The sequence below is a fragment of the Triturus cristatus genome, chromosome 7, assembly GCF_964204655.1.
Source record: "Triturus cristatus chromosome 7, aTriCri1.1, whole genome shotgun sequence".
NCBI classification, from domain to species: Eukaryota; Metazoa; Chordata; class Amphibia; order Caudata; family Salamandridae; genus Triturus; species Triturus cristatus.
In genome coordinates, this window is record NC_140590.1 from 101,967,051 (window position 1) to 102,111,229 (window position 144,179).

Sequence of the window (144,179 nt, forward strand, 5' to 3'; positions counted from 1 at the left end):
AGGTCCTGAACTTGGTAAGCACAGCATCTATGAACAGTGCTAACAAAGAACTCAAGCTGTCAGAGGGTGGAATTGAATGACCAGGACCCACGTCTTGACCAGCAGTGGACGGCTAATGAATCCTGCTTGCTTCATGGCACAACGTGGCCTGCGTTGGCGGAAGCCAGCCATACGTGCGCCATCACCAGGAGACAGAAGCAATACTTCTTATCATAGTAGATATGGCACATTTCTGCTCTCTTCCTTTCACAAAACGCAGCACAGAAAGTGTGTTCTGCGTTGCGTAAAATATCTGAAATACATCGACCCTCTCGTATTTAAACAAACTGCGAGCAATGTAGACAAAAGAGCACTTCAAATGCCCATTGTTGCTTATTTTTGTGCTCAAAGAAAGATTATCTCGGGTGATGCTGCTGCACCTCCTGCACCCTGAGTTCTAGCGCCTCTGCTTTTACCCGGGATTGTGGGGACAATGACCCATTCTCTCTTCTAACGCCCCGTCCCTGCCCCCTTTTCCCTTTTCGCTCCATATGTACAGCCTGGAGTATATATTCCCACCATTCTTTTTTAAAACAGATTTTTTTCATCTTTAAAAATGCCAGTAATCTCTTGATAAACACAGCTCTGCTGAAGTTTGATTCACGTGAATCTTTAGTGAACAAAAATTATAAAATGCCATTTCTTTTTTGAGAGAATTGATGTCACAAATCCTTCTTCCCCATCACTCTTTAGGCAGCAGGCAGCACCATCCATGCAGAAGAACTACGTATACTTATCATAAATGAAGACCCTAGAAACAAAAGCGAGCCCTGTGTTAATATCTAAGATCATTAACAGACACGGGCTGTTTTCAGGAACGCTTTTTGGTATTACAAGCAGCAGGTAAATTAAAACGAGCAACATGGAAACCTAACCATAACACAAGGGGGGGTGTTTAGGTCTGGTGTTAGCCAAATTATTCTTCAATATTCATTATTAATCATAACAAATATAAATACAAACATAACATACCTGTAGGCATACATAGGGGGCGGGGACCCTTGATCTTCAACTACTGGTCTGTTCTATTTTCATCCACATTTTGTTTCTGCCCCTCACCATATACAACATGGGACACTAGGCCACCCCACTTCTGTCAGTCTCTCTCCTCCCTGCGAGCGACAGCATGTGGTTTGTGCACCTGTGTGCATCCACCCCTAAACGAGTCCCCTTCAAGCTGGTCGTCCAATCTGTGTTACTTGTTTTTATTTGTCTCTTCAGTGCCACTGACCTCCCAGCCTTTGATTGAAATATTGATTTCAAGTGAACATGTAAAAAAAGACTTAAACCTAGGGATACCTGCCACGACAAAGCAATAACCATCCCACTCATGGTGAATCTGGCTGTGGCTGGCACTCGAGTTCCTTTGAAAGTTCATACAAAGCAAAGGAAATTACTTACACCTAACTAAATAACAAGACAACCCAGTCAGTGTATTCTGTGGCACGAGCTGTTCGCAGTGTAAAATGGTAATAATAGGGTTTTCGGTTTGATGCGAGCCTCAGCCTTTTATTCAAGCACGACCTTTGCAGACACCACTGATAAAATACAATTGCACCTGAACAAGTTGAGTTCTAATGTGACTGTATGGGTGCATTTTCACACTGAAAATGCCCCATCTACTCTTTTTGAGGTCTGGCATTAGTCAAGAACTTTTGATTCTACTAAAATGATAGGCATAATATACTAAAATAAAAGGGCGTTCAGCCACCTCTCCTACTTCATTGGCTTGCTGTTGTGTCATTCACATTTTGCTTCCTCCCACTACAGCATACGGCATGGGGCAGTGGGTCAGCCTACTTCAGCCACTGGCTAACTTCCCTTTGAGTGACTGCATTTATCTCCTTCACAAGAAGCACATTGTTAGAAATAGGATTTATGGTTGGCTAAGGCTTGCGCCAAAGCCAGGCAGAAACCACCACTCTAGTCAGGGCAAGAGAGTTACACGCTGAAGATAACCCCTGTTCACCCCCTTGGTTGCTTGGCAGAGCAGTCAGGCTTATCCCAGAGGTAATGTGTAAAGCGTTTGCGCAACACACACACATAGCAGTGACACACTAGGCACACCACATAAGAAACTCCACACAAGGTTATGTAAACAAATAGCGTTTGTATTACTCATAAAACACATTAGAACGTAATCACATATGTACACTGTGCCACCTGGCACTAGGTATTACTTTACAGGGAATATGTACCCTACTGGGCCAATCGGCCACTGTCATAACCATCAGAACCCACAGTTAGAGGAAACAACCAGTAACTCCTGGTAATATTACACTTAGCATGAACATATTAGGCAAAAAGTATCAGCAGTAGTTCAGTGCATCATTACCACACCTCATGCCCCTCTCAGGCATAAATATACTTCACAATATACCACCATGTCCCCGAGAGTTTGTTGGCCCCCAAATGGCAGTCCCAGCGCCTCTGCGCTCTTTAACTGGACTGCGTAGTAGTTCAGTGGAGGCTCCTTCCTCCACCCAGGCTCGGGGGCCTCCGTCGAAGTTCCATTCAACTCAGTGAGCCTAGTCAATGCACCTTTCCCCCAAGTAAGGGCTTTTTCCACTATGTGTTCATCAAGCAGCAACCCGCGATCTGGCAGCGTAGCTGTGAACGCCGAATCTTGCCCCCAAACTCAGGGCAACACCAAAGCAACTAAGGACAGTCTCGGTCATCGAGGGGAGAGGGTAGCCGATATCTGGCTCCTCCTCCTATGCTCAGGCTCCAAACGAATAATGCCCCCGCCCTCACGACGACTGGAGCTCAATGCAGGAAATCACAGTTACAGTCTGTCTGTAAACATGAAAAATGTGCCAACATACATGTCAACACAATGTCAAAATGCATCTCCCCTTCACATTTCAGAGGGACAGACCAGCAGAGCAGACCAGACAACCCATCAGTGATGCTGAAGAGGATCTCCACACCTTCGACACCAACGCCCTACAACAGCTCATGGACATCTGAGGCAACCCACCTCCAGGAGCAGGGCAGCCCAGCTGCATCGAGGAGACCCCCACCCCCTGCACAGACCACACAGCAGGAAGCACCCACCACCAGGACTGGCCCCCAGCATCTCACCGAAGCACACATCGCATTCCAAGGCCAGGTGTTAGACTGCCAGAAGGAGGTGGCCAAACAGGTGCATGTGGGGTTCGACCTAATGGAAGCTGAACTAGATCACATACATGGGTGTCTAAGTCCTATCAGGGACCATTTACACTCCCCAACGGAGACCCACACTGCGACAGCGACACATGCACATTTCCAGGACTGAACCACGCCCAGAGTGGTTGTTGGTTGGAGGTGGTCCTGGCGGTGGTGGCGTGTGCATCCTGCGGTGGTGCGACGTCCAGGCAGGTCAGAACTCGATTTGATGTGTGAGCCATGGTGGACCGCAGTTGAGGCCGGAGGCAGAGTACAGCGCAGGGCCACAGACACATGGCGTTGATGACCCCAAGGCCATCGACCCAGAGGCCATCCAATATTCTATCAGACAGGGTCCATGACTTGAGCTGCACAGAGTTAGTGGCCCTAGATGCACTACGGCCGGCACAGGCACACCGCCACGGGTGCACTGAGGTAGGGCCACGCAAGCTGAGCGGTCCTCGTCGATGTCGAAGGTGAATGTCACGGAGGGTTGCGGGGGACAGAGGAATGTGTCCTTCCAGGGCATGATGCAGAGGGCAGAAGCCGGCAGAAACCGGCAAATGGAGGAGTGGACTGCTACAGCCTCACTTTTTACCACCAAGTCAGTATCACCTACATGATGATGAAGACAATGCCCAGGCATAGGCAGAGATAGGTAACTCCTGTATTTTACATTAATATTTCTCTTTATAAATTATGGATATCCCACCTCCTGTCCTATCATTGTGATCTCGTCTAACAGTGCAATAGTTCCAGGGTAGAGCGGCGATAAAGTCAGGCAGTGGGGCCTCATGGAGCCATGTTTCAGAAAAAACATGGCGTTGGGGGCATTGACCATTAAAAAATTGTATAGGTGCTGTTGATGTCTTGGTAGGGAGCAGCAATTAATGCTGTATGAGGAGAATTTGCGACCTAACGCATTGCAAGAGCATGTGGCCTCATTCCTAGAGGGCCCAGGAGAATTTGTATCTTCTGTGTTTGTATGTGGTTGTTTGTGTTTTGTGACTTTTCTTTCCCATTAAGTGTTATGCTAGTTTGTTTATGTGCACTTGTGTGCTTGTGTACATTTATATGTGTACGGGTATTTGTGTGTGTGCCTGCTGTGTTTTAGGTGGTTTTATGTTTGTGCATCGGTATTTGCACATTAAGCACTAAAGGCCTGATTTAGAGATTGGAGGATGGGATATCACTTCACAAACATGAAGGATATCTCCTCCACTGTATTACAAGTGCTATAGGATAAAATGCACTTGTAACACAGTGGATGGGATATCCGTCATGTGTGTGACAGAGTAACCCATCCGCCAAACTCGAAATCAGGCCCCTACTGCTCATTTATGTTATGTGCGTTATGTTCTCTCTTTGTGAAGCTCAAAGTAGCTCTCCTTCAAGATTTCAAATTGCTGCACATGCGTTGATTTCAAAATATCATGAATTCTTTATTGGCAAACGGGTGTAGTAATGAGAGTAATGAGAGCCTGTGCGTGCAGTTTAACCGTACATTTAGACTTGGCAAAATAATTATTTTGCCGGGCCAAAGCCTTTCTTTTTTAATACATATAAGATATCCCTTGGGTAGGCCCAAGACAGCCCCAAGGGCAGGGTGAAGTGTGTTTAAAAAGTTAGACATGTAGTTTTATGTTTTACATGTCCTGGTAGTAAAAAAAACCTCATAATTTTTTTTCACTACTGCAATGCCCATCTCTGCCATAGGATAACATTAGAGTTGCTTTAGTACATTTTATATGTGTAATTTCCAAATGGGAAGAGATGACTGGTTCACGTTTAGTCTCCCTGGAATTCTAATTTAAAATTCTAACTTATGGGGAAGTCGGATTTTCAATTGCAATTCTTAAAACTCAACTTTTAGAAAGTTGGTATTTTCTTGCCTTAGCTATTTGATGCCTACAGCCTGCCTCTGGTCACATTACTGGGTGTAGTTGGCAGTCGGGCTTTGTGTATTCCTCCTAGACAGCCACACACAATGGGAGCTTAGGTGGGACTGAATGGGCCATCACTCGGAGGAAGGAAGGGAGGAGCTGGGCACAACCTCACGTACACCTTTTATAGGCTGTGCCCTGTCTCCACACAAAGGGCTGCATACTCCCCATAGTCAGTCTGGAGCCAGGGCAGGGAAGACAGGGGATCTGTGCACTTTAAAAGCATGTCTCTAAAAGCTTCTCCCTACTTCAAAGGGCACAGCTGTGTACATAAGGAGGACCTCAGACACCACCACTTCAGTACACTTTTGGACCTGTGGATACTCTGCCAGGAAGAAGGACTGCTGTGTTGCTTAAAGGAACTGCCACTCTTCTGGACTGCTACTCTGAAGGAACTGCTGCTTTGCACTGATTTTCCGTGCAAGAAACGTGGTTCTGATGTGAACAGGCCCATTTGGGGTCACAAAGAGTCCAAAAGCTTGACTTTAAGAGCTTTAGAGAAACGCCAAGGGCCCAGGACCTGAGAGGCACCTCTTGGAGGGTCAGGAACTCACTGAAGATGGGTTGTGGGGAGCCTGTTATGTCCCTGAGGCTCGGATCAGGAGGCCTGCAGACTAGCCCCTTGAGTCACTCTTGGTTCCTGGCTTCAATATGGGTTCCAGGTCAAGTTCTTCTTCCCTAGGCAGGAGAGAAGCAGACAAATCAGCACAGCAGAAAAGAAGCAGTCCAGAGCAGCAGTCTAGCAGAGTGGTAGCCTTTGAGCAGAACAGCAGTGTTTCCACGGGTCCAGAAGTGTACTGAGTTGGTAGGGTCAGAAGTCAAGTTTTTATACCCAGTGGTGCCTTTGAAGTAGGGGAGACTTCATAGAGGACCTTGAAGTGCACAACGATCCTCCATTCCTGCCCTGGCTCCAGACTCACCACAGGGGGTTAAGCAGTCCTTTGTATGGGGACAGAACACACACTATTCAGGTATGAGGCAGTGCTCAGCTCCGCCCGCCCCTTCCCATCAAGCCAGTTATTGGCCCATCAAGTAACACCTAACCTCCCATTGTGATGCAGAAGCATATCAGTGCCACCACAAAAGGAGCAAATTTCCACCTGAACACCCTGCGAAAACTGAAACCCTTCCTGCCAGCAAACAACTTCAAACATGCAGTTCAAGCCCTAGTTATCCCAAGAGTGGACTATGGGGCTGCAGCCGTAGGCAGCCGCCCCAGGTCGACAACAGCCCCGCTAAGAGCCGCTATCAATTCAGCTGCGAGACTCATCACAGGTTCAAAAAGAACCTCTCACATCTCTCCTGACCTTAGAGCCCTCAATTGGCTCCCGTTTAAAGCTAGAATTCATCTGAAAATCGCATGTATGACGCACAAGGCCTGACACTACAATTCTCCGAGCTATCTAGCTCAGAAACTGGTACTTTCTGCTGGGAATAGAGCCTGCAGAAGCTCCAAGAATCTTCTACTGAAACTACGTTTTGCCAAGAAAAAAACTTATAACTGATCCTTCTCTGGAATGGCTCCCAGGATCTGGAATGCTATGACTAGACTGAACCCCTCCACTGCCGCCTTCAAAAAAGAAGTGAAAGCGATTCTCATGGCTAAATTCACGTGAATTACTTACTTATTACTGTATTCTAATTATTAGTCTGTATTATTGAGCACCGTATTGTAATTACTAGTTGTACTTTTGAGCAACTTATATCTAAATCACCTCTAATTGTATGTTCTTATGCTTATACTTGTCTCTAATATATGACATTTAAAGCCCTCTGATACCCGCAAGGGTCTTGTTCGCGCTATATAAAACCTTCAAAATAAATAAATTGGGTGTGACTGTCTAGAGGGAATACACAAGGCCCAGCTTTCACCCAGCCCAGACGTATTTTAGGGACAGGCAGAAAGCACACAAGGCTAACAACAGAAGAATGCCAACTTTCTCAATGTGGCATTTTTAAAATTGAATTGATAATTTCATAGGTACTACACATGATAGCTCTACCTCTTTCTAATTGGGAATTACACTTATTAGATGTAACAAGGAATCCCCAATGTTAACCTATGGGAGGGGTAGGCCTCACAGTGAAAAACAAATTTGGAAGTTTTTCACTACCAGGACATGCAAAACTACAAAGTATATGTCCTGCCTATTACTTCCAGCCCTGTGGGCTACCTAGTGCCTAACTTAGGGGTGACTTATGTGTAAGAAAAAGGGAGTTTAAGGCTTAGCAAGTGGTTTTAAATAATGGCAAGTTGACACTGCAGTAAAACTGCACTCACAAACTCAGCAGTGGCAGGCCTGAGACATGCTTAAAGGGCTACTTAAGTGGGTGGTACAATCAGTGCTACGGATCCACTAGTCGCAATTAATTTACAGGCCCTTGGCACATGTAGTTCACTTTACTAGCGACTTATAAGTACATTAAATATACCAATAATGGATAAGCCAATGTCACCATGTTTTACCAGAGACCACATGCACTTTAGCACTGGTTAGCAACGGTAAAGTGCCCAGAGTACTAAAGCCAACAAAACATTGGCGATGACCCTGCATTAAGGGCCATCTCCAACTCTGCTTGACCAGGGCTTACCCCAGTCAAGCAGTGACTCATGTTCTAACAGAACACATTCATTTTTAAAGAGATTTTACAACCAATGTGTTAAAATATGATAACATTGGTTTAGAATTTAAAAAAGTCTATTTCAGTAGCATGCACTTTTGAAAGGGATAGTTTTCAACAGAAATGGATGAGGTGTTAACAAATACTGCTCCTGAGTTAACCAGAGAGAAGCTGTTTACTCTGGACTATTTGATAACTCATCACGTTTGGCGACGAAGATGGGATCCTTTAAAGCTTGTCTTTTACACTTTAACACCATGTATGCAGAAAAAGTAGTTCGAGGTGCTTACCGTGTATTCGTGGTGCTGTTGGTGGTAAGGAATCGATCGGAAATGGAATTGTGGAGCAGCTATCTTTGGAAGGTGCACATTTAAAATTAAGGCCAAGGGAATCTCTGAAGATGTGTGGAACGCATCCTGCATTTCACCGCCTTAGAGAGAGGCATTGCGCCCAAATTCCTGTAAAAAGGAGAAGTCCATGTTTAAAAACAAGCCCAATGAGGGCTGGAAAACAGATGTAAATTGTAGTGTGACAATATGAAGTGGCAATTGTAGATGATTGGGTTCACCATTTCTGTTTCAAAAGAAGGCCAAATCCACTACTGAAAGTGGGCATTTACCAATGTGTGACTGCAAGAATGTTCCTCTTTTGATATGGTTAGCCCCCCACTTTTTTCCTGGAACATGATGTGGTTTCTATTGAAAGTGCACAAGGTCCCTGCCAACCAGGTCCTCTGTGCCAGAGCGCCATCCCTTAAACTCTACCATGATTGGCAAATATTCAGATCTCCTCGTAAGTCCCTAGTAAATGTTACCCCTGGTACCTAGGGCATTGGATCTGAAGAGGGTTCCCTAGGGACCACTCACCAAAGCCATGCTAACTTCCACTACAGGCTGCATGCATTGGTGCAGACAAACAATGGCAAAGTCGACATGGCACACTGCCTGTGTGCCACGTAAAAGCAGCACTACCGAAGTATAGGTAAGTCACCCCTCCAGCAGGCCTTACAAGCCCTAAGGCAGGGTGCATATCTGCATGAGCAGATATACTCCTACAAAATGCCAGGGAAGCCATAGAGAATACATCGGCTGGAAACTCGACAGCACAAGTTACCCAGAACCATGATGGCTTAACTGAACCCAGGAGTGTTTGATACCAAACAGTTCCCCTTAATAAACTCACACTGCTGCCAGTGTTGAATTTTTTAAAAACATATGTAGGGGGCACCTCAGAAGTGCCCATTGAAAACCAGCCAACCCTGGTGTGGTCTCCGACTGGCTTTAGGCAGCCTGCCACCACTAGACATGTTTCTGGACCCGTGAGTAGAGAGCCCCTGTTCTCTGAGGCCAGAAACAAAGCCCATCCTGGGAAGAGATGTCACACCTCCAACCCCAGGATTAGCACAGTTCTCAAGATAATGGGACCCCAGCCTCTGCTGCTAGTAGCAGGTAGCAGCCCCCACTTTTGGCACGAGAACCGATGGAAAAACTAAGTGAGGATAGGAGGTGTATCCCTTTCGTCAACTCCACCCTACAGGCGCTCAAGGCAAAGTGTAACACATTTTTCAGTGCCCACCATGTTGACGATTGTGGGACTTATCCAATCAGGGCTATTGCTATGCCCGCTCCAGTAAGAGAGTGGCATAATAGAGGGTGTAGATTCCCCAGGTAAGGAACGCATTGGTCCCTATCTGTCCTTCCCCTGTAACTCCCCTAAAACTAGTATTTCTGTAGCACTCCCAGACCCTGAAATCAGATTCCTGATGACCTACGAAGTCCGGACGCCGAAGAGGTGCCCCAGCGAGAAAGAAGAAGGACCAGTGACTGACTTGGTGCCAGCCCTGCTGACCTGTCTACTGCCTTTCGCCCTTGCTACAAAAATCGACTCATCCTGCAGGCCGAGCAACCTACAAAACCATGGTAGGACTGCCTCCCTTCTATAAAGCTCAAGAAACACTTGTGGACAGAGAATGTGTCCAAGAGGAAACTGACTTTAAAACCAAAGATCTCTGCCCTCAGGTACCACATAACTGCCTCCGGACCTACCTCTGCATCTGACGCACAATGCCCCATTCCAAGAAGGCTCACCAGCCTCTGATCTCCCTGATTGATTTGCATTGGGGGCCCTGTGTTTCTGTGATAAAATTAGGGAATAACTATGGTTAAAGGAAGAGCCACCCTGTGGAGGAAGTGATTGCCATAGAAAAACATGGGTGAATATGGTAACAATAATAATAAGTTTAGTTCGTTGCCCGACAAAGTTGTAGAAGTGATATGACAAGTTAAGTCTAATTCAGATGTGCAAGAAAACAAAGGGAAAATTAGTGGAGCGAACGCATGCACTGAATTTCGAGGAACAAGCTTTAGATGTGGGAGATTAGGTCGCAAGGCTAATGCAAGTATATGTCCAGATAACAGACATCACTTTAGTTTAAAATAAGGTGCAAGACCTGTCATTGCTACAGTAAGGAGAGTACCTTTAAGTATGTAATATGGTGGGCAGAATGAAATAAAACATCTGATTGGTTTAGGTGTGATTGAACCTGTGAAAGCCACTGAGTGTTTAGCCTCTATAATTGCAGCAAATAAATTATATGGTGAGATATGATTATGTGTTGATCTCAGAGCACTCAATAAAAAGGTTGTAGTGAATAGGTTTCCCCTAACTAATAGTGATGAGATGGTAACAACTTTGGCTGGTGCTAATTATTTTACAACTCCATATCTAGCATCAGCCTATCATCAGGTTGAGCTAGAGTAATCCTCACTAGATTTGACTGCATTCATCCTGCCCATGGGAGCAAATAAATGTTGTAGAATGCCTTTCAGCTTGATTTCAGCAGCCTCTGTTTTTCAAAGAATAATCTGTGTTAAAAGGGTTACTAGGAGTACATTGTTATCAGGATGATGTACTTATATTTGGTCAAACAAAGGAAGAACATGATGGAAGAATGCACGTGGTTTTAGAAAAATGGTTGAAAGTTGATCTCACCTTGAGAAAGGAAAAATGTAAATATCATTTAAGAGAGGTAAGTTACCTGGAGCATCATATTTCTGGAAAACAAATAGCACCAAAGAAAGAATTAGTTTAGGCAGTTGTTCGAATAAATAAGCCGTGCTGCAAGGGGATAAACTTGTGTCTTTTCTAGGGATGGTAGAATATTACAATAAGTTCATCAAGGGCTATGCAGACAAAACAGTTCACTTAGGAAGTTTTTTAGGGAACACTATAGAATTGGTTTGAAATAGTGATTGTCAGGAAGAATTTGATGCATTTAAGGATGATTTCAAGTGTGCCCCCAGTCTACAGGTGTTTGTTCCTGGAGATGAGAAGTATATAATAAATGATACAAGTGAAAAAGGAATTGGGGTGGTTATTGTTAAAAAAAAAAAAGGAATGAAATTGAACGGTTGCTTACATGCGCCTCTAGTTGCTTAAAAGGTGCTGAGTTGAATTACTCAGTTATTTATAAGGAAGCACTTGCAATCTATTGTGCACTAGAAAAATGTAGAAATCTGGTGTGGGGTACCAATTTTAGAGTGAGGTCTGACCACAAACCTATGAGAGAGGTTTTTCAAAAGAAAGGAATGAGAAGATGGGCTGTTGCTCTTCCAGTGTAAGATTTTACAGTTGAATAAATCACAGGGGTAAAAACATTCTCAGCTGATTGCTTATTTCACTTAGTCAACACTGAGGATTCACAGGATCATGATCAAAATGAATTTGTAGAAGACAAAGTGAGCGTTTGTGAAATTACTATATTGGCAGTAGAAGAAGATATTTGGAAAGCTGATATTGTTAAAGATTTCAGTTATTTCTAAGGTGATCGATTGAGTTTCATCAAGTGATCTTACTAACTAGGATAAAAATGTGTCCATGGTCAAAGAACAGTTGGTTGCAGTTAATAGAATTTTAACAAGAGGCATAAGATTGGTACCGCCTGAAGGATTGCAGAGTAAGTTACTAATGTAGTCACATGAAGGACATATGGAGATAGCTAAAATGAAGTAGAGATTGCATTTACACTTCTGGTGGCCAGGTATAGATATTTAAGTGGAACGTGTAGTAGAAAACTGTATACAGTGTAATGTTAATAGCAAAGTTTTGAAAGCTAGACAAATTCCTGTGGTTTGTAGGGAACTTCTGAAATGTCCTTTGAATGATGGTGCCATAGATATTATGGGTCAATTGGATAGAGTACATTGCACACCATATCTTAGAAGTTTTGATGAATTTGTATTTCAGATGAATAGAAGTAGTTTGTGTGTAAGGCCTATCCCCAGCAATTATCACTTTTTCAGAACAAATATTTTAAAGAGGAGTTGTACGAATTCCATCTTATCAAATAATGGCCTCAATGTTATTCAAAAGACATGGAAAACAACTTTAACGTTTGTGGAATCTAACACAAAAGGAGCTCTCTTTATCATCCTGAGACCAATGGTGCAGTTGACGGGATGAATCAAACCGTGAAGGAAATTATTCAGTTAGTCAGAGTGAACAATTAGAATGAGAGAATTGTATTACATGGCAGAATCACAGCCTACTGCATGTCACCCCATGATCCCACTGGGATAACGCAGTATGAGCTTTTTAAAGGGAGATCTGCAAACACAAAACAGTGTGTAGGATGGATGATGTGGGGAAAAGGATTGAAGTTCAATAGTGCTCGTGAATGAAGAGAAAAAGAGGTGAAACATCAGCATGAGAGGAAGAATTATTATGATGTCAGAAAGTGTGTGAAAAATAATACGTTTTGTGTTGGTGATTGGGTAATGGTAAGGAAACCAGCTGGGTGTCAACAATGGTAGAAATATTCTGAATAGAATAAAGTAGCTACATTGTTTAAGAATGCCATCAAAACAGATGAAGGTACAATTTGAAACATGCACCCTGAAGTCTTCATTCATCTTAGATGAACAGGTTTTCAGGGGATCACAGAAGTGTAAAACAAAATTGTTCTAGCAGAAGAAGTGCAAGGATATGCAAAATGCCTGTGGACTTGAAAGAATATGTAAGTGGCTAATATTTCTTGTAAATATGTATTGTTCAGGTTTGATGTCATGATGCTTTTGTGAAGGGAGAAGAACTGTGAGGGAGGACTAAGTTTTATGATTAACTACTTGCTAAGGGTCGAGAAGTATGGGGCCAGTTTTCCACAAAATAACTCTCTGAATGAGTGCAGAGAGACCTTTTATATTTAAGTAAGTTGGCAGTTACAGTGAGCTGAAGATGGATGAGGTGTAAATAGATAATGCTCCTGAATTAACCTGTTCTGGATTAGTTGATACAGCATCACAGTTAAATAAACCGCAAAGCATTTATTTACACACTAACATAAGTAAAAGAAAGAAACAAATAGGGTGTCCTGCACCACTTAACTTTAGCAACACATTCAGTATTGAAGACATTTTACAATAAATATGCTAAAATATAATACAGTTGCCTCAGAATAAAAAAAGTGAGTTATGTGACAATCGTGATGCAGTACAGGAGGTATGAGAGGCAATGCTCTAGGATGTTGATTTTCTTTGCAACACACAACAAAATGTAAATAGCTGTAAAGAAATGCACGCGTTCAACAGTTAGGAAAGCAAAAATGAAGCAAATTTTTTGTAATTCCGAAGTGTCCGCAAAACAGAGATTTTAATAGTATCAAAACAAATCAAGACACTTTACTTGGCGGTGCACAAATGATAGATATGCATAGAACCACAATTTCCACACAATGTTGTGTGTGGTACATAGTTTAATCAGTAAATCTGTATGTTTGTTTAAATTTAGTTGCCATTTAAATGCAAACTGTGCTGTCTGTAAAGGATAATGTGCTACCATATGATCCTTTATTTACATTAAAAAATCACCCCCCTATATCCATTAAAGGTACGTGAGTCGCAAAAGTGTGTTGTTCTAAAAATTGGGTCATGGTTCTAAAAAACTTGGAAAGCATTGAATTAAAATGGTGTCCATGCATAATATTTAACCCAGGACACCCAGAGGGGTCCACTTGGCGGAACGGGTACTCCGTCGCCATTACATACATGTTCCATCAACATATAAATCAGGCCCAGAGTCCCATCAGCTGCAAACCAAAAGCAACCCCTGGAAAAACGATCAAATCAGCCCTGCTCTCTTCCTCCTCGCTTTTTCATGCCTTTCTATTCTCTTTTTCATCTCTCTCTCCCGAAGCACCTCCTCCCCCTTCTGTAAATATCAGTAGAAAGCTGGAGTAAGTGACAAAGAGGCCAGCAGCTCTCCCTGATCCCAATGTAGTAGATAATCACAAATCATATAAATTGTGAGCAGAGATTATATTTCCCATAAAAGTTACCTGATTCATTATATCTATCTACCATTCCAGTCCAGGACTGGATCAATAACGAGATTCCAATCTCTACCCACCATAATCTGATTATAACCACATTCTGTTAATAGTATATATTACACTAAGAATCTGGTTTTGTTGGAATTTGCTGCAGACGCTTATCCGAGCATTAGTGTTTGTCCTGCTTTTTTAATTTTACAAACACCTATCTGCCTTCTAGACCCGCAAAGGAGGTGAGAATTGTGTGTGGGAGAGTTTTTTGTATCACACCACTTTCCCTGATGTATTTGTGCCCTTTCCATGGTTAGGATTTTTAGAATGAATTCGGTCACTGCCAGTTACATTAACTACACAGTTTAAGTTTGCCTGTCTCCCTTGCTGATAAATGTGTTTCCTACAGTAAAGCATGTATGTCTTTTTATTTCATTGGATTATACATAGGCTTATAGCCTGCTGTTGCGGCCTATACCGGACATTAATGACCCACTCCAGCTTCGGCGAGGGCCTTTAACAAGGGAGTGGGACTTTAATGATGATGGTATAGCTCCATTGAAAACAATGGATTGTACGGGCTTCTAATGGCAGGTAGAAGCCCGGAGCATGGACATTATAATTTTGTTGGTCACAGCTGTTGCTGTGAAAAAAAGCCTCTGGAAGCTCGAGGGGATTTATATTCCCTCTGGCTTCGTAAGGGCTTTGCTTTATTTGTTAGAACATTCTGCCCTCTAGTTGCATAATGTTCTAATAACCTTATAGCCCTCCGTATCTGGGCTATACCGGCATTAAAGTCCCGCTTTCCTTTGTTAATGGCTGGTATAGCCCGCTAGAGTGGGCTGTAATGCTACATACAGTGTCTCCCTACCAGAGCCATACATAACAATGTTATTGAGAGTACTGGTGTGGTGTTACTGCACAGTGACTTTGATACCCCTTGTGGAGTTTTCACCCTACAAACACTGTGCAACTCATAATCAGGGCCTCAGTTTTGTGATGAGGACAATTATTAGTTTAAATCTCATGGTAGTTTAGTGTTCTCATGAACCATAAACCTGCTCTGCAGAGTCCACAGTTGTCCCTGGCAGAAGGAGAAAACCAATATAACAGACAAAACATTATAAAACAACATAACACAGGTACACCAGGCCAAAGGAAAACACCATATAACCAATAAAACGTAAAACAGCAGGACATGTACCGTAATATATCCCATTAACACACTGGAAAAGCCTTACATGAATGTACAATATACTTTTCATGTATCTATTAAAGAGACAATTCCCAGTGAAAAGGTGAACATAAAAAATGAAGCAATATAAATTGAGTGGTTTTACCCTGGCAGGCATCACACGAAGTGCACCTGTGAATATTGCTTCGATTTGTTAACTCTAAGAATGTTTCTTAACGCCACACTTCAGTTTTAAGAGGTGGCACTTTCAGTTCGGATTTAAAATATTTGTAGACATCAGAAAGGACGTTTATAAAAAAAGAAATAATAACCTGTTGGTTTTTAATGAAACTTTGACCTGACTTGATAATTTCGCCATCTGTTATAGCCCAGCCAGAATGTCATTGAGTTCAAGTTACAAAATGGAAATGTTTTCACACAAAACATACCTCAAGCAAATTCTGCACAGCCAAAATAAATAGCTTTAGTTAGTATACAAATGTGTTCCATGTTTAATTAAAATAGGTAAGCCTTTGAACAGACTTGCACAACAAACAGATCAAAGGCAGTATAATGTACAATACTTAAAAAAAACAATGGTTCGCTGTGGACGTCTTTGAATAAGTACTGCTGATTTATGGGCGCATAAATCATCCAGATGGGACTAAATGCTACATGTAATGCAGCCTGGTCAACAGCTATGTATTTATTTATTCATCTTTATTTATTAATGCATGGCCATTTAGTTTAGATGTTATGTTAAGGGTATTTGTAGAGCGCACGACTCACCCAGGAGGGTATCCTGGCACTGATGTATGTGAGTCAGCAGAAGTTTCTCTCTTTTAGTCTAAAGTTGTGAAACAGTTCAGGCGAACAACTGGCAAGAAATAAAACAGGTCGCTGGCCTCAACTGTGTCACAACGTGCCTGGTTTCCAACAGCAGAGCTAGCTGAAACCGATAGCCATCAGCCATCAGCCACAGAGCCACCATCTAACAAACTATGGAATATCCACCCTGTTCAGGGTAGGCCTTTAGCTATTTAGATGTTCATGTTTTCTGCTGGGTACCAGGAAGGGACACATGGCAGGCATGGTGATAAAGATCCAGGTTTAGATGACAAAGCAGCAGAGATCTCGCTGGCGCACAGGAAGAGCGCTCCTGCCTTGTAGAACGTTTGACAAAAATAGCTCAACAGAAAAGCTGGGTATAGAAATGCCTACATATTCCCCTGGATGCATCTCAGAAGTTTTCTTTTGATGGGATATATGCCAAGGCTATCTGACATTGAGGAGTACAAGGCCAAGTTCTTCCGGCTTAGTTCTAGTCACCTGTCCCACTGATCTTCTCAGTTATAGGAATAGCACATTTTCCAGAATGGTCAGACCCGGAATAACATGTCAACAATATACTTGCTTAATCCTGGATCCTTTACATTGGTGCTGGTGAAATTCATGTTTTCAAAGAAGGCCTTCCTCCATGTTTGCATTGGTGTACAGAAGCTCTCTTAAGATCACATATACAATCAATAATTGATGGATTGAATTTGAAAGTAGAGTCAAAAAAAGGTTTTCACTCACTACCTATTAACATGTGTTTTTCCTACAAGCTACATTGATTTTAAGGCATGCCCAGAGAAGCTCCATGAACTATAGATGGAAGAGTATGGCGCAAGAAGCACATTTGACCTTGTAATGTGTACATTACAGATGGCAAGGCAAGATACCACCAGGAGAACCTTGACACATCTTCAGTCCTTAGCTTCGAATAGCTGCAGCACACCAAAGTCCCCAGACCACTGTCTCGTCGGCATTAGAATTCTTGGATCCATCCAATTCTTTCGGCTCTTCAGTGCCCGGACCTGGATGCTAAGACCAGCACCACTGCATGTTGAGGATCTCAAACCACAATACGACTGGATTGTGTGGTGGAGCACAAAATAGTGTGGTAAAGAAGCAAGAGCCCCTGGACAATTGTGTCAGAAGCCATAGATTGTGGGGTAGGACAAAAGTCATTAGGCTGCTTGCCCCATAGCACCTTTGGCTTGCAAAGATGAGTGCTGGATTGGTGGGGAGTGAACAAGCAACATTTTTGCTTAGCTCATTAATAATGGAATTTGTGCATAGTTGTTTACAACGTATTCTCCCTGAAGCGGGTGTGTTGCCAGACAGGGTGTGGTCTGCTGGTACAATTGCTTATTGCGATAGGTATGGATTTCCCAAAATGTGATCTAATAGTTTGCTGGCAGGCTCATGCCAAAACTGTTTACCTGGAATGGCATGCAAAGTCTCCTTAAGGGACTTAAATAGTCAAACACTTAAAAGGCTTGACTCTCTTCATGTAGTAGATTCTCCACTGGTTGTCCACATCTATATTGTATCCAATTGGCCCCCCCTCACTCATTGTGGTCTTTAACTTTTGGGCACCTAGTTCCTTCAGAAGTGACTCATTGCCTACCAGTGAATGCAAAGCATGCATTTGATAGGTATGATAATCCCTCATTAAGGTTAACCCCCTTCAGAGTGAGGTGTTCCCATTCTCCCTTTAAACTTCTGAATCGTGGAACTCTTCTCTGCAATGTTCACCTTGTGTCAAACCCCCTTGCCTTTAGAAATACGATACAAGTATTACTTTGTTGCTAATTATCTTTTTGCCTCTGACTTTTTTTTACCATAAGCTTTACAAACATTCACCTTTGTCAAGACAGTTCTACGAGGCCTGTGGGCCTTAAAAGCGATACCGTTTTTCTTGTTTGTATTATTGAAATGTAGTAAAACCGATTTGAACCTAAAGAGTTGTTAGGACTCTTAGCCACTAGTGTTGCCATTGTCCTTGACCCCACATGAGTTAAATACTGTTCCAAACTCACAAGATTCCCAGGTACCCCTCGTCCAGCTCTGGCTTTCATCGGGTAGTGAGTTCAAACATCCGAGGCTTAATACTGGACAGTGCTGAGGGGTATGAGGCTTAGTTCAGTCAGCATTTAGGGCCAGATGTAGGTGGCTAAATACCGGTCGGTAACTTAGTGGTTCGTTTTAATTGCTTATATTGGAACATCACAGTGGTCGGTGAAGGCAAACGGTTGCCATGATCGACCTGTGCGCTGCCTTCGACCTAGCACCTAGAAGCAAGTTATGGAGGGAACTCTAAAAAAATGGTTTTACCAGAGAGTCTTTTAAATATTCTTATCCGGCTTGACTCAGACAATTGTGCCAGAGTAAGATGGGGGAGCAGGGTCCGCTGCCTGCTCAGTTTACGATAGATCACGGTGTCAGGCAAGGCTGTGTCCTTGCCCCAACCCTGTTCTCCCTGTTTATAAATGGGGTAGTTGATCGTCTGGCTAGGGATGGGTGCGACTTGCCAAAGGTGGGGAGTCATTGGCTGCCCACCGTACTCTTTGCAGACGATACACTTCTGTTATCAAAATCTCCCTAAGGACTGCAGCAGTTGCTAAATGATTTCACTGCAATGTGTGGGGAGCAGGAGCTTGAGCAGAACAGTTCTAACTCAAAATTGATGGTTTTTAGTCCGGCACACCAAAAGAAATCCGGAACACTGCAGATGCATGTTGGTAATACACAGACTGAGCAAGTAGCCAGTTGTGATTATTTGGGCATAAGACTATCAGCAAATCTTAGCTGGGACCTACAAATCCAAAAAGCTTAGATATCTTTATCATATCAAGTTGCTAATATAGTGAAACTTCGAAGGAAGACTTTCACAGACAGGGTTGCCCCGGCCCTAAAGGTATACAATTTGAAGGTACTAGGAGTGGTCTTATATGGCTCGGAAACCTGGGGCTGTATGAATATTATATTACTGGAAACAGCCGAACACAAGTCTTAAAATCCTTATTGGGTTTCCCAATTAGTACCCCACATGTCCCAGTTTATCTAGACCTGGCACAAAGTAAATTAACAGAAAAGGTTAAGTGTAGAATTTTCTCCTATTGACACAGGCTTTGGTCTTCCCCAGCTCTGGAATCATACAGGAAGGGTCTGAGAGAGTTATTGGTGTCCGGGAAGGCTATGAAAATCCCGTGGCTCAAATTTGTTAAAACCCTATTGGGAAGACTGGGTTTGGAGAGATTGTTGCTAAATCTAGATAATCTGATTTTAACCCACAAAGCCAATCCAAAAAGCATCTATTGGGAAACAATGGCAGTACAAAGGGTTACTGGAAATACTGGCAGGCTTCCTGAGGAATATTTGGATTTCAAACCCCTCCCATGCTATGTACCTACTGTAGATGAAAAAGTGCAGATGACGGTAAGTAAACTATATATACAGTTTAGATATAAGTCATTACCGACAAAGGCTTTTTGTAGAAAGTAGTCCGAGGCATCAGTTAACGATGATTTATGTCCTGTATGTCTGGGATGCTCAGAGACATCTATTCATTTATTTGTCTTCGGTCCAGATTATTTTACCCAAAGAAACAAATGGATATTACCCTTATGTAGGTCTCTCTGAACTAGAAGGCATCTGGAGGCCTTAAGAATACTTATCACAGACACAACGTGAGTTATAGGGTTTGCTATTCCCAGATTTAGAATTTCTGTCTATATTAGAAGCACTGAGGGCTTGTGTTTACGAGGAAGTGGTGGAGTTAGCCCCTTGGCTTAACGGCACGCTCCGTCACTTCTGAAACGCAGGGTTGCACCGTATTTACAAGGATACAGTGCAGCCCTGTGTTTCCCCCTGTGCTGGTGCTAAATGGCCACCTATCGCCAATGCAGACACCCTTGCACTATGGGGTGCCTGCGTTGGAGGGGAAGATTGTTTATGTGCAGGAAGGTGTCCCTTACTGCACATAAACAATCTGAAATGGCGTTTTGTAACTTCTATGTGTGCTGATTAATGCAGCACACATAGAAGTCATTTTTTTGATGATTGTTTATGTGCAGGAAGGGACATTTCTCCTGGTTGCACCAGGGTAAGACCAGGTTTTCCCTGGTCTTTATTTGGGCGCTGCCCCATCCTTGTAAATATGGGCAGGGTCAAAATCAATGGGTGTTGCGGTAGAACGCCCACCACAACACCCATTGCCCACCCCTTTCACGCTAAGCATAGCGTAAAAGGGTCTCTTATTTCCAAGGCAGGGTTAAGCCACATTAAGTGGCTTAATGCTTACGTGTAAATAAGACAAATCCCCTATTGTCAGGAAAAGTCACGTTGTGGTGGCGATAGTGACTTGTAAATATGCCCCAAGTGTCTCTATGTAAACGGTTAAGTGTGTCCATTATATGTGAAAGGTGTGATGTGTCCCTTACTCCAAATGTGTTTTGTTGTATTAGCTGGAAACCCCGTTGATGTTTGCCATGCACTCCGGAAACTTTTTAACATATTTTAATGACAAATTCTTAAACAAATTTAAAAATAGCTAAATTATGTTGAGTGTTTGCTACAACTATTGAGAAGTATGTGTTTGTATGTAATGTGCAAAATGACAAAGATAGGTCTAGTATTTTAATCTTTTTTAAGATGGTTTGTAGAGATGTAACTTTTTAACAAGTAATATGTCTTTATATATTTAGGTACGGAGCGGGATGAACAATTATCGGCGAGCGCGTTCTCGTTATTTTGATTAGGACGCGCACATTTTTGAACTCAGTAGGACCATTAGTTAGTCCCAATTGGTATTTTTTCGTTACAGAGCCTAACGATACATGGTGATTAGGAAGGTAAGAAATTCGAGCTATTTCACCGTTGGTGTATGGATTCTAAAGTAGAGTTCTAAATAAAAACCGAGCAAACAGTAACAGCCTTTAAACTAGATGGTTTCTTTTTGCAGATTTCACAACAGTTAGAAATAACGGGCCTCATTTATGAAAAGTGACGCATCACTGCGTGAAAACAGTGATGCGTCACTTTTCACTGCACCCTCCCTGCGACTCCAGTGATGCGTCATATTTACAGTATGACGCATCATGTCGCAAGGAGTCACAGATACGTCAGTATTTCTGACGTATCTGTAGGCGCAAAAGTGACGCATTGCTGGAGTGTGTCACAAAAGTGACGCAACTCCTGCAATGTGTCCTTTCACATGGGGCAAGCCCCATGTGATAGGGCCTGCGTCAGTCTTACGCCTGTTGTGAGGCAGGCGTAAGATATTGACGCATTTGCACCCTAGAAGTGGTGCAGTGAAATCTCATAGATTTCACTGCGTCACTTCTACGATGCTTACTTACGTGGGAATGCCCACCCTGCATACATTATACCTGACGCAGGTATAATGTAGCACAGGGGTTTGCAAAGTGACGCATCTAGGTAGATGCGTCACTTTGTAAATATGGTGCATCATGGCGCATGTTTTACGCCACTGGTGCGTCACAAAAAGTGACGCACCGGTGGCGCAAAAGTGACGCAGGGGCTCATAAATGAGCCCCAAAGAGTTAAGGTTTCATGAGCAGTCTTTACAGAGTTCACATCAGACCATTTGATGTACAAAGCACATGCATCCTAGTGTAAGGTATGACATTACAATATATAATTACAAAAACACATTGGGTGTTAAATACACACAGGGCACAAATAGGACCTATAAGCACAGGTCAACATGTGACCTCAAATTACTACATTGAATAAAAAGTGATTTTGAGCACTCCTAGGACATCAACTAAATGAGATTATTTTATGTTTTCATCCACAGATTTCCCCTGAGGAAGGAACAGTGTATGTTCCGAAATGCATTGGGCATAAGCATTGAATGTAGCATGATTTTGTATAAGTGATGTTGTATTTTAAGCATCTGTTTACAATGTATACAATGTGTGTCTATGCAACAAATTGATATTGCAATATATGTAATGTACATTGATGATGATCTTTTGATTCTGAAAAATATTATTTTGAAAGGAGGAATAAACTCCAATGAGTTTGAATATTAATTGTTTAATTTGTGGTGTTGTCACCAAGTGAACAATGCACAGCACAGCCAAGTCCCAGTACTTGTCCCTAACTAACATTAGTATTTTGCAAGAGTTGGCAGCTCTTGCTTGCTGCAGCACCCTATACCAAAAGCTTTTGAAAAAGGATAATTATTGGAGTGCACCCCTAATCACCATAACATATTTATGTATTTGTAGCAGATTGCGCTCACACTGGCACTTTATAATTATTGTTTACATCTTGAAATTGATTCAAGGTGAGAAGATATGTTTGGCTTTAGTAAGGGGTTGTATTGGAAGAAAAATCAGCTGTGTTATCTGGGTGTATGAAAGTGTGTGTATTTTTATATTTGTGTTTGTGAAATGTATTTTCCTTTTATGATCCTAGAGATCGAAATAAAGCATCTTCATTCATTCATTAATTCATTCATTCATTCATTCATTCAATATTGGAGAGTGCTGAGGGGTGAAAGGATTAGTTCAGTCAGCACTTGTAACTCTCACAATACATATGTTGTTCCAAGAGTGCTAATCTTTTGTACCAGGAATAAAGCATTATTCATCATGAGGCACATGTGCTTGGTGTCTTTGTGAAGTCTTATGGCACAGTCATTATTCTGCTACTAACCACAGTCACAGTCTGCGTCTCCGCGCCATATTGAATTGTGTTGTCATTTATACAGGACTTACCACCCCATATGATGCATTGTAGTGATGAGAATCCCGCTATTCCCAAACCCAAGGTTAGTGATTCATCTATGCATTAACTCCAGTTTGTGTTTTGTGGTAAATAACACTAATACAGTGAGGTGTGATCAATAATGCGGTGGTGTGTGAGGTCAGGCAGATGGTTAGGGCGGTAAATATATAGGCCAGATGAGACTGAGGGGCACATTTGTGATGTGGCAGGCCTTTTCTCCATCAGGGCGAGGAAGTAAATGACTCTATTGCCCTGAGGGCGGTACCATCCGCAAGATTTACAGGTGACCGCCAAGCAGGCAGCCACTTCTTAAAGCACTGCCCGCGGCCACCGTCCCTGCGGTCCCTCTCAGTGCTGTTTACATTTTGGTGCAGAGCTCCAGCAGCATGATGGAGCCTAACACCAAACAGCTTTCTTTATTGTCAAATAGAAAATCCTGAGGCGAGGTTTTCTTCTTGAAAACAAGAAAAATGCTCCTCTCACAAATGGAGTCCACTCCCATGGTGATGGAAGCATTTAGCAGTTTTCACTGCTCATCACCACTAGGGTGTTCCTGGTGGTGATGGGCAGGAAAAACTGACCTCTAATTCTACCCATCTCAATTATGTGGGCGGAATTAGTTGTCGGCCTCTGACAACTTTTACTCCACAGGCCCTTTGGAGGGGTTTAATCATGGCGGAGACAGAGTAACATAAGCATTAATTAACCATCTCATACTCACTCATTCACACCACATGCACTCATGAGGAATCTGGGGCCCAGTCATAAAACCAATTAGAGTTACTCTGGGAGTATCCCGACCAAGGAGTGAGCAAAAGTGTGCGTTCCCCGCGACTCTCAACCAGTTGCTGCAATCCATTGCTCCTGTCAAGGCTGGCCATGCTGATGGAGGCACTTATGGTAAGCAGAACACTATCTGGCCTACCCAGAGGAGCATCTTGCACTCTGCTGGTGAGCAGCAGACATAATTGAGTAGCGCACTGGTCAGGAGCCTTCGACCATTAGCCTCCTACACAAGGAAACACACAGGTCGTCACATGGACTCTGAGTCACGGACTTTTGATCTTACAGTCAACATCAACATCATCATTCCAAAATGTCTACCTGGGGTCAGGGCTTGAGCTTGCCAAAAAAACTGCGGGGGCAGGAGAGGTGTCTCTGAGATGGGACACTCCATCCTCCAGAAGGTTGATGGCTACCTGAAAAAATGCTACAATGTCATTTGATGAAATAGAAGTCTTTCTCCTACTTTCCCCAGAGTTGCTTTTCTTTGGAAATCAGTCAAAGAATAAGCATTTTGTGCTCACGTTTAGTACTGTTGACAACTGCAATTGCCATCTTGGTATGACTACCAAGGAGCCAGGGCACTCACCAATCGTGTAGTTCATTGTTCCCCACTTACTCTGAGTGGCACCAGAGGACATCCTGGAGGGGTTCCAGAACAGGTGTCCTTAGGTTTAGCGGCTTGGCACAGACATTGCGATGAAGCCATCAGAACAGAAAAACAATATTACACAATTAAGACATCACTCTCTGAAATTTCACCCTCTCCGTTGCCACATCCCTTTTGCGGATAAACTACAGTTCTTTATTTTACAATTGTGCAGCTTGAAGCTAGTTGCTTGACTTGTGCTCCTGAAAAAAACTAAGGGGCATATCAGCAAGGAACGGCGATGAATAACGCAAAGCGCGCTTTGTTATTCATCGCCGTCTATCTCTGGAATTTATCGCCCTGGTAGCGCATTATCAACAACGCGTTGCTCCAGGGCGATAACAATTCTAGAGATAGCGGGGGAAATCGCCGTTTTGCAGGGAACATTGCTGGTTTTCCAGCGATGTTCCATCCAAAAGGGCGATAACCTTGCGGATACGATCCTGTGATCGTAGCAGCAAAATCCACCCCCTATGTTAGGGATGAATAAATCATGATTTTAGCAGACGTTAGTTTTTGGAGAAAACAGCGGTTTTCTCCAAAAACTAACGTCTGCCAAAATGCTGGGGCAGCCTTGTAAATATCGCGATGTGCACATCAGTGATATTTGCAAAGGCTGTACTGCCCAGTGACACCCACAAGGGAGGCGTCGGGATGTAAATAGGGCGATAGTTTTATCTCCGCTTTTTTGGCTTTTAAATCCAAAAAAGCGGAGATAAAGCCCTTGTTGATATGCCCCGAAGATATCTAGAATGTCATCTGTTTCAACCAAGGACACCCCCCTCCCATCATCCTCTGCCTCCCCATCCTCACTGGTATACGTGTCACTCAGTGGGTGGTATCCCTTTTATTGTGGCCACAAATCAAAGTCTGTATCCCATCCCCCCATCTTCAACCCAGCAGGTGTGCTAGAGGGACCTGCCCACCAGGCATCCCTTGACTGCTCCCTTTGGGCCTCAGTGAGGTCAGAATGTCTCTCAAATTGATTGATAAATGGGATATTATCATTTGTCACGAGTAAGAAAAATAAGAAAATGAAACCTAAGCAGGATGCATTCAAAGCTGGGGAACTAATGCAAGATTTTATAATATCAACTTTTTCATTCTGAAGTGCTTTTATCTGTAGTAGTTTATTTAAAAGATTGGTGTTTGAAATGATTGCTAAAATCCAACCCAGTGTTCATTTTATTGCACTTAAAGGATGAAAGGCGGAGTTAACTATGCCATTTAAATATATACATGGTGGACCTGGTAACCCTCAGAATGAGGTAGATTGACGTACACACAAGAACACCATGCTAGATCAGGGGACTGAACAGATAAGGGGTAGGAGAACACACTGGCATGGATGCTAAGTTGGTACCAGTATTATTATCTCATATAAATTATGCGATTTAAATGTGTATGTATTACTCTTGTGTTTTGGCAATGCCACATGCTATTGCCTAAAGATTAATATTTGCTCCCTTTTTGTCAATAAAAAAAAAGTTACTGTTCACTTGGTACTTTGCATTAAAAATGTACCTGGCAGCTTCCATTAGCAGCAGGGATAAGGGCCATTAGAACATCTTCTATTGAAGCTCCAATCATTTTTAGATGGACCTACAATAATTCCGGGCATTTTCCCTTCATTCACAGTGTATCTTCAAGGTCCCAGAAACCAGAACAGTGAATGGTAAGTACCAACCACTGTGTCCCCCACTCACTTCTTATAAATGATTGAACAACACTGATATGATAATGTAAGGCTTTTCCTATTGGTTCCTGTTCTGCATACCTACCAAGACTTAGGACCTATGCTAGTACCAGTAGACGGCATTAACGGTTTTTGAGGTAAGCAGTACACTGGATTAGGTATTGTAGATTGACAAACTGTAACACAGATTCGTTTACCATCCTACTCCATTTGTTTTTATTGTGTAGGTTGAATCTCTTCCTTGATGTCCTAAGGAAGGCCTAGTTCCAAAGCATATATCGGTTGAAACGTCGCCAATGAAATTCATTTTGAGCTTGATGCATATTGATTGTTAATGGAGAAAAATAAAGAGTTAATAAATTGCCCCCTCTTTACTAACTTTGAACATAATAACTCACAGGCTCTGATTGATGTAATACATGTTGTATATTGTTCTTTATGAGATGGTTTCCCTAGTGAAGGTAAATTTGGCTGGGTTAAGCCAGGTTTCTGTGAGGAACAGCAGGTCTGGGCACGTGTGTGCAGGAAGTCCTATATCTCCATAGAGTGTTTGATAAGCGATGAGTGTTGCGCATCCATGTTGTGGCCACCATCAGGTAGGTCCTGGGAGGGGGGAGGAGCTCAGGAGGGGGGGCACGGGAAGTAGGAGAGCGAGAAACAGGTGAGAACAGGAGGAGCAATTGATAGGATAAGGAGCAGAGGGGCTGCTAAAAAAATGGAAAACAGCAAAAAAGGTGGAAGAAAATACTGTAGTAGAAAAGAGGTGAGACAAATAAGGCATAGAGAAAGGCACAAGAAGAGAAGGCGATGAGAATGAAATTAGAAGGACAGAGAGAAGGGCACAAAAACAGACCGAAATGAAATGGCGACACAGATAATGGCAGAATGAACAGTAGCAAGAGCAGAGAGTTGCAAAGACAGACAATTAAGTAGCAACACAGACAATTGCAGTATAAGCAGTGGCATAATCAGATAATGGCAAAGACAGAAAATTAGGTGGCAATAAAGATAATGGCAGAACAAACCTAAAATAAACAGTGGCACAGACAAACAGTGAAATGACAAAAACAGACAGGCCTGGGTGGGAGAGTGTCAGGAAGGGAGGAGTGAGGGGGGGTCCTGAGGCATAGGAGCCAGGTCTAAAAGGGCCTTGCATGGATGGAGGTCTAAGCCTACGTAAGTCCAAGCAGGTTAGGACAGTCACCTGCTTATGAAGCCAATGCAGTCATTGCAGCCTTTGCCCTGGTGTTATGTTATGCAGATTTGGAGAGTGCATTATCACCAGGGAGTGTATCCTGGCACTGAGCAGGTTTAAGTCTAATCTAGGGCCTAGTGTGACTTCTCAAGAAGCCAGGTCTTCAGCTGTTTGCAGAATTCATAAAGTGAGGACAAGGCTCTTATGTGTAGCGGCAGGTCATTCCAATCTTTAGGAGCACTTTAGGAGAATACTTAACTGCCAGGTCTGGTTTTCCGTATGCGTGGGATGTGAGCAAGTAGGAGCCCAAATGAGCGGGGATGTCTGGAAGGGTTGTGAAAGCAGATGCGATTGTTGAGTTATGCTGGGTCAGTGTTATATAGTGCCTTGAACATTTGAATTGCTCTTGTTTGTAAATGGGGAGCCAGCTCCTTAAAGGTGTGGTGTGATGTGAATGTGGCACAGGTGGTTGAGAGGGATTCTGGCTGCAGAGTTCTGAATGGTCTGCAGTCTTCTGGTTAATCTATCCTGGCTGAAGAGGGGTGAAACCCCGAAACCGGTCCTAGGATGCTTGCTTCCAGTCCAGGGAGGACCTGGCTTGGCAGTTCGGGCTGGACTGTTCCCATGAGGCACAGGGTCAAGACTGATTTGCATATGGCTGGGTTCAAACTGGAACGGCATGGTGAGCAAAAAAACGATGGATTTAGGCCCAGATCTCTGTACTGGGGTGAATGTATGACATTGTTCTGCATTCTGTCCATTATTTGTTGTTTTTGCATTTGTCACCCTGAGTGGGAAGGGTATGCCCAGACGTGGGTCCCTTGCTCTCCATGCCACTGGAATCAAGCTATCCTGGCTGAAGAAGGGTGAAACCCCGAAACCGGTCCTAGGATGCTTGCTTCCAGTCCAGGGAGGAACTGGCTTGGCAGTTCGGGCTGGACTGTTCCCATGAGGCACAGGGTCAAGACTGATTTGCATATGGCTGGGTTCAAACTGGAACGGCATGGTGAGCAAAAAAACGATGGATTTAGGCCCAGATCTCTGTACTGGGGTGAATGTATGACATTGTTCTGCATTCTATCCATCATTTGTTGTTTTTGCATTTGTCACCCTGAGTGGGAAGGGTATGCCCAGACGTGGGTCCCTTGCTCTCCATGCCACTGGAATCAAGCTATCCTGGCTGAAGAGGGGTGAAACCCCGAAACCGGTCCTAGGATGCTTGCTTCCAGTCCAGGGAGGACCTGGCTTGGCAGTTCGGGCTGGACTGTTCCCATGAGGCACAGGGTCAAGACTGATTTGCATATGGCTGGGTTCAAACTGGAACGGCATGGTGAGCAAAAAAACGATGGATTTAGGCCCAGATCTCTGTACTGGGGTGAATGTATGACATTGTTCTGCATTCTGTCCATCATTTGTTGTTTTTGCATTTGTCACCCTGTTCTGCTTGGGTTTTCGGATCAGATAGAACCCGCTCATCAGAGCCTCACTAACCCAGCCAGAACGTTACCCCCTCCCTAGAACCTATTTACAATCCTACAACCACATATATCTATCACCTAAGGACAGGGGATTCCTACTATGCATACCAAAATCTCACAATCGGCGGCCTCGCGATCCCATACGGATCCAGACCTTTCTGCCCATACGACAGTATCACAAGTGGCGGCCTCGCGGTCCCATACGAACCCAGACCTCTCTGCCCATACGACAGTATCAGCACAATCGGCGGCCTCGCGATCTCCTACGAATCCAGACCTCTCTGCCCATACGACAGTATCACAAGTGGCGGCCTCGCGGTCCCATACGAACCCAGACCTCTCTGCCCATACGACAGTATCAGCACAATCGGCGGCCTCGCGATCCCCTACGAATCCAGACCTCTCTGCCCATACGACAGTATCACAAGTGGTGGCCTCGCGGTCCCATACGAACCCAGACCTCTCTGCCCATACGACAGTATCACAAGTGGCGGCCTCGCGGTCCCATACGAACCCAGACCTCTCTGCCCATACAACAGTATCAGCACAATCGGCGGCCTCGCGATCCCCTACGAATCCAGACCTCTCTGCCCATACGACAGTATCACAAGTGGCGGCCTCGCGGTCCCATACGAACCCAGACCTCTCTGCCCATACGACAGTATCACAAGTGGCGGCCTCGCGGTCCCATACGAACCCAGACCTCTCTGCCCATACGACAGTATCACAAGTGGCGGCCTCGCGGTCCCATACGAACCCAGACCTCTCTGCCCATACGACAGTATCAGCACAATCGGCGGCCTCGCGATCCCCTACGAATCCAGACCTCTCTACCTAGACGGCAGTCTCATACGACAGTTCATCCTATGATCACCATAACATACAAAAAGGGAATCAGTCTCACTATTCATCAGATCACACAAGGATTGCCAGTTCGGGCATAGCCTGTTCTCAGGTTTGAGGGGCTCCTCTTTCCCTTATTCAGTTACCACTTACCTGATCAGGGTTAACATCTGTTCATGTAGCCGCAGCTGACTAGAAGAATAGGCTACCCTCTTATACAAGAACACGCAGCACATGTTGGTTCACTACAAACTGGATACTTTATTACTCATTGCATACACAATCACATAACATTACGATATGACACATAACCTGCAAAGAAAAGTGAAAGATTAAGTTGTACACTCTAATAAGAAAGGGTCGACATCACCTTAGTAGTATGTAGCCTGCACTCAGTGGTCATCTAGGTTCCCTTCTCGTCTGTGCCTCGGCTCGCCTGGAATCACCCTTCTCCGAGTCACTGGGACCTCTTCCTTATCGGCTACTCTCTCCTCTCTGGCTATTCTGCTAGGAAAGCATCTGTCTCTCGGTTCTCCTCCGCCTTCAAGATGGCGTCTGTCTTCCCTGGAATCAGTAGTAGCTTTACTGCTAACGGCTAGATGCCGCCTACGGACTGAACATGTAACTGCCTCAGACTTTCACTAATATAGAGGTGCATTTCCTCATGGAAAATTCCGGCCCGTAACCTGCCGCCCACCAAATTCTTGTACCTCCCCGTACCAAGGACACGTTCCCAGCCGGCCGGCCTGATGTAGTGTCTTCGGCATGAAGAAAAATACAATCCTTCGATAAGGGCCGGCCTGAACCGGTTCTCTCCAAGCGAATAACACCTCATAACTAAAACATTACTCTTGACCTAGAAGAATCCCAAGCTGCCGGAGCAGAAAGAAAGATGGAGTCTCTCCCGTTTGAGGCCTACCAGGCCTGAATTCAGCACAGCTCCATGAAATACCCTCACTACAGGACAGGTTATCCCTAATACTAACAAATCTATCCCCTAGGCTATGTGTGCAAGCCCTGATCTATGGGGAAGAGCACAGAATCATGTCAAAGTGCCTAGTAAATAGGCTCCATTCACTACTCTAACCCTTAGGCTTGAATGGTAAGAGACTGAAGTCACATTCAATCACTTGTTAACACAAGAAGGCCGGGAAAATCGAGCAGAACATTTCACCCTTGACTTCAGTCTATTATACATTCATTAAACAGAACTAACATCTGTGGAAGAATAATATGAAACAAGACTAACTGATCTATGTCTAGTACCAGGTGTGCAGAATTGAAGTAGTGAAGGAATACACTGAATAAAGCAACAGATAGAAATCAAAATGCCGATAGCAATCAGAATACCTCCTAATATTTGACGTAACAAATGCAAATCAGGTAACCAATTAAAGAGCCAGTCAAACCAGCCCTGGTCAATGTGTTTTCTAACTTCTTCTGTCAAGTCATGTAATTTGTCAATGTGAACCTGAATGGATTTTGTATGATCCGACAAGTTAAAACAACAAAGACCCTCAAAATCAGAACAATCATGTCCATGTTTAAGCAAAAGATAATCAATGGCCGCTCGATTTTGTAAGATAGCCCTTCGTTCACCCTGGGCGTCTAATAGCATGTCAGACAGGATTGTAGAAGTATGATTGATGGATTTTACCATCCAGCAGGCCATTTTCCCAATAGATTTGGCATTATAAACTGCCAAAGCAGGAACACCAACAATTGAAACAGCCAGGCTAAGGTATTCAGACTTGGAATATAAATGCAAAGATGAGTCACAATCCTCCGGTAACCTCACTGTATCTCGGATCACACGAGAGTTGGCATTTGGATGTGACGAGAACATGAGTAAGCTCAGTCTAGTAATGGCACAAGGGCCTCCAGAAATATTTGCGGGGATATAAGGCCAGGAAGTATTACCACATGAGAAAAGCCATCCGGCAGGTAATAACATTGTGCGATAGTGACTGGGGGTAACTACCATACTCTTGCAAGTCATGTTATTCTGAACAGAAGTACATGTTTTCGGTGTCCTTTGAAAGCACAAAGTTCGTTCATGAGCGGTGAATAGAGTGGCACCTTTCAATTTTAAACGCATACATTCAGAAATCGCACTAGGATCACAAGTAAGGAAAAAACATAAATCACCTTGTGTGATATTATAGGTAACTATTTGGGACTGGACAGGCGGTATCGGGTCTGACAGTACAGTACACAAGGGGCAATACTCATGGGCAGCGAAATCGCCCAGAAGAACATTGGGGCGAGCTTTTGTTATTTTAAAAATATGAGTCAGAGTCTCCAATGAAGCAGGGACAGCAACCAAACAAGTTGCCAATATATCAGTTACCGATCTCATCGGTGTCAAGCAGAAATGAGGGGTCTTCGTCACTTGCTTGGCCAATGTAACCCAAAAGTTTGGCGACGAATCCCACGCAGCGAAGGAACGCGACACTCGGGTTCTCAACTCAGCCCGGGTTGATGGGATCCCTCCTCTCTCGTCGTACCATCCCAAAAGGAGTCCAACACCGACACATCCTGCAGCAACAGTCCAAAGAATGATCTGAAAAAGAATCAAATACAGGCATTATTCATTCTCGTAAGTAACATTTGTCAGCCGGGACTGCTTCCCAGCTATCTTTCCCTGGTCTCATAACTAAAATGGTGTTGTCTTGACCGGTTGCAATCACTTCTGCTTGTTCAGGGGGATTCTTAGGCGACTGCACCCAAACTCTGGCCCCAGGATTATCTGTGGAGCCAAAACCTTTCTGGCCTCGTACCATTAGCAACGTTGGGGCGGTGCCTTTTGTGATCTCACCGCTGAACACAGGCATTATTAGCAATTGAGCCACTCGGTCAGTTTTATGTATCAGTAAGTCAACCTCACTGCTATTCAGCAGGAGCACCTTAATCTCTCCCTGATAATCACTATCAATGATTCCTCCAAGCACCTGAATGCCTTTTACGGCCAGCCCCGATCTAGGGGCAATTAATCCGAAATTTCCAGGTGGTATCTGAACACCAACACCTGTCTCAATGATGACTCGATCTTTACTTTTTATAATGGTGTCATCCATGGCATGCAAGTCTAAACCTGCCGACCCTGGGGTCGCTCTGCATGGAGCCAAAGCTCCGGGAGTAATCTCCCAGTACATCACAGTCTCTCTGATCTCATTGGGCTTAGCATCAACATTCGGAGGAAACAAACGCATAAGTGGGGATTCAGCATTTAGAAAAGGACGGTTATTCAAAATCAATAGCGCTTGAGGCAAAAAATCTCGCCAATTCTTATACTTGTCATCTGTTAATTTGCGCAGTTGGTCTTTTAGCAGGCCATTCAACCTCTCCACAAGACCCGAGGCCTGTGGATAATATGGTATATGAAACACCCATTCAATATTGTTTTCCATACAGAATTCCTGTACCAATCTTCCACGAAAATGGGATGCATTATCAGATTGAATTTGGAATGGCACACCATAATACATCATAATCAATTCCAATGTTTTAATAGTATTCAATTGGGTAGCTTGCTTACAGGGAAGGGCCACCAACAGGCCACTGTATGTATCAACAATGGTGCAAACATATTGACAATTCCTACTCATAGGAAGTGGACCAATGTAATCAATCTGCCAAATTTGAGCGGGCAATTTCCCGCGATGTAAATGACCTTTAACAATTTGGGGCACTTTGCGCTGCCTGATATGCTGACAAATGGGACAATGTAGAATAACATTTTTAATTAAATCTAGGGGAATATAAATTCCTCGATCAGCAGCCCACCTGCTAGTGGCTTTCTCTCCAAAGTGTCCTGCTTTCTGGTGGGCCCATTTCGCCAATCCCGCAATATCAGAATCTTGCGTGTCCACCACTGCCTCAGCAATTTTAGATTTCTCATCTGCAATGTTATGAAAGAATTTGTCAAGAGAGTCTATCGGGGTATGAGCATCCACATGGAAGATTGTAACAGTACTCTGTGGGAGCATTTCCCAAATCTCCTGCCATAATTCTTTTCCCCACAATTCCTTGGAATGGATTTTCCAACTATGGGAATGCCAAGTCGGTAACCAAACTGCCAGTCCATTGGCAGTAGACCAAGAATCGGTAAAAATATGACATGTGCCAGGTAACTCTTGTTTCAAAACTTGATAAACAGCATAGAGTTCAGCAAATTGACTGCTCTTACCCTCACCAGTTGTACTCAGCAATTTTTGTGTGATCGGATTATAGGACACTGCCTTCCAATGCCGTTTCGTCCCTATGAACCTTGCTGAACCATCCGTAAACCAGACATGGTTTCTGTCCTCTGCGGACAAATCATCAAAAGGTTTACCCCACTTAACAGGAGATTCCTGTACTAAAGGTACGGAACATTCACTCTCAATTTCAGTTGATGGCGCCCGTGCCACCTGCTCATGCAAAGATGCAACTCCTTTTTGTCCCACACGTGCCCTGTCTTGTATATACCATTTCCATTTAATCACACTCGCCTCTTGAGCGTGTCCAATTCGGTGAGTTTTCGGCGAACTCATAACCCACTGCATGATAGGAATTTCAGGTCGCAAAACTATATCATGTCCCAAAGTCAATTGCTCGGTATCCACCAGAGCCCAATAACATGCAAGTAGCTGTTTCTCAAAAGGTGTATAACGCTCACCAGCATCAGGTAACTTTTTGGTCCAGAAACCTAACGGTACTCTACTCTTGCCTTGTTTCTGCCACAAACTCCAATTCGCATAAAGGCCTTGTACAGACACATTCAAATCCACATCACCTTCACATACAGGCCATAAATCCAGAGCATGCTGAATTGCTTCTTTTGCCAGACTGAACGCATCTTGCTGTGGTTTACCCCATTCAAATGCATTCTTTTTACGAGTGACCTGGTACAAAGGGGCCAATATTTGACTCAAATGAGGAATATGCTGGCGCCAAAATCCAAACAAACCAATAAAGCTTTGGGCTTCTTTCCTATTTCTCGGAACTGCAAAATCAAGAATTTTCTGTTTAACCTGAGGGATCACTTCTCGGTGCCCTTCATGCCAATTAATACCCAAAAATTTCACAGCCTGGGACGGACCTTGTAATTTATCCGGGTTGATTTCCCAACCTTTCTCACGCAAGCACTCAATGACTCTATCCAATTGGGTCTGAACTTCCTCTTGTGATTCACCTTGGATCAAAATATCATCAATATAGTGACATATCTGAATTTGTGGATGAACTGGTACCTCAGCCAGATGCTCTGCCACCAGCCGGTGACATATCGTAGGACTATGCACATAGCCCTGAGGAAGACTTCTAAACGTCATCTGACGCCCGTTCCACGTAAAACTGAATTGTTCCTGACACTCAGGGGCAATCGGAATCGAAAAGAAAGCATTAGCAATATCAATGGACGCATACCATGTACCTGGATGTTTTTGGATTCTTTCAATTAGGGTAATAACATCCGGTACTGCAACAGTCAAAGAGGGTGTGTGTCTATTCAATTCTCGATAATCAACAGTCATGCGCCAAGAATTATCACTCTTACGTACAGGCCAAACAGGATTATTCCAAGCAGAAGTAACTGGGGTTATAACTCCTGCATCCACCAACTCCTGAATAGTGGTACTAATTTCTTCATGACCACCTGGAATACGATACTGCTTCTGACGAACCACTTTTGTCGCCTGGGGAACTTTTATGGGGGGGCATTCTTAAACGACCAACCCGTACAGGCCTGGACGATATATAATGTTTAGTTCCAAATTGGTAACATCCATCATCTAAGTGCAAAGTCATTCCTTTCAAAATATCAATTCCAATTATGAATTCTAAGAGTGGCACCACTAATACAGAGTATTCTTTTCTAGGAATTCTACCTATTCTCATTTCAACTAAGGTTTGAACTGCGGGAGTTTCCTTTCCACCTAATCCGGTAATTGTAAAAGGCTGACCTTTAAACTTCTTTGATTTTCCATGAATAAGAGTGGCCTCCGCTCCTGTATCTACCAATGCTCGGGCCCTTTGGATATTACGATGTCTCCAATAAATATCAATATCTACATAGGGTCTATTATCTCTGTGAGCCCATCTGTGTACTGGAGCTTGACCTATTTCCTAGTCCTTTTTATTGTGTTCTGTGTACCAGGATAAATCAGGATAAAGACTCTCACGGTTCCTAGGTATCGATACCTCCTGTTCATATCCATCTCCATTACGAAATGGATTACTGTTCCCTGCATTGTACTGCGGGTTTCGATCGGCCAATATGTGTCGATCCTCTCTCCTTCTCAACTCAGGGGATTGATCCCTATCATCTCTACGTCTGCTGTTAACATAATCATTTCTCCCCCTCTCTCTTTCCCCCTCTCTCTCCCTGTCTCTCTCACGACGGGGGACAAATCACGCGCATAACGTCGATCATCACGACGATCAGAGCGCCCACGGCGGTCGTCATCACCGCTACCGTCAGAAAAACCACGATCACATTCAGTTGTCCGAACACGCCGGGCACCCTCCTTTCGATCCAAGCCACGTTTGCGAAACATTTCCCACAAACGAGAAGTAGTCTCACCATCAATGTCCTCCTTCCGCACACCATCAGCCATAACAGCAAAAAACATATCACGTCTAGTAATTTTATTGTCACCAGGAGTACGAGTGTCAGGCCGGGACTGCCGTTCAGGTTTAAACCACTCACCCAACTCACCGAGTTGGCGTACTGATTCCAGCACCACAGATAACATGTTACCAGTCTGATTAATCAATAAAGTCATCATGACCTGTTTATAAGCAACAGGGGAAGAACGAATAATACGATTCCGCACAGAAGATGTCAAGAAACCATCAAGCAACCGGTCAGCAGTATTCAGAAAAATTGCCGTTTTCATCACCTCCTCTTTGAGACGTTGCGCAGCATCGCGCAAAGTATACCACGGTTTGTCATTCAGAGGCCAGTCAGACTCAGTAGGATATTTTTGATTACAACCCTCAGTCGCCAATTGAAGCAAAGAAATTTGACCACCACCATTAAAGTTACGAAAATGATCCTGTACAGTAGAATCCGAACTCAAGGAACAAAACTTCAAACAATCGCCAGCATCCAGCATAATGCCAGCAGCGCCCAGTTCATAAAGGCGCACCATCCATGTGAGCAAGGGCTCACCAACTCGCTGTCGAAATCGCTGCAAAATATCACTAATTTCTTGTTGAGTAAAATCCTCCAAAGAGTCTAAAGCAATACCATTCGGAGCACCGGGAGCCTGCTGCACCTTCCGTCGAAAAACTGGATGCGCCGAGACCGCGGGATGAGCATCACAAGGAGCTCGACCAGTACACGTAGAGGAACAATCAGTGGAAGAAGCATCGACCCCGCTCGAAGGACGAGCGCAATCACGGGGTGCACCATCAGAGGCGCAAGAAGCAGATTTACAAGCACGGCCGGAGCGAGAGGACTCGCGCTTGGCAGACTCCTCACCCGAGGAAGGAGAATCACTCGAGTTCCAGATATTACCATCCCATTCATCAGGATTCCAATCCAGTCCGGCTTTCGCCATGACCAGACGCACCTTCCGCGTCGAAACCCGACCACGCCGATTCTTGTATTTATAACGAGCAATTCGCACAGCCGCCCTCTCGGCAATAGTTTGGTACGTCTCAAGTTTGTCAGCAAGCAACTTATTTTGACACCGCAACAAAGTATGAGCATTCTGAATCTCAACAAAGTTCGCTTCCACATCCTTATGCACATTCTGTAACTTCAACAACCTCTCATGCAGGATCCTGTACGCAGACAGAACAATCCAACCTCTGCGCCCCAAAACGGGAAGCTCATCACCCTTAGATACCGGCGCCTTCTGTAAACAAGTAATCACATTAGCCGGCTCCGCCAGCTCCAAAAAAGAATTCCAATTCTCACTCAAACCGGTAGAATCAGCCCACTCACGGGCTAAGGCTTCATAAGGCGTTGAATCCCAGCCGGGAATATCAACGGGCAACTTAAAAGTAGATTTCGACTTTCTAGAAAACATCTTTGAAAAGAAAGAAAAAGAGAAAAAGAAAAAGAAGAAAGAGAAAAGAAAACTACACGCAGGTATATATAAATAATATAGAAACAAAACCACACACGCGCCGAAGGCAAACACGATACAACCACAACGCACACAGGTTTCGTAAACGGTTCGTGACGCCAAATGTTCTGCTTGGGTTTTCGGATCAGATAGAACCCGCTCATCAGAGCCTCACTAACCCAGCCAGAACGTTACCCCCTCCCTAGAACCTATTTACAATCCTACAACCACATATATCTATCACCTAAGGACAGGGGATTCCTACTATGCATACCAAGATCTCACAATCGGCGGCCTCGCGATCCCATACGGATCCAGACCTTTCTGCCCATACGACAGTATCACAAGTGGCGGCCTCGCGGTCCCATACGAACCCAGACCTCTCTGCCCATACGACAGTATCAGCACAATCGGCGGCCTCGCGATCTCCTACGAATCCAGACCTCTCTGCCCATACGACAGTATCACAAGTGGCGGCCTCGTGGTCCCATACGAACCCAGACCTCTCTGCCCATACGACAGTATCAGCACAATTGGCGGCCTCGCGATCCCCTACGAATCCAGACCTCTCTGCCCATACGACAGTATCACAAGTGGCGGCCTCGCGGTCCCATACGAACCCAGACCTCTCTGCCCATACGACAGTATCACAAGTGGCGGCCTCGCGGTCCCATACGAACCCAGACCTCTCTGCCCATACGACAGTATCAGCACAATCGGCGGCCTCGCGATCCCCTACGAATCCAGACCTCTCTGCCCATACGACAGTATCACAAGTGGCGGCCTCGCGGTCCCATACGAACCCAGACCTCTCTGCCCATACGACAGTATCACAAGTGGCGGCCTCGCGGTCCCATACGAACCCAGACCTCTCTGCCCATACGACAGTATCACAAGTGGCGGCCTCGCGGTCCCATACGAACCCAGACCTCTCTGCCCATACGACAGTATCAGCACAATCGGCGGCCTCGCGATCCCCTACGAATCCAGACCTCTCTACCTAGACGGCAGTCTCATACGACAGTTCATCCTATGATCACCATAACATACAAAAAGGGAATCAGTCTCACTATTCATCAGATCACACAAGGATTGCCAGTTCGGGCATAGCCTGTTCTCAGGTTTGAGGGGCTCCTCTTTGCCTTATTCAGTTACCACTTACCTGATCAGGGTTAACATCTGTTCATGTAGCCGCAGCTGACTAGAAGAATAGGCTACCCTCTTATACAAGAACACGCAGCACATGTTGGTTCACTACAAACTGGATACTTTATTACTCATTGCATACACAATCACATAACATTACGATATGACACATAACCTGCAAAGAAAAGTGAAAGATTAAGTTGTACACTCTAATAAGAAAGGGTCGACATCACCTTAGTAGTATGTAGCCTGCACTCAGTGGTCATCTAGGTTCCCTTCTCGTCTGTGCCTCGGCTCGCCTGGAATCACCCTTCTCCGAGTCACTGGGACCTCTTCCTTATCGGCTACTCTCTCCTCTCTGGCTATTCTGCTAGGAAAGCATCTGTCTCTCGGTTCTCCTCCGCCTTCAAGATGGCGTCTGTCTTCCCTGGAATCAGTAGTAGCTTTACTGCTAACGGCTAGATGCCGCCTACGGACTGAACATGTAACTGCCTCAGACTTTCACTAATATAGAGGTGCATTTCCTCATGGAAAATTCCGGCCCGTAACCTGCCGCCCACCAAATTCTTGTACCTCCCCGTACCAAGGACACGTTCCCAGCCGGCCGGCCTGATGTAGTGTCTTCGGCATGAAGAAAAATACAATCCTTCGATAAGGGCCGGCCTGAACCGGTTCTCTCCAAGCGAATAACACCTCATAACTAAAACATTACTCTTGACCTAGAAGAATCCCAAGCTGCCGGAGCAGAAAGAAAGATGGAGTCTCTCCCGTTTGAGGCCTACCAGGCCTGAATTCAGCACAGCTCCATGAAATACCCTCACTACAGGACAGGTTATCCCTAATACTAACAAATCTATCCCCTAGGCTATGTGTGCAAGCCCTGATCTATGGGGAAGAGCACAGAATCATGTCGAAGTGCCTAGTAAATAGGCTCCATTCACTACTCTAACCCTTAGGCTTGAATGGTAAGAGACTGAAGTCACATTCAATCACTTGTTAACACAAGAAGGCCGGGAAAATCGAGCAGAACACACCCTGAGTGGGAAGGGAATGCCCAGACGTGGGTCCCTTGCTCTCCATGCCACTGGAATCAAGCTATCCTGGCTGAAGAGGGGTGAAACCCCGAAACCGGTCCTAGGATGCTTGCTTCCAGTCCAGGGAGGACCTGGCTTGGCAGTTCGGGCTGGACTGTTCCCATGAGGCACAGGGTCAAGACTGATTTGCATATGGCTGGGTTCAAACTGGAACGGCATGGTGAGCAAAAAAACGATGGATTTAGGCCCAGATCTCTGTACTGGGGTGAATGTATGACATTGTTCTTCATTCTGTCCATCATTTGTTGTTTTTGCATTTGTCGTCCCAACCACAGCATACAGCGGAGCCAAGCCCGGCTGGAAAAAGTCACAAGGAAATAATCCCCCGCAGCAGCATAAGTCAGTAGGTAGCGGAGCCAAGCCCGGCCAGGGATGTTTACTCAGGATAGGTAACATAAAATCATCATCAAGAATAAATTATTAAAACATATATACACAAGTCAGATTACAAGCTTCAGATGCTGATAATAAGTGCAAATGGGGGTGAAACTGCTCCTCAGAAACAGAATTACAAACATTTAGTAACTTTCTGCAGTTATTCACAGCCAGTAAAAATGTTGACATGATACTGCAAATGTAAAGAGACTGTAGAAACAAATATGCAGGCCAACATTGTACTAGTGTACTAGTTTGAGATAGGGTTGCATGTCATACGTCACCAGCATCATTTGATTTTTAAGTATACTTGGCTTCAACAGTTCTGTATACAATCCTAAATCCTCAAGCAGTGACAAACATTTCGTCTTTAGTTCCTTTCGGCTGATGCATACCAGGGATTCGGGATGATCGAAATATTCAGGATGCCCCAGATCCCAGAGGTTTTTAAAATATATTTCAGGGGCGTGGCCAAGATGGCGAGGTGAGCGGACGCTTCCTCCCGTAGCTCCTCCGGCCCGGCCAAGCTAGAGCCCTTTTCTTATGCTTTTCTCCCCCCGCTGAGGCTCAGCGCGGGAGAGGAGCGTGGCGGAGCATCAGGGGTGCACATTGGTGCTGTTTTGGTTCGGATCGCCTCGGGGGAACCCCCCCAAAAGTTCGATCGAGACCAAGGAACGACGACGGCGAGCCCGAGGGGCGGAGCGCATTGGAGAGCTGTCCGGGCGCCTCGGCTGGGCCTGGTGCTGAAAGTTGCGATCTGGAGGGGATCTGGCCCGCCGTTCGACGGTGACTGAAGGAGCCTTGCGGGAAAGGACCCGACGGGGTGGAAGGCTTGGGACGGGTGCCCCGGCACTCAGACTGGTGACGGAGACACCCCGCACTGCGGAGGCCCTAACCCCTAGCCGAGGTACAGCGGACTCCCTGATGGGGTCGGACCATCTGGGCCCCTGTGCGTGACAGACGGGGGCCGGTGGTGGAACTTATTTTACTGTGGGGTGCCTCGGGGGGCCCGGTGGTGTCGTCGGGCCTGGTCGTTTTGGCCTGCTCCGCCCGGCCGCCATTTTGGCCCCGAAGGAGCAGTGGTGGCAGCCTTCGCCGGAGTCCTGGCTGCTGGATGCGAGCGACCCCCGCTGCTGCTGGGCTGATTACCGGAGGGATGTGCTGATGAGACCCCTCTGCTGCGGCCCCCTTGGTTGTCTCACACAAGCTCTTGCGGCTGACGGTGACCGGACTGGGCCGCCATTTTGTCACCTGTGACGCAGCGACCTCACTCGTGGGGGATACCCAGGTCGAGTGCTAGCCGGCGGCTGAGCATCCCTGGAGTGCCTGGATCGGGGCCCGACTGCGGAGCTAGCGATGTCTGGAAGAGGAGGCCCGAAGAAGGGGGACCGTACCCTGCCGGACATGCTTGGCAGGGCCCAGCACTTGCGGGACAGGACGCAGCCCTCACCGGGGCCCTCCCGGGCTCCGGCGGATGTGACTGGAGGGGAGCCACCCGTCACGAGGGCCTTTATGGAGGAACTGTTCAGCTCCCTCAGGGAGGACTTCCAGACACTGAAGCAGGAGGTGGCCAGCGAGGTCCGAGAAGTGCGCAGGGAGGTGGAGGGCCTTGGCGAGCGTGTGGAAGCGGCGGAGACGGAGGGCCAACAGCGAGCGGAGGAGATAGTCCACCTCCAGCAGGACGTTCTTCGCCTCCGGGAACAGTGTGTGGAGCTCCAGGCCCACTCCGAGGACCTTGAGAACAGATCTCGGAGGAACAACATCCAAGTGCGTGGCGTGCCGACTGCGGACGAGGGGTCCGATCTGGGGAGCTACCTGCGGGCCCTGTTCCGAGAGATCCTGGGGGAAGCTGCGGACTTTCCCATCAGCATTGACAGGGCGCACAGGGTTGGCCGGCAGCGCCAGTCATCGGCACCTCCACCGGACATTCTGGCCTTCCTGCCCGACTTTCCACTAAAGGAACGTATCATGGCTGAAGCCCGCAGGAAACATCCCCTGACTTTCCGGGATCGGCCGGTGGCGCTTTACCAGGACCTCTCCGCCATCACTCTGCAGAAACGCAGGTCCTTTAGGATTGCCACTGACTTTTTGCGCGAGCATGAGATGCCGTACTCTTGGGGTCACCCCTTCCGCCTGATTTTTCGGTGGAACGGAGTGCTACACCAGCTACGCTCCTTGCAAGACATTTGTGGTGTCCTGGGGCTCACGGCGGCGGAGGAGGAGGGAGCTACGCCGTCGTGGAGGTCCTCGGAGAGACGGAACCGGCGGAGGTCAACGAGGCGGCGCTCAGCGACCAGTGTGGGGCGCCCGGACTCCCCTACCATCAGAGCGGACATGGCCGACTCCCTGAGGGTGGCGGCCGGGGACTCGACCGGCTCCTCTAGCGTGGCCTTGACGGCCTAACACACACTCCGGGGGGAGATGTCTTTAGCTTCTTTACATGCTTGGTACGGGGCGGGGGGGTTGGGGGGGAACGGTTGGAGGTGAGTGGCTGGACGTCCACTTTGCTCTTTTCTACGGACTTGCCCGTTTTGGGGCTTGACTGAGACTATGGGGTGTTTGAGTTTGTGGGTGGCTAGTTGCCAGGGTTGGGTTTTGGGTGGGGGAGGGGGTTGTTTTGGGGTTGGGAAGGTCCCGTCCGATGTTGTCTATGCCCGCTTTGTTTTGGCTTGTCCTGCGCTGTGGCCCCGCGCGCCCCACCCGCTGATTCCCTGCCCATTGCATGGCGCTCCCGACCCCCGCGAGGAATGCCGGGCCTAAAGGTAGTGACCCTTAATGTTCAGGGTCTGAACAACCCGGTGAAGCGCAGAGCGATCCTGTCGTTGCTGGAGGGGACGCAGGCGGACATTTGCCTTTTGCAGGAGACACACTTATTGCCCCGAGATTGCCATAGGATGCGCTCTGCTAAGTTCCCTACCCAGTTCTTTTCCTCGGCAGCGAACAAGACGGCGGGGGTAGCCATTCTCCTAGCGAGCTCCTTTCGGGGGGAGGTGTTGCATAAGTGTGCTGAACAGAAGGGGAGGCTCCTTGCGTATCGCATGCGCCTGGGAGGCATAGCATTTACGGTCGGTTCCGTTTATAGCCCAAACGATCACCAAGAGCGCTTCCTAGATTCCGCGCTGGTGGATGTCACTGCTTCCCCCGACCGCCACATTATCTTGGGGGGAGACCTCAACATTGTCTTTGACTCTGCGATGGACAGATCGGCGCAGCGCTTCCCGCAGACGGGGGAACTGTCCCAGGCTGGGAGGGCCCGGATTGCGGAAATGGATCTGCACGACCTCTGGCGCTCCATGCACCCCACGGATAGGGACTACTCTTACTTCTCGCACGCACACCGAACCTACTCACGGCTGGACTATCTCCTGGTGAGTGGACCGATGCGTGCCGCTGCCACGGCGGCGGACATCGGGGTCCTGACCCTGTCTGACCACTCCCCAGTCACCGGCGTTTTCCAGTGGCCGGCGGCCTCCCCCTCTCGGGGGGTGTGGCGCCTCCGGGATACACTTCTACACAAAAAGTCGGTGGTGCAACGCATCGGGGAGGTCATACAGGACTATCTCACCCACAATAGCAACACTGACACCTCGCAGGCGACACAGTGGGCGGCATTGAAGGCCGTCCTCCGGGGGGAATTCATCTCTATCTCTGCAGCTGAGAATAGGGAGCGGCAACTGAAGAGGGATGAGCTGACAGCTCAAGTCCGGGAGCTTGAGCAGGTCCACCGCCGTACGGGGGCGCCGAGGGTGTGGAGGCAGTTGAAGGCAGCGAGGAAGCTCCTGTCGGCTCTGGATCTTGACAGGGCGGAGTATGCCGCCCTACGCTTGAAACATGCCTACTACACTGGGGGGGACAGATGTGGCAAGCTCCTAGCACACCGGCTCCGGGTCGCGCAACAGCGCAGCGTTGTGAAAGAATTGGTGGGCGCGGACGGGGGGGTTGTCTCCGGGGACGCGGAGGTAGCGGAGTCTTTCCGCGGCTTCTACGAGGCGCTGTATGCTGAGGAGCCCTCCTCGCCACGGGATGCCGACGGCTATTTGGAGTCGGTGACCCTCCCGGTAATGGATCCGGCTCAGGCTGACCACCTGGAGCGGGACATCCATGTTGAGGAAGTGATTTCAGCTATCGCGCGGCTGAAACATGGCAAGGCCCCGGGCCCGGACGGGTACACGTCGCTATTTTACAAGACTTTCTGCACGGCCGTGGCCCCTGTCCTTATTCGGCTATTTAACTCTTTCTCCGAACCCGGAGCCATCCCTCCGGATCTCCTGAGGGCGACGGTCGCGGTAATCCCGAAACCTGGGAAGGACCGGGCCCTCTGCGGCTCGTACCGACCCATCTCGCTTTTAAATGTCGACCTCAAGCTGTACACGGGGATTCTCGCGTCCAGGCTGAGTCCACACCTCCCCGACCTGGTGGAGGCGGACCAGGCTGGTTTTGTGCCCGGCAGACAGACGGTTGACAACACCAAGAGGGTGACGCATGTTCTGGAGAAGGCCTCAAGGATCTCGGGGGAGCGGATGTTGCTGTCCGTTGATGCGGAGAAGGCCTTCGACAGAGTTCACTGGCCGTATCTTGAGCTGGTCCTCAAGAAACTGGGAATCGGCGATAAGTTCCGCACCATGGTCTTTAACTGCTATAAGCATCCTTCAGCGTCGGTGCGGGTCAACGGGTGTAGCTCCGGTGGCTTTGCCATCGAGCGCGGCACGCGGCAGGGCTGCCCTCTTTCGCCGCTCTTGTTTGCCCTCTACATGGAGCCGTTTGCTCAGAGGATTCGTAATAATCCGGATGCTGTCGGGGTCCGGATGGGCCAGTACGTCCACACCGTCAGTCTCTACGCGGATGATGTCCTGCTGACTTTGGACGACCCTAGGAGGTCGCTGCCTGCTTGCCTCCGAGAGCTGGACGCCTTTGCGGGGGTGGCCGGCTTCAAAATGAATATGAGCAAGTCGATGGCATTAGACGTGTCATTGGCTGCGGAAACCAGGAGGGATCTTCAGCGGCTCTTCCCCATGCAGTGGTCCTCGTCCACGGTGCCGTATCTGGGGATTCTGCTGGCGCCTACATTATCGGGGATGGTTACGGCCAATTATGCCTCCCTCAGCAGGAAGATCAAGGACGAGCTTGGCCGCTGGAACAAAGGCCTGCTGTCCTGGCTGGGGCGAATCGCGGCGGTCAAGATGACGGTGTTGCCCCAGATACTATATCTTTTCCGGGCCCTTCCGCTCCAACCCCCGGCGGGCTGGATACGACAAATGCAGGCTGACATCTCCCGCTTTGTCTGGCAGGGCCGCAGGCCACGCATGAAGAGGGTCCTCTCCACGCTTGCTCCGGAAGCGGGGGGTCTCGGCATTCCGGACCTCCGTAAGTACTTTCAGGCGGCACAGCTCCGCTATCTGGTGGAGTGGAGCAGGTGGGAGTCCGACAAACATTGGCTCTTCCAAGACCAGGCAGTGGCGGGCCGCACCTTACAAGAGGTTCCATTCCTGCGCCGCGCGCATCGCCCCCCTAATCTTTACGCTTCCTTTGTTACGCGGGTCCCCCTGCGGGTGTGGGATGCGGTCTGTGAGGCCCGGGGCCTTACCACCTTCCCTTCGCCGCTCACGCCCATCGCGGGCAACCCGGACTTCTCCCCAGGGATGGAGCCGGGGGTTTTCTCCCACTGGGTGCGGGCGGGCTGCAGGGCACTCTTCCAGATCTATGGCCCGGAAGGAGTGGTTCCTTTTCAGCAACTCCGCCAGGAGTTCGGCCTGACGGAGCTGGACAGATTGCGCTACATGCAAGTTCGGCATTGGGCCCTCCAGCCCCAGGTGCGTGCCACCGCCGCCCGTCCAATTACACCGTATGAGAGGTGGTTGGCTACTCGGACCTCCGACGCTAAACTGATCACCGATCTGTACAAATACCTACAACCCCCGCCGTTTCACTATTTCAACCCGGGGAGGGAGCGTTGGCACAGGGAATTGGGTAGGACACTCAGCCACAAGGAATGGGACAAAATTGCGTATCGGGCGCGGCACTCTGCATATCACACGGGCCTTACGGAGACCTTTACTAAGGTATCCACATACTGGTACTACACCCCGGAGAGACTGTATGAAATGCATAAACACACTGACAGGGGGTGCTGGCGGAGCTGCGGGCAGGAAGGTACCCTTACACACATTCTTTGGGATTGCCCAGTGCTGACCGCCTACTGGAAGGAAGTCTTGGACGAGGTGGATAAGCACTTTGGGATAGAGCTACCGCGACTCCCGGCGTATGTCCTGTTGGGCCTCCCAAATGACCTAATGTACCCACTGAAGTCCCGTAGGGGTAGGCAGATCGCAATCGCGCTGGGGTCTGCGGTTCAGAACATTCTAATCCACTGGCGCACAACCACCGTCCCCTCCATCACCGGTTGGTTGCATAGGCTCTGGCATGTGCTGGGGATGGAGAAGCTGTCGCTTACGGTTGCGGGGGAGATAGACCAATTTGAAGAGCTGTGGCAACCCTTTCTAGCGCTGCTGTCCACTGAATTCCGGGAGCTCACCTGCCCGAGGTATCTTAGGCTGCTCAGGCTGACGCCGCCGGTGACCCCGGCGGACTAGCTTACATGTGAAACGGGGACCCCCCGGGGAGGGGGGGGGGGTGCGGGGCTTCCTGGTTAGGATTACTCTGATGCGGGACCATAGGACGGGGGGGGGGGGAGTGTTGTTGTTTCGTTACTGGGAGGATGGGGGATGGGAGGGGGGGGATTGTGTTCTATTGAGGTGTTGATGGGGGGGTTTTTATTGTTTAGATTTGGGGTGTCGGATACGCGTGCGGGGATTCCACAGCTTGTATTTCTAGCCTTCATTTACTGTGTTTTTCCCCCTGACCCACCGCGCTACCTATTGCCAACCCTCTGGAGTTGCACCCTTTTTCTTTGACTGTATTCCATGTATCCTGCCCTCCTATCCCCCTCCCCCATGGTTTGTTTTGTCTCAATAAAACGTTTTAAACATAAAATATATTTCAACCATGGGATATGAAGGGCAAAGGGGGATTTAAGACAGTCCGTGATAATTTCACGATTAAGTCTAGTATGCTCGGAGAGGAGCCTAGCGCGCAACCAAGATGGCCGCGTAGGTGCGAGGCTCCCGAGGACCTCCGCGACCTCCTGAATTAATCCTGGCGATATCCTGTCCTTGTTGAGGGGACTGTGTTGGGGAACCGGAGCTGAGGCGCCACCCGTTTTTTGGGCTCGAATCGGGCCCCGGACGCCGGTGGGAGCATCGATCGAGGGTTGCGGCCTTCTCCTCGCCGGCCCCCCGGATTGGAGTGGTGGGGCGATCCGGGGACAAAGTGAATAATAGCGGCGAGCGGGGCTGGGCGACTGGCGTACCCCGCACTTTCACTTTCGCTTTTGCGCCCTCCTAGCTCTCAGGCGGGGTCGGACTGCGGAGCGGGGTGCGGTGGTGTGGCCTTGTCCAGGAGCCCGGCTGACCCGCCGGCGGTGGGTTGACCCGCGGTTCGGTGGTCGCCCCTGCCCCCCCCCTGGCACCCGTGACTTGGTATAGCGGCCCGTTTGGGGAGCTTGGCACGACGGTGGAAGAGCCAGCATGTCCACCAAACAAGATGGCGACCGGGCGAAGGTGAAGACGACCCGCCGTGGCACGGCGCACCAGGCCAACAGTATGGACCGCTACACGCTCCAGAAGGGTTCTCCGGAGACATCGCGTGCATCCCCGGTGGGCCCGACGGAAGCGTCCGCTCATCCGGTGGATCTGACCCTCCGGGACGTCATGGGCGCCATCGCAGAGATGAAGGCCTCGGTGGACCAGCGTTTCGACACCTTAGCGCAAAAAATAGACTCGGTCCTGGTGGATGTGAGCCTTGTGAGGGCAGACTTGTCCAAAACAAACGACCGAGTCGACTCCCTGGCCCACACCACAACGAGCCTCACGACAGACGTGGTGGCCCTCCAGAAGGAGGTGCGCCGGCTTGGCCAGGCGAGCGCCCTGATGGACCGGCGACTGGAGGACTCCGAGGGTCGGGCCCGGAGGAATAATGTCCGTATTGTGGGGGTGCCGGAGGGACGAGAGGCGGAGGCGGCGGATCTTTTCGTGGAAGAGTTGATCCTGACCCATCTCCAGCCCCGGGGGCTGAGTAAGCTTTTTGCGGTGGAGCGTGCTCACCGGGTCCCCGGGGGCAGGCCTAAGACTGGTGCCCCGCCGCGGCCTCTCATTGCCCGGATTTTTAATTTTCGGGACAGAGATGCTATCCTCCAGACCTCCAGACAACAGGGACCGGTCAAGCTTGACAACATGGAGGTACATTTCTACCCAGACTTTACCCCGGCGGTCCAGAAGCAGCGACAGAGCTTTCTTGGTGTTAAACGTCGCCTAAGGGACCTGAACCTCAAGTACTCAATGCTCTTTCCAGCTAAGCTGAGGGTAGAGGTGGATGGTCGCACGCACTTCTTCGACCGGCCCGAGGCGGCTGGGGACTGGCTGGACACTCTGCCTGGAGATCGGGGCCGGGGGGGCGGGGGGGGCGCGGCTGGCGAGGAGGGCCCGCCGGATCAGAATTGAGGGGTGACTGAATAGGCCTTGCTCTGGACGTTGTTCCTTCACCATTTATTGATTGCGTATGTTCCCCTCCTATGGAGGTCGTGCGGGGTCTGTTGGGGGCTTCCCTCCTCCTCTGGGGGACTAGTTAGTATTTTAGCTATGGGGCGACAGGCACACTGCACTTTGGGGGGGCTGTCTGGGCTCATGCAGGGGTGCAGGGAGGGGGGAGTTTTGTTGGGACCGGGGGGTGGGGGGGATGTGTTGTTTGTTAGCACCGCAGGGCAAACCCGCTGCTATGTTGTTGTTTTTAGGATGCTCGATGGGGGACGACCGATTGTTTCGACGTATGATGGGGGGTAGGGATTTGACTGTGTTGTCATGGAATGTTAACGGCCTGGGGGATAGGATTAAGCGTGGTGTGGTCCTGCAGTACTTAAAACGTATTTCACCAGATGTTGTCTTCCTGCAGGAGACGCACCTTATAGGTAACTCCTTTTATGCAATGAACCGGCGGGGATATCGTTTAGCGGCCCATTCCGGCTTCACCTCGGGCTCGCGGGGGGTGGGTATTATGATCAAGAACTCGCTCCCGTTGGAGATTGATGAGGTGCGCCATGATGAGAGGGGACGCTACACGGTTCTGGTGGGAAGAATGGAGGGTAGAGTGTTTATCTTTATATCAGTGTACGTCCCGCCTGGGTTACAAGCCACCACATTCGCGGACCTGGGGCGCCTCCTTCTGGACCTTCCGAGTGGCCTGCTGGTGGTTGGAGGGGATTTTAATGCGGTAGCCTCTGGGTCTATGGATCGCCATCCCCCTAGGGACCTCCCCCGGGCACAGGCGTGGCTGCCCGGCCTTCTGGACACGCTGGGCCTGGTGGATTGCTGGCGATTAAAGCATCCTGCATTGCGACAGTACACCTTCCACTCGGGTGCCCATGGTAGCCTCTCGCGGCTTGATTACCTCCTTGTCCCGGCGGCCCATGCAGGGAGGGTGGGGGAGGTGCGCCATCTGGCGCGGGGTATCTCAGACCACTCCCCATTGTTGTTGCATTTCGATGTCTTCCCGAGGGGGGATGGCAGGGTGGCCCCAATCAATGCATGGTATTTGCGTGACCCCACCATTCGTGCCGATTTGATTAAATCCTTACAGCGATATTTCGATGAGAATGTGGGGTCGGTCTCTTCGGCCATCTCCCTGTGGGAGGCTTTCAAGGTAGTCCTTAGAGGGGAGGCCCTCTCCTTTATCTCCCATGCCCGGCGGCGCGAGCGGGAGGAGGTGACCCGGGTAGAGGCCGAGATTGCAGAACTGGAGGGTGACCTGGGGAGCGGGGTAACAGACGACAAGTTGCATGTTCTACACCTAAAGCAGGCGGCCTATCGGGCCCTCGTCACGGAGGCGGCCAGGGGCCTCAGTAGAGAGCAGCAGGGGCGATTGTATGATGTGGGTGATAAGGCTGGCAAATTGATTGCGTGGTTGGATAAGAGGGAGAGAGCGAGCCGCGTGGTGCCTTTGATTGAGAGTGCTGATGGTGCGTGTGTCACTGAGCCGGAAGCCATTGTCTCCTGCTTCGCGGATTATTTCCGCGAAGTCTACTCCCCGGTTTCCCCCTGCTCGGAGGCAGATTCCCATGCCCTGCTTCGGGACATCGCACTGCCCTCCCTAACGGTGGAGGACAGGGATTCGCTGGACGCCCCTCCCACCTCGGACGAAATTGCCTTGGCTATTCGCTCGGTTGCATCCGGCAAGGCCATGGGCCCCAATGGTATTCCCATCGAGCTCTACAAGCTAAGCCCGGATGTGTTGGCGCCCCACCTGCGCGCGATGTTCCTGGCGGCCCACTCGCGGGGTTCCCTCCCGCCGGACCAGCGTCTGGCCACAATTGTGGTGATCCACAAGGAGGGGAAGCCCCGTGAACGGGTCACATCCTATAGGCCGATTTCGCTTTTGAACGCGGAGCCCAAAATCCTCGCCAAGGTGTTGGCCAACAGGTTGGTTGGCGTGGTGGGCGATTTGGTCCACCAGGACCAATCTGGCTTTATACCGCACCGCAACACGGCGCTCAATCTGCGGCGCTTGCACGGGGTGCTCGCGCGTGTCCCATTTGTGCGGGAGCCGGCCATCTTGGCGTCCTTGGACGCCACCATGGCGTTCGATACGCTTGAATGGCCATACATCTGGGCGATGCTGGCGAAATTCGGGTTTGGCCCGGGTTTCATTAGCTGGGTCAAATTGCTATATTCGGGCCCATTGGCGCAGGTGGTAGTGAATGGGCGAGTCTCGGCCCCATTCGCGCTGGGGAGGGGTACGCGACAGGGTTGCCCCCTGTCGCCTCTCCTGTTTGCCCTGGCCCTGGAGCCCCTGGCGGAGTGGCTGCGGTGGCACCCTTCTATCCGTGGTCTCCGCTGGACCCCCGAGCATGAGGACCGTGTGTCCCTCTATGCTGACGATATCCTTCTGTATCTCGCCTCCCCGCGTAAATCACTGATCGTCCTGGTTGATGTTTTGCGCTCATTCGGTCGCAACTCAGGCCTGGTCATCAACTGGGCGAAATCCTGTGTCTATGTGCTTTCCGGGGAGGCTCCGGCCCTACCACGGGACTGTCCGATCCAGATTGCCTCCCAAGGTTTTCGGTACCTGGGTATCTATATCACTCTTGACCCGGAGGCCCGCTATGAGCGGAATTTGCTACCCCCCCTCCGGCGCTTGAGGGAGGACGTGGTGCGCTGGCGGCGTCTGCCGCTCTCGCCTCTCGGCCGAGCGGCCTTGTTTGAAATGATGTCCCTGCCACGCTTCCTCTACGCCCTCCAGAATACTATGGACTTGGTCCCGGCACGCTATTTCCGTGAGGTGGAGGGCCTCCAGCGGCGCCTGTTCTGGGACGGGAGGCCGCGCATTGCTCTGGCTAAATTGACGCTCCCGTGGTACGATGGGGGGGTCGCCCTCCCTGACATTAAACGGTATTACTGGGCCTCCCAACTAGCTGCAATTAATCATGGCCTTTACGGGCCCGCCTTGAACCCGGCATTTGAGATGGATAAGATGCTCCTGCCCGGTGGCGATTACAATCGAGCGCTCTACGCTGGCGCGCCCGACTCCCGTTTGACGGGACCGACGCGTGTCATGGTGCGGGTCTGGCACGCGGCTAATGCAGCTATGGGGTGGAAGGACCGTTTGACCCGGGCGTCACCGCTGTATGCGTCTGAGAGGTTGGGCTCCCTGTGGACATCGAAGGGCTTCGAGAAGTGGGACACGATCGGAATCAGCACGGTGGGAGATCTCTGGACGAGGGGGGGATTCAAAACTTTTGAGACGCTGCAGGCGGAGTTCCAGCTGCAGGGCAGTGAGTACTTTCGGTACCTACAGGTCCGCCATGCGCTGGGCTCCGTCTTCCCGGATGTCGCATCCATTCCGGAGTCTTCCCCCCTGGAGGACAGAGTCCTAGATGGCCATGTCCCGGACAGCACGATCTCCCTCATATACAAAAAACTGATCAACGATAGATCGTGCCTGCTGACTAGTCTCCGCGTGGCTTGGGTTGCCGACGGGCTGGAGCTGGACGACGAGGATTGGATTTCCGCGGTGGCCTCTCCGAAAGAGGTGGCCATCCCGGCTCGCCTTCGTTTCGTCCAGCTCAAGATCCTTCACCGGGTTTACGTGACGGGGCCAAGGCTTCTGCGTATGGGTTTTGCTGGTGACGGAATGTGTAAGCGTGGCTGTGGTGCGTTGGCGACTTTCATGCATATACTGTGGGAGTGCCCGAAGGTGGAGCGATTCTGGCGTGGTGTGCATGAGGTCCTGCGTGTGGTTACGCGTGTCGCGCTGCTGCCTGAAGCGAGGAGATGCTTGCTGAATGTATGGGAACCGAATGACTATTCGGTCCCGCAGACGCGGTGGGTGACTCTGGGATACATGATAGCCAAGCGCGACATTGCTCAATTGTGGGGATCCCAGAGGCCCCCTGCGGTGTCGGCCTGGAAAGAGCATATGGATTGGTGTATGTTTCGTGAAAAGGTGGTGTATGTGGCGAGAGGTAAGCCTGGGGCGTGGGTGAAACTCTGGGGCCCCTGGAACGCCTACCGCGGGGGTATTTGTGAGCCACCACTGCTACCGGCTGCCTCGCCTGCTCCGTCTCCCTAGACGGCCCCCCTCCCTCGGCCGCGGGCGCGCGGTCCCCCAGTCCCTGATCTATTCCCATTCCCCTCTCCAGAGTTCTACTGCTGGTTTGGATCCCCCACTTATGGAGCACGTGCTGTCACTTTGGATCGCGGGTTGCCTTGCGGGTGTGGTTTTTTGGTGTTGTTTTGTTTCAAGAAAAGGGAACCGTACTGTGGGCTTGGAGCTGTGTGGCCTGCACCATTGATTACTCCTGTTTCACTGCTCTGCACTGCCGAGAGACTTTTACTGTATGTATGCAATATGCTTTTGTCATTCTAGCGGCCGGCCGGATGGTTGTAGGCCCATACCTGTAACTTTTACAAACTGCAATAAACGGTTTCCAAAAAAAAAAAAAAAAGTCTAGTATGCTCAGATGTCCAGATCTTATGTCAGAGCAGGATTGGTGGGGTCTTAACTAAGTCTTCTAAGAAGGGTATCCCTAATTCAGCATGACCTGTTGAGCTACTGCTAGGAACGGAAATGAGATACCTTAAGAAAGCGTTTTCCACCTTTTGCATTGTTAGATAACTGGTTTGCGCCTGCACTCCTGCCCATAAAATTCGACAGGGCTGTTGTAGTTTTCAGGAACTGAAGCTTTCTAGCATTGATGGCTTGCACCCATGAACCCTCCTTATGGAATACCATCTGACCAGGGTATACTTCCAATGAAACATTAGGATTTAGTCCCTGTTCAATCGTCCCCAGACCAGTACGAAACCCATATTGTAGATCCAAAAGGATTTCATTGGATTCTGTCCATTCCTGTAGTCTGCTCAAATTAATACCTCCCACTACATTTACCCGTGGGAAGTAGTTAAATAGGCAACAGGTAGCACCAGTCTCTCTTTGGTGTCTCCTCCACTTGCTCTGGCCACTCATCGACGTTTACATTTGCAGGTTGCGCGCTGGGTCCCATGAATAGAGTCTGTTTCTTCCAGTGTCCCCATCAATACTGACTTCAGATGCTGGTTCTCTGCTCTGGGTGCTGCAGATCACTGAAAAGCCACCCACAGAGGGCGAGGAATCTTAGACAGCTTGTCTGTTCATTAACGTTGGTACAGGTATAATTGTTTATAAATCCTCAAAGGTTATAAGAAGGTCATTTCTTTAGCCCAGCCTATTCAGATTCTGGAATGGGATCTCTCAGGGTCAGTTCAAACTCGCTCTACCATGCTCTGGTGGTCTCCTGGGCTGAACGGGCGGAGGTTCTCGATTGTGGACATTAGGCTGGTCTGCCACTTGGGCTACTTCTTCTCCGTGGATACCCTTTACCGCTCAAATATGGCCCAAGCTTCTGGTTCTGCTTTGGTAAAGAGATCCATCCTGTCCAAGGCAGGTGCATTGTGATTATTATTCTTTTTTTGACTTCTGGGCAAATGTCTGTGTTTGTTGTCGTCTAGTGTGTGGTAATAAGGGTTTGTTGATTTTCCACACCTTGGTCGTTTGATGTCTTCTTCTGGCAGTTTTAGGCATATCAGGCTGTGAAGAAGGTATTCTGCTTGGGTATATCCTCAGGATAGTAAGCAAAGGGACGTGGAAGGTGTGAGGAGGTAACGCCTATATTACATCCCGGTAATCCTTCCTTCCTTGCCCTGGTAATTATGAGTTCTTGTGGCCCTTCATCAGCAATCTGATAAGAGGGTTGGTAAATTCAGGAAGAAATGTTGGAAACAGTAGATTTTACAAGGGTGGCATGAATGTCTTGCTTCATTAATAGGAAATACAGCTTAGGAAAGTGATGACCTCTATCGGGGAATGAGGAAGAACCTCAGAATAGAAAGTACTGGGACGTGAAAAGACGAATGTGGGTAATGTAGATTACTGGTAAGTAACAACAACTTTTACAAGAGTTGAATTACAGCAGTAACTCAGGCCATGTGATGTCTTAAGAGGCTCTCATTTGCAGCCCACACAGAATCCGCTTGTTTCCTGTCTTTGTAGGAAGTGATATTTGCACCCGGAAAATATTTCTAATATTGCTTCATTAAATCCAGTTCATGAAATAAATTCAGCTGATGCGCAGGCTTTGCCATAAGCCTGGCATTACCCCAGCTGTGCGCCAACTCTTTCTTCCACATAAAATGCTGCAGACAGGTGCCGATCAACTTGTTTTGAAAGTGGAGGAATAAGAATAAGAATGTTGTACACCATGCCACCTGGAGATCTCAAGTTGTGTCCTTTCAAGTGTAAGATAGTGACCCAGCCCTGGCTCTCTACCTCACAGAGCTGAACATTCTGATTCTAGTAGCATTTGCAAAGGCACAATTAGTACTACAAGTAACACAATGCAAAGCGAAGAGATGTCACAAGCCAGGACAGGCTGCACTTCTCACACATAACATGAGATAACATCTCAGCCTTGCAATCGGTGTGTATTTCAAGTCATTCTCATATCTAGTTCTCTGATGGAGCCAATCCTACCACCCAGTGATAAAGTCAAGCTCACACTGATAAACAGGCTATTCTGAGTAGCAATGCAGACAGGGTGTGATGCTGTAGCAGGTGAGGCTGCAGGATCACCAGATGACAGACTATGAGTCTTGTGCTTTGGTTTTACAATTCATTCTTTCTGGGCACTCAGGTCCAGTTGGATCCATGGAAGTGAATGAACCAAGCCTACCTGCTTCAGAATGCACTCATTTAAAGAAAGCCCAATGCTATAAACTTACTGTTTAGGGCCAGTCATCTAGTGCTTGGCATCTCTGCTCCAGTGGTGCTACGCTGTCTCTAATTAAATGGAAAACTTATAGTCACACCTCACCATACACCCAAATGCCTTTTTACTCATTGTTAGACTTGGCATCTTTTGGCGTGTTTCCCCTGAGTTTTTGCTTTCTGACCTCCCGGTTTTGACTGTTTATGCTGGCTTAGTGTTTCTGCACACTTTTCTCACTGCTGATCAGTGGTAAAGTGCAAATAATCCTGTGGTAAAATGTGTTGTGGATTGGTGTTTCCATGATTGGCCTGTTTCATTTATGTGTCAGTCCCAAGTAAAGTGCACTGCATGTGCCAGGGACTCTAAATCAAATGCTGTTGGTGGGCTACAGCAATGGATTGTGCCACCCACCCACACAGCCTGTAAATGTAACTCCGGCCTGCCGTTGCAGAGCCTGTGGGCAGTCTGGTACTGCCATGTCGACTTGGCAAGTGCACCCACTTGCCAGGCCCTAACCTTCCCTTTTCTTACATGTCAGTCACCCCTAAGGTAGGCCCAACGTACCCCTGTGGGCAGGGTGCAGTGTATGTGAAAGGTAGGACATGCCCTGGTGTGTGTGACATGTCCTGATAGTGAATTACTGCCAGTTTCGTTTTTCACTATTGCAAGGCTACCTGTTCCCCATAGGACAGAATGGGGAGTTTGTTTATAACATCTTATAAACATAACTGGCCCTGGGAACGAGGTAGGAAAATTAAGTTTAGTATGCCTGAACTCAGAATCTAAAGATGCATCTTTTAGTGAAGGTGATTGTTACAGTCTGTATTTGAAAATACCACTTTTAGAAAGTAGGTATTTTCTTGCCTAACCATCCAGTGTGCCTCTGCTGGGTTGGTGGATTGACTGTCTGGGTTTTGGATGACAGGGGCTGGGAAGCAGGAGTGGCTCCGGATAGTCTAGGTGGGTCAGGAAAGAGCTGAATAGACCTGGGCTGCATTTAGAGTAGGAGGAGGAGATTTCCTTGCAACTGAATGGGCCTGGTCTGCCTCTGACAATGCCGTCTCCACCTCCTGCCAGGAAGCCACACCAGAGAAGGCAGAACTGGTTTTGCCTGGGCACAGACACTCTCCGCCTAAGAGATCAAATAATTTTGGGATATAAATATTGAGGCCAAGACCCCTGAACTTAAGAACTCTTTTGGACCAAGAAGACTGCCAAGAAGAAGAGCTGGAGGAGCTGTAAGGAGGAACTACCACTTTGCTGAGTGCTTTGATGTGTTGGCCTACAGCGGCTGCTTCTCTCTAGGGCAGTGAAAGGACTGGACTGAACTTTCTGCAATCTACTTTTGTGAGTTTCTCCAAGGGCTTGAGGTAGAGCTTGCCCCCTGTTCAAGAAGTCTCAGGAACAGCAAAGACTTCAAGCTCTTCTGCCCTCAGGACTGGGAACTGTGTGTTCTGTTTCAGACCTATGTGGTAGTAAGCCTAACTTGAAGGAAGCTAGAAATAATACATGCAAAAGGGCAGATCCCTGTAAGGACAAGATCCCTCACTCACCAGAGGTGACATGCTTCATCATAGGGACTCTCCTCCCAAGGGAAAAACCTAGTTCCCTTGAGGGCTACAACCCCCTCACTGAGAGGGAGGAGCTCAGGGATGTTTTTATTGTTGGTATTGGAGGACTAGCTACGTCCATGTATGATGAGCTGATAAGTGCGAGTAAGGGTGCAGTGCAATGATGTAAAAAATTAAGTGAAAAACTGGTGAAAGACTAAAACTGGCTAGGATGCACCGAGAACAACTTTAATCGAGGGGCGCCTACTGTCGGGATTAAAAAAGCAGTACACCAACAGTATGGATTTGGAACTGATATGGTGTGAGTTTCAAGTGGTCAACATGTTTCAGCCCACGAAGACCAAAGGTGGATCGGGCTTTCGTCAGGACCTTGAAGATGAACGCTACTGCAAAATTTAGAGAAAATGGTGAATTATGTCAAAAAAAGGATATCAAGCCGATGCGTTGTCATCAGCCTGTAGTGGAACCTGCATGTATGTATGTATGTATGTATGTATAACATATTTGTAAAGCGCTCCAATCACCCAACGGGCATCCTGGCGCTATAATCCAAATAAACCTGTGTAAACAGCAGCAGGCTACTCTATCCTAGGAAACAGATGAGTTTTTAATTGTTTTTTGAAAGGTAGAAAGTCTCCAGCACATCTAAGCGACAGTGGGAGATTGTTCCACAGCTTGGATGCCATGTAGACAAACGAGCGTCCCCCCATCCGCTTCCTCCGGATTTTGGGGACCGTTACCAAGCTAGCTGACGCAGAGCGGAGAAGTCTGGCAGGGCTCAAGTGAACAATTCCTGTAAGGGGAGTGGTCCCAAACCATGTAAGGCCCGGAAGACCAAACACAGAGCTTTGTATTCGACCCGCTGAGCAATAGGCAGCCAATGCAAATCTTTAAGGGCTGCAGATGATGAGTCAAACCGTCGGCGAGAGAGTGCTAGCTTGGCGGCAAAATTCTGGACCCGTTGCAGTTTGCCCAGTGCCGTGATGGGAGCCCCCAGAAGTAGTGCATTGCAGTAATCAAGTCTACTAAGAATGATACTACGCACTACTTCTGGTCTGGCATGGGCAGGGAGCAAAGGAAGAATCTTCCGTAGGGTACGTAGAAGCCCCATACAGGAAGACACTGTTTTGTCAATGAAACCCTCAAGTTGAAGATTGGGTTCCATGATCACACCCAGATTGCAAACCGAGCTTGCTGCTGCTACTGTGCCTTGAACAGAAGGGGGCCAGAAGTCTTGCGGTAGAGGACGTGAAACACGATCCACTGAACAATGCAACACCTCCGTCTTGGAGCTGTTAAATTGCAGCGAGTTGTTACTTAGCCATGTTGCCGTGGAGACCATACAGTGATGGAAGGCCTCCAATGACACCGCTTTCTCCCCCTCAATGGAGAAGACGAGTTGGGTGTCGTCAGCATAATTGGTAACCGTTATGCCAAAAGATTTAATTAATTGGACCAGGGGGCGGAGGTAAAGATTAAAAAGAATAGGGCTGATGGCAGAACCCTGGGGTACGCCCTGCCCTACCCTTCTGATGGTAGACTTGAAGGGGGGAAGGGCAACCACCTGATGTCTATTGGTCAAGTATGAAACAAGCCAATCTCGGGCCAGGCCCATCACCCCAGCCTCCTCTAACCTCCTGGTCAAAATGGCATGATTGACCGTATCGAACGCTGCCGACATGTCAAGCAGCACTAAAAAGGCTGCCTGACCATGATCGGCACGCGAACGAAGGTCGCTCAAGACGGATACCAAAGCTGATTCGGTTCCATGGGCTGGTCTGAACCCAAACTGCGCTGCATCTAGATAATCATTAGCTTCCAGGAAATTGGAAAGGTGTCTTGTGACCAATTTCTCCAGGATCTTAATCGGGAACGGGAGCAATGAGATCGGTCTATAGTTAGCAGGAGATAAGGGGTCCAGTGATTCCTTCTTCAGCAGCGGAGAAACTACCGCAAGCTTCCAGCTGTCCGGAACCTGGGCAGAGCCTAAAGATTGACAGCAGATTGCATGGAGAGGAGGAAACAGCTCCCGCCCAAACACCTTCCAGAACTTGTGCGGAAGAACGTCTAAAGGCGAGCCTGAAGACACACTATTAGCTAAAACCACAACCATGTACCTAGAACAGACAAGAAATGCCACATGTCAGGAAAAAAGTGGTGTGTATCATAGTGATAACAAAAAACATTTTCTTACAAGCAGGATCTGCGGATGCATGAACAGAAAAGAGTTGTCTTACCCGCAAAGGCTGGGTACAGAGTCTCACCTCTCACCTGGCAACCGCTCAGGGATGCAGCACCGCTCTATAAAGAAAACGGGGTATTAGTGAGATAGTGTGGTGCTAAACGAGTTTGCATCTAATCTCAAAGAATGATCATGTCAAGGTCAACTAATTGACATATTGATCGTAAAAATATGACCATGAGTATGGGGAGCCAGAGAATCAAGAGCGGAAAAGAACCATTCCAGCATACTTTGCTGAGAAACACTACTGGTATTATTATTGCTTATATTAAGAATTACTCCAAGGCATGTGTGCCTAACAATCTCTCTGAAAAACATTAGAGCCAAAAGACGCCCATTTGAACTGGTGGTGAAACGAGGCGTGCAGTACAGCAATAGACGGCCGCCAGTGTAGTACGAGTACCCACACTGACGAACATTGGGAAAAGAAGGGAAAAGAGAAAAGAGAGCACACCAACCGCTCACCTGTCCGTCGGTACCGCTAGACCGGGAGAGCCTGCTGCCGGAGGGAAATGTAAATTGCGGGTCATGCTCTTAAGTAGCCCCTAGCGTAATCACCTAAACGCGCTCAGGTGGGGGTCAAAGTGTCACAAGGCGCATGCCCAGTGCAGGGAATACACCCTAACAGTAAAGCGCATGCGCGTGAACAGCACAGCGATCTCCGGCGCATGCCCACACCTTGTGTTTATCGTGGTACTGTATAAGACAGTAAACAAAGGCAGCGTTCGCGCTATAAAGGGGTAGGGGATGAAACTAGAGAAACTTGCGGATATGGCCCCTAACATAATCACCTAACCACGCTTAGGTGGAGGTCAAAGTATAACGAGGCGCATGTCCAGTGCAGGGAATATACACTAAAAGTAAAACACATGCGCGAGAACAGCGCAGCGGTCCCCAGCGCATGCCCACATCTTGTATTTGTCATGGTACTGTATAAGGCAGTAAAAAATAAGGGCAGCGCTCTGTATTATATGTATGAGGGCGCCTGCGCTAAAAAAGAGGATAGAACTTGAAAAACTTGCGGATATAGAGATGTGTTGGCACTGCATAAAAAGTCAAGGAGTTTGAGAGCAAAAAGGTTCAGGAACAAAAACGACCTGTCAAGAGATGGAACATTTTCAGAGGGCTGACGTTAGCTAAACAGCATACCTAACTCATATATTTATGACTATAGAACACAGTAAGTCAACCAAATGGGTAAGAGTGGTAACTGGATCTACATGAACCAGGATAGTCACCCCCAGAGTGCAAAGTTGTGCACCATGGTCTGCAACTACAGTATAATAAGTGTTTAGAGTCATAAGTATGAAAAAGGTCATACCCCAAGGTCCTGCGCTGATAGTGTGGTGCAGGTGCCTGGGGCGACACATAAAACAGGGGGGCTAAAGTGACACCCAGGGGATGTCATCATTCAAACCGGACTGGTCAGTGTCCAATTTGTAAACCCAACGTTGTTCTTTCTTGAACAAAAAAGAGGATACATCTGTCACATGGGTAGGAATGAAGGGGCGTTCTAGCACAGTCCATTGTAAATCTTGAGGACTATGTCTAGCTGTCACAAAATGTTGGGTTAGTTTGGTGGAAGTTTTTTTGCAGCGAATGGTACTTTTGTGCTCCAGTATTCGTACCTTCACTCTTCGTGTTGTCATGCCCACATAACGGAGTGAGCAAGGGCACGTGATGAGATAGATTAAGTTGGTACTGTTACAATTTGTGTGACTAACTAAAATCCAAGGTTTAGCAGTCCCGACGTCAATCTCGGTGGTGTGTGAAGTATGTGCACACGCAGCGCAATTACCACAAGGGAAGTGCCCACGTACTCTTGGTAGGTCCCACAGTGTATCTTGATGGAGTGCCTTGTTCTCAAGTGGACGGGTATGTACAAGTCTATCCCTGATGTTAGTGCTCCGTGGTGACTATCCTGGTTCATGTAGATCCAGTTACCACTCTTACCCATTTGGTTGACTTACTGTGTTCTATAGTCATAAATATATGAGTTAGGTATGCTGTTTTGCTAACGTCAGCCCTCTGAAAATGTTCCATCTTTTGACAGGTCGTTTTTGTTCCTGAACCTTTTTGCTCTCAAACTCCTTGACTTTTTATGCAGTGCCAACACATCTCTATATCCGCAAGTTTTTCAAGTTCTATCCTCTTTTTTAGCGCAGGCGCCCTCATACACATAATACAGAGCGCTGCCCTTATTTTTTACTGCCTTATACAGTACCATGACAAATACAAGATGTGGGCATGCGCTGGGGACCGCTGCGCTGTTCTCGCGCATGTGTTTTACTGTTAGTGTATATTCCCTGCACTGGACATGCGCCTCGTTATACTTTGACCTCCACCTAAGCGTGGTTAGGTGATTACGTTAGGGGCCATATCCGCAAGTTTCTCTAGTTTCATCCTGTGAGAAGTTGGCCTGGTATACGATGCTCACTAGTTAAAGTGATCACCTTGTACCATGCCAAGCAACCCTTATGGTGTGGTTGTAAGTCAACCTTTTCGGACTAGCTGCCCTAGTGGTAGCGTAGGCTAAGCAGTCTTTGAGGCTAAACTCGTGAAGCGTGTTAAGCCAGCTGTTTTACCAAATGCAACCCCCTTTTATACCAATGAAAGGACACCACACAGATATATATTCAAAATATATATGTATTTATTTCTCAAAGTAACCCCTAGTCTCTTTATGAGCACAGGAGCACAAATCGTCAAACAAGATTACAGTAGAATACACAGAAGTTGCACTTTGTATGGATAGGCCCTGGTGGCCACTCGAACCATATACTAAAATAGTGGTATAAGTACCACGAACAGAAAAGGGAAAAGGCCTAGGGCCTCTAGAATCGCTGGGCCTACAAGGAGCTAACTTCAGTTAGTGACCAGGAGGTCCACGGGTGGCGTGTGCAGAGCAAATAGTCACACGCGTGCTCCCATAGGTTTCAATGGGTGCGTAAAAAGTACAAAGTTACTGCAAAGAGGATCTTCCGGATGGACTAGGAACTCAAGATTTGGAACACAGGCACTAGAGATGTAATACTACACTTGGGCACAGGTGTGCCAGCTTTACCTCACCCACAGGAAGCGGGTGCATAGGCCTCGAAGTGCGTCGGGTTTCTTCTATCTGTTCCGTGGAGCTTGAAGACAAAGATGCTGCAGGCGGTCGGTCCGGGAGAGATGCAGTGGATCCAAGAGTGGATCGGAGATGTTGAAGACCTGTAAGCAGAGGGGACAGTGTTCACAGTCACTAGCCATTGACCAGCGTGGCACCAGGTGGGTACCAGGCAATGTCGGGTGCAAACAGGAAGAAAGGTGTAGCTTGTCTCTGCAGCCACGTGGTCCCTGGAGGTCGACGACGTCCAGGAGTCGGTTCACGAGCTGTCCCACGCAGGCTCTCGCTGTCGAAGCAAACAAGCCTTGGCAAAAGCAATTATTGTAGGAGATGAAATAAGCTGATGGTTCTGACCAGCAAGGTCAGAAGAACTGCTCCTTTGGAGGGGAGCAAAGGCCAGTCTGGAGCAACCAGACCAGCGGTGTATTTTGTAAAGTTCGTCGCCAAGATGGCTACTAGCCAGCGGGCCAGCAACCGGTTAGGCGCGTCGAGTGGCAAAATGCAGAAGGGCCCCACGCAGATCGTGGAGATGCTGGAGGGCTCACCTTTGGTGCAGATGCTGCTCGAGGGTTGGGCTTCTCAGATCCCAAAGCACAACTTGGAGGGAGCCTCGGTTGTTGCACTTGTCAGCTTGTCGTGGTCGTTTCAAGATGGCTGGCTCCACGTTTCTCGGTGCCTCCACGGGTCTCCTCTTTTCAGGGACTGTGGATCGGGCGGTGAGAGGTCTGGAGGTCCAGGTCTTGTCAGTCTCTGGGCTCGGGCTCCGGCGGGAGGCGGCGGCAAAGCAGACGTTGATTCGCTGGATGGTGCTTGCGTTAGCAAGGTGGTCACTCCCTGACCACAGGGGAGATTTCCTTCAGTCTTCTGTGCAGCAGAATGTCGAAGTTCCCGTCTTCTTCTTAGTTTCAAGTTGATTCCAGGATGTCTGAAGTCTTAGGACACAGCTCCTACCTTTAAGCGGATTCTAGGGGCCGGACTACCTGCTAGGTCCCTCCCTATGGGTGGGACCAGGAAGGGGGGTGGTTACACCCCCAATCCTTTGTCCAGCTCGCCCCAGGCCCGGGTCTGGTGTGCCCCAGGACCGGTTTGAACTGGCATATGCACCGAGGCTCCTTGTGAGCCACAGGCATGTCTGGTTTCTTTCAAGCCCTACCTGACCAATACACAAAATCCTGTCTGGGGTGGTGCATGCACCTCCCCTGGCAGGAAACCCTTTGTCCACACCTCCCAAGCTGGAAGGACTCCCAGCAGCAGGAGGGCAGACTTGTGTCTGTGGTGGCAGCATCCATTTTGTGGAGCTGAGGCTATGTCTGATTTTAACCGGGTTTCAGGTACTGTACATGTCGTGTCCCTCTAGAAGGGTGGAATGCTAACCCCGTTGCCAGAATTGGCGAGGGGTTAGTATTCCAATTCGTATGACACCTTACTCGACATGTTTTGATAAAGCCAAACCAAAGTTAGCATTTAACCGCGAGGTTCATAATGCGCTTAAGAGTATATGGTATGACGATATCTGGAAACAGTAGAAGGAAGTTGTTCCGACCCCTGCAGACAGGCTCAGCTCATGCCAGAGCACCATCTCACATGGAACCAAGCACTCTGCCTTCAGGATTGTTAAGGCCTGCCATAGGAGTGACTTATAGGTTACCAGGTGTCCCATTTAAGGTTAGGTATAGGTATACTACACCTTAGTAAGAGGTGATTACACCAACTTACCCCAGCTGAGTGATCAGCCAGTTGTGTCAAATTGTTAGGCCAAGCCTGGGGTGGCATAATACATGCTTCAGCCCCTGGCAGGCCTTGGGTACACCAATGCCCTGGGTACCTAGTGTACACTGGTACAGGGGCTGACAGGGTGATCCACTTCCAATTGGTTATGCACCTAGGGTGCATAGTTTTAATTTAGTAGAGAGAACAGCAGGCTGGGGGTCTGATTGGCAGGCTCACAGCCTCAATATGTCAAAAACCAGTGAAGCAAAAAGCAAAAATTTGGGGTGACCATAGGATAGCAGACCCTACTCTCCTACACATCCCCTACCCCTTTTTAGCGCGAACGCTGCCTTTGTTTACTGTCTTATACAGTACCATGATAAACACAAGGTGTGGGCATGCGCCGGAGATCGCTGTGCTGTTCACGCGCATGCGCTTTACTGTTAGTGTGTATTCCCTGCACTGGGCATGCGCCTTGTGACACTTTGACCCCCACCTGAGAGCGTTTAGGTGATTACGCTAGGGGCTACTTAAGAGCATGACCCGCAATTTACATTTCCCTCCGGCAGCAGGCTCTCCCGGTCTAGCGGTACCGACGGACAGGTGAGCGGTTGGTGTGCTCTCTTTTCTCTTTTCCCAATGTTCGTCAGTGTGGGTACTCGTACTACACTGGCGGCCGTCTATTGCTGTACTGCACGCCTCGTTTCACCACCAGTTCAAATGGGCGTCTTTTGTCTCTAATGTTTTTCAGAGAGATTGTTAGGCACACATGCCTTGGAGTAATTCTTAATATAAGCAATAATAATACCAGTAGTGTTTCTCAGCAAGGTATGCTGGAATGGTTCTTTTCCGCTCTTGATTCTCTGGCTCCCCATACTCATGGTCATATTTTTACGATCAATATGTCAATTAGTTGACCTTGACATGATCATTCTTTGAGATTTTATGCAAACTCGTTTAGCACCACACTATCTCACTAATACCCCGTTTTCTTTATAGAGCGGTGCTGCCCCCCTGAGCGGTTGCCAGGTGAGAGGTGAGACTCTGTACCCAGCCTTTGCGGGTAAGACAACTCTTTTCTGTTCATGCATCCGCAGATCCTGCTTGTAAGAAAAAGTTTTTTGTTATCACTATGATACACACCACTTTTTTCCTGACATGTGGCATATCTTGTCTGTTCTAGGTACATGCAGGTTCCACTACAGGCTGATGACAACGCATCGGCTTGATATCCTTTTTTTGACATAATTCACCATTTTCTCTAAATTTTGCAGTAGCGTCCATCTTCAAGGTCCTGGCGAAAGCCCGATCCACCTTTGGTCTTCGTGGGCTGAAACATGTTGACCACTTGAAACTCACACCATATCAGTTCCAAATCCATACTGTTGGTGTACTGCTTCTTTAATCCTGACAGTAGGCGCCCCTCGATTAAAGTTGTTCTCGGTGCCTCCTAGCCAGTTTTAGTCTTTCACCAGTTTTTCACTTAATTTTTTACATCATTGCACTGCACCCTTACTCACACTTATCAGCTCATCATACATGGACGTAGCTAGTCCTCCAATACCAACAATAAAAACATCCCTGAGCTCCTCCCTCTCAGTGAGAGGGTTGTAGCCCTCAAGGGAACTAGGTTTTTCCCTTGGGAGGAGAGTCCCTATGATGAAGCATGTCACCTCTGGTGAGTGAGGGATCTTGTCCTTACAGGGATCTGCCCTTTTGCATGTATTATTTCTAGCTTCCTTCAAGTGAGGCTTACTACCACATAGGTCTGAAATAGACTTAGAGGTAGGTCGTAGACCCTAGGATTTTTTTTTTTGGCTATCAGTTATTTGGGGAAATAATCCTTTAGTGGTCTCTAAATCCTCCCTAGGACTCTCTTGTTAAAATTGTGTTGATTATTAACTGTGTGTTCTGTGCTGCAACTGAAGAAAAAGCAACCCAACAATGTCGACGACGATCCTGCCGACTCCGTGTCCTGACGGCACCGTAGAGGGCACCGCCGCAACGCTGCACCGCTATTCTGGACTCACCGACGATGCCCGCTGACACCGCCACCAAGCCGCTGCTCGCACTGTGACCTGTTAGCACCGCGCTCCGCACCGCCTCGCTTCATGATGACGCCTTGGTATCCCCAACGACGCCGCTACACGCCGAAATCTACACCACTGCTTGCACCGTGGTTCAAGTGCACCACTCGTAAATGTTACATGACGCACCGCCCTCATCTCGCTCCGCAGCCTTGGCCTACCGATGCCGGCGCCATCGGCTCCAGTTCGTCAGCCGACAACAGCACTTCAGCAACGACGACGTCGCTGCTTGCACCGCAACCTGCCAGTACCACGACGAGCACCACATTCACTTTGCACCGTGACCCTGGTCTCACCGACGACGCCATCTAACACCGCAACAGAGCTGCTGCTCGCACGCTGCACTGCTGCACTTCACACTGCAGCACCCGACGCCAGCACTCCTGACAGAAAGGAATTCTATCTGCAACAAGTGTGTCTTCAAGGGCCCCGACGACTCCTGCACCGACCTCCGGAACAGACGCCTGCGGATGCCGTGCTTTTGTGAGGTCAACGAGAGGTCACCGACGCCCTGCATATCTAAAAGGTACTGTTTGCGGGTCTTCCCAACACCGTAGCTGGCCCGCGACGCCACGGTCAGCCAGAACTGTTTGGATTTTTCTGCTCACGACGCCGTGAAAGCCCCGGACGGAGCTATCGACATCATGGAACTGTTTTTCAAGCATATTTTAAGTACTGTATTGTGGATTTTTATCGTTTTTAGGTCTCGCCTGGCGTAGACTGCGCAGACCTGCGCAGTCTCGCTGGCGAGATTTAATGAGTTTGGGTAGATTTCTCTACTGGGCTTTAAGCCCCGCCCCTCTTTTCCATTGGCTGGCATCACCGTTTATGCTAAACGGTGGCCAGCCATTGGAAAAGAGCGTCTAGTGACGTACAGATTTCTCTTTTAGAGCCGTCCCAGTTGGACTGGCTCGGTTGCTTTACGTTTGTGGGGCCATGTGTTTCAAACATATGGCCCCATAAAGACAAGAAAGCTTTGCGAAGGACGAAAGTGAAAGCCGACCGTGCCTTAGCAGCTCAGCCAGGCGTGGCGAGACTCCACCCCCTCTGCCATCGCCATTCCCGCGCGCCGCATGCAGGACAGGATTCGACATCCCTCACTAAAATGACCAGGTACAGTGATGGCTTGTTCTTTATTACTGAAAGCGATGATTTTCGCGTACGCTTGTTGAGGTTTCTGAATAGGGTTTTTTTTTATTCCTTATTCTATATGACCGGAATATTCTTCACATAAGGAGATGCGCCGCTGCCTCCCCCAGATGGCTGGCAGGTTCAGAAATCACGTTTTCCTCTGAACTGTGGAGAGGAAAGTGCGGGCGGAGGCATGAATCAACCTTCCTGGAGAACCACTCTGTCACCGCCAGAGCGTTACGTTTGTGGGGAGGAGCGCCTCGAGCAGCAGTTATGTGAATGGTCCCGTTGGCACGAGAGGCGGAGAGCGCGCGGAAGGTAGAGAAAGGTCATGACGCCGCACGTTCGCCCCGATCGAAAAAGAACCCGGCGTCAAGCGGCGGTTATTATTCAAAGGATCTCCTCTGCTGGTGTCACAACACAGCACCACCCCCATCCACCGGGCGCTGGCGTTCTGTTGCTCAGCTGTGTAGCGTGAGACGCTCGCATGCGAGGAAGGAGCTCACGCAGCCCCCGGCTCTCACGAAACATATGTTCAAAGGGAGAGCTACCCTTTTTCAGCGCGCTAATGAGTCAGTTGCCCTCGGCTCTCATGAAACATATGTTCAAAGGGAGAGCTACCCTTTTTCAGCGTGCTAACGAGTCAGTTCCCTCTCTATTTTTAGCTGCATACATTGCCATTTTCACACTTGAACAGATGCAAGGAGGTGGTGATGGTTGGTGGTGGGTGTTGAAAGGCAAAGGCGAGTTTCTAAATTAATCTCTTAGAGTAAATATGGGTTTATTTTTTACATTGGGTGCTTTCCTTTAATTTATAGCTCCGAATGCCTTCGGATGCATGAAGCTCTGCGCTGTATTAATGCATGGTAACAGGCCAGGCTTTATGTGGGATGAATAAACTGGGGGTGGAGGGAGGAGGGTCTCTCGGAATGGTGTGGCCTATTCAAGGGCAGAGGCGCAACTAGAGACCATAAATGGTCTTTTAAAGACCTGTGAAGTACTAGGGTGCACCTGTGATAAGCTCAACAAGCATTGGCATAGCCAACATGTCTCGTCTTTGGGGGCTTATAAGTGTTTAGGCTGAGCTATTGACTTTGCCAATGTTTTTAAGCTGTGCTGTAGAGAAGTGTGGCTGCTGTGCAGCATGCTAAAAAGTTGTAATACAAAAGTGCCAGAAGCATTTTTGTTACCTTATATATGACCAGGAAGGCATTAAGACCAACAGAACGACCATATTAAACAAGCATTAAAAATGCAATAGGTCTCGCCTTTCATTAAGTTAAAGCCATTTGCTTTGCTTTACAATACCATTAGCAAAGCAAATGGCTTTAACTTAATCAAAGGTGAGACCTATTGCATTTTCAATGCTTGTTGGTCTTGTCTTAAGTATATAAAAATATTGGATATTTTTCTAAACTGGTGTGGTGTCCTTTTGTAGTGCTTACACTGTATTACTGTTGGTTATGTGCAAATGCTTTACACACTGCCTCTAAGATAAGCCTGACTGCTCGTGCCAAGCTACCAAGTGGGTGAGCAGGGGTTATTTTAGGAGTGTAACTCCCTTATCCTGACTAGGAAGAAGGGTCCCTATTTGAACAAAGGTACCTACCTCTGCCAACTAGGGACCTCCATTCCTAGCACTCATCAAAATCCATAATTACGTTGTATGAATGGTCGTATTTTACATATTACAATCTATAGTGCTTGAAACGTGTGCTTTGAAGGGCATCAGGGTGCTGTAAAGGCCTTTGAAAATGGACAACACCTCCAATAGAAAAGAGGCATTGGTGGCTCCTACCAAGAGTGAGGCTTACAGAACTACCAATGTGCACTGTTTGCCAACAGCAGAACTGAGCATGCTGGGCACACGGAAAAGTGCCATGAGGCCCAGTGATGGACAGCTGCTCTCAGAGCATGGTGGGCCAACGACTGGCAACTCATTCGGCCCTAAAGCAGCTCAGAAGAACTGAGTAACACTCTCTGTTCCAGCAGGCAGTGGGAGCATGATGTCCTAGGGCAGTTGAATATGGTTCCTGAGCGGTGGACCAGAACCTGATTTATTGGAAAAGGAACTGTGCTTCTCTTGAGAGCGGGTTTTAAAGTCGGTGACTTGTTCGCCTATGTAGATGCTAAAGTGTCCTGTTGAGTTAATCAATTAAACCTGTTATTGAATTAATATAATTCCTTGGAGGAGAACACCCCTGCCAAACTTCCCGGATACAAACACCGTCACTCGCTGTAGTCACTCAAAGACTGCATCACCTGGCATGTATTAAAACATTTTAGAGTTGGTTTAGCCTCAATGGAACATCTGTTGATTCCGTCTCAGAGCCGAGTGCTCCAATAAGACATGAAGATGTACTACATTCTCTTTAGTGATTGGGTAGGACTCTGTCCACTGAGAAAGCAAAGCCTACTATTTAAAATTATTTTTGAATTTTATGTAGTGTAAATAAGACCCAAAAGTGTGTCAGAGCATTTTACATGAGAATAGTTACTACTGCATACAAGCACTTTACAAGAGAACAGTTACCAAACTTGTGCTACATAGTAAGCAAAAATACGCATTAACATCAGTATAGTAGAGGAGCCATTTTTACTTCCAACATGGCTGCCGGCATATGCCAAAATTAGCAGACCACGTGTTGCTAAGGTGATCAGGGTCACACATAGCGTCTTCAAAAGATTGAGGAACCGATTCACAAAGGGCCTTGCACTTGAGCCGGATGCCCTACACTCAGGGCTGGGGGCTGCACTCTAAGCAGAACCTCCACAAGGGGTGAATGCAGTGTGGAGGTCTCGCCACAACTGCGGGACCTCCACCACAAGTGCAAAGTTCCCTTTGTGAATTGGGCCCATAGAGTGGAGATAAGATGGGGCTGATCATCTTTATGGAGATTGAAGGCAAGCAGCCCCTGGCACAGATGTTTTGGGCAGATATTCCCAGCAGGCTTTGCAGTGCACAATTTCAAAATGGACGACATGGAGCGAGGTAGCAACCCTAGTGCAAAGGCCTAAATCTTCCAGCTTAGTTAAAAAACAAATCCTCCTAGCAAAGAGAACACTGCAGTCCCAGCATCCGGTGCTGCCTAGTGTCATGAGCTGTGCTAGATGCCTCGTAAGTCTGAACCACAAGGCGTCACTTCAGTGTATATTGTGCTGTTTCTCAGACTGGTCTAAAGAGCAGACTAATAGCCTGGTGTGGAGAGAACCCTGTCCTTGTGAACTCACCCCAGGCTGTGGAGTCACTGAGCCTGTGCTCTGGAGCTTCTCTCAGGCAGAGGAGTTTTAAAGCATCGGAGAAATGGGCAACTGCCCACAGCTACCACAATCCAAGGATTGGAGAAAGTAAGAAGTCCTCCCCCTTCTCCTCATGCTGTAGCTCACTCTCTGTTTACCTTTCCATTTACCTATCCATACTTCACCACTCTGTTCTAACTGCTTCTCTTTCTCTACATTACTTCTCTCTCACTCTATCCCTCTTTCCCTAGAGCTTACAACTCTTTACCACGCCCTTTAGGTCTATCCACTTCTAAAATACCCTCACCTTGCCTTGTCTAACTTACAAATCTTTCTCTCTTACCCCTTTCTACATCAGCTTTCTCTACTTCACCTCTGTTTCTCCTGTATCTCATCTATATATTCCTAAGCAATCGTGTCTATGATTACCTCTGTCACCACTCTCTGCTGCTCTCTCCCTCTCTCTTTCTGCTCACACAACTCAGATCTCTCTCCTTATGTTACTGCACCACTTGTACTTCAGCCATGTCTCTTTACCACTGTCCCCAGCTCAGCCTACATCTCTGTGCACCTACTCCGTCTCTGCTCTATTTATCTCGTCACTGTTTACCACACTTCTCCCTCCACCATACCTCTCGCTACCTGTCTCTCACATCGTCTGTCTCTCTACCACTCATTGTGCCTACCTTTACCCCTCTACCCAGGCCTCTCCTCCTCGTGTGTTTGTAACTCACCCCCTCTCACTGGTCTCTTTGCATTTCCCCTCCCCGTATCTCCCCTCCATCTACCTCACCCATCTCTTAACCTCATCTCTCCTTACCGCAACTCTACCTCTCTCTCCATCTCTTTATACCTCACATCTGTTTACCCTTCTCTCCCAATTCTCTTTCTACTTCACCACTCTACCTCGCCTCCTATTCCACCGGTCTCCTTTCCCCTTCCCTTTCTCTTACAGAGAGCCGAAGGTCACTATCTAGCCAGAGAAGTGTGCATATTGAAAGAGGAGTCGAAGGACAAAGCAGTAAGAGAGGATGAAAAAGAAAATAATGAGATTTTTCCCACTGATGAATAGCTATTCTAGCAAGAATGGCACCTGTGAATGCGGATGTATTTGTGATTACAAATATCTGGCAACGAAAGCTACAATTTCAAGCATTATACGTTTGTGGCTTATGTTTATCATCATGCACTAGTCCAGTGAACATCACAATTATTGTGCCTTTCATACAGTGGGAGAATAGTTTCTTTTCGACATTGACCTGCGTGTAAAATATTAGCGTTGCAGAACCTAAATCTAGAAACAAGCACAACAAGCACTGGTAAAGCCAGTAGGTTTGGGTTTTATGTGCTAAGGCATGCCCTGTAAACACATTAAAACCAGACAAGAACTAAAAAGAGTACTGTGCCGCTTGTAGGCTTGGGACTGCTTGCTGACAACTGTGGGCTCTCCACGAGAACGCCGCGCTGCCCTGGGGGCGATACCTACCGGACCATCACCATCAGAACGCGGGACTGCGAGGACCAGGCTGCTTGGCGGTGAGCGCAGCTGCATCCTCTTCCCGGCTCCTCCCCCAGAAGGTTCTTGACGCCTCGCGGCCCCCGCTTCACGGGTGCCGCTTGTAGGCTTGGGACTGCTTGCTGACAACTGTGGGCTCTCCACGAGAACGCCGCGCTGCCCTGGGGGCGATACCTACCGGACCATCACCATCAGAACGCGGGACTGCGAGGACCAGGCTGCTTGGCGGTGAGCGCAGCTGCATCCTCTTCCCGGCTCCTCCCCCAGAAGGTTCTTGCCGCCTCGCGGCCCCCGCTTCACGGGTGCCGCTTGTAGGCTTGGGACTGCTTGCTGACAACTGTGGGCTCTCCACGAGAACGCCGCGCTGCCCTGGGGGCGATACCTACCGGACCATCACCATCAGAACGCGGGACTGCGAGGACCAGGCTGCTTGGCGGTGAGCGCAGCTGCATCCTCTTCCCGGCTCCTCCCCCAGAAGGTTCTTGACGCCTCGCGGCCCCCGCTTCACGGGTGCCGCTTGTAGGCTTGGGACTGCTTGCTGACAACTGTGGGCTCTCCACGAGAACGCCGCGCTGCCCTGGGGGCGATACCTACCGGACCATCACCATCAGAACGCGGGACTGCGAGGACCAGGCTGCTTGGCGGTGAGCGCAGCTGCATCCTCTTCCCGGCTCCTCCCCCAGAAGGTTCTTGCCGCCTCGCGGCCCCCGCTTCACGGGTGCCGCTTGTAGGCTTGGGACTGCTTGCTGACAACTGTGGGCTCTCCACGAGAACGCCGCGCTGCCCTGGGGGCGATACCTACCGGACCATCACCATCAGAACGCGGGACTGCGAGGACCAGGCTGCTTGGCGGTGAGCGCAGCTGCATCCTCTTCCCGGCTCCTCCCCCAGAAGGTTCTTGACGCCTCGCGGCCCCCGCTTCACGGGTGCCGCTTGTAGGCTTGGGACTGCTTGCTGACAACTGTGGGCTCTCCACGAGAACGCCGCGCTGCCCTGGGGGCGATACCTACCGGACCATCACCATCAGAACGCGGGACTGCGAGGACCAGGCTGCTTGGCGGTGAGCGCAGCTGCATCCTCTTCCCGGCTCCTCCTTTTCCGCCCCTTTGTCTTTATTTCATAATTTTGCTACCGCGCGCTAGCGGGACGCGCGCGGGACTAAGCCCGGGGCGAAGACCGGGCTAAGAGCGGGCCGTTTGAGGCCGTTCGAGACTGGAGACACTGGGCTGGGCCACCCCCCCTATATCTTATTAAGTGTATTCGATTGTGATCATCATATCGATATTGGTGGGAGAAATGTCTAGGAATAAAAGTGCTGCTGCTGGTACATCTATGGCAGTGACCCTGGATAATTTTATTGTTAGAGCTGCAAACATATTAGAACGAGAGATAGACCTTACCGAGCGTCGCTTATCGCTTGAACCCTTTACAACTAAACGCTCATCCCTAGGGAAAATCGCTCTATCTGCTACACCTGGGGTAACCACTACTAAACCTATATCAACTGAATGTTTGACTAGTGAGACTGAAAGCATAGACCTCAGTACGGACCTAACTATTGAAAGTAATAAGTGTAGAGACTTTAGAAGGTCTACTACTTCTGTAACTACCTCGGCTGCTGCTACCAACAATCTAATCGAAGGTGTATCTACTCGTGCACAATTACACGCAATAACTGAGGCTACCTCTTTTTCTTCCTCCCCTCCTTTAAATTTAGGAGCAAAACCAAAACTCAAGGCTGCTCCGCAAGCAAAAAAGGGGAGACAAACAAGAGTGTCTAAAAATAAAACAAATGCGTCTAATATCACTCTGGGTGCTGCTGATTACCCCCTGAACGAAGTCACCTCAGACTTGACTAGGCAACTAGATGTTGGGTTTCACTCCAAAATAATAGAAGTGTTTGAAAATTCAACCCGTCTGATCTTGGATAGACTTTCCAAGATAGAGGATCGACTACAGAAACTAGAAAAGACTGCCTCTACTAATCTAGAACACAATCAACTTCTGAGGACAGACTTACTTAGGGAGCTCCACGAACACTCTCTTCTTGCCAAACCTGTTAGCAATCCAAAAGAGAAAACTCTTCCCCCTATGCCTTTGCCGCTAACGGATAGGCACTTGGGATTATCAGGGGATAAATGTGAAAACACAGCCCGTATTGAAAACACCACAACTAGTAGTGGCCTCCAAAATTCACACGCAGGAGTAAAGCCCCAGCAGAATCTTTCTGAAGTTAATAAAAAAACTAATAATCCTATTACACAAGATAAAAATGCGGTAGAAAATGGAATTGCTCCTGCCCAAGATGTTGTTCCCAAATTACCTATTTTAGATCTTCCCCCAGAATCCTTACCCTACGTCATTATATTGGCGGGAGTACCTGGCCTGGAGGGAAAAACCAATGAGTCTTATCTCGAATTGAGGAACAAAACTATGCATTGGCTTAATATCAACCGACCCCTCCCTCCTCACATTCATACTAAAATCTTATTTGTACGGAGAGTTAGCTGGGTGGGTAGAAGGAGTAAAGATATACCGGGAGATTGTATAATTGTTAATTTTAAGGACACCCAGGCTGCAAAATACATCCAGTATGTACAATCTTCTGTCCTCAACACAAACATCATCCCACTATCTCTTGATTACTTTTATCCTTATCAATCAATCAACAAGAGGTGGGAACAAGTAGGGAGGGCAAAAATACATACTAACCAGGAAAGAGGCATGTTGCCTATATTAAGTCAAGGTTGGTTGGAGACCATTCCATTGTCAAACAGGTACAGCTGCCTGGATATGGTCGACTGACTACCCCTAAATTATAATGTCGTCGATTATGTGGGGGAAGTCGCAGTCGGTGATAAGCCAACTTCACCGACTGACTTACGGCCCGTACAATTGTCAACTTCCTTAGAGAACAACTTAGAAACTATCCCCATCAATACCGAGGATGATGAGTTATCTGATCATCTCACACTGACGTGCAGCAGATCTTCTGAAACTGTGGCTCCTGGTGCAACTCCCATTGTGATCTCATCCTCAGGGGGCGATATAGGCCATTCTATTACATTTTTATCCTGGAATGTTGCAGGGCTGTCTTCCAGGCTGGGCGACATAAACTGTGCTTCCTTTGTAAAACGGTTTTCGATTGTCTGTCTCCAGGAATGTTGGACGGTCGAGCCCATTCATATGAATGGTTATCGTACCTACCACACGCCAGCTGTACACACTTTGAGAGGGAGAAATAAAGGAGGCCTTTGTATTTACGTCTCAAATTGTTTAAAAGAAACTAAGATTTCTTTTTTCTCTGATTCCATCTTCTACCAGATTTTGCATATAACGTTGGGGGGCAACCAACACATTAACCTGATAAATTTCTACAACAACATACCGAAAGATGTATGGGCCTCGACCTTTAAAGAATTACTTGAGACCCTCAAAAACATAGACGAAAAAGAACTTTCTGATAGTTGTGTGATTTGGATGGGCGATTTTAACTACTTTCTATGCCCATTGAGCGACCAAAACCTATGTGGACTGGGAGAGATGGACGGTGTTCCTGTGACACACTTCTCACATACATCTCTGGGAAAACACCTTAACGATATACTTTTCTCCCTGGACCTGGGTTTTGTGAATGAACTATGCTCCCCACCAGTCTCTTTTAACCCCACATTCATTGGACGGGGCTGCAAATCAATAATTGACTTCATGTTAATATCCAAACGTTACTCTCATTATATTCTCGCGTTTGAAACATGCGAGGTAGCAATGAGTGACCACTTACCGCTTAGTATGTCCCTTATTACAATGCTGGGTAAAAACAACACTGTTACCATGACTCAGACCCTTTATGACTTTAGATTAGAACTTGCAAGGAAGAACGGTTATACCCTAAAATGGGACAAAGTGGAACCAGCGCCTTCCTAGGAAATTTAATTCGTTCCAAGGAAGAGGAATTTAATATCTGTCTCACAGAGTACGCTGAGCCTCTCAAAGTCAATGATGCATTCCTTAGTATCTCAGAGGAAATTAAAAAGCTACTCACGAGACCTCTGAATTCTGGGGCAAACAAAATTAAGAGATGGTTTGATAGAGAGTGTAGTAAGACCCACGCTCATTTAATGGAACAACTAAAAAGGGAGCCTAGGGTAATGATCGAAGTTAGATCAGCCACATCTGCCTACCAACAGGCAGTTAAAAAAAGGAAAAAACAAATTAAACAGGAAGCCTGGAGTACCCTTCGGGAAACCTGCATTTCTAAAAATAATACCGCATTTTGGAAAGCGGTGAATGCTCCTTTTTTCTCCAATGATTCAACAGACTCTATCGTAACAGCCATCTCGGAAGAGGGCTGGATGTCTTTCTTTCGTGAACTTTATACAAAGGACTCTCAGGTCGAGATAGAAGGGGAATTTAACTCAGGTGATAAGGACGTAGTACCCTATCCAATAAATGTTGATTTTAATGTGGAGGAAGTTATGACAGCTATCAACAAGAGCCCAGTGGGAAAGGCCCCGGGTCCGGATGGAATTGTAACGATCAATGGTTCTGTTCCGCAGGAGCGCCAGGAATCCTGAAGAGAAGTCCTCAGTCGTCCCTCACGCCCCTTCCGCTCTATCAAACTCTAGAGCCAGGAGGGACGCTAGGGAAAACAGGGAAACAAAACAAGGGTAGGCAGGGGAGAAAAAGGCAGGTCGTGTGGTGGACAACTTCTGAGTAACAGGCAGGCCTTCACAGCTGTAAAACAATAAATGCTTCGTTAATGTGCATTAATTCCCCCCTTACAGTCTAACCTTGTGCGAGTGGAAAGACACCTACCACGCTATCTTGACTCTGGGAACTCTCAGCACGTATCTCATCGTAGATGCTAGGACTCCTATGTGAATACACAAGGGTTACCACCAACAATCAATCCCTCTCTAGACCATAATTTCTAACTGTAATTGTTGTGCTTACCCCTATCTTCTAACTAGTAGGAGTAGGCGGAATGCTAGTTTCTTTGTTTGTTTACTGATAGTCTGAGGTGAATACGTCACCGAAGAGCTGCAGGGAATATGAGTGGAAAAGAATGTAAGGGATATACATGAACAACCCTCTCCCAAATAGACCAGTGCAATAACTAATGTTTACCGTGTTTGATGAGGAAGCACCACTGTAACCTATAACGAAACTCAAAAGTCCACGCCAGTTTATCCCACCTACTAGTGGTAATGAAATATAAACGGAACTGAAGAAATCCAAGAAAACAATATCCCTCTGGCCAGAATTGTCAGAGAGGCTCCTTAACTGCAGGATTCGTTTAGAACAAACACAAGAAGTTCACTACTGTGAGCTGAATAGAGAACAGCCCCGTGAGTAGCACCAAGCTACTAACACCGAGACCTTACTTGAAACCAGAGGCTTCTGGGCGGTAGACGACATCAGCAGGGTAAATGGACCAGCGCGCGACTACCGTTGCTGCCCCAATGAATACGGGAAATCCAACCACCGCCACACAAGGAACAGCACGGCAGCTCGTACTGTTCGCTACACAGCGACCACTGAACCGGAAACAGGAAACACGCCAAAACAGGAAGTCAGGCAATACAACGAAGGACGGAAATGGGCTAACAGCTAGAACGCTAAGCAGCGTTAGAAGCCCTCCGTGTTCCTTAAATACCTTCCGCATCTCCAGGCGTGATCGCGGGGCATGACAGGAATTCCCGTAGATGTTTTTAAGGCTAACAGTAAGTTATGGGCCCCACTGTTAACTAATGTCCTCAACAGTTTTACTAAAACGGGCTTCCCAAAGACTTGGCAGGAAGCCATTGTGGTACCCATTTTCAAGAAAGGAGATCGCAGTTTACCGAAATGCTATAGACCGATCTCCTTACTTGATTCACTCATGAAGATCGCGGGGAGAGTTATACTTAACAAATTACAAGTATGGGTGAACGACACAGGTACTCTCTCCCAATTTCAATACGGTTTTAGGGAAGGCTTAGGAACAATAGAGCAAGGCCTGAATCTAGCACTCCTAGTAGCCAAATATGTCGAGGCAAAAAAAGAGAACTTATTTCTAACATTTGTGGATTTAAGCTCGGCCTTTGACTGCATCAACCACAATAAACTTTGGCTAACTATGCAGGATATGGGAGTGGACCCGAACCTCCTAATATTTATTAGAGAATTATATCGGGAGGCGGGCGCAAGGGTACGCTATGGGGAGAAGGGGGACTGCACTTCCAAATTTCCCATAGAAAAGGGTGTGAGACAAGGCTGTATCCTAGCACCTTTTTTATTTAATTTATATATTAACTCGGTCGCGTCTCACCTCCTGGAAGATAAGCAGGATTATCCCAAAATTGGTAATTCCTTTATCCCCATTCTTTTATGTGCAGACGATGCTGTAATCATGGCCCGGACCCAAATCGGTCTCCAGAGATCGATTACCAGCTTCTCTGAATACATGGGTAGTAGAGGCCTAAAGATTAACATAAGCAAAACATTTAACATGTGCTGCACAAAAAAGAAGAATCTTAGCTGTAATTCATTTTTATCTAACACGAAAATTGCGACTGTCAATACTTTTTCGTATTTAGGTATTACTTTTGATAAAAAGGGAACTTGGACAGCGGCAGGTGAATCCCGAAAGCTAGCATTCTCGCGAGCAATTGGGGCGGTCAAACATTTTTCAAACAAGGTTGGAGGCCGCCCGGTACCAGTCTTGCTTGACATCTATAGGGCTAAGTGCGTATCAATTGCACTATATGGCGCAGGAATTTGGGGGATTGTGAACACCCCAAGCATTCAAATTCAGATCTGTCAGAATGCTTTTCTGCTGTACTTATTGGCTGTGCCGGGGTCAACTTCTTCTTATGCCTGTCATCAAGAGTTGGGCGTGCCCTATATTGCTGATCTCATCAAACTGGAGCCCATCTTGCTGTGGCATAAACTATGGTCTGGAACTGAGACAGACCTGAACAGGGACATAATTAAGGACTGCCTAGGCCTAGATGGAGCACTGAAAATTCCCTGGTTTAATTACGTAAGGAATTTCTTTACGGAGTTAGGCCATCCGGAGTTCTTTGACTCTCCAGCTAGCATGACGAATTTTTCAAGAAAGAAGCTTAAGCAAATTTGTCTGCATTTTCTTTCAGAGCAACGCTGGATGTCAGAGAAATGTAAGAGCTCTGTTATGGCCAATCAGCTACTTATTACTAACCCGGGTATCCAACCATATTTGAAACTAGTCCCCAGCTGCTATACTCGCATGCTGTTATCTCGTTTTAGGGCTGACATCTTTTTTAGAATGGTCACCTTTCCTGAGAAGAATTGCTGGCTTAAGGAACTTACTCCTTGTCCCTGTGACCAGATTTCTGTCCAATCTTCCCTCCACTGTATTCTTTTTTGTAAATTTTATACAGAACCTAGAAAAAGTATTCTTCGACCCGTTTTAAAAAAGCTAGGGTTGAGACAATGTAGAGCGGCGTTGGTCAGATTACAAATGTTAGACGATGAATTTCTTATCTTTTCGGTCTCTATGTTCCTAAAAACTGTTATTAGATTTAGGATCTCCATGAATTAGATCATTTTTAACATGCTGTTATTTTTAACTTTTAAAGCTTGTCTCATTGAACGAAATGTGATATATGTTTGCGTTTATGGTTTTGTCTCTTAAAAATCGAATAAAGCTGTTTCTGATTCTGATTCTGAGTACTGTATTGAAGGCTCCCTACCTGTAAAGTAACCCCTCGTGCAGTTCAGAGCAAGCACTGAATCAGAGGAGGAAGGGTACACACAAATAACAAATACCATTAATGGACAGCCAAGACGTAATTGACAAGGTCTCAAGGAAATGGCTGAAAAAGGCTGGTCAAAGAAACACGATGGCTGAAGTGGGCTGACCCACGGCTATTCTATGGTCATTGTAAGCGGTGCTTAATTTGAGACAGTGGTTGCCTCTGGGCCCACTGGGTCTCATTTTTGGGGACCGGCGCTTATTTTTCCTCATCGGATATTGATCGCGAGTAAAAGAGATAAAAACACACAAACAAGACAGAAGGAGAAAGACAGAAAAACTGGCACAAAACAAGAATGCAGGTACCTGCAAGAGTGAGATAAAAGGGCAACAGTGTCTGGCAGTGGATTAAGGAGGCCTGAGGTGAATTCAAGATATCTCAGCCTTGGTATTTGGAGCACGGATTTTTAAAGCACCGCTGGAGCCGACCTGTGGGCACCGGCACTCAATCCATTACAAATTAAGCACTGATTGCAAGCACAAGGTCTGCCTGCCAACTGTGCTGTCACAACCCCCCTCTAAAACTGAATGGCCACAGGCAATCCTCTCCTTTGATAGTATTTGGCTGGCAGATAGCAGGCAGCTTGACTATCAAATTGTTTTTTATGTGCCTCATTTTTTTAAAGTGTTACCTTTAACCCAGTACTATTGGTAAGATATGAATTAGCTGAAAATAGGTGATACATTTAGGGCCTGATTACGATGCTGGTAGTCCGACCGCCGTTGCAGCAGTCATGAGAACGTCACCAAGCCGGCCGCACTCCGACTGCCGTATTACAATTACACCGCTGGGCTGGCAGTGTTGTGTCGGCAGTGCCACAGCAGAGGCATGCGTCGGCTCATAGAGAGCCTGAAGAATATGCCGCCGCCCTGGTAGTGTCACTTGCACATCATGTGCACTGGGCACCATGCACCATGTGTGCACGGCACACGGTGCACACACAACAGTGCAATAAGAGGGAGTCACAACATGTGCCCCCATGCACTTTGCCCAATGGGCAAAATCGCCCTTGGGCCCCTTCACTGCCTTTCCACAAACCTTTTTATGGCGGGGTGCCCCTTGAAAAGGTTGTTGGAAAGGCAGGTCGTGATTGGGAGGGTGGGGCAGGCATTGGCACCGTCTCCCATCCCTGCCGCTTTACCCACCGCCGCGGGATCCTGGCAGTGTCGCCTGTTTTGTGAAGGTCTGACTGCCATGGTCATAGTCGGGTGGTCGGACCACCACCGTGAGTGCGGCGTTCATCGGATATTTGCCCTTCACATTACACCAGAGTGCTTCTTTCCTGCATGCCTCATTACTTTGTTCAAGTTGTGGGCATTGGCCTTGCTTTTCACTATAACTGCGCATAGCCGATGTTATGCAAACTTTGGAATAATGCACAGAGCTTTTTGGTCACTCCTTTTCTATCTAATCAGTGACCTTCCCACTTATAGCATATATTATAACTTCTGGTAATGTCACTTCCGAGGATTTCACAGGGTCATTGATAACTAGGAGTCACAGTTTAGCACCACGGAGGTATTTAGAAGTTGGGTCTCAAAGCCTCACTCACAGCAGAAACCTGATCCGTTCTTTTGTGCTGACTATACACTCTCCTCATGAGACAACTTGATCTGATAATATGGTAAAATGGTGCACGTTGATGCTGTGGCAGGCAATTAAGTTTCGCTAGCTCCAGGAATTACCTATAAAACCTGTAACTCTTTATATAATTTATTCGGGAAATGCTGGTGCAAAGTGGCGGGAAATCCTGGTGCTAAGTGTCGGGAAATCCTGGTGCTAAGTGTCGGGAAATCCTGGTGCAAAGTGTCGGGAAATCCTGGTGCTAAGTGTAACACTTAGTTTAAGTATTGGAAACTGGTTAGGGCGAGAGAATGTCCGGAGCCCAAATAGAGGGGGTCTGCAGTTATAAAGTATTTATACTCGCAGGTGGAATACTGTAACAGCTTCTCCAGCATTGCACTGCCACAGGACTCAGCACGAGACCAGACCCAAGATCACAACACAAACAGGGTGCGTTGGTGTCAAGGCGGTCACTACCTCAATACGGCCAGGCTTAAAGGCAGCACAGCCATGGCAAGAGTCTGCTGACATTGTTTATGTATGTGCACTGATCTATGCGACTCCAATGCTCCTCCCACCTAACATGGGGATCCACGTGTCTGTTCTGACGTTACCCCTCAACACACCAACCCATCTTAACGCTCATCTTAAAAATGTTGTTTCTTTCGCATAACTTCAAAAAATTCTACACAATGTTATCTAGATGCATCACACAGGTGTTTTAGCTGTGAACGCACACGCCACTGAGTGTGCACAGCTGTGTATGACGCGTTGTTTACATAACAAGCATTATTAGTGCTGCCTCTGTTAAAACGATGGATGTGCTGGTATGTTACATATACGAACTTCATGAGTTAAACTGTAGATGGCAGTGTCGGCCTGTTTGGTCAGATCAGATGTAGGTAAAGGCGCTCAGTGCAGTTCATCATATAGGACACTTGATGGCAGTGCTTCTCCATTACAAATTAAAAGATGCATTTCTCGTGAGGTTCCACGCATTAGAAGACATTGCAGTCTCGCACGATTAACAGAAGCAGTTTCAAGACTTTCTCAATGCCCTCCACGTCCACACCAACAGAGGCAATACACATGTTAACTGTTTCCCTGCATATCCTGGCAAACAGCCCTCTCTTCTCGCATCATCTGCATACTTTAAGAGTAACAACTTTTACAATCGGTATTGTTGCTGCCGCCACCATTACTGTTGTTTGCATTATTCCCAGACCCCTTATACCTGCTCGATGGTTTCTTGCCGTCAGTGTTCAGCTCTGCCACTTGCCCTTTCCTGCTCTCTGCATTTTCCATGTCCTTCATACCTGTGTTTGATGCTTCGACAATGCTGGCTGTGTCTGTAACTTCGTTGTGTCGCTGCTGGACTTCTTGCTGCCACAGTCTTTCTTGCATCTTCTGCCTAGGGCATAGCACAATCAACCGACCAACTATCATTCACCAGTCATTTCTCCAAATTGGCACCTGATTGCTAATTATCTTTAAGATGCAACAAATTTCTTTACACCTACTTTGGGTGCTTGCAGTTGGCTGTAGAACTTATGACGTGTCATGGCTCTGTTGACACCTAGGCCCTCATTTATGGAGATATTACCGTAAGGCAGTACAGCGAGTCAGCTTGCTGTGCTACCCTACGCCAAAGTGAAACTGCAGGAATGCACCAGATTTAGGCAATACAGTGCATTCATGACCTTTCCCCTTGTGCATTTCAGCAGCCTAGCCCCAACGCAGGCACTCTTGCACCATGGTGCAAGGGTGCCTGTGTTGTCCGCAGGATTGTTTTTGTGCAGAACATGACACCTTCTTGCACAGAAACAATCCTAAGAGGTGTTTTCCTCTTTCTATGTGTGCCGCAAAATGCCTATTAGAGCCTACGATATTTATTAAACACTGCTCGACAACGGGGAATGATTAAAGCATGTGAATCTATGAAAGGTTAGACTATATATATATATATATATATATATATATATATTCACTGAAAAAAACATAGGTTTCAGGGGCGTTATAGTTAGGAATTGGCATTTAAAAAACCTTAGAAATTCACTGAAAAAAACCATAGGTTTCAGGGGTGTTATAGTTAGCTGGACATTTCCCTTGTACAAAACCCTAGAAAATCCCCTGTTATAGTTAGTTCAGCTAACTATAACTCGCGCCCCCGCAATGCACTGCTGATGACGTCACATATTACATCACTCATGACATGGTCAGTGACATCACTGATGACATCACCGATGACATGTCAAATGACATAACTGATGACATTTACATGTATTTATGTGTGCAGCAACAAAATTATAGACACAACAGCACTAGGAAAAGGAAGAAACAGGGAGTGGGGGGAGGGGGGAGATGGGCAGAATGGCACACATGCACAATTAAGTACAACACACATATAGACTAACAATGGCCAAAATGAAACACACCAACAAGGAGCACAAGTCACACAACCTACCAACATCACATTACTGAACGAGCATAAAGTGAAAACCACGCTGCATTCATACAGGATGTGTACAAAGGCCAGTTGTTGGTGTTGTGGGATGTCTGCGACCGTGGTCATCATGGATGAGATGCCCAGCATGTGGCACATGGTCGAGTTCACTGTGTGTTATGTTGCCAAACGGCTGCTCCTCCCTCCCACAAGCCCCCACACTTTTGTACGGTGAGCTGTTGTATCTCGTGCACTCGTACGGCACGCCATTGTAATGCCTATTTGCGCATGTCCTGCTACATTCCAACTACAACATCACAGGCCACACCAGAACACAGAGACACACTTACCGCACTTCCTGCACATGGACATTTCCAAGACACACCGTTCCCCTTGCCGGATAAGCACACCCCTGCACTGACCTGTGAACGACATACCAGCACACGCCAGTTGTGCATGCAGGAGGATGCGTACGTAGCTACACATCCAGGCTCACTGCCAACGCTGAGGTGACAGCACACTGTGATGTTGCAGGGCTCGTGCCTATCATGCTAAGACAATGACCACAGGGACACACTTACTAAGATGTGAGTTTGGGGGGCATTGGCGGTCCTGCAGTTGTTGAGATGAGTCTTCTGGCCCTCATGGGTATCCCTGTATCATGCTCATTGACTCTATGGCACCTGTGGGTGTTCTGGTGTGGCTCTTGGCTGTGTTCCCTTTCATGGTGCAGGTAGTTGTCCTGCTTAACACCAGCAGAAAGCAGGTGTAAAATCCCTGCTGCTAGCGTGTCTTATCGCCGGAATTTGTTTCACATTGCAAATGGTGTGAAAGTTGTGATGAGATTTTTTTCATGTGCACAACAATATACGAACTGAGCAGTGTATCTCGTCAAGATCCAGCACCTGACGCACTATTCCCAATCAATATAAATACAATGAGATTTCTTAATAGATTTTGTGTGTACACTGTAAGTGCAGCCAATACCTCAGTGCAATACAATACAGGATTTTAGTATTTAGAATAAATCGCAAAGGTGCACCTCGTGTCTTTTTGCACGGGAACGGCTACTCTCCATTTCATTATCAGCACTTTAACGGAAGTAAAGTTGAGATAAATCTAACACACTATTCAGAAGTTGGTGCAAACTGCAGATATCACCAGTATTCCTGCGATAAGTGCCCCAAAATTTAACACCATGGTGGACTCCATCAAATAACAGTAATAAGAACAAGAAAGAGTCACACAGCAGTTAAGAGAACAACCAAAAACATTATAATTTTTTTATCCAAACTTTATTTTTTATAATAATAAATATATAAACGATAAACAATTTGCAAACTTTATTTTTTTATTAACATAAATATAAACAATAAACTATTAACCCTTTCGCCGCGGCGGGAATTCCGCCGCGGCGCGGGGGGGTGCGGGGGGGCAGCGCGGTGGCGCTGTGCTCATGACGGAGCCGCTCCGTCATGAGCCACGGTTGAGCTGTGCTCATTACGGAACGGTTCCGTCATGACTCCGCCCATTTGCGTTGTCCCCCCGCACAGGCGGGGAAACAGCGCCGCGTAGGCGGAGCGGCCGCCAACGGCCGTGACATGACGGAACCGTTCCGTCATGAGCACACGGCAACCGTGGCTCATGACGGAGCGGCTCCGTCATGAGCAGGGAAGGGGTTAAACAAAATGTAACAACAATAATACAAAACAACAAGGCGGAACACTCCTGTGGGAACCACGGATGTCGACAACAGACCTGGAAAATCAGAAAGATTTTTTTTAAAAACCCAACATGGTATTCTCAACAAAATACCACAAGAAACAAATCACAGATATATAAAATGTATACAGATAACAACATTTTATAAGTTTAACTTTCAAAAACTGTAAATGTTGCCGCTTTAAAATATTTACTGAATCTGAGGAATTTTTTTTGCAGAAGGCACCACGCCCACAAAACGTTTTTCTTCAGTGGTGAAGAAATGTTTAACTTTTTCCAAGGGGCAAACAAAGACCAATGCCACCTTCTTCATTCGCAAGATTTGCCAAAGAGTTCTGTTACGAGGGGATCCTAACAAAAAATACTCGTGCGGCACAGCAAGTATGATGAAACACCTAAGGACCCTTCATCCAAACAATCTTGCACGAGAAGAGTGCAAACAGATGAGAAACACTCCTGTTCTGTATCTGTAAAAAAGAATCACAAATAAATGTATATTAATAACTTTCAAATGTATACTATTCCATTACTGTACAAACACATTTTATATAAAAACTGACTAAGAAACTATAGCCCTGAACCACAAGTTTGACGATCGTTAAAACACTACATGCATAGTGCATACTACTTTGAAGCAGTTCATGCCCTAAAGCCTACCTCACTAAAAGACTACATGCTAACTGCCTAAATGATTACAGTACTATAAGGAGACACACTGGGTGAGTCACAGGGTGTTTGCTAGAAGAGTATGAATACTAACTAGGGAATTGAAGGTGTGAAACACAACTGTGTAGGTGATTAGAGGACTGCATCCATAATGCATAGGCATTTAAAGCAGTCCATGTGCTAAGGCCTGGCTCACTGCATGACTACTTGGGTACTGACTGAATGATTAGAGTACAGCAAGGAGAGTGCCTTGGTGAATTTATAAGTGCTAGGCTTTTCGCACAGGGAATGGATTAGTACTTGGTACTGAATGGGTCACTAGAGGAGTGCAAAGGCAGTCACAAGTGCTGGACTGTATGGATACTGACTAGGAAATTAAAAGTGTGAAAGACAAGTGTCTAGGTGGTTAGAAGACTGCATGCATAGTGCATAGGGGTTTGAAGCAGTCCATGTGCTAAGGCCTGGCTCAGTGTATGAATACTTAGGCACTGACTGAATGATTAGAGTACTGCAAAGATAGTATCTTGGTGAATTTATAAGTGTTTGAGTTTTAGCACAGTGAATGGATTAGTACATGGTGCTAAATGGGTCACTAGAGGACTGCAAAGGGAGTGACAGGGTATTTCCTGGAAGTGTATGGATACTGACTAGGGAATTGAAGGTGAGAAAGACAATTGTATAAGTGGTTAGAGGACTGCATGCATAGTGGACAAGGGTTTGAAGCCTGGGTCACTGGATGAGTACTTGGGTACTGACTGAATGATTAGAGTACTGCAAGGAGAGTGCCTGGGTGAATTTATTAGGGTTTGGCGCAGTGAATGGATTAGTACATGATGCTTAATAAGGTCACTAGAGGAGTGCAAATGGAGTGACAGGGTGTTTGCTGGAAGTGAACGGATACTGACTGGGGAATTGAAGGTGTGAAAGACAAGTGTGTAGGTGCTTAGAGGACTGCATGCATAGTGGATAGGGGTTTGAAGAAATCCATGTGCTAAGACCTGGCTCAGTGCATGAATACTTAGGCAGTGACTGAATCATTAGAGTACTGGAAAGAGAGTGTCTTGGTGAATTTATAAGTGTTTGGGTTTTGGCACAGTGAATGGATTAGTACATGCTGTTGAATGGGTCTCTAGAGGACTGCAAAGGAAGTGACAGGATGTTTCCTGGAAGTGTATGGATACTGACTAGGGAATTGAAGGTGTAAAAGACAAGTGTATAGTATGTTAGAACACTACATGCATACTGCATAGACATTTGAAGACATTTGAAGCAGTCTATTTGGTACTTAGAAACTGACTAAATAATCAGACTACTTCTAGGACACTGCTTAGGTAAAACTTTTACATTTTCAGTTCTTCCACAGTGAACAGAATAGTACATGGTACTGCACCTTAGTGTCAAACCCTGACTCATTTTATCAATGCATAAGCAAAGACTAGCTTCTAATGCTACTAAAACTTGACAACATGAGAAGTTTTAAATTAGTTATCTCTCAGCAAATACACGATCTTACCAAATGCTTCTCTCACAGTGGTTCTCAAATGCACACAGACTCCCAGTGTAATTCTAGACAACAACCACTATACCTAGGTGTTTACCAAAACTCATTCACTACTGTGGAAGGGGTAAGCGAACTGCACACAATCTTCATATTTCAGGACTGCACTTTTATGTCAAAGCCTGACTCATATAATCAAAGCATAAGCAAAGACTGGCTTCTAATGCTACTAAAACTTTACAACATGACCGGTTTTAAAACAGGTATATGTCAGCAAATACACAATGTTGCCAAATGCTTCTTTCACAATCCTTACCCTTATGCACACAGACTCACAGTGTGATTTTTGACAAGCAACACTATCCTAGGAGTTTACCAAAACTCATTCACTACTCTGGAAGAGTTAATGGTACTGCACACAATCTACATATTTATGTACACCACATCAGTGTCAAAGCATGACTCATTTAATCAACGCATAAGCAAAAACTGGATTCTAATCCTACTGAAACTTCACAACATGACAGGTTTTAAAACAGTTATCTGTCAGCAAATACATGATGTTACCAAATGCTTCTCTCACAGTGATCCCAAATACACACTAACTCACAGTGTGATTCTAGACAAGCACCACTATCCCTATGAGTTTACCAAAACTCATTCACTACAGTGCAAGTGGTAAGGGAACTGCACACAATCTACACATCTCACAACTGCAATACTGTCAATCCCTGACTCATATAATGAAAGCATAAGCTATAACTGTCTTCTAATGCTACTAAAACTTGACAACATGACATGTTTTACAACACTTATCTGTCAGCAAATACATGATGTTACCAAACACTTCTCTCACAGTCGTTCCCAAATGCACACAGACTCACAGTGTGATTCTAGACAAACAACACTATCCCTAGGAGTTTACCAAAACTCATTCACTACAGTGGAAGTGGTAAAGGAACTGCACACAATCTACATATTTCACGACTACACTTTAATGTCAATGCCTGACTAATTTAATCAACGCATAAGCAAAGACTGGCTTCTAATGCTACTAAAACTTGACAACATGACAGGTTTTAAAACAGTTATCTGTCAGTAAATACACGATGCTACCAAATGCTTCTCTCACAATCCTTACCCAAATGCACACAGACTCACAGTGTGATTTTAGACAATCAACACTATCCTAGGACTACTGTGGAAGGGGTAAGGGGACTGCACACAATCTACATATTTAAGTACAGCACATCAGTGTCAAAGTATGACTCATTTAATCAACATATAAGCAAAGACTGGATTCTAATGCTACTAAAACTTCACAACATGACAGATTTTAAAACAGTTATCTGTCAGCAAATACATGATGTTACCAAATGATTCTCTCACACTGATACCAAATACACACTAACTCACAGTGTGATTCTAGACAAGCACCACTATCCCTATGAGTTTACCAAAACTCATTCACTACAGTGCAAGTGGCAAGGGAACTGCACACAATCCACATATTTCAGGACTGCACTTTTGTGTCAAAGCCTGACTCATTTAATCAAAGCATAAACAAAGACTGGCTTCTAATGCTACTAAAACTTGACAACATGATCGGTTAAAACAGTTATCTGTCAGCAAATACACGATATTACCAAATGCTTCTCTCACAATCCTTACCCAAATGCACACAGACTCACAGTGTGATTTTAGCCAATCAACACTATCCTAGGAGTTTACCAAAACTCAATCACTAGTCTAGAAGAGTTAATGGTACTGAACACAATCTACATATTTAAGTATAGCACATCAGTGTCAAAGCATGACTCATTTAATCAACGCATAACCAAAGACTGGATTCTAATGCTACTAAAACTTCACAACATGACAGGTTTTAAAAAAGTTATCTGTAAGCAAATACATGATATCACCAAATGCTTCTCTCACACTGATCCCAAATACACACTAACTCACACTGTGATTCTAGACATGCACCACTATCCCTAGGAATTTACCAAAACTCATTCACTACAGTGCAACTGGTAAGGGAACTGCACAAACTCTACATATTTTAGGACTGCACTTTTCTGTCAAAGCCGGACTCATTTAATCAAATCATAAGCCATAACTGTCTTCTAATGCTACTAAAACTTCACAACATGACAAGTTAAAACAGTTATCTGTCAGCAAATACACGATGTTACCAAATGCTTCTCTCACAGTGGTTCCCAAATGCACACAGACTCACTGTGTGATTCTAGACAAACAACACTATCCCTTGCACTATACCAAAACACATTTCTTCATCTAGAAGTAGTACTACATTTTAGTATAGAAACATAACATAACTCTTTTCACAAATTCATAAACAATAACTGGTTTCTAATTCTACCAAAATATGAAAACTGCACAGTTATCTGTTTACAAACACATGAAAAACACAAATGCTTATCACAGAATGGTTTCTACATGCACACACATTGTAGAGAAAAAAAGTACTCCCTACACTTTAGCAGGAGAAATACATTAGTCTGATTAAAATCAAAATAGTCTTCATACATCCCCTCACAATTAAATAACTAATCTTTCAAGTTCTTTTGTAGATTAAGAAGTACATCAATCACTCACCATATTTTCTTTTACAGAATCTCTGCACTGTGCACCTCTCAGCAAAAGCAAAGAATGAAAAAGTTTCCCTTTCATTTTCCACACATATACATGTAAACATCAAATCACAATCCTTCGCACATAAACTCAAAAGCAAACACATATTTCTATTGGTTAAACACTTCAACCCTTTCCGACTGAAATACATTTCAACCCTTCCCCCAATCTGCCTTCTACCTGTTACCATAGAAACAGGTCATGGAACACTGCACTGAGCTCACAGGTCACAAGTTCAGCTCACAATGTTCCTACACAAGACAGGAAGTGTGCTTGACTTTTCAACATATCAGCTTATCATATATACTGTTCCTTAAAATCTGTTTTTGTTAACCAATAACAATCATACCTTTAAAAAACAGAAATATTCACCCTACCTTTCAGTGTAGAAAGTTGTCATACAACCAATGATTTCTTGTCGTTTTTCAAAAGACGTTTCCGTGGATCCGCGCACCCACCGCGAGAGAATCCGTGCATCCAACGCGATAGGATGCGCGCATTTCCCCGTGTTTTTTTTTTTAAAAAGGGGGCCCCCGGGGGTCCTTCTGGGACCCCCTAAGCACCTCTAGAGGGTCAGAGTATTTCCACTCTGCCCCCTTTATATGTTTTACACACTTATTCCCCTTCCATCTTCAGCCTCGCTTCTACCGAGGCAGAAAATGGCCGCCAACAGTTCCTGGTTTCGACTGTAGAGGGACATTTGACAGCCAATTATCATTCAGCGCGCGATCGGGAAGGTGCGTGCTTGGTTCGGGGAGGGTGTGCTTACGGTGCGGGTAGGGTCCACGGATCCTCCCCGGCCATAGATATCACTAACTTTTTTACCCTAATTTTCTCAGGAACTACTGAACAGATTCACACCATATATGCAAAAGGCATGAGTCCGAACTGAGGACTACCTCTTTGCCAAATTTGATGTCATTCCGTTCAGCGGTTCGGGCTGTAGCTGCGACAACAGATCCTATGGGAAATTGCATGGGGAAAACGCATTTTGGGACCCCCCTTTTTTCTCGGCCCCCGCTTGACGGATCACCGCAAAACTTTCAGGGTAGGAGTGGAGCGGAGCTGGCCAAAAGTTTCGAAAATTTCGCGAGGATTCATCAACCAGCGCCAACGTTATTCCAAATAGAATGTTGCGGATTTCCTATGGAAAATAGGCCCTAACTATAACTATCTACTGGCGACCGCCAGTAGATAATATATATATATATATATATATATATATTACCTACTGGCGGTCGCCAGTAGGTAGTTATAGTTAGGACCACGTTTCCATAGGAAAACCTCAACATTCTATTTTGAATAACTTTGGCGCCGGTCGACGAATCCTCGCGAATTTCTCAAAATAGGTGGGGCGCTACGCTCCGCTCCTACCCTGAAAGTCTCGGGGGGATCCGTCAAGCGGGGGCTGAGATAAAAGGGGGGTCCCAAAACGCGTTTTTCCCATGCATTTTTCCATAGGACCTTTAGAACGAGCTACAGCCCGAACGGCTGAACAGAATTACTCAAAATTTGGCAGAGAGGTAGTCCCTAGGTCAAGGAAGTGCCTTTTGTAGGTTTGGTGTAAATCTGTTCAGTAGATTCTGAGAAAATAGCCTTTAAATCAATATATATATCTGAGCCCGCTTACGGTACGCTTACCGTACGCTTACGGTAAGCGTACGGTGGCGTGCGCGAGCGCGATTCTGATTGGCTCTTAGATCTTAGTAAACATTCGAATCGGTCGAAACCAGGAAGCGGCGGCCGCCATTTTGTGTATTTCACTCTGAAAAAAAAGAGTGAAAACAAGGAAAGGGGGCAATGAGGAGAGTTACAGACCCCCTAACATTTGTAAGGGGGTCAAAGAAGGACAGAAAAGTACAAAAAAACATTTATTGATTTTAAAAAAAATCACGGGGTACGCGTACGGTAAGCTTACGGTAAGCGTACGGTAAAAAAATAAAAATAAATAAATGAAAAGCAGATTTAAGAGTTTAGAAATTAGGGAGCTCTAAAAAGAGCTGTTGTGTTTATGAAGTCATTTTTTTAGTGGTACCTACAAGTAAGTACCGATGCAGAGTCTAAGGTTCAAGAGGAAGACTCTGTTCCCTTCATCATTGAAGTGCACACCATCTCCTCTATAAATGTCTTGCATGTCATAACGCAAGTTGTTGTGGTAAATGGCACCCATACCATAGTCACGGAGGAAAGCAGAAACAGATTTGTTGACGTGCTTTCTTGCTTTGTCAATCTGTGGACAGAAATGATTGGACCAGTTCCATTTTTGCCTTTGGCATATGTTGGAAAACACAAAGGCAGTTTTAGGGTAAAGTGTAAACAGTTGTGCAAAGGTGTCCTTCATAAGCATTTCCAGACCTACCCCAGTCAAAGTGCCTAGGTCATTGCCACCACAGTGCACTATTATGAGGTCAGGGTGTTGGATTTGAATGAAGGATTTCACCAATGGCATCAATTGGTGCCACTTTAACCCTCTCTGACCAATCCATTTAATGTCTACATTTGGCAAAGCAAGGTCTCTCACCATACCTGTTTTCTCTGCAAACTTTTCACTCCAGAAGACATAGCTGTGCCCTACAATCCACACTGTGAACATCTTCAAAGGAGAACTGGATGCACTCGGGAGGTGTCTTTCAGTAGAATGGCAATATGAAAAGAAAGACAGTTTGGAAATGGAGGCATACATATTTTTTTCAAAACAAAAAGAACTGATTGGCTGTTTCATACCATTCTAGAATAAAAACTAGGCTGTATGTGTAAATTAATAGAAGCATGTTTTATATTGGTAAAAAAAAATGTGTAACCAAAGAACAGTACTATGGATTTGCTGTTAGGTTTGAAAAGTCAAGCACTCTTGCTCTGTGGAATTGAAACATTGTTTGGCGAACTTCTGACCTAACTCAACACAGCAGTGTTCCATGAGCTGTTGCTATGGTAGCAGGCAGAAGTCAAGTTGGGGGAAGGGTACTAGGCAGAAGTCAAGTTGGGGGAAGGGTACTTTTGGAAAAGGGTTGGTTTTCAACCAATAGAAATGTGTGATTACATTTGAAAAAAAGGGGGAAGCACTGAGATTTGAAACTTACAAGTATATGTGTGGAAAAATAGAGGGAAAGTTTGCCATTATCTGGTTCTGCTGAGAGGAGAGAGGTGAACACAACAGAGATCCTGGCTCTGATAATCTGCTGTTTGAGTGTCACATTTCTTTCACAACTAACTAATTTTAAAGGTGAGTTTACAGTTTGAGAGGGGATGTATGTGGTAACTTAAGAAATGAATAATAGAAATGGAAATTGTTTTTGTTGTAGTTACACATGGTGGTTTCATAATGTGTCAGTCTGTAAAAGTGATTTTCACTTGCCCCGAAAAAAAAAAGAGCAGTAAGTGTGCTTTCAAATTGGCAAAGAAATTTCGTTTTGGGACTAATGTGAAAACATGACTCTGTGTGCAGAGAGGAATTATAGGCAGAGATTTATTGCGTCTTGCTCTGGTGATTTCACAGTTGCATTAGATGGAAAGGGGGAGCGAATTTTTGGGGGAAGAAGCAGAGTCTTAGCACACACCCATGTGCTTGCCATGTATAGTCATGCACAGTATTTACAAGCGAGTGGGGTTTTCAGGTTTCAGTCTGTAATGCAAATACATTCAGCATCACTAAGGCTGGTTGCCCTTGCTGTAGTGTAGCAGTCTGGACATGGGCTTTTTAAAAAATCTGAAAAGTGGATTCATAATGTGACAGTTTGTAAAAGTGATTTTCACTTGCCCAAAAAAAAGAGCAGTTAGTGTGCATTCAAATTGGCATAGAAATTTCGTTTTGTGACTATTGTGAAAAGAAATGTAGTAATATATTTAAATACAATAAAGGAATTGTTACAGAGAATCGGTGAGATCTGTACAAATAAAACTTTAGAATTTTATTGGATTACCATTGGAAATTTAATCAAAAAAGAATTTTAAAATTACTATTTGGTCTAAAGGAAATGAAATCAGATGTATTTTGGAGTTATTTGAGATATAATATTGTGATTATACTTCTGAAACAAACATATCAGACGGTATTTTAAAGAAATAAGTATTGGTATTAGATGATATTTTTTTAGAATATTATGCATTTCTATAATGTTAAGTTTAAGTAAAAAAAGAATCAGGGCTTTTTTAATACAATCTTTGTGATTGTTATTTTTTTTTGCCCGCTGTAAAATGATGAATGCAATTGCTTTCACAATTTATAGTGAAATGCAATATATTCTGAAAACAGCAAAAATAAGGCAAAAATATTTTATGGAAAAAAATGTAAATATGTGTACTGTATTATAAAATGTTTTAAAAATATTAATACTTTTTTTCTTTTTTTCCAGATAGATATAGAACATTTTCGAAAACTACAAACATTTTTAAAACTATTTTTAAAAAAAACAAATGAATAAATATTTTTTCAGTGAATATGGTAAGTCAATAATAATAATTGTAGTCTCTCAAGGACCTTGTAATGTGTTTATTGATTTTTAGTGTTTTTTAAAAAAAAACAAAAAAAAGTACGCGCACCGTACGCGTACGGTAAAAAACAATAAAAAAAAGTTTTTAAAAACATATGTAAAAAAAAGATGAAAGATAAGGTTGGCTCTTAAAAGAACCGTTGTGTTCATGCAGGGACAGAGGAAAGGAAGCATGGGAAAATTATTCAAAGCGACAAATGTGTTGATCTATTTTGTTGTTCACTAGGGAAACACTGGTCTCCCTATAGCAAATTAGATCTTGACAAAATGTGCATCGAATATCAACCTTCCGAAATCGAGGGTTGATTTCCAGAGGGCCAGCAAAAGGAGATTCTCCCCCCACAGATGAAGGGCTCACCTGACCTGCAGAAGAAGGAGTCAGCCCTGCAGATGATGGTTCAGGCTGAGCTGCTGTGGATGTACTGGCTTGTCTTTCTGAAGAGTTACCTCCAAAAAGATGACCATGTGTCCTTCTGTGTACATCCTGGAGGTGTCTCTTCATGGTGTGATTCCCAAAGGAATACTTCCTGTTAGGATTACCTCTAGAAAGTACACGCTTACACAGCTTACAAGTCACTAAGGGTGCATTTACCTTTTGCTGGCCTTCAGGAAAAGTAAAATAATCCCATACATAAGAGGGCTTTTGTTTCCTCGATCTCTGCCTCAAGACAGTGCTGCTAGTGCTAGCCTCACTCTCAGAAGAGCTCTGCTGTTCTGCCATCGTATCCCAAAGACAAACCAGCTCCTTCTCCCAAGGGATCACAAGCAGAAATGAGGGGAATGGGTGTGGTGTAGGAGAGTTCTAGAACTGAAAGTAGTTTCAACCAATCAAAAGTTGTGTTTCATGATCACATGACCTACCGTACGCTTACGGTACGCTTACGATACGCTTACGGCAAAAGTGCGCATGCGCGTAAAAAAGACACGCGCTTGCGCGCATGCGCATAACAGTCACTCCCGGCACTTCCGCGTAACGTGCGCGTGTAGCGTACACGCGTACGCGTCCCACGCGGAGTACGCGCGGCTACGCAAATTGCGTAACTATACGCAAGCAGCGTAGGAAAATTACGGACGTTGCGTAAACCGTACGCTTACCGTGAGCTTACGGTACGCGTACTAAAAAAATTAAAAAAAAAAAAGAAAAAAAGTACTGCAAATAAATTTTACATGTTTATTTTAAAAAATATATAAAAAAAAACATATTTAAGAATTTTAAAAATTTAATCATAGTCTTTATAAAAGGTAAGAAAATTAAAATAAAAATATGTTAGAAAAAATAGAAGAAAAAAAAAAATTAGCATTTAAAAAACCTTGCAAATTCACTGAAAAAACCATGGGTTTCACACACGTTATAGTTAGGAATTAGCATTTAAAAAACCTTGCAAATTCACTGAAAAAACCATGGGTTTCACACACGTTATAGTTAGGAATTAGCATTTAAAAAACCTTAGAAATTCAGTGAAAAAACCATAGGTTTCACACATGTTATAGTTAGCTGGACATTTTACTCGTAAAAAACCAATGAAATTCCCCCGTTATAGTTAGTTCAGCTAACTATAACTCGCGCGCCCGCAATGAACTGCTGATGACGTCACATATTACATCACTCATGACATGGTCAGTGACATCACTCATGACATCACTGATGACATCTCAAATGACATCACTGATGACCTCACTGATGACATCATCCTTGTGATAGAGTGGCAGACCTCCTCTTCCCCTAATAAAACCTTGGATACACACATTCAAAAATAGAGACTAAAATTTACAAAACAATGGACATACCAATAACAGTTACAACAACCTCTTCAGTAATTCTAAGATCCACATACACATCCACTCATTCACCAACAGTCCAATACAGTCACTCATACATGTACTCACTTATCATATGTACTCATACACCTATACATCCTGTAACACAATGCCACTCATCCATAGAGCTACTCACACACATAGTCACTCATGCTAATAAAGAATCAAACATACATTTACTTGCATATACAGTTATACACACACCACCACACTTACTTCTACGGAAACTTACACATACTTAGTCTTTTAAACAATCACTTATGGAAATACATACTTATTCATACAGGAACTCTTTCAATCTCTCACTCTCACATATACTCACATATATAAACCAATAGTCACATATACTAGTTTTAAACATATGTAGTTACTCATAAAGACACTATTGAGACAGTCATTCACTCACTAACACACCCATACACACACTCATCCACCCATGCAGTCCTGCACACATGCTCTGTTCAACACATACAAACAGTGAGTCACTCATTCATGCACCTATGCACTACGTCATACCCCCCACCGAACCATGCAGACACTCAGACTGATACTCAAAAAACCAACTAATAACCTATATAGACACCCATGTAGCTACTCACCAACCCATGCAGCCACTTATACACAAAGTGAAAAAATGATACAGATATTTATATATTTAAACATTACTCACTAAGCCATGTATTCACTATGATACACTTAATCAGTCAGTTACATAATCAATTTTTCAAAAAGAAATCATCCATTTAGACAGTAATATACCCATTTATTCTTCCATCAACCTTGAGATATACATATATAAAACATATTTAATTTTCAGAAAAACACACATTCACTGGATGATGTCATCAGTGAGGTCATCAGTGATGTCATTTGAGATGTCATCAGTGATGTCATGAGTGATGTCACTGACCATGTCATGAGTGATGTAATATGTGACGTCATCAGCAGTTCATTGCGGGCGCGCGAGTTATAGTTAGCTGAACTAACTATAACGGGGGAATTTCATTGGTTTTTTACGAGTAAAATGTCCAGCTAACTATAACATGTGTGAAACCTATGGTTTTTTCACTGAATTTCTAAGGTTTTTTAAATGCTAATTCCTAACTATAACGTGTGTGAAACCTATGGTTTTTTCACTGAATTTCTAAGGTTTTTTAAATGCTAATTCCTAACTATAACGTGTGTGAAACCCATGGTTTTTTCAGTGAATTTGCAAGGTTTTTTAAATGCTAATTCCTAACTATAACGTGTGTGAAACCCATGGTTTTTTCAGTGAATATATATATATATATATTTATTTTTTATTTTTTATTTATTTTTTAAATTTCACTTTAAAAAAGAAACCAAAGGTTACAGGGATGGTATAGTTAGGAAATAGAATTTAAAAAAACGTAGAAATTCACTGGAAAAAACAAAGGTTACAGGGACGTGATAGTTAGGCTCAGATTTCACTTGGACGAAACCAGTAGAATTCAGCAGTTATAGTTACCCGAGCTAAATATAACTTATGCCCCAATAATGCACTGCTTATTACCTCACATATTACATCACTCATGACATGGTCAGTGACATCACTGATAACATCACTGATGACATCATCAAGTGAGTGTAAGTGTTTTTAAGAGTTTATGTGTGTTAAACATATATAGTACTGTTAGACCTGGCACCATAGGTGTGGGTCTCCCTTCCATTTTTTGCTGTTGCCTCATGTGTTTTTGCTGGTGTTAGATGCTTTGGGCACTGTGCCACTGCTATTCAGTGCCACAGTGCAAGTGCTCCCTATGGTAACTTGATGTATGGATTAGTGACTCCATGATTGGCTGATTTGGTTTACTTGTCAGACCCTGGTACAGTGCACTGAGTGTGCCCAAAGCTTGTAAATCAAATGCTGCTGGTGGGCTTGCAGCACTGGTTGTGCCACCCACAGAAGCAGCCTGTAAAGTATGTCTAAGGCCTGCCATTGCAGAGCCTGTGTGCAGTCTGGTACTGCCAGTTTGACTGGCCAAGTGCACCCACTTGCCAGTCCCTAAACCTTCCCTTTTCTTAATGCAGACACCCCTATGGTAGGCCCAAGGGCAGGGTGCATTGTAAGTATAAGGTAGGACATGCCATGGTGTGTGTGGCATGTCTTAATAGTGAATTACAGCCATTTTCGTTTTTCACTATTTCAAGACTAACTGTTTCCCATAGGCCAGAATGGGCAGTTTGATTATAACAACCCTATAATCCTAACTGACCCAGGGAACATGGTAGAAATTCGAGTTTAGTATGCCTGAACTCAGAATGATAAAATACATCTTTTAGTGAAGTTAGTTTTAACATTCTGTGTTTGAAATTACCAATTTTAGAAAGTCTGTGTTTTCTTGCCTAACTATCCAAGCCTGCCTCTGCTAGGTTGTGTATTCCATGTCTGGAGTTTGAGTGACAGGGGCTGGGGGATTCCAGGAGACAGGGTGAGTCAGCACAAGGCTGAATAGAGAGATCTACATGGAGAGTGGTGGGAGGAGTTGCACCTGAGACCTGAATAGGGCTGTGCCTTCTCTCCACAATTCTGGCTCCACCTCCTGTGGTGCGTCTGATGTCCCTGGCTTACACTGTCAAAGGAAAGAAGGAGTCATGTAAACAGAGTGCTCCAGGACTGACCAGAACTGGTTTGGACTAGGCAAAGGCCTCTCTGCCTTCAGAGAACAAAGAGAATATGAGTATAAAAGGGGGGACCCAGACCCCAGAACTTTAGATCACTTTGGGAAACAAGAGAGAACCTTTGCTGAGGAGAGGAACCAGAGAAACTGAGGAAGAGACTATCCCTAGCTGCGTGCTGTTTGGAGGATTGGCCTGCAGTGGTTGCCTGACTGCCAAAGAAAGAAGAAAGGAACTGTGTGCTTTTCAAATCAACTTGTGAAGGATCTCCAAGGGCTTCAGATAGAGCTTGCCTCCTGCTGAAGTCTCAGGGACAGCAGACTTCACCAACCAGCTCCCCAAGAGTTCTTTTGAAGTGCCTGCTGTTGTGCTGGGCCTTCTGAGGGACTGCGTGTCGCAAGGAGCTGGAAGCGCGACTCACAAAGCAGAAACGTGTTGCTGCCGCAGCCGCTGTCGTCGCATCACTGAAAAAGGGTGTCGCCGCTGCGGCTACGCATCACAGAAGCACCTCGCATTACCAGAGGAGAGTGTCGCCGTCACATCAGGTGCCGTCGCATCACACGAGAAGCGTGTCGCAGGGCCTGTCGCGGCTCAGAAGGATCCTTGTCTGTATGGGTGTGTAAGTGGCTGTATAAGTGGGTGTGTCAGTGAGTGAGATGCTGTGTGAGTGGCAGTATTAGTGAGTGAGTGGGTGTGTCAGTGGCTGTATGAGTGTCACAGTCCTAGCAACAGCCAGACCTCCTGTGTGATAATTACCCTCCTTCTTGATGGGCATATTTATTCTCAAGTATGGGTTGCTGTGTGTTCTTTTCAATCGGGTGATATTGTGACACTCATTAGCCTTCTCAAAATTGATGCTTAACTGTCTGGAAACTTAGTGAACAGCAGAACCATCTAGAAGACTCCAACCTTCCAATTAACCCAGTGAGTGCACCTGTTTTCAATTAAAGTTAATTGCTTTTGCCTTCATGGCAGTTGCTGGAAGTTCCTGACAATTAAGGCATTTATAATCGGTACATAGTAGCAGTTCGACTGAGTAATTTTTTGACACAAAAACAAAATAATGCCCCTGCTGGAGACATTTATCGAACGATTAGACCATTCTTGAAATTGGTATCATGTTATTACGGAAAAGCCAGTTTCTCTGAAGGAGATAAAGAGAAAATACGCCCAAAGGGAACAACCACATCAGTAATCAGATGGATACCATAATCAAAGGAATAATGGAGTAGCAACCCTTTCCATTAGGCTGATAAAAGAGACCCCAGTCCTTCTGATGTGCTTTCAGAGTAGATGTTTGTTGAGAAATGGACACAGCGTGCCATTTCTTTTTTCATCACAGTTCTCGATAGGTCATGGATGATTTAAAGTTCATTTACAATTACTTCTGGGTAAAACCCTGAGGGGTCCCTACCCATCAATGTATGAGATGTAGGCCTGACCAGCAGAGATTTCCTGCATTTACAGGAACCACCGTCACGGTGGTTTCTATAAATCCACTGAGAGTTTGACGGACGGCTCCATCAACATGACAGAGCAGCACTTTGCCATATGATGCCCACCAAGATTGGATATTCGTCTGCGTTGCTGACGCCTGATTACCTGAAAAACGGATCTGTTGCCGCCGCACTTCACCTCGATCTCAGCCACACAGGAAAATCGTGGCCATGGAGTGCCTGCCAAGAAAGACAAAGAGAAGTAAAACAGCTCAGAAGACCATGCTTCTTCCATAATAAGGTACCAAATAGGATAACATGTGAATGTGTAAAAGAGACTTTGGGCCAATTTGCAAGGAATCGCAAATAGCGATTCCTTAAATGCAATGTAAGTAGCACAAATGAAAGTGCAATTTAGCCTTAAGGAATCGCTAATTACCACCAACTTCAAGTTAGTGGTAATTAGCGATTTTCTTTAAAAAAATCACTTTTTTGGTTTTTTTAAAAGTGCCATGTGGCACACATTCATGCACACACATGCACATTTCAGGGGTGCAACAGGGTGTCCCTCTGGAACCCTTGCAATTGCGCATGCAATTTGCGAGTACCTATTGGGTACTTGCAAATTGCGTGCGCAATTCCCATTCATTCCTATGGGCCTTGGCCTCTAGGCCCATAGGAATGAATTGGAAGGTGTTCCTTGATTGTGAATCGCAATTTGTGATTCGCAATTAAGGAATATTAAGGAATCGTAAAAAAATATTTCAATTCCTACCTACATGGCATTTTGGGAGTCCTTAATAGCGATTCCCTAAAAATCGCTATTAAGGAATCGCAAAAATGCATTTCCCTACATCTGGCCCTTTGTTTTTAACGAAAAAATACGGACTTACAAAAACCTATGGGATATGAACACAGAGTTGCAGTGCTGACTTGTGATGACAAAGGGTGTTAACCTCCAAATGTTTGTCACAGCGAATTCCATTGTGTGCACAAGCTAAAAACGAAATAAGAGACTGAATTTTATTGGGAAACCTGGATCATGCAAGGCCAGTTGTGTGAAGTAACACAACCATTTAGAATCCTTAAAATGTTTATAGGTAATGCCATTAGGTGCATGATTAATGCATCACTATTCTCATAGCTATTGTGTTCCTGATTTTGATGATTATTCTTGAGTCTGTATGTTTTATATATCTAGGTACTGACCAGAGTCTGTAACCACATCTAAAACCCCAGGGGATTTGGCTGAAAAACACATAAAAACATCCACATGCTCCTTCCTCCGGCTGCTTCACAATTACTTTGAAAAAGGGATTACTGGGTTAGGGAGGTTGAGGGCAACACTAATTATCACCTTTTCTTTAAGGCAATGGCCAAGCCTGGCTCCTTCCCAGGTTCTAACCTCTCTCCTTGTGAATCACTGAACATCTCTGGTAGTTGATATCGCCTTGAGAAGCCATATTTTGGGCCTTACAAGGTAAGGGCCTAAGTTGCTAAACCTGATAGATGGCAAAGCCCAAGGTGATCGCCTTGCCCAAACGATATGGAGGCCCAAGGCGTATCTTTATGGAACATTGCAACTATATTACAGGCCATACAAGCAGAAAACCACGCCCTACGTCATGATACTACATCCTTTCAGGCCAAATTTACCAAAACCAAGGGAGCAATCCCTGGGAATTATCAACACCATTTTAACCTAGAAAAAAAACCTGTCTTGCAATCCATTAACTTCCATATTGGAGGGGGAGCATCTGCTATTACCAAGAATGCTTTTGGAAGTACAACTCAACTTTAAGAATCACCCCAGTCCTATGGGGTGCAGAAGGAGTAAAACCGTTCAGTGCTCTCAAGAGCCAGTACTCATTGGCGGACTCTGAGTTGTTTAGATACCTTCAGGTCCGACATGCACTCCAGTCAGTATTAGCGGGCGAGGACTCCCTACCGGACAGCTCCCCATTAGAGGACAGACTTTTAGATGGACACGTGCCCGAGCGAGCTATGTCCCTAACGTATAGGAAACTTATTAATAATATGAGTGACCCCCTAACCTTGTTGCGAGAGAAATGGACAGAAGACGGTATTGAATTTGACGATGAGGGATGGCAGGAGGCGATCTCGTCCCCTAAGACAGTTGCTATATCAGCGCGGCTCCGGTTAGTCCAACTTAAAATCTTACATAGAATATATGTGACAGGGCCCCAACTGGTGCATATGGGGGGCCAGACGGATGGGTCCTGTAGACGGGGATGCACGCAACCAGGCATCTTTATGCACACTTTGTGGCACTGTAGGTTAATTCAGGAATACTGGCGCAAGATACATGAAATCAAGAGTGACGCTCTAAAAACCGAGATCCAGCCGGAAGCGCCCAGATGCCTCCTTAACATTTCTGAACCAACAGACCTCAATAATTACGCCATACAGTGGGTCACGCTCAGCTGCTTGATAGCCAAAAGGAATATCGCACAGCACTGGGGGGCCTCGCATGCACCAAAAATTGCGGACTGGAAAAAGGACCTTGATTGGTGCATGCAGCGGGAAAAATCTGTGTACACTGCTTGGGGCTGCCCCCACAGGTGGTCCAAGATATGGGCCCCTTGGAACGTATATAGTGGTAATATATGTACCCCCCCCCCCGAATTTTTGAAGAAGATGTCTCCCTCACCATGTAATTCCAACTGTATAACCTTGTTGCATTCTGAAAAGCCTTTATTTTGCTGCCGCCTTTGCTGTGATTCTGTGATACTATACCATGTTGTCGAATCAGTTTTAATAAAAAGATTTACAAAAAAAAGACCCCCAGTGTCAGTACCCATAGCATCACTAGAACATTTTTATGGTGACAATACCAAATTTGCAGTTTTTATGAATCAGTGCCATTTGCACTTCATGGCTAGGCCAACTATATTCCCAGACAATGCTTCTGGGGTCGCCTTAATCCTCTCCTATTTGACGGGTGACCCTGATCTGTGTCTATACCCTCAGTGGATCAGGACAATCCGCTATTGTATAACCACAGGATCTTTAAGGTGGCTATGCGTAAATTATTTGCACGCCACATGTTCTTGCAGGCCGTAGACAGTGAGTTATTAAGCTTAAAACAGGGGTCTTCTGATCTGTTCCATTACAATGCTACTTTTAATCGCCTTATGATAGAGGCCGACTGGACAGAAGCAAAACGCATCTTAGTGTTCTCCCAAGGTCTTAGGGAAGACCTTCAATATTTGGTATCACAAATTGAATCCCCCCCTGAAGACACAGCAGATTTAATAGATCTTGTGATGAGGCTTAATCACTGTCTTCAAGATCAAAGATCAGAAAAGGTTAAAAACCTTGAGAATAGGCTCATAGTACTTCGAGATAAACCCAAAACTGAACATCCACAAGCCACTGTGAACCCAGTGGATCCTTTCGCAAATTGGTAGGACTAGAGGTCCACTCACCAAGGAGTAGAAAGATAAATGTCGGAAGTTAAATCAATGTCTGTATTGTGGCAAATCGGGACACTTCATAAAACAGTGCCCTTCACGACCAAACAACTTCTACGTTTTCCAAAAACAGTTCCACAGTACCCTCTTACAGTGACTATAGTGATGAAAAATGAGGTGACTCGATAGGTGAGAAGGCTCACCTTTCGAGTGCACCAGCTAGTTTGGCCTCCCTCAGCCCTTCATGTGCTATGTTTCATCATCTAACAATTCAAGTAACATTAAGCTTGGCCACTGGTAATCAATGGCAGGTAGAAGCCCTGAATGACTCGGGGCTACTGATAGTTTCATTGACACACACTTTCTTACCACCTTCAATCAATCAGGTGTTTGTTAAGCACGACTACTCACCCGTAAGGGTCTCAACGCGCTGGGAGGTGGGGGGGTCACACGTTCCAGTCCATCAAGGATGTAAAGACAAACCAGAAATAGTGAGGGCTATGGATGGGAAAGACCTATCTTGGGACTCCCCTGACACATTAAAGATAATCCCCAAATTGATTGGGAACAAGTGATAGCACTGGGGCCACACTACTGCAGAACACATTGTTAGTCACCTGAGTGTAGTCAGTGGCACATTACAGCCATTCAAGGTCAAAATACTGCAAAAACCATTTGCGTAGTCAATGGTATTCCTGACAAATATGCTGATTTAGCAGAAATATTTCAAAAAACCCAAAGGCAAACACCCTACCCCCACAAAGTGAATTTTGTCTGCAAAATTGATGTAGTGCCAGGGGCCAAACTCCCCTGTAGTAGAGTGTATACCATAACTGGAAAAGAGACAGAACATTTGTGACAATATTTGAATTAATGTCTCGCAAACATTGCCTGGAGCTGTTCTGAATGTTCCATGACCCTGACAGTGTTTCTTGCCAATTAAAACCACCACTTACAAGCATGACTCAGCTGCTAGGAAATTCTAGTATTTTCCCGGCCACACGCTCTGATAGGCAGCTGGCAATTTCTTTAAATAGACCACCTTAACCCATTCATTTTGCTTGATCTTCCTGCTTTTCTCTCACCTGTTTCCTGTAACTGGCTTCTCTTCAGTGCTTCACCAGAACACCGCTCCAGCTTCTTCTGCGTCCCACTGCACTCAGCAGCTTCTGGCTCAATCGGGAATTCTGAAGTGACAAGAAGAGATTGAAGAAAACAAGAATACAGTTCCAGCTTCAAGGTACTCTTGTTATAATTGAAATATATACATATATACTCTGAGCTCAGTAGCCTTCTTGAATAAATCCTTTTCTTGAGACAATATTTCGTAAGCACTCATCAACCTCATCTGACAATGCTCTGTCAGACTCCAGATATTCCTGGACCCATCATCGAGTGCTTTTCCTCTGGAATTTAAGCAGACTGTTCTCAAGCATTTAACTTTCCAAGAGTACTTCTGGTTACGACACAACAATTCACAAAACTATATCAGAACTCTGAGTGTTCAACTGTACCATCCTCCGTGAACGTTGGTGAGATTCCAATCTCCAGCCAAGAGAGAGTCCAGAAGACTCAGTAATCGGAAAGCCCGTACTTTGTAGATAACAGAAGGTATGGGTTACTACTAATGGGCTATAAAGGAAGAAAAGCAACCCCAGCATTGTGTACTTAACTTTACCCTTGTATCTTGCAGGTACTCCTTGACCGGGCGCATCATAAGACCTGAGGCAGGTCCTTGTGAGGTTCACTGCAGTCACCACGGGGAGAACCACAGCATCTCATGTCTTTTCAAACCCCAAACCCCTTTCCTCGTGGTGTCTGTGATCGATACAGTCTTAAACCATGGTGTCGAGCACAGACCCCTAGGAGAAATCTGGGATTCAATGTCGCCCCCTCGGAACCACCTGGGATTCAGGTGAGTGTCTTGTTACAGGTGAGTGAGTGGCTCTATGGGTGGGTAAGTGGGTGTATAGTGACTGTGAGTGGGTGTCTGAATGGCTGTATGAGTGAGTGACTGTGTAGGTGGCTGTATGGGTGAGTGAGTGACTGTTTGAGTGGGTGTTTGGTTAAGTGAGCTGGTATGTGAGTGGCTGTATTAGAGAGTAAGTGTCTGTGTGAATGGCTGTATGGCTGAGTGAGCGGATGTGTGAGTGCTTGTATAGATGTGTGAATGGGTATGCAAGTGGATGAGCGAGTGCCCTGTATGGGTGGGTGAGTGGCTGTGGTGAGAGGCTGTATGGGTGAGTGAGTGGGTGTGTGTGTGAGTAAGTGACTATATAAGTAAATAAGTGGGTGAGTGAATAGCTGTATGGATGAGTGTGTGGCTATGTAACTGGCTGTACGGGTGAGTGATTGATTGGAGAAAGTGTGGTGCAGTGGCCAGGGCAGCTGACTTCAGAGCACAGGGTTCAAGGTTCGATCCCCGGCTCCGGCTGCAGCTCAACTCAGCACCATGTGACTCTGGGCAATAGCTCACTTAATTTCCACGATGGCCCCCAGCGCCTTGAGACCCGTACGGGTGAGTAGTTCACGCTTTACAAATATGGATTTTTAAGTGGCTGTATGGTGAGTAAATGGTTGTGTGAGTACCTGTAAGAGTGAGTGGGTGCCTCTATGGAAGAGTGAGTGGGTACGTGAGTACTGGTATGGGTCTGTGAATGGGCATGTGAGTGGGTGTGTGAGTGGTTCTTTGGATGATGTCACCTGTGATGTCACTGACCATGTCATGAGTGATGTAATATTTGAGGTCATAAGCAGTGCATTACAGGGGAATAAGTTATTGTTAGCTTAGGTAACTATAACTGCAGCATTTCACTGGTTTTGTACAAGTGAAATCTGAACCTAACTATAATGTCTCTGTAGCCTTTGTTTTTTTCAGTGAATTTCTAAGTTTTTTTAAATTCTGTTTCCTAACTATAACATCCGTCTCAGGGCCTTCATCTTGGTGAGGACTTTGGGAATTAATGGGAAGGGGGGGAAAAGCATACGCATAAATCCCGGACCGTCACATCAAATGGCATTCCCCCATGACCCTGGGAGAGGGTCTCTAGTGACTTAGAACTGGCATTTGGGATTGCAGTCCGTCGCAAAGAGGTCCAGCGCTGGTTTCCCCCACAGTGAGAATATCTTGTTCAGTTGCTGTTAGCCCAGTTCCCACTCGCGGCAACTGTCTTTGCTTCTGCTGAGAGAATCCACTAGTGTGTTGTGTATATGTGCTCCTCTTAAGGATATTACCTGAGCTGTGAGCCAACTCCACAGCTCTTGGGCTTCTTGAGATAGTATTAAACTGGTTTTTCCCTGTTTGTTCATACAATACATGTTGGGTGTATTAACGGTATGGACCAGCACAGAGGATTTTGCAATCCTTGGGAGGAAAGCCTGCAGGGTGAGAAAGCTGGATCTCGTAGTAATTTAAGATGATGATGGTGGCTCTCCCCGTGGTTGGTGGAATTTCCGTAAAATCCAGGGTATGGCCATAGGTGACTAGGTTTAATACTCATCTGTCTGAGATAATAGTTTCCCAATTGGATATTTTCACACCTATGGGACGAGGTGGCATAGCTGGTACCTGGACAAAGTCACTGTTTGTGACCAGTGTCGTGGCTCCGAGTTGGTGGTCTTCATGCGGAGGCCTTGCTCAGAGAAACCCACTGTGGAGGATTGGCGGTACGACTGTTGTGGATACCCAGGTCTCTATTGGGGCTGGTAGGACTGATACTGCTGGGAGCGCTGGTATCCACTTCGGTGAGAAAAGAAGCCGCACTCTCCCGCTCCCGGGCAATTTACGGTATTGGAGAGCGCAAAGGGATTTGGCAGTATCAGTACAAGCAGCGTATTGCCAATATGTTATATCATATGCCATGTCCAATATGAAATAAGTTACGTACCCGTAACTATAGTTCTCTAGTATTGGAAGCTTTCATAGATTCACATGCTTGAATCATTCCCCGGCGTCATGATGGGAGTACAGTAGTATGACTGACAGGTAAAGATTAAAAAAGGCCGAGGCCTCTTAGTTTATTAATCTATCATAGTCCTTATTAAAAAAGAGACCACATTTGGCCTTAACCAATCAGCATGAATCACCCTCTAGAACCCTCCAGAGAGAAGTTCAGTACCTCAGATTTTCGAGCACTAGCGCTATAATTACTATGCTGAGATAAACGAAAGTGAGCTTCCCCCGGGTAAGAGGGTGGGTCACATTGTGAATCTATAAAAACATCCAATACTGGAGAACTATAGTTAAAGAAAGCACTCCTCAACCTCATCTGACACTGCTCTGTCAGACTCCAGTTATTCCTGGGACCATCATCGAGTGCTTTTCATCTGGAAATTAAGCCGGCTGTTCTCAAGAATTTAACTTGCCAAGAGTACTACTGCTTATGACATAGCAATTCACAGAACTATATCAGAACACTCAGTGTTCAACTGTACCATCCTCCGTGAACCTTGGTGAGATTCCAATCGGCAGCCAAAAGTGAGTTCAGAAGACTCAGTCATCGGAAAGACAGTACTTTGTAGATGACTGAAGGTATGGGTTACTACTAATGGGCTATATATTATAAAGGGAGAAAAGCGATCCCAGCATTGTTTACTTAAAGCACAAGTTACTTACCTTCGGTAACAATATATCTGTAAGCAACATTAGTTAGTGATAGATTCCTTACCCTAGAATTACCCCCAGGCATCAGACTGGATCCGGAAAGATTTTGTCAGCAGTACCCCTGCGCGTCAGAAGGTTGTGTTGTGCGGCTCCACATCCGTCGTTTCGGTCCTGGTCGCCGAGTTGAAGTCGCGGCAGCTACTTAGACGCTGCCCTAACGCGCTGACGTCAGTTCTGTACACGACTATCCGCACCAGGAACACAGAGCCATGCAAGATACTGACAACTGGTACATTGGAACTAGGGCCCTGAAAGGGATGACCTTAACCCTAGAATTCAGTTCGCAGAACGGGGAGAATGGGTGGGGCGGTAAGGAATCTATCACTAACTAATGTTTCTTACAGATATATCGTTACAAAAGGTAAGTAACTTGTGCATCTGAAAGAAACATTTTAGTGATCGATTCCTTACCTTAGAATAGATACCCCAGGAATACCAACCCCGGTGGTGGGTCTGCGAACCAAGATCACACCAGGAAGTCCCAGAGAACAGAATGGCCAAAGAAGCCGTCTCTCCGGACTTGGCTGTCCAGGCAATATTGCTTAGTAAAAGTGTGCAGCGAGGCCCACGTAGCTGCCTGACAGATGTCTTGTAAGGGGACACCACGTCCCACTGCCGTAGTGGCAGCCATCGCCCTGGTGGAATGGGCGCGCAGCCCCAACGAAGGCTCCTTTTTTGCCAGAGAATAACAGGCTTTAATACACAAGACGACCCATTGGGAGATAGCCCGCTTGTGTATGGCCTGACCTTTTTTGGTGCCTACGTAGCCAACATAGAGCTGGGCATCCACCCGGAACTGTTGTGTGCGATTCAGGTAAAATGAGAGCGCACGTTTTGGGTCCAGACGGTGGAGCCTTTCTTCCTCTCTGGAAGGATGCGTTGGCGGAAAGAAGGTGGGCAAAGTGATGGTTTGCCCGATGTGAAAAGCAGTGACAACTTTTGGCAGAAAGGATGGACGTGTTCTGAGCACAACCTTGTCCGGATGGACAGACAGAAGGAAAATCCTACTTACCAGTATGCATCTGTTCTTGGCATGTAGAGATACAGAGTTGTACACTTATGCATACATCTGGTTTTGAGCTCGGATGTTTGCATGTTGCTTTTGTCTTCGAAGAAGTCTTTGTAGTCACGAGGTTGGTGACTCCTCCTTCGGTCGACAATGCGCATGGGCATCAACTCCATCCTTAGATTGTTTTTGCCACGTAGGGTTAGATGGACTTGTGAAAAATAGAAAGATGTCCATGTGTAATGTATCTAAGTAAGATAACACTGGAACAGATAGAGGTATCCGGGGAGGCGGGTGGGCGTGTACAACTCTGCAGCTCTACATGCAAAGAACAGATGCATACTGGTAAGTAGCATTTTCCGTTCGAGGCATATGAGCTGCAGATTTTCCACTTCCCTCCCTGGACCCGGTGGCTTGAGGCGGTGTAGGTTCCTAACGGGTGCCGAGCAGCGAGGGCGGTGTGCCATATTTGCTCGCACCTCCTCCCCGGGATCCCTGAGGCGACGAACAGTCTAGCCTCACAAGTAAACTCGTTTCTCTCCACCATTATAGTTTTTGGCGGATTTTTCCTGTGTTTATATATCTTTTTTCACACAGCAGCCCACGGGAGGGTGAACCTTAGCGCGTTCACACCACCGGGGCACCCACACTTCCACTCTGGTCCTGATGAAAGCCTGTAAATTACACATAAAGGCAGAAACATGTTGACCGCCATGGAGTGAACCCGGTCTGTTATTTTTTTGACCATCACTCCCTTTTATTATGTTTTAATTTTCCAATTAGCAAAACGAATAAAATACTTTTTTGACTTAATTGGGAATTTTAAATTCACTGTCACCACACACAACCCCGCTCCGCAGTAACCTGGCGTTGCAGCACACTGGGATGGCATTCGGCCATGCCCGGTGGAGCCCGATGATGAAGCATGTCACCAACCAGGTTGGTGAGTGAGGGCTTTTCATACATAATTTGTATTACCTCCACAGGTCTGTTTTCCTCCCTGTAAGTGATTGGGTAGGTTCTGACCTTGGAGACCGGTGCTTTCTCGGATGGTGAGTGCATTCTTAAGATTACACTGACTTCGTTGGTTTACACGATTTTCCACTTATGCATAGACTATACAGCAGTTAGTGGTGGCTACCTGTATCTGTTGCAGTAGTTTGCAATAATGTTCTTAATACAGCCTGGCCCACACTAGCTTGTTGTTTTGCCTGCACATCTACACAAAAGTGTTTTGTGAAGGTATGTGGTGTAGCCCAAGTTGCTGCTTTGCATATGTCATCTGGGGGATGTTCCCTATGAATGCCATAGAAGCCCCTAGTTTGCGTGTAGAATGAGCTCTAGGGGGAATGGTTAATGTGCGTTTGGCTTTTATGTAGCATATTTGTATGCATTTTACAATCCACCTTGCAATTCCTGATTTAGATAAATGATTGCCCTTATGAGGTGGGGAGAAGGTCACGTAAAGATTTTAGTTTTCCTAAAAGATTTTGTTCTTTCAATGTAGTAGAGTATTGCTCTTTTAACGTCTAACGTGAGAAGAGCCCGTTCTACCACTGAGTATGGTTGAGGGAAAAACACTGGAAGTTCAACAGACTGGTTGAGATGGAAGGCAGATACTACTTTGGGTAACAATTTTGGGTTAGTCCTAAGAACCACTTTGTTATGATTGATTTGTAAAAATGGTTCTTGTATGGTTAATGCCTGGAGTTCACTTACTCTTCCGAGAGATGTGATAGCAACCACAAATGCTACTTTCCAAGTGAGGAACTGCAGCTCACATTTGTGGAGGGGTTCAAAAGGAGGACCCATTAGTCTGGCAAGGACTAAATTAAGGTTCCACACCGGAGAGGGTGGAGCTCTTGGTGGAATTATTCTTTTAAGTCCTTCCATGAAAGCTTTGATAGCAGGAACTCTAAACAAGGACAAATGGTGTCTGTTTTGTAGGTAAGCTGCTATGGCGGCTAAATGTAACCTAATAAATGTACACGCTAGGTTTCATTGTTGTAGATGCAGTAGATAACAGATGATGTTCTGAATAGAAGCATCTAGTGGATTGAACTTGCTGTGCGTGCAGTAAATGACAAATCTTTTCCATTTTGCCGCATAGCATGCCCTTGTTGTAGGGCGTCTGGCTTCTTTGATAATATTCATACAGTCTGTCGGGAGATTGAGGTAGCCAAACTCTAAGACCTCAGGAGCCGGATTACAAGGTTCAGTTGATTGGGATCTGGGTGTCTTATCTCTCCATGGTTCTGAGTGAGAAGCTTGGGTGAGAGGTAAAGCTTTTGATGTGGTACTACTGATAGTTCTAGTAGAGTTGTGAACCATGGTTGCCTTGCCCATGTTGGAGCAACTAGGATCATTGTGAGAGAATTTTGTTTGAGTTTCCTCACCACTAACAGAATGAGTGGGAGAGGCAGAAAAGCGTAAGCAAATTTGCTTGACCAATTCATCCAGAGCGCATTGCCTTTGGACAGTGGGTGTGGATACCTGGATGCGAAGTTTGGGCATTTTGTGTTTTGGTGTGTGGCAAAGAGATCTATCTCTGGGTGTCCCCACAATTGAAAGAATGGGAGAAGAACTTGCGGATGAAGTTCCCATTCATGGATCTGTTGTACTTGACAGCTGAGCAAATCCGCAATCTGATTGTGTACCCCTGGTAAGTGTTCTGCTAGGAGGTATATATTTTGCGGAATGGCCCATCTCCATATGCTTTGCGCTAAGCGCGATAGCTGTAGGGAGTGTGTCCCCCCTTGCTTCTGTATGTAATACATTGCTGTCATGTTGTCTGTGCGGATCGGGACAGCTTTGCCTAGAAGGTGCAGTTGGAAAGATTTCAGTGCTAGGAATATTGCTATCAATTCTAGGTAGTTGATGTGGAATTGTTTTTGTTGGGGGGTCCAGATACCTTGAATGGTATGGGTCTGCAGATGAGTTCCCCAGCCTGTGAGCGATGCGTCTGTTAGTACTATTTGCGGAAGTGGCTCGAGGAACGACCACCCTTTGGAAAGGTTTTGTGTGTTCCACCATTGCAGAGAGCGGTGGGTGCGGTCGTCTACCAACACCAGATCTGCTAGCTGACCTTGAGCCTGGTTCCACTGACGTGCTAGACACTCTTGCAACAGACGCATTTGTAGTCTTGCATAAGGAACAAGAAAGATGCAGGAGGCTATCATCCCTATTAATTGCATGAACACTCGTGCTGGTACTGAGTGTTGTGGCTGAAATCTTTGAATCAGCGCTTGCATGGCAGTTATCCTGACCTGGTTGGGATATGCTAGGGCTTTGGAAGTATTTATCGTAGCTCCTAGGCATTGCTGTATTCTGGACGGTTGGAGGTGGGATTTGCCCAGATTTACTGTGAATCTCAGGCTGTGAAGCAGTTGTATTGTGTTGAGCGTGTGTTGAACACAGCTGTTGTGGGATTTTGCTTTTGTAAGCCAGTCGTCCAGATAAGGGAAGACATGAATGTGTTGTCTTCTCAAGTGATTCTATTGCGTTTTTTTGTAATAGTGCAAGAACCTCTTGTTTCAGAAGCATCAGGTGTTCTGATGACATTGGACGCAGTTTGGGAGGAATGTTGGGAGGGGTAGAAGTGACTTCCAGGCAATAACCATACTGGATAATTTGTCTTACCCACCTGTCTGTTGTGATGGAATCCCAGACAGTGAGGAACTGTGAGAGGTGTCCCCCGACAGGAGTGGGATGGTCGGGGGGAAGCGCTGGGAAGTCACTGTTTGGTGCTAGGGGAGCTACGGGTGTTATTACCCCTGCCTCTGTCCTTGTTGTTGTTTCCCTGTAACCTCCTCTGGAGTATCCGCTAGAAAAGGAGCCCTGGTTGGGACTTTTGTAGGATGAAGACGGGTGCTTTGGTGTATTTGTTTTGGAGCCTGCTCTATAGAAGGAACGCCGAAAGGAGCCTCTGGTAGCGAGTGATTGCAATGCTCCCATAGACTTGGCAGTCTCTGTGTCCTTCTTTATCTTTTCTAAAGCTGTGTCCACTGCAGGGCCAAAGAGGTGCTCCTGGTCAAAAGGCTGATTTAGGATTGTATTTTGTACTTCTTGTTTAAAGCCAGGCACCCAGAGCCAGGCATGTCTGCGCAGCAAAATACTAGTATTTACTGCGCGGGACGCGGTGTCTGCTGCATCGAGCGTGCATTTTATGGAAGTATTAGTAATTAATTTGCCTTCCTGTATAAGGTCATTGGCCTTGTCCTTATATTGCTAAGGAAGGTGTTGGGTGAGATTTATAGTTCATCATAGTGGGCCCTATCGTACCTTGCTAGAAGGGCTTGTGTGTTTGCTATCTTCCATGAGTTGGCAGCTTGAGACGCCATACGCTTGCCTGATGCGTATAACAACTTTGATTCCTTATCAGGAGGTGGTATGTCACCTGATCCCTGGGATTTTACTCGTTTGCGCGCATTATCTATGACTAGGGAATCTAAAGGGAGTTGACCCTTGATGTAGATGGGGTCGGTAGGAGCTGCCTTGTATTTTTTGTCTACTCTGGGGTTAAGAATCCTAGTTCTAACTGGGTCTTTGAACACCCCAGGAGCGTGTCTAAGAAGACCTTTAAGCATTGGCAATACATGGGTAGATTTTTGTGGTTGATCAAGGGATCTAAAAGAAAATCCTCTTCTCCAGGGTCTGAATGTAGTTTGACTCCATGGTATGTTGCGGCCCTATTGATTAACCAGCCGCGGTGCGTCCATTGGGGCGTAGGGGCGTAGCCCCACCAGCCAGCCCTGCTTGGACCCGCGGCTGCCCACTTCCGGAGCGCGCGACCAGAGGAAGCCCCGGAAAGCGAAAGAGACGCCCGGGTGAGGGAATAAAGCTGACAATTATGTCAGTCAGCATGACGTCAGACCACCCGTGGGCGGTCCGGCGTCATGTTGACTGACATGCAGTCAGACCGTCACCAGGGGCATGGAGCAGCACAATGCACAAGTGCGCATGAGTGGGGACGGAGGACGAATTTTCGCACCGTGCCCACTCATGCGCACTTGTGTTTGCAGTTCTGGCGCATGCCCATTAGGAGAGCGAGGGTTGAGCAAAGGCTCAAACCTCGGTCTCCTATTGGGCAGGCGGGCGGAGTGTAAAACGTGCCCCCAGCCAATCCTGGCGCTGCCAGCAGCACCAGGATTGGCTCAGCTGAGAGGGTTTTGCACGCCCACTTGCAAGCAAGCAGTCAGTGATGCGTAGCTGTTCCCGAGTGTAGGCGCCATTGCGCCAACGGACCCGAGGCAGCGGACCGACCTGCTCAGGTAGGATTTTTTAAATTTTATTTCAAACCCCCCCCCTCCCCACCTACCTCCGCGATACACCCCCCCACCCCCACCCCCCCCGCGACACCCCACGAGCCGCAACTGCCTCCACTTACCATCAGAATCATGTACCCTAGGAGGGGCAGGAGGCCGGCCCGGAAGGTGTCCATGGATGCTGTTATCGTCGCCTGGGGTTGGTTTGACCTCTGCCCTTTCTTCTCTCACTCTTGATCTGGATGATAAAAGGTAAAAATACCTTGTGATATTTACATAGTGGCTGTTGCTATAGTAACAGGTATCACAGTTTCATGGGGTGAAATACTGAACTCGTAGCTTCCTGGAGGCCTCATGAGCGCCACCCATCACAGTCCTGGTTTTAGACAAGAGCACTTTGAATGCTGGGATTTGAAGTTTCGATGTTTCCATTACACATAAGGCCTTAAATGCTTCATTATGGTATGTAAAGCAGGGCTGTCCGGAAATGCTGCATAAGACCGGTACGATTTGTTTTCAGCCGTGGGCGTTAATTAAACAAACATGTGCATTCTGGGAGTTGTAGTTCAGGTTCAAGCCAGCCAATTGAACAATTACTGCATGAACAAGGAAGAAATGAAAGGGCACGGAGTCACCTGGTCACCCTATGAAATCTTTACACGGGCCATGGGTCACTTGGCAGCGATCTTTGTACTCACCCCATCACAAGGATGAAACGCTGCACACGCCCCACCCAGAGTGAACCAGTGACACACATCTCTGCCGCAGGCGCACTACCCCCTGAGCACTCTTACCGGCTCTGCACCGATCCTCTCTCCCACGGCCTGTGACGGGCTGCTCCAGTCACCGCGAGTGATGCATCTGATCGCCCCCTCCCGGCCGTCTCCTGTTCCTGCCACGGAGCCCGCTCTCCCCAGGGAATATTCACCCTCAGCTCACGGCCACTCCTAGTCTGGTCCTGGGGACCCAACCCTCTCCCCCAGGCCTGCTTCGGTCACTGCCGGCCCTCACAGCGGTCCCTGCAGCAGGTAAGTTCCACTGTGAACTCCATCCTTCTCAGTCAGCAATGATCCCTCTCTCCCTCGACCCGGAAACTCTCTGGTCCCCAAGTACTGAACCCTCACTCCCTCGGTCACTGCCAGCCCTCACTGAGGTCCCAGCTGCAGGCGAGGTCTCCTGTGACCCTCGGCACCTCTCTCAGCTCCGGCACTGAACCCTCACTCCCTCGCTCGCTGCCAGCCCTCACTGAGGTCCCAGCTGCAAGCGAGGTCTCCTGTGACCCTTGGCATCTATCTCAGCTCGGGCACTGAACCCTCACTCCCTCGGTCACTGCCATCCTTCACTGAGGTCCCATCTGCAGGCAAAGTCTCCTGTGACCCTCGGCACCGCTCTCAGCACCGGTAGTGAACCCCCACTCCCCCGATCACTGCCCAGATATTGTGCCCTCTCTCTCGGTCACTTCAGCCCTCACAGAGCCCTCCCGTGACACTGGTCTGCACAGGATGCACAAAAGAGACATGAAAGTCAACTTTCAGAAGCATGTGATTTCTAGGGCGGCCGCAGCGCAGGGTCCTAGAGAAAGGTGGGTTGAGGGGACGGAGCAGGGCTCAAGGGAGATAGGCCAGGGTAGAGTCTCCTACCAGCTCCTGCTCACTGAATTTAGGTTTGTGTGAACGGGTCACTTTCTTGTATTCAGGGAAATGGGATGCAATTTCACAACTTTATAAACCTCTTTGGACACTCTGCTCCTTTGCTCTTCTCCTTTGTGGCAAATTGCAATCCAGTAAAGAGTGGAAAACAAATGTTCGAATGTTACAGATTCGTTATTTAGATATCAGCAAACTGAAAATGGGAATGAATATGAGTCACAAATTGATCATTCGAGGTTTTTTTTCATTGATAATAATGAATCGGGAATTTAGATTGTGTGTTAACCGCAATTTACGATTCAGTAAACTGAATATTAGTAGATGTGGCCCCTGTGCTCTTTTTGGACCTGTTTCGTGGTGGATGAAAGAAGCAAGAGAGGGAGTCCAGTCTACGCACTTTTGATATTCAGCACTCCGGTGTTGAAGGCACTGGCTGCCGGCTTCTGAGTAAACCATTGAGGCCTGGCACTTATGCTTTAAAAAATCAAGAAATAAGGTTCACTGTTGGCGAGTCCACTCTGATGCCCTGGCCTTCGTCAAGTGGATAAATAAAGTGGTAAAAGCTGTAGCAGTGCAGCCACGATGAACAGCACTATTAAACAGAAGGGCTGCACGGCCCCAGAACCCTCCACACGTATGAGCATGCATCAAGTTGATTTACCAGGTTTAAATTCGGACAAAAAAAATGCTGACGAAATGACCAAAGTACAGAAACATAAAGAGGTCTTGAGATTGGACCGCCTCACCCCCCAACCCATCCCGAAAATATCCTTAATAAAGGGCAGAGTATGTGGAGATGCCAAAGATTGCAATATGTTTGGTATTTGTTTTAAGTATAATTCTACCTTCACGCTTATTTGTGGTACATTGTAGAAATGTGTGCTTGTTAAAGCTAAGTTAGCCAATAACATTAGGAATGTTCTGGAAACGTGTCAAATTGTTTTGAAAGCGCAGGGGTCGGTAAAATTGATGAAAACCGAATGAAACCTAAATGTTGATACACAGAGTTTTGTGTTTTTCCTCAGGGCACACTTGGGGAAATGTGCGGCAAATGTTGCATTTCTAGACCCATTCTGCTAACAGCCAATGGCAATAATTGAACTAGATTTAAATGTGGATCTCAACGCATTGGCACATATGTTATGAGCACTGCGGCATGCTGCTTACAGAGGCATGGGTCCTCAGTCACTCTGCACTACACTGACGATACCTGGCGGCTACAGGAGAGACCTTGATGGAACAGTTGATAGGACTGGCAGTCCCGATAGGAATAGGGTGTTGCAGAGCATGAGCAAAGCTCACAAAGCAATGGAGCTGCTTACACTACTCACAGGAGCAAGAACGAGCCAGGCAGCTACTCGGCCATTGTTTCAGAATCTTAGGCCCAGTGCTTAATTTGTGTGCGTGATTGCAGGCAATGAGCACCAGAACTCGTTTTTGGGGACCAGGCCTTATTTTTCCTCATAATTGGATGCTGACGAAAAGAGAGAAAGATGTGGTTGTGGTGTGGCCCACCAGCACTTATTTTTGGGTCCCACACTTGCTGTTCCTCATCAGACGTTCACCTAGAGCAAAAAAGAGCAAGACACAAGAGGGGGCATAAAAGAGGAAGCGAAAGATGGGAACCAATGATGAAGAGAGAAAATAGGCATGGAAAAGAACTTGCTAGAGTGAGATATTGGGACTGGTGTGGTCTGTTGGTGGATAAGAGAGGCATGAAGTAGAATCAAGACTACACAACAGTGGTATTTGACACACACGATATTCGTAGCATGTGTTTCGTTTACATCTAATGTTCAAGGACAGTGACTTGGGTTTTCAGTATGGTAACACAGCAGCAGCAGCTCACTGATATTGCTGAAAGTAGTCTCCGTGACACCCTGCCATTTCTCATATCTCGGGACCTGTTTTGATCTAAAAGCAACTTTTTATAGATGTTGCATGAAGCACATTCATACACTTTCTCTCAAAATGTTGTAATAGAAAATCATACATCAACCACATTAACAAATATATTAAAGGAAAACAATATTTTAAAAAAATCTATTTAATAATTATTCACGGTCATCAGGACAAGGCTCTCTGCAGAACAGAGTTGGCTCTATCAGTGGTCCCCTGAAATTCTGGCGCCCTGGGCAGCTACCTATGTTATGCCATCTATTAATGTAATAACTGCACTTTCACAATTGCTTTATTAACCTTCCTGCTTTCTCAAATTTGCTTGAAAATGCACGATTTTTCTTCTTTTTTTTCAAAATTTTCTTGGGGGGGGTAACCCCCCAAAACCCCCCTTTTGGGGTCGGGCTCGCTCGCTCTGCTCGCTCGCTACGGTGCTGTATGCTAATTCGTTTGCACCCCACCACTTTAAAATCTCACCCACCCCCCCTGTGATTAACTGGGCAAAACCCACATTGTCGTCTGGTGGTGATGGTTTTGAAGGGTAGTATTCTGGATCATTGTTAAGATCAGGATCAGTATTGTAATCATGCCATGGGTCTGGTTCCTGTGGGAGATCATTAGGATCGTCAGTGTCAAGTGGCACTAAATCTTCGTCTTCTTGGCCATCCCCCTGTCCCTCATCACTATCCTCTGGTTGTAGAGAGTGTGGTGGAGAAATAAGTAAATTAGGGTTGATTGGGTGGGGGGAGGTGGTGGTGAAGTGTTAGTAGCTATGTGAATCTTCTTGAGAGGAACTGGCGCATGTGGTGGATGCTCTGGTTTCCTCTTTGTAGGTAGTTTGGTCACTATATAACCAGTCTTTGGGTGAATCAGAATGGTGGTTTGCTTTGGATCGGGGAGAAAAAGTTCTTCGGTATTGAAGGTTTTCTTCGGTGTTGACGTTTTCTCCTTAGAAACTGGTCTTGTCTGTTTAGGGGCAATGTCCGGTATAGAAGCCTTTCCCGGTTACGAGATCTTCGGTGCGGGTTGTTGGGCTCCGAAGGTGTTTGTTTGGGAGGCTTCTCTTTAGGTGTTTTCGGCTCCAACGCCTTCGGTGTCAAAGGCTTCTCTGTATGCTTCGGCGCCGAGATCTTTTCTGGTTGCTTCGGTGCCGAGGTCTTATCCGGCTGCTTCAGTGCCGAGGTCTTATCCGGTTGCTTCGGTGCCGAGCCTTTATGCCGAGGGGTCTTTTGCCAGGTGCCGACAGAGGAGGGCGTGGCATCTCATGTGACTTAATCTTCGGTGCCAAAGATGGTTTTTCGGGACTGGGTTGTTGGCTCGAACCGGAAGGCTTTTCTCTATCCTTTGGAGCCGGGCCCTGAGGCGGGGCGCTCGAAGTCTTGGTTCGGTGTGGACCTGAGCCCAAAGGCGAAGGTGTCACCGGAGCCATTGGTATGGGCTTGGGTGGGGCAGGGGTCTCGGTACTCACGTCCCATTGCGCCGGGATGATGTCATCTTCGGCTTCAGAGTCGTCTGCTTCGGAGACCGAGACCTGTTCTTTTGGTTCCGGAAGGCTTTCGGGACCTGGATGGAAGATGTCCGGAATTGAACCTGTGCCTCAGGAAATCTCGTGGAGTCGAGCTCTTTGATCCCGGATAGTCTTCTTGTATTTGAATGAAAGGCAAGCCTCATAGTCGTGCTCTCGATGTTCTGGAGAGAGGCACAGATTACAGAAGGAATGGAGGTCCGAGTGTGGGAATTTAGCATTACACTGGGGACATTTTTTAAAGGGAGTCCATTCCATCGACGTCCATCGCTACCGGCACGGGTAGGCCCAGCGGCCCACGTCGAAGTTCTCTGATGTCAAAGATTTTTTACGTTTTCGTCGAGGGTGCGTCGAAGTAAACACAATTGAGACAATACCGTTGGTTAGCTGTGACTGCGCGTCAAAGGGGGTTCGATAACGACACTGACCCAGAGCGCAGCAAGTCACATCCGAACCCGATGGTGGAAAAAAACAATCTAAGAATGGAGTCAATGCCCATGCGCATTGTCGACCGAAGGAGGAGTCACCAACCTCATGACTACAAAGACTTCTTCGAAGACAAAAACAACATGCAAACATCCGAGCCGAACACCAGATGGCGATCTATACATAAGTGTACAATCTGCAGCTCATATGCCTCGAACAAGGAGGTTTGCAAGAAAGAGCCTGGAGTTCACTCACTCTCGTAGCGAAGCAGTCTTCAAAGTTAACAGACGAAGAGGACAGTTGTGAAGAGGCTCAAAGGGAGCGCACATCAAATATGTGAGAACCAGGTTCAAGTCCCACTGTGGCATTACAAAAGGAATAGGAGGGAAAAGGTGAGTAATGCCTTTGAGGAATCTATTTACAACAGGGGACTTGAAAAGAGAGGGCTGATCAGGAAGCATAAGAAAGGCTGAAATAGCAGAAAGGTAGCCTTTGATAGTGCCCAGAGCAGAGCCCTGTTGGGCCAAAGAAAGAAGGAACAGTAGTACTTCTGAAATAGGGGCAGAAAGGAGATCCACAGCCTTTGCTGTACACCATGTCACAAACTTGTTCCAACAGCAGGGGTATAACAATTTATTGGAGGGACGCCTGGCTACCAGAATGACATCACAAACTTCAGGAAGCAAGTCAAAAGGAATCAACTGTCGCCACTCAATCTCCACGCAAGGAGGTGGAGACTGGATAGGTGCAGGTGGAGGACCGTCCCCTGCTGCTGCGACAGAAGATCCTCCCGAAGAGGCAGTCGGATCGGGGGATCGATGGTCATACTGAGTAGCTCGGGATACCAAACTCTTCGAGCCTAGTCCAGAGCCACAAGAATGACTTGGGCCCGGTCGCGCCTGACCTTCTTCAGCATTCTGGGCAGAAGTGGTATAGGCAGAAAGGCGTACAACAGACCACAACTCCACTCGCAATGAAAAGCGTCGCCGAGCAAGTGCCGCCTTGGAAATTCCAACGCGCAGAACTGCTGACATTACGCGTTCTCTTAAGTGGCGAATATATCTAACCAAGACTCTCACCATTATTGAAAGAGACCTTGCGCCACCTCCGAGTGAAGACGCCATTTGTGATCCATCATGCATGAGCAACTTAGTTCGTCCGCCCTGACGTTCAGTGAACCTGACAGGTGTTGAACCACCAGGGAAATGCCCTGGTGTTCCAGCCATGTCCAGAGGTGCAGGGCCTCCTGACATAGGGTCCACGACCCTACCCCGCCCTGTTTGTTGCAGTACCACATGCACTACTCTCCCCTTGACGGAGGGAAGGAATGCCTTCAGTGCAAGTCGGATCACCCAGAGCTCCAGAAGTATGATATGGACCCTGGACTCCGCCGGAGACCAGAGACCTCTGATCTACGCCTTTCCCATGCGGCCGCCCCATCCCAGGAGAGACGCATCCGTCACCACTGTGTGCTCCGGTTGGGGAAGGGAGAGGGATCTGCCATTGACCCAATGCAATTGTTGTGCTGTGCCCTCCGAGATCTGAAGGTAATTGGACAGGTTCCTCTGATACTGCGCCCACTGGAACTTCAGGTCCCATTGCAGAACCTGCATATGCTATCTGTCATTATCGACCAGCGGAATGCAGGAGGCCATGAGGCCCATCAGCCTCAGGGTCATCCTGACCGAATCCCAGGATAGAGGCTGAAAGTTCCAAATCAGAGCCTGAATATCCCGGACTCGCAGTTCGAGAGGATAGACCCAAAAGTGCATCGCATCAGAGCCGCTCCGATGAAGAGGAGCTTCTGAGAGGGAATCAGGTGCGACTTCGGCACATTGATGGAGAACCCCAGCAAATGCAGGAGGTCGGCCGTAGTCTGGAGGTGGGAGACGACTATCCGGGGCGAGCCTGCCTTCAACAGCCAGTAGTCGAGATAGGGGAAGACTGGAACCCCTGATCTGTGCAGATGAGCTGCGACCAACGCCATCACTTTCGTGAACACCCGAGGGGCGCTGATAAGGCTAAAGGGGAGCACGATAAACTGAAAGTGCTCGAGGCCTACCCTAAACCGCAGGTAATGCTGGTGGGCCGGCAGGACGGGAATTTGAAAATATGCATCCTGCAGGTCCAACGCTACCATCCAGCCTCCAGGGTCGACGGCAGACAAGACCTGAGCCAGAGTTAACATCTTGAACTTCTCCTTCCGGACGAAGCGATTGACGTACCTGAGGTCCAAGATAGGATGCAGGCCCTTGTCAATCTTGGGCACCAGAAAGTAGCGGGAGTAACAACCACGTCCAACTTCTGGCGCAGGAACGTGGTCGATGGCCCCCTTGGCCAAGAGGGCCGTGACTTCCTGTTGAAGTGCCAAGTGATCCCCTGGCATGCGGTGGTACTGAGGTGGCATGGCTGGAGGGGTAGTCTCGAAGGGGAGGGAGTAGCCCCTTCGGACTATTTGTAAAACCCACCTGTCCGAAGTGATGGTGCGCCAGTGAGGGAGGTGATGGCGAATCCTGCTGCCCACTAGCGTTTGATGGGCCTGAAAAACCGGACTAGAAAGGTTTGGAGGCAGTGGTGGCCATGGTGGAGGTGGACTGACCTGCCCGCTGGCCCCCTGACCTAACTCGGCGGGTCCCACATCCGCGGCCAAGCTGAGACTGTTGCTGCACAGGCTTGTGGCTCTGAAATGAACGTGCCGGGGCACCCCTTCCACGGCCACGACAGTAGCGAAAAGCAGAAGGCGGAGGAGGGCCCGTGGTGGAAAGGCCAAGAGACTTGGCCGTAGCCCACGAGTCCTTAAAGCGCTCCAACGCACTGTCTGCTTTGTTGCCAAAAAGGCTAATGCCATCAAAGGGTATGTCCATCAGAGTGTTCTGAACATCCCCAGAAAAAACAGTTGTCCTCAGCCAGGCGTGAAGGCGGAGCGCCACTGTCGTGGAAATTGTCCTGCCCAGCGAGTCGGCAGTGTCAAGGCCACAACGAATCATGAACTTGGCTGCATCCCTCCCTTCAGCAATAGCTTGAGAGAGCACTGTCCGGGCCTCCTCCGGACATTGAGGCAGCACGCGCGCCACCGTATCCCACACAGAGTGGGAACAACAGCCCAAGAGGCATGCGGTGTTCACAGACCGCAGCCCTGAACTGGCGTAAAAAAAAATCTTCTTACCGAAATGCTCCAGTTTCTCGGATTCCCTGTCAAATCGTGCGGTAAGGAAAGCGCAAAGGCTTGAATAGCCAGGGGTGGGGTATTGGGAAAGGAAAAGAGGGTCGCCCGGGGTCGGGCGATGGCATCGGGCCACGTTTCTATCCACAGGAGCCCCTGTGTTGGGCTTGGACCAGGTGCCCTAAAGAACATCTGAAAGTGCATCATTAAATGGCAGCAGTGGCTCCACAGAGGTAGCCGCCGGCTGAAGCACTTCTGTCAGGAGGTTAGTCCTGACGGCCACTGTAGGGAGTTTGAGGTGGAGGGCCTCGGCAGCCATACGCAACACCACTGCGTAATTTGCACCCTCTCCATAGCCAAGGTAGGGGGAGTTAGCATGCCAAGGTCAGGAGAGGTATCAAGACCACTGTCCTCCCCCAGCTCCTCTACCCAGTCTGGGTCAAACTCACATTGTGCTGTGAGAGGGTCCTCAGACCCCTCCCAGTCCTCCCCTTCCTCCGAAGGCTGATGAACAGGCCGAAAATAAGGAGGCCGGACCCGACAGCGATGCTGGAGCCGGACCTGCCAACAGTAAAAGACGAGGACCCCCAGTCGGGCCCACAGGGCCCAAAGGCACACCGGCGATGCCAGACGACCCAAAGAGGTGAGCCACGGCTGACAGAAATTCCTGCAGTTGGGCCGGAGTCGCCGACGTCCCGGGTAGGATGGGAAGGCCGACGGCGACTGCATAGGCTCCACCAGAGCTGTGGGGGAGACACCACCCGTACCCTCAGCCACGACGGGCGAGGGGAAGTCGGGGAGCGATGGCGCTTCTTCGACTTCTTAGAACGCTTTGCCTTACCTGACCCCGAGCGCGAAGACTTCGATCCCGATGAACGATGGTGGTGGTGGCTCCGCGACCGGTTCCTCGATCTCCCACAGGACCGGGACCATGAGTGGCGCGGAGCCGACAGCCGGACTTTAAGCAACTTTTGGGACTGCTCCCACAAAGTCTTCAGTGCCATGGCCCAGCAGTCGGGGCACGACTTGGGGTCGTGGTCGCGCCTCAGGCAGTAGAGACAGACGCGGTGCGGGTCCGTCACTGAAATCATGCGATGACAGTCCCCGCAGGACTTGAAGCCGTGTATCCCTATGGCACCAGGAGTCGTTCGACTCGAGACAAAAGGGCCTCGAAAAACTCAGTCAAAAAGTGACTGGGGGTACCGCTCTCTCCGGATTTGCACTTGCTGGCACGGGAAAAGAAAGAACTGACGTCAGCGCGCAAGGGCAGCATCTAAGTAGCTGCCGTGACGTCATCTCGGCGAACATGACGGCAATGACAGACGCGGAGCTGCACAACGCCACCTACCGACGCGCAGGGGTACTGCTGACGAAAACTTTCTGGATCCATTCAGACGCCTGGGGGTAATTCTAAGGTAAGGAATCTATCACTAACGTATTCCTTTCAGATTATACCCTTGTACCTTGCAGGTACTTTTGACCGGGTTCATTATACAATCTGAGGCAGGTCCTTGTGAGGTTTACTGCAGTCACCGCGGGGAAGAACCACAGCATCTTGTTGTGAGAAGTTGGCCTGATGTATGATGTCACTAGTTCTAGTGTACACCTTCTATCAGTCCAAACAACTCTTATGGTGATTGGTTGTAAAGTCAACCTTATAGACCAGCTATCCTAGTGGTAGCATGGACAAGAGCAGTCTTAGGCTAAACTCTGAATGGCATGTGAAGCCAGCTATGATACCATATATAATCCCTTGAATACCAAATGAAAGGACACCACAACAGGTATATATATATATATATATATAAAATAAAGTGTATTTATTCTAGTCAAACCCTCAGCACTCTTTATGAGATTCGAGGTAAGTACAACACAGTCTTATTCAAGCATACATTAAGTCACACAGGTAAGTAATACAGTTAGGCCCTAGGGGCCACGCAAACCATATACTAAAGAAGTGGTATAAGGACCACTGTCACGGAAATAGAATAGGCCTAGGGAATCGCTGGGGCTACACTACACTACCAACAGTTAGGAAGTGGGAGGCCCACGGGATTCAGGTGCAGAGTGGAAACACTCACGCGTAATGCGTAAAAATCGATAGAATCACTAGCAGTTAGAAATAAGCAGTTTTAGGACACTTCTGGTGTAGCTAGAAAGTCGAGACTCGGAAACTAGACCCTAGGATAGTCAATACCCTTGTGAGCACCGAAGTACCCACCGAAGTACCCAAGTTACCTAGCCCACGGGCTGCGGGTGCATAGGTGTTAACTTGCATCGGGTTTCGTCGTGGACTTCTATGGATGCCTGAAGGAAAGTTGCTGACAGGCAGTCAGTGAAGAGTGTCCGGTGGATCTCAAGGCTGGGATCAAGAAGAGAGGATACCTGCAAGCAGAAGGGACAGAGTCTGGGTCACTAGCCAGTGACCACGTGGAACCAGGAAGGAACCAGGCGATGTCGTGAAGATTGCAGGTGAAGAGGTGAAGCTTGTCACAGCAGCCACGGGTGCCAGGAGACGTCGAGGATGACCAGGAGGCGAGCTGTCCCACGAAGGCTCTTGCTGTCGGCGGCGTCGAAGTCGAACTAGGACTCACCAAGCCTTAGCAAGTGGAACCCACGAAGAATGGAGGACTTGCTTCTGGTGCAGACTAGGAAGGTCTGGGGTGCTTCTCTTTTGCAGAGGAGCAGGAGCCAGTCTGGAGGAGCCAAACCAGCAGTGAAGATTCAAAGGTGTGTCGTCGCAAAGGACGCTAGCCAACGCGCAAGCAACCGGACAGACGCTGCAAGCAGGAAAATGCAGAAGGGCCCCACGCAGGACTCGTGGAGTGTGGGGCTGATTTTCGATGCAGATGGTGCTTGGGGTTGGGGCTTCTCAATCCCCGGTGCACAACTTCGAGGGTACCTCAGAAGCTGCGCTGAAAGATACTCGCCACTTTTCCCCAGGTAGCCGGTCCCACGTCTCTCGTCGCCTCCACGGATCTCAGCTCGGCTGTGGATGTGGATCAGGGTCGGAGAAGTCTGGAAGTCAAGGCTCTGGTCGGGCTCTGCAGTCGGTCCCTCGTAGAACTTCAGCAAAGCAAAGGGTAAGTCTCTTGATGGTGCCTGTTTGCACAGGGTAGCCACTCCTTGGCCACAAGGGATATTCTTCAGTCTTCTTCTTTCGTCGAATGTCGAAGGTCCAGAGTTTCTGTTCAAGTTGCAGGTTCAGGATAATCTAATTTCCTGGGGCCCAGCTACCACACTTATACTAATCTGGGAGGCTGGGTTGCCTGCTAGGTCACGCCTTATGGGTGGGACCTGGGAGGGGGGTGGTTACACCCCCTTCCCTTTGTCCAGTTTCGCGCCAGGACTGGGGCTGGAGTGCCCCAGCACCGGTTTGAACTGGACTATGCATGGGACACCTTGTGTGCCCCAGGCAGTGTCTCGTTTCTTTCATCCCTCCCAGCCCCAATACACTAAGGCCTGTCTGGGGTGGTGCTCGCACCTCCCAAGGCAGGAAACCTATTGTCCAAGCCTCCAGTGCCGGGATCACTCCCAGCAGCAGGAGGTCAGACTTGTGTCGTGGCAGCAGCATCCATTTTGTGATGCTGAGGCTTTGGTGAGAGTTAAACAGCAAAGTAGGATTTTAACATGTCTCTCCCTCTAGAAGGGAGGAATAATATCCTCATTACCAGAAATGGTATGGGGGTATTATTCCAAAGTGTTAGACACCTTACACGACATGTTTTGATAAAGCCAAACCATAGTTACCATAACCGTTTAAGATTATAAGGCACTTTAAGAGTATATGGTAGGCTATATCATAGAACAGCTATAAGGACATGGTTCCGAAAGCTGCAGACAGGCTCAGCTCATGCTAGAGCACCATCTCACATGTTACCAAGCACTCTGCCTCCAGGATTGTTAAGGCCTGCCATAGGAGTGGCTGATAGATACACATGTGTCTATTTTAAGGGTAGATATAGGTATACTATATCTAAGCAAGGGGTGATTACACAACCTTGCCCCAGCTGAGTGATCAGCCAGTTGTGTCTGATTGGAAGGCCAGACCAGGGGTGGCATAATACATGCTGCAGCCCCTGGGAGGCCTAGGGTACACCTATGCCCTGGGTACCTAGGGTACACGGTACAGGGTCCAATAAGGTGATCCTTACCAATTGTGTATGTACCTAGGGTACATGGAGTCCATTTTAAAGAGAGAGCAGACAGCCTGAGACCCTGAATGGCAGGATCTTAGGCCAACTAAGTCGAAAAACCAGCTAGACACTAGGCAAAAAGTTGGGGGTAACCATAGTCAGATATCCTCCTTCCTACACTTGTGTCTTTCCAAACCCAACCCCCTTTCCTTGTGGGGTCTATGATCGATACAGCGTTACACCATGGTGTTGAGCACAGACCCTTAGGAGAAATCCAGGATCCAGTGTCAACCCCTCAGAACCACGTTGGATTCAGGTGAGTGGCTTGTTATAGGTGAGTGACTGGCTCTATCAGTGGATAAGTAGGTGTATAGTAACTGTGAGTGAGTTAATGGCTGTATGAGTGAGTGACTGTGTAGGTGGCTGTATGGGTGAGTGAGTCGCTGTTTGAGTAGGTGTTTGGTTAAGTGAGCTAGTGTGTGAGTGGCTGTATTAGAGAGTAAGTGTCTGTGTGAATGGCTGTATCCCTGAATGAACGGATGTGTGAGTGTTAGTATGGATGTGTGAATGAGTATGCAAGTGGATGAGTGAGTGGCTGTGGTGAGAGGCTGTATGGGTGAGTGAATGGGTGTGCAAGTAAGTGACTATATAAGTAAATAAATGGGTGTGTGAATAGCTTATGGATGAGTATGTGGCTATGTGAGTGGCTGTACGGGTGATTGACATTGTATAAGTGGCTGTATGGTGAGTGATTGGTTGTACAAGTAGCTGTACGAGTGAGTGGGTGGGTGAGTGCCTCTATGGAAGAGTGAGTGGGTACAGGAGTACTGGTATGGGTCTGTGAATGGCTATGCGAGTGGGCGTATAAGAAGTTGTATGGGGGTGTGAGTAGGTGTGTGAGTGGTTCTTTGGATGATGTCATCAGTGATGTCACTGACCATGTCATAAGTGATATAATATTTGAAGTCATAAGTAGTGCATTACGGGGGAATATGTTATTGTTAGCTTAGGTAACTATAACTGCAGAATTTCACTGGTTTTGTACAAGTGAAATCTGAACCTAACTATAATGTCTCTGTAACCTTTGATTTTTTCAGTGAATTTCTAAGGTTTATTTAATTCTGTTTCCTAACTATAACGTCCCTCACCGCTTTCATCTTCGTGAGGACATTGGGAATTAATGGGAAAGGGGAAAAGCATACGCATAAATCCCAGCCCATCACATCAAATGGCATTCCCCCATGACCTTGGGAGAGGGTATCTAGTAGCGTAGAACTGGCATTTGGTATTGCAGTCAGTCGCAAAGAGGTCCAGCGCTAGTTTCCCACACAGTGAGAAGATCTTGTTCAGTTGCTGTTAGCCCAGTTCCCACTCGTGGCAACTGTCTTTGCTTCTGCTGAGAGAATCTACTAGTGTGTTGTGTATTCTAGATATGTGCTCCTCTAAGGATATTCCCTGAGCTGTGAGCCAACCCCACAGCTCTTGGGCTTCTTGAGATAGTGTTAAACGGGGTCCTCCCTGTTTATTCATATAATACATGTTGGGTGTATTGTCTTTATGGACCAGCACAGAAGATTTTGCAATCCTTGGTAGGAAAGCCTGCAGGGTAAGAAAGATGGACTCTTGTAGTAATTTAAGATGATGATTGTGCTCTCCCCTTGGCGGAGTGGTTGGTTGATTTTCCGTAAAATCCAGGGTATGGCAATGGGTGACTAGGGTAAATATTCAATACTCATCTGTCTGAGGTGATGGTTTCCCAATTGGATATTTTCGCACCTACGGGATGAGGTGGCATAGCTGGTACCTGGACAAAGTCACTGTTTGTGACCTGTGTCATGGCTCTGAGTCGGTGGTCTACTGCGGAGGCCTTGCTTAGAGAACCCGCTGTGGAGGATTGGCGCTACAACTGTTGTGAATACCCAGGTCTCTATTGGGGCTGGTAGGACTGATACTGCTGGGAGTGCTGGTATCCACCTCTGTGAGAAAAGAAGCCGCACTCTCCCGCTCCCCGAAAGGGAAATTTACGGTATTGGAGAGTGCAAAGGGATTTGGCCATATCAGTACAAGCAGAGTGTTGCCAATATGTTTACCAAATAGTGTGTCTCTATCATATGCCATGTCCAATACGAAATAAGTTACGTACCTGTAACTATAGTTCTCCAATATTTGAAGCTTTCATAGATTCACATGCTTGAATCATTCCCCGTCGTCATGCTGGGCGTCCCTGTTGCTTTAAAATAGTAGTAGTACAGTAGTAGGCTGATAGGTAAAGACTAAAAAAGGCCCAGGCCTCTTAGTTTATTAACCTATCATAGTCCTTATTAAAAAGGAGACCACATTTGGCCTTAACCAATCAGCATGAATCACCCTCTAGAACCCTCCAGAGAGAAGCTCAGTACCTCAGATTTTTGAGCACTAGCGCTATAGTTATTATGCTGAGATAAACAAAAGGTGAGCTTCCTTCGGGAGGAGGATGGGTAGTATGTGAATCTATGAAAGCTTCCAATACTTAAGAACTATAGTTACAAGTAACTTATTTCTTACTCCAGTACTGGAACTTTCATAGATTCACATGCAGTTGAGTAGCACATTTACCATAGTTTTGACCAGCTTTACAGGAATATACATCAATAAGACCTGCAAGTAATCACCAAATAATATGACAACTATAATCATATCAATAACAATTGAGGAATAAATTCCTTCAAGCATTAAACAAAGTAAATGATTTACCCTACGTAAATGTGATACAGCAAAAGAGGTAGGGGTTAGACAGGGTTGGCTCACCTAAATGGAATAGATGCCGAAGTACTGCTTGACCCACCGCCATGTCGTTTAGGACTGCTGAATCCAAGCAGTAATGTCTAGTAAATGTGTGTCTATTCTTCCACATTGCTGCATGGCAAATTTCTGGAAGCTACACTCCCACAAATAAAGCTGTAGACGTAGACACAGCAATCGGGGAATGGGTTCTAACTCTGGAAGACAGTGGTCGGCCTGCTTTGTGGTGGCAATATTGAATCGCACTTGAGATCCATCTAGAGATACTCTGGAGAGCAGGAAAACTTTTCTTGGAGCACTGTATGCGACAAAGAGTTGCGAAGTCTTGCGAAAAGCTTGTGTCTTTTGCATATAAAACTTTAGGCAACGCGTGACATCCAACGAATGAAGAACCTTTTCAGCAGTAGACAATGGACTCGGGAATAAATTCTTTAGCACCACAGGCTCATTAATGTGGAAATCTGATGGAACTTTGGGTATGAACTTTGGATATGTACGGAGTATAACCCCATCAATCTTGAATTGCATAAAGGGTCCCTCTGTAACAAAAGCCTGAATCTCGCTAATCCGTCTGGCTGAGGTCCGGGCAAGAAGTAAAGCCAACTTTCATGAAGGGAACTTGATCTCTGCTTTGTGAATTGGTTCAAAAGGAGTTCATCAATTGTGAAAAAACAGTGTTCAACTGCCAGGCTGGAGGTGGAAGCCTTATAGGAGAAAAAATATGAAACAGACCTTTGAGGAACTCTTGTATTATTATAGAAGACCACAAAGGTGGAGAGTGCAGTGATCTTCTATAACTGTAAATAGCCGCTCTGTGAACTTTTATCGAGCTAAGCGCCAAACCTGCTTTTGCTAATTGTAACAGGTAAGGTAAGACCTGCTCTGTCGATGAGGACAGCGGATGTATACCTGCTTGATGGCACCAGATGCAGAAACAATTTGATTTGAGACTGCACGTTTTGTTGGTACTGTCCACCCTGGCTCTAGCTAAAATGTCTCGACATTACCCACAAATGTTTAGTGCTGGAACTCATTGAATTCAGGAGCCACGCCAATAAGTGGAGGTTTCTGTGGTCTGGGTGTAGGATCTGCCCCTGGTTCATAGTCAGAAGATTGGGAAACACTAGAAATCGGAAGTGCTAGACCTGGGATAGAAGAAGCAGTTCTGTGTACCAGTGTTCTTGGGACCATGCTGGAGCAATGAGGATCAGTCTGCATGGTTCAGTCTTCATCTTCCTCAGTACCCTTGGAAGAAGGGGAATGGGAGGAAAAGCATAAGCAAAGATGCTGGACCATGCAATTGAAAAGGCATTCCCCAATGACCCCTGTTGGGGATGCCAACTTGCATAGTACCAGTATTTGCAGTTCTGGGGAGTTGCAAATAAGTTTAATTCTGGTGCGCCCCAGCATAGGAAGATACTGTGCAGGGTTTGCTGGTGCAATTCCCACTCATGGCATGATGTTGTGAGTCTGCTGAGTGTGCCCGCAATTGTGTTTTGTCGTCCTGGAACAGGCAGATTCTGTGAATTATAACCCATTCCCACAAACTCTGTGCTTCCCTGGAAAGCTGGCAAGATCCTGTGCCTCCCTGCTTGTTTATATAGTGCATCGTTGTGGTATTGTCTGTACGGACGAACACTGATGAGTGCTGTATCCTGGGAAGAAAAGCTTGGAGGGCTAGATGCACCACTCTTAGTTTCAATAGATTTATATGTGATTGATTTCGAGTCTGATGCCACTTACTACTCACTTGAAACTCTTGGAGATGAGCTGCCAATCCCTCTAGTGACGCATCTGTGGTAATCGCGAAAGGTGCCGCTATGAGTGGGGTAGACAGCCCTGCTGACATATGGGTTTTGTCTTCCTGCCACCCCAATGCCTTTAGCATGCGTAGAGTTATCTTGATGATGTAGTCGAAAGAGCCTTTGGACTGTGCCCACTGCTTATCCAGTTCCTCCTACATGGGTCGTATTTTGAGGCAACAGAATGGGATCAGTGGTATGCACAATGACATTATTTCCAAGAGAGACTTGTAGTTTCTTCTTTTTTCTTCTGATGGATTTCATGAGCACGAGAGGCCGGTGTTGCCGTTCCTCTGCGGCATAAGCTTTTAAGTACACCATGTGTAACTTGGCCCCCATGAAGACAATCGTTTGCGATGGGTTCTGCCTGGATTTTTGCAAATTGAGAGGGGAAACACAGCCGCCAGAAGAGAGCAGTGCAGGCCTTTGTAGACTCTTGTGCTGCTGATTCGGAAGGTGCCTTTATCAGCCAGTTGTCCAGATATCGGAAGACTTGATGTTGATGCAGTCTGAGAAATACTGCGACCAGAGCAAGGCACTACGTAAAAGAATTCTGGGCGCAGATTTGAGACCAAAGGGGAGCACCTTGAATTGGAACTGACGTCCAGCAACCAAAAACCTCAGGTATTTCCTGTGCCTTGGGTGAATCGGTATGTAGAAATAAGCATCTTGGAGGTCTAATGAGGTCATGAAGTCGAATTGGTCCAGGAGTTTCAGAGCCTCCTGCAAAGCGATCAATCAAAATAATTGTTTTTTCAGCTCGACGTTGAGGCTTCTGAGGTCCAAAATTGGTTGCCACTGCCTTAGCTGCTTTCTGATTAGGAAGAAACAGGAGTAGAAACCTGTGGGAGACTGGGGCATTCTCGATCGCTCCTTTTAGAAGCATGGCTATGACCTTTTGTGGAAGAGCCTTGAGATACTTTTGATGGAAGGGTTGCAGAGGGGTTGACAGTGGTTTTTGGATAAACTCTAGTGTATGTCCGAATTGCACAAGGCGGATAACCCACCGGTCTGTAGTAATGGTTTACCATTGGCAAAGGTGGTTTGTAATCTTGCCAGCAAGATAAGAGGTTTTTGATTGGAGAGATTTAGGAAAATGCAGTGGAGGAGTTGGAGCCAGAGCCTGTGCCATATCATTGTTGACTGCCAACCTCTTTACTTGTCCGTGCTGATTTTCCCTAGTTCGATCTGATATCGGATGTCTGAGGAGGTTGTCTTTGTTGGAATTGTGAATGGTAAGATTGATTATTCAATGAGTATGCCGGGTATCCATATTGCTGATACCCCACTCTCCCTTATAAGAGGGCTGTCATCTTCCTCTGGATCATCGAAAAGGAGTTTTCCTGAGCTGCAGCGTCCCCAAAGACTTAGCGGTATCTGTGTCTGCCTTTATGGTTTTAAGGGCTTCCTCCACCTGACTTCCAAAGAGATCTTCTCCGTCATATGGAAGGTCTAAGATTTTATTCTGAACCTCTGGACGAAATTTGGTGGCTTTGAGCCATCCTTGTTACCTCAGAACTGCTGCCCCTGCAAACTGCCTGAAACCTGTGATGGCAAAGTCCATGGCTGAATCTATCATTTCATTGGCTGCTCTTTCTCCCACGTGGAGGATATCCTTTGCCTCCTCTGGTAGTGGGTCCAGTTATGGGCCTATGTCTGACCTCAACTGGTGATCATAACGGCCTCAGATCGGCGAAAAATTTGCTGTTCTCACTGTCAATGCTGACATTTAAGATAAAGGTTTGCTGATGGAATCTAGGCATCTGCCCAAAATCTGATTTTACGAGCAGTGCTGAGCAGGCTGCATGACCACGGTATCTGGTTTTGGGTGTCATGTGAGACACGCTGGTGCATTCTCTATAGCTTTGTATTTTGTCACGGCACAGAAGGACCACTGGTATAGAAGCTGGGATCGTCATAATTCAAATACCCTCTTCCCAGATGTAATCGATAATTGGTATAGACCTGACAGACTTACAAAACGGTTCTTTGAAGTCATAAAGGAAACAGTCAGACTATTTTGAGGGCATTGGTAAAGCAAATCGTTTTGCTGTACATTTCAAAAGATTATGAAATTCTATGTCCTCTGGTGGAGAATATACTGGAGGAGGCGTTGGTAAAGCAGGCATGGAAATCAAACAATTATCCTACTACGTACCTGTGTCAAGAAGTTATTCTTCTTCCCGCTCTTCATCTGAAGAAACTAGTTACTGGCCAGGAATGGACTTTGGAGTATTTGGAACTGACAACCTTGCACTGGTGACCCCATTGTAGTTGGAGGTTCGGCCACAGGCTCTGCAAGCGGGAATCGCCTGCAGTAATCTTCCAAAATATACCGAACATCAGAGAGCAAGGCCGACGGCATTGTGACCATGTCCTGCAGGACTGTTGATGGCCCATCATGGGTTGGGTATAATAAGCTTGACTGTAATATTCCTGTTCCTCCTCTTTGTCCTTATCAGGGCACTTAACGTGTAAGTCTGACGGACAATACGCATCCCCAAATGGGCCCTCATCTTTGGAATCTTCCTCTTCCAGAAGAAGCGTTGGCAGAAGAGGAGTAATCTTACTAGGGGAAGTATGTTCTGGGGAAATCTACAAGTCCATATGCACCACAGTAACCTTAGGCGATGATGATTCTGCCCCCAACAGTCATGTTGGAGGCGAAGGAGTCTTAGCCAGTGAGGTGGTTGCCATCGACAGCTATATCAGCATTGATAGAGGTGGGCTCTTCGTCAACGATGGTGTCTTCGTCAACGATGGTGTCTTCGTCGAGGACGGTGTCTTTGTCGACACTGGTGTCATGGCGGATGACGACTTCCTCGTCGACGGTAGTGTCTTCATCAGCTCTGAATTCTCCATCGATAACAAATATGTTCTTGTCGACGGTAACTTCTCCGTCGATTGTCTCGTTTTTATAGAGAACGGGGAAATCTTCGTCGACGATGCCAAAGGGATAGTCGACAAAATCGGGGCCGACAATAGAGATGTCGTTGACTGTGAGAGATGCAAAAGAAGCAATTGATGAACGGAATGCTGGACAATGCAAACATTCACCTCCAGTCACAAGGATCTGAGTTAAATCCATCATTCTTTTGCTCACCACACCAACCCAGTTTGGACTCAGCCATATGCAAATGAGTCTTGACCCTGTTCCTTGTGGGAACAGTCCGGCCCGAACTGCCAAGCCAGGTCCTCCCTGGACCAGAAACAAGCATCCTGGGACCGGTTTCAGGGCATCACCCTTTATCAGCCAGGCTAGCTTGAATCCAGTGGCGCAGTGAGCACGGGACCCACGTCTGGGCATACCCTTCCCACTTAGGGAGACATATGCAAAAGAAACAATTGATGAACGGAATTCTGGACAATGCCAACATTCACCCTCAGTCACAAGGATCTGGGTTAAATCCATCGTTTTTATCTTTTTTTCTTTTTTTTTGAGAGGGCCATGGAGAAATATGTTGACATTCCTGAGGTGCATTTTAGCCCTGGAGGTGGGGTTTTGGGCTCGGATACAGTCTTTGAAGGCTGAATCAGAGCCTATAAAGTCACTTTCCTGAAGGATGAAATCCAGAAATATTCTTTAGATATGAGAAAGCTGAGCAGAGGTCAGAGATTCCCTAACACAACGTGCAGTAGAAAATTAGAGGTACTGAGCTTCTCTCTGGAGGCAAGAGAATGTCCACTTTTAATCCAAACGTAGAGCAGGAATATATAATCACAGTAACTCTTCACATCCAATTTGATCCTTGACAAACAGTTTCCAGTGTCACCAGTGTTCATATATATCACAAATGACTTAAGTCATTGTATACTCTACCTTATGACAAAACACGTGTTGGCTGATCTGTTTGACTGATCCTTTTTGTTGATGGATACATAACATCAGTGACGTTGGAAACTCCCATGGAGTGTATCCAAGACTGATTCCTTTGTGATATAAACAGTTTCCAGCATCACCAGTGTTCACATATATATCAAGGATCAAATTGGATGTGAAGAGTTACTGTGATTATATATTCCTGGACTACATTTGGATTAAAAGTGGATTTATTACTATCTCCTTCGTTTGGATATTGTTGAAAATGTGCCCATTGAGTGCCCGTACATTCTCTTGCAGATTACAGTGCTGTTCTTTGTGAAGGGCTCATTTGGGTTGTTTGGTAACCAACCCCTGTCCAGGAGCACTGACTGTTATACCTAACCCTTTTACTTTCCCTATATATTTTCAGCAGAGCGCCTATGTTTATAAATAGGTTACCATTTCCTTGTAAAGAAATTTTCTCTGGAGGGTTTTAGAGGGCGATTCATGCCAATTGGTTAAGACAGAAGAACGAGTTACTTACCATTGGTAATGATATATCTTTGAGAAACATTAGTAGTGATAGATTCCTTACCTTAGAATTACCCCCAGGCGTCAGACTGGATCCGGAAAGTTTTCATCAGCAGTACCCCTGTGTGTTGGTGGGTGGTGTCGTGCGGCTGCGCGTCGGTGGGTGGTGTCGTGCAGCTCTGCGTAGGTAGGTGGCATTGTGCGGCTCCGCGTCGGTCGTTGGCGTCGTGGTCGCCGATATGACGTCGCGAGCTGACGTCAGTTCTGGACACAACTTTCCGCTCCAGGAACGCAGAGCCATTCAAGATACTGACTACTGGTGCATTGAAACTAGGGCCCTGAAAGGGATGACCTTAACCCTAGAAATCAGTTCGCAGAATGGGGAGGATGGGTGGGGCGGTAAGGAATCTATCACTACTAATGTTTCTTACAGATATATTGTTACTGAAGGTAAGTAACTTGTTCATCTGAAAGAAACACAAAGTGATAGATTCCTTACCTCAGAATAGATACTCCAGCAATACCAACCCCGGTGGTGGGTCTGAGAACCAAGATCACACCAGGAAGTCCCATAACCGTGTGTAGCGAGGCCCACGTGGCTGCCTGACAAATGTCTTGCAGGGGGACACCACGTCCCAATGCAGTAGGGGCTGCAGTTGCTCTAGTGGAATGAGCACACAGCCCCACCGGTGGCTCTTTTTTAGCCAAAGAGTAACAGGCTTTGATACACAAGAAGACCCAGCGGGAGATAGTCCTCTTGTGTACCGCCCAACCTTTCATGGTGCCAACGTAGCCACTCGGAACTGTTGTGTGCGGTTGAGATAAAATGAGAGTGCACGTTTTGGGTCCAGATGGTGGAGCCTCTCTTCCTCTCTAGATGGATGTGGAGGCAGAAAGAAGGTGGGCAAGGTAATGGTGTGCCCAATGTGAAAGGCTGTAACAACTTTTGGCAAAAAGGAAGGATGGGGCCTGAGCACAACTTGTTCGGATGGACCAACAGAAAAGGAGGTTTACAAGAAAGAGCCTGGAGCTTACTCACTCGCCTAGTGGAGGTGATGGCAACCAGGAAGGCAGTCTTCAAGGTCAAGAGACGAAGAGGACAGTTGTGAAGGGGCTCGAAAGGAGCACACATAAGATAAGTAAGTACTAGATTCAAGTCCCCCTGTGGCATCCCAAACGGAATAGGAGGGAAAAGGTGTGTAATGCCTTTGAGAAATCTATTTACAACTGGGGACTTGAAAATAGATGGCTGATCAGGAAGCCTGAGAAAGGCCGAAATGGCAGAAAGATAACCTTTGATAGTGCCCAAAGCAGAACCCTGCTGGGCCAAAGTAAGAAGGAACAAAAGGACCTCAGAAAGAGTGGCAGAAAGGGGATCCACAGCCTTTGCTGTGCACATGCCACAAATTTGTTCCACCTGCAGGCATATACCACTTTAGTGGAGTGACGCCTCGCGGCCAGAATGACATCCCAAACTTCAGGAGGCAAGTCGAAAGGAATTAACTGCCGCTGCTCAATCACCATGCAAAGAGGTGGAGGCTGGATATGTTCGGGTGGAGGACCGTCCCCTGCTGCTGCGACAGAAGATCCTCCCGAAGAGGCAGTCGGATTGGGGGATGGATGCTCATACTGAGTAATCTTCGAGGCCAGTCCGGGGCCACAAGGATAACTTGTGCTCGGTCGCGCCTTATCTTCTTCAGCACTCTGGGCAGAAGTGGTATAGGGAAAAAAGCGTACAATAGACCACAACTCCACTCGCGACGAAAAGCGGCACCGAGCGAGTGCCGCCTTGGAATTTCCAACGCACAGAACTGCTGACATTGCGCATTTTCTTTGGTGGTGAATATATCTAACCAAGGCTCTCCCCACTGCTGAAAGAGATCTTGAGCCACCTCAGAGTGAAGACGCCATTCATGATCCATCATGCACCTGCAGCTGAGTTAGTCTGCCCTGGCTTTTAGAGAGCCTGCCAGGTGTTGAACCACCAGGAAAACGCCTTGATGTTCCATCCATGTCCCGAGGCGCAGAGCCTCCCGACAGGGTCCACGACGACACCCCGCCTTGCTGGCTGCAATACCACATGGCGGTGGTGTTGTCTGTGAACACCTGCACTACTCTGCCCTTGAAAGGGAAGGAATGCCTTCAGTGCAAGTCCGATCACCCGAAGCTCCAAAAGGTTGATTTGGATCTTGGACTCCACCTCTCCCATGTGGCCGCCCCATCCTTGGAGGGACGCATTCGTCACCACTGTAAACTCCGGTTTGGGAAGGGAGAGGGATCTGCGGTTGACCCAATGCCAGTTTGTGAGCCACCACTGCAACTGTCGTGCAGTGCCCTCCGAGATCTGGAAGTGATCGGACAGGTTCCCCTGATGCTGCGCCCACTGGAACTTTAGGTCCCACTGCAGAGCCTGCATATGCCATCTGGCATGATCGACCAGCAAGATGCAGGAGGCCATGAGGCCCAGCAGCCTCAGGGTCACTCTGACTGAAACCCGGGACAAGGGCTGAAAGATCGGAATCAGAGCCCAAATATCCTGGACTCGCTTTTCCGGAGAACAGACCCAAAACTGTGCCGTGCCGAGAACCGCTCCGACGAAGAGGAGCTTCTGAGAGGGAATCAGGTGCGACTTTGGCACGTTGATGCAGTACCCAAGCAAATGCAGGAGGTCGGCCGTAGTCTGGAGGTGGGAGACTACTGTCCGGGGCGAGCCCGCCTTCAACAACCAGTCGTCGAGATAGGGGAAGACTGAAATCCCTGATCTGCGAAGATGAGCTGTGACCACCGCCATCACTTTCGTTAACACCCGAGGGGCGCTGGTAAGGCCAAAGGGGAGCACGGTAAACTGAAAGTGCTCGTGGCCTACCGTGAACCGCAGGTAGCGTCGGTGGGCCCGCAGGACTGGGATGTGGAAATAAGCATCCTGCAAGTCCAGCGCTACCATCCAGTCTTGTGGATTGAGAGCAGACAAGACCTGAGCCAAAGTGAGCATTTTGAACTTCTTTTTGCGGAGGAAGCAATTGACGTTCCTTTGATTGCCCTTCTTTGGCACCAGAAAGTAGTGGGAATAACGATGACGACCTACTTCTGGCGTCGGAACGCGCTCAATGGCCCACTTGGCCAAGAGGGCCGCAACTTCCTGCTGAAGAAGCACCAAGTGATCCCCCGACATGCGGTGGCTGGAGGAGTAGACTCGAAGGGGAGGGAGTAGCCCCTTCGGACTATCTCTAAAACCCACCTGTCCAATGTGATGGCGAAGCCTGCCCCTCACCGGCGTTTGATGGGCCTGAAAGTTCGGACTAGGAAGGTTTGGAGGCAGTGATGGGGTGGAGGTGGACTGAGCCACCTGCTGGCCCCTTGGTCCGCCACAACAGAACCTGCGGCCGCGTGGGGATTGTTGCTGCGCAGGCTTGTAGCTCTGTTGGAAACACTGCGGGACGCCCCTTCCGGTGCCACGAATGGAGCAAAAAGCAGAAGGTGGAGGAGGGCGGACTGTAGAGAGTCCCAAGGACTTGGCTGTAGCCCGCGAGTCCTTAAACCGCTCCAACGTGCCGTCGGGTTTGTCGCCGAAGAGGCGACTGCCATCAAAAGGCATGTCCATGAGTGTGCTTTGGATATCCCCCGAAAGTCCAGTTGTCCTCAACCAGGTGTGGCGTCGGATCGCCACCGTCATTGCAATCGATCTGCCCAGTGAGTCGGCGGTGTGAAGGTCACAACGAATCATGAACTTAGCTGCGTCTCTCCCCACTGCAACAGCCTGGGAGAGAGCTGTCCGGGCCTCCTCCGGACACTGTGGCAGCACTTGGGCCACCGTATCCCACAGAGAGTGTGAGTAATGGCCCAAGCGGCATGCGGTGTTCACGGACTGCAATACAGAACTGGCGGAAGAAAAAAATCTTCTTTCCGAACTGATCCAGTTTCATTGATTCCCTATCCGGTGGTGCGGAAGGGAAGGCGGTTGGGGAAGCAGAGGCTTGGACAACCAAGCTCTTGAGAGTGGGGTGTTAGGAGAGGAAAATGGGGTCACCCAGAGCCGGGCAATGGCGTCGGGCCACGTTCCTATCCACAGGAGCCCCTGTGGTGGGCTTGGATCAGGTGCCCAAAAGAACATCGGAAAGTGCTTCATTGAAGGGAAGCACCGGCTCCACAGAGGTAGCTGCTGGCTGAAGCACCTCTGTCAGGAGGTTAGTCCTGACGGCCACAGTAGGGAGCATGAGGTGTAGGGCCACGGCCGCCCTACGCAACACCACAGCATAACTAGCCTCCTCCCTAGCCACGGTAGGAGGAGACAGCATGCCAAGGTCCGGTGAGGTATCCAGACCACTGGCTTCCCTGAACTCCTCTGCCCAGTCCTGTTCATACTCACAATCAGCTGCGAGAGGGTCCTCAAGACCCCTCGCAGTCCTCCCCTTCCTCCTCAGGCAGTTCCACAGGCCTAAAATAAGGAGCAGGTTCATGGGGATAGAAATCCCCGAGCAACGTCGAGAACGGCATTGATCGACGCCGAGTCCCCCCTTCGGGGCTGACACCGTTGTCGACATTGCCCCGAGGAGCGGGCGACGTCGGAGATGGTGCCGGTGGGGTTGACGTGGGTGGAGGTTTTATGAGGTCAACCGGCGTTGACCGGGATCCAGACCTGGGTCCATGGGGGTCCTGCGTCGCTGGGGCCGGAGCTGGCAGCGACGCCGGGGCCAGAGCCATCTGCAATGAAACGTGAGGACCCCCAGTCGGGAGCCATTGCCGACAGGAATTCCTGTATTTGGGCATGAGTCGCCGACGGACCTCGAAAGGGCGGGTAGGCCGGCGGCGACACCACAGGCTCCACCTTGGGGGAGGCACCTTCCCGCACCCTCAGCAGGGTCGCGCGACCAGCGAGGGGAAGTCAGAGAACAATGACGTTTCTTCGACTTCTTGTGCTTCGCCTTACCTGACCCAGAGTGCGAAGACTTGGATCCCGAAGATCGATGATGATGACTCCGCGCACGATCCCTCAACCTCCCACGGGACCGGGACCTCGAACGGCACAGAGCCGACTGCGGAGCCTCCAGCAGCTTTCGGGACTGCTCCCGCAAAGACTTCGGCACCCATAGCCCGGCACTCGGGGCACAACTTGGGGTTGTGGTCGCGCCCTAGGCAGAAAAGACACACTCGGTGCGGATCCATCACCGACATGCGGTGACAGTCCTCGCAGGACTTGAAACCGGGCATCCTATCTGCACCAGGAGTCGAAGACTCGATGAAAAATAGAGACAAAAAGGCTTCAAAAAGTCAGTCAAAAAATGACTGGGGGTACCTGCTCTTCCCAGATCTGCGCTAGCTGGTGCGTAAAAAGAAAGAACTGACGTAAGCGCGCTTGGGCTTCGTCTAAGTAGCGCCCGTGATGTCATCTCGGTGACCACAATGCCAACAACGGCCGCGGAGCCACACGCCACCTACCGACGCGCAGGGGTACTTCTGACGAAAACTTTCCAGATCCAGTCTTGCGCCTTGGGGTGATTCAAAGGTAAGGAATCTATCACTATGTATTTCTTTCAGATTTTGGTCTCTTTTTTAATAAGGACTATGATAGGTTAATAAACTAAGCGGCCTGGGCCTGTTTTAGTCTTTACCTATCAGTCTACTAATACTATTTTAAAGTACCGGGGACTCCCATCATGATGACAGGCAATGATTTAAGCATGTGAATCTATGAAAGTTCCAATACTGGAGTAACTTAGATTGAACCTCAAGTCTAAAGGAGGTCGCCTTCAGCAATCCTTGGGGCCTTAACATGGATACGCCGGCTAGTTGACCGCAGCCTGAGGAGGCGGTGTCCATAGCGCAATCGATGATCTCAGATGAGGTGCGTTCGGCAACAAGATCTTCTTGGCGTCGGACAGTCTATCCTCCAGGATGAGGTCAATGATGGAGTCGATATCAGACCACATCTAGTGGTTATAATGGCATAGAACTGCTAAGGAGTTGGTCATGCATCTTGTAATTGCAGACGTAGTGGAAAATCATTTGCCAATATTGTCCAAATGGCGTCCCTCTTGATCAGGTGTTGCCGAAATAGGAGAAGATGGGTTTTTAGATCTACAATGGGCCGCTTGAGACATCACCGAGTCAGTCTTTGAGTCTTCTGTCAAGCATGAAGGGGAATGCTCAGGGGCCCTGTACCTTTTATCAATGCAAGGGAGTACAGCAACTACTGTGGCAGGGTTCTTCATCATCTTGACTCCCTCTTGCCAGATGTAGTCAATGATCAGTATAGAACATACTGATTTCCTTACTTGTTCTTTAAAATAGCACAGGAAACAGTTGGACTGTTTCACCGACATAGGGAGATGGAATCCGGTTGCCACCCTCTCGAAGAGGTTATGAAAACCTTCAACGTCTCCAAGAGGTGAATCAGCAGGGTGTTGTGGAGGTGGGGGTGGTGTTGGTAGAACGTAGTTATCCCATTCATCTAAGAGGTGGCTGAGGCTCAGGAATCTCACCCTCTTCTCTTCCATCATAATAAGATGATGATGATGATGATGATGATGATGAATCATCCTTCTGCGGCACTGCGTCATGGGTAGCAGACGTCATTCTAGGAGTGACTAGTGGAGGGAGAGTTGTTGTAGCAAGAGTATTGACAGGTTGTGGAGGCGCACCAGGCTGCTCTACAGTGGGTTGTGGAAAAGGCCTCCTAGTCTGTCAGCACAGCCTGAAGATCCTGTATCAAGTTAGTAGGTAGTTGTGCACTATCCCACTTAGGTGGCGGGCCAGGGTAATAACCACAGGGCTCATAATGTCTTGGTGGAAAACGATAGTAATGTTGGTAATACTGCCCTCCATTGTCATAATCCTTATCTTCCTCCTGACAGTTAACATGCAGTTCTGAAGGGCTGTGAGCAGGCCCAAAGTGGCAGTGATCCTCATCAGATTCTCCAAGATGAAGCAAGTGGATTTGAGACAGCGACAAGACCTTCCTGGGTGAGCTATCCTCAGGATGTGATAAGGTTCTGGTGACTTTTGAGACCTTTATCGTCGCTGGTGCTGGCAACTGACGGAGAGATGTACGAGTCCTGCTTTGATGCCGTGGTTGATGGGGCCGTCATCAACAAGAGCATCGCTGGAATGGTCATTGATGGCAATATCATTGATGGGATCATCCTCGATTGGAACTTCATAGACACCTGAATCTTCAACGAGATGGGAGCTTTGATGGCGGCAGTCATGATCGTTTTGACCATCGAGAGTCTCAATGACAAGATAGTACACGTGGTCATCGACGATCTTGGGGTCTACAGTGAAGGT

At 47.1% G+C, this 144,179-nt stretch overlaps 1 long non-coding RNA gene across 1 annotated transcript; it reads right to left on the reverse strand.

The window, feature by feature from the left end:
• Positions 1-8,058: 8,058 nt before the first annotated feature.
• Positions 8,059-116,658, reverse strand: LOC146808924 (uncharacterized). Its single transcript, XR_014966281.1, has 5 exons — positions 115,976-116,658; positions 115,304-115,419; positions 105,334-105,435; positions 100,981-101,054; positions 8,059-8,212 (listed from the first exon to the last, which is right to left on the reverse strand). It is a non-coding gene; the product is annotated as an uncharacterized LOC146808924 (long non-coding RNA).
• Between the last annotated feature and the right edge of the window lie 27,521 nt (positions 116,659-144,179).